A 137,082-nucleotide genomic window follows, 5' to 3' on the forward strand; every position below is an offset into this window, starting at 1 on the left:
TATGCTGGGAAGGTTATTTGAACTAAGAAAAGAGGTTGAGCTGTTTCTAGCCGAGAAGAAAATTAAAGATTTACTAGAGCTGTTTTCTGATTCGAAAAGTCAGATGCATTTGGCTTGTGGATATTTTCTCACATTTGAATAAACTAAACTTACAGTTGCAAGGTTCTGGAAACATAAATTTAGCAGGTGTGGGAAACATTTTTATGTTTGAAGATAAACTGAGTGCCTTTATTTGCAAACTTCAATTATGGGTAGGCGAAAACAATTATTCTGCGTTTGTGACATTAAAAGCACTGGTTGATGATAGTAAAGATGACATGATCACCGCAAATATACAAGACAACATCAGAAGTCATCTGCAAATGCTGGTCGATGAATTCCACCGTTACTTCCCGGAATATCCAGACAGAATCAAAAGATACCCAAAAGCTGATTCGCAATCCTTTTGGTATTGCTGTTGAAGAGGTTGCAGAAGAAATCCAGGAAGAGCTCATTGAATTCCAAAATGATAGGCACTGTAAGGATGTGTTTGAATCAGTTTCTCTTGAAGAGTTCTGGTGTAAAAAACGCAATTTCATATCCTACAGTTCGGGGATTCGCCTTGCAATATCTTATGCTCTTCTCCACAACTTATTTATGCGAACAAGGGTTTTCTGCTTTGCTTATAATTAAGAACACGACAAGAAATCGATTGGAAGTAAGTGATGATATTCATGTAGCTCTGAGCAACAGTATTAGCCCCAGAATTGCCCAGCTTGTAAAAAGGATGCAAGCTCAAAAATCACATTGATTTACAATTAAAAGTTCTCTGTTATAAAAAATATATTCAAATATTATTCTAAGTTTAATGTTTAACTAACAGTTAGGATTAAAGTTTATTTTCAAATTCTAGGAATTTTTATTTTGAACCTTGGGGTCCCTGCACCGAACAAAAAAGTCCTAGTGGTCCCTGGTCAAAAAAAAGGTTGGGAACCACTGCTTTAGAGAGTCGATCCATCTCATATTGGGTCTTCTTCTTTTCCTGCTGCCTCCCACTTTCCCTAGCATTATTGTCTTTTCCAGTGAGTCTTGTCTTCTTGTAATGTGACCAAAGTACAATAGCCTCCGTTTGGTCATTTTAGCTTCTAGGGAGAGTTCAGGCTTGATTTGATCCAGAACTCATCCATTTCCTTTAAAACCAGCCACAGTGTCCCATCCAACCTGGGGGTTCCATCTTCTGGCACTAGATCATTTTTCATTTTGGATTGTCTCATCATAGGGTTAGCAAAGAGGCTAGCAAAGTAAAAATGTACATAATAAAAACATGCCTTAAAAGCCACTAAAACCAAAAACATGTCATTATAACAATTAAAACCAAGCTAAAATTCACAAACAAAAACATTAAAAAAACAATTAAAACATAGGGCAGGAAGGAGGGAATCACAAAGGGAAACACCAGACTATTTTGACTGAAAACTTTCTCTTTCAAAGGTGAAGGAAGGAGCCGGGCAATTGGTTCTCTTGCATTTGGTCTAAGCCAAGAGGGAAACCTTGATTGATGAGGTGATTGTTGTGGGAATTGGGTTGGGGGCGGTGGGGGGAGGACCACCGTGCTGGAACTCTTAATCATGTGGAAAGCTACAGGAGAGCACAGTCCAACAAGCACTTACAGGAAAACTCAGGGAAAAGCTAGGTGACATCACACGGCAAGAGAACTTATTAGGGAGGGGGCCGTGACTCAGTGGTAGAGCATCTGCTCGGCATGCAGAAGGCCCCAGGTTCAATCCCCGGCATCTCCAGTTAAAAGGATCGGGTGGTAGATGATGTGAAAGACCTTTCTCCACCAGAGACCTTGGAGAGCCACTGCTGATCTGAGTAGATGATACTGAGTATGACGGACTAATGGTCTGATTCGGTTCAGGGCAACTTTGTGAGTTCATCAGAGAACAGGGAATGCAAGGCGGCCCCGGGACTTCCTGAAAACTGAGTAACTGAAGGCACAACTGCAAACAGCACCAATGACCAAAAAAATTGGCAGCCATCTGACGAGGCCAGAGTGGTTGCATAAGAGTTAATGATGAGCTGAAAATCAAAAAGGGCCAGGTCCAGGGAATGGGCCGGAGGGCCGCTCGCCCAGGATTGCCACAGACCAGTAGCCGGGGCTGGCAGGGTCCGCATAAGGAGTGCTACATCAGAGTGGAGACGGGCAAAGGACGCCCAGAATGGAAAGGGCTTTTCCAGGTACCCTCCAGGTCAACAGAAGAGCGGGGGGATACGGCAGGCACATTGCTCAGCGTAGGTGATGAAATGGAATGGGGACGGAGATCTGGCCTGAGTCTTCTCCCCTAGAGTAGTGTGGCTGGTGGGTGAGCAGGATTGCAGCTGAAGACTGCTAAGGAGTTGGCCAGGGAATACCTACCCGCAGCAGATGAGCTTCAAGTCTTCTGGGCCAGAGGAACGACATCCTGGGGTATTAAAAGAACTTGTTGAGGTACACTCAGAACTTCTATTATATTTTTTTGAGAATTGGGACGTTTGCCCATACCCACCTCCAGTCTTGTGGCACATCTCCCATCCTCCAAGAGGTCTGGAAGATGATAGTCAAGGGTTCTGAAGATCATGGAAGTGAATGTTATGAGAAATATTTGGAAACAGAAAACAAGAAGTACTAACCTGGCCTTTCCCAGTTTACAGCTGGTAGAAACCGAGTCTCAAAATGGAGACAGTTGGGCCCATGTAATCAATGTAATGGAGAGTATGTCTACATCAAATGCAACTCATTTCTATTGGTCAAATTTTATGTGGTTTTGGAACTCCCAGCATTTAATTTGGGGTGATATAAACCAAGGCCATATTTATTCTTCCTCAGTTTGGCACCATTTTCCTGATCAAAACTGGCCCTGATCTGTGTTCTTCTCCAGAAATTTAGGGGGTTTGCCCTGTAGCTATAGAAAAGGTGGGGAAATCACAGCATTGTTATGCCCCTGCTTTGAGTTGCTCCTGGTCCAGAGAATGAGGGCTGATATACTTAAACAGGCTGATCTTGCTCTGGGTCGAAAAAAGAGCTCCCTGTCCTGAAGAAAGCTTCAGGCATGGGTAAAGATCTCCAAGCAAAGCAAACATCTGGGTTTGTTTACGTTCCGGAAGATGGTCATGTGGAGACAGAACCGAGTGCTTGCAGACGGGCTCAGCAGGCCAAACTCCACTGGTGCTGACTGGGGAAATGGCCTTAGAGCAAGTCAAGCCAGACTCCAGGGTCTTCTGCAGCCCTGCCAATGGGGACCCCCTTGAATTGGAGATATGAAGGGCTGAAGAGGCCAGCCATGCCCTCCGCCCAAGAGCAAAGGCCCGGCCACTGGGGCCTCCAGGAGTCAGAGGATGGGATGACCCGTGTCCCTCCCTGAAGGCCAGCAAGGACCCTGCTGCCAAGAGCTGGTTTGGACCTTGCTGGAGCTGCCCTTCCACACATGCATGCCATGACCCTGCCCCAAAGTATGCGTGAGACTCTCCTCCCCTGCCTTGTGGCTCTAAGGAAGCCCCTGCCAGCTCCCATTCCAGAAGCAGCTGCATCTTCACAACTACTTTGCTTGAAATGATTTTCTAAGCATCAGTGGTGATGCCCAATGCAGATGGTTAGGAATCATGGCCAGGCTTCTCTTGCGCACCCTCCTACCCTTCCCCCCCCCCGCCCCACCCCCAGAAGCTTCTCTGTAAGTGACCGAAGGGCTGAGCAAACTCCTTGTTGAATGCATCTTTTTCTGTGGGCAGGAGAAAGGGTGCGCGGGCGTGGCCGGCTGGGGCCGTTCCTCTCTCGCGCAGCGCAATCTGTGCAGCTCCCTGGTCTCCCCGGTGGAATAGGACCGGCACAGCTATAAATCACCGGACGTGGATACAAAACCGTTACCTAGTTATGCGTGCGTGTGTGTCTCTCTCTGGCTCTCTCCCCTGGGACAAACTGTAATTGTCTCTTTTCTCTCCCTCACTCTCTCTCTCTCTCACCCTCCACCAGAAATGGCGACGCTACTAAAACTGAGCAGATGCCCACAAGATTCAGAGCGGTTCCTCCTGAGTGCAAATGAGGTAGGGGCGATGCCTTGGCTTAGCTGAAGCCAGGCCTCTTTGCTGGAACATTCTGTTAGGCAGGAGGGGCCGGAGGGGCAGAGGTCAGCGCCCAGGGGGCACCAGAGATGTTTGTCTGTTAAAAATGATCCGCATTGATCTTCCTGGTGGGCGTCAGGATAGTGGACGCCTTGGGAAGCAGTGGATCTGGGAGACAAGGGGCGCGGTCCTTCCCCCTCCCACCCATGCTGTCTCTTTGTACTGCCTGGGAGTTTGTGTCTTGGGCAGAAGTTGAAGGGATGGAGGAAAAGAGGGAGATCTGCTGACCCCGGGAAAGGAACCTGGGACTGGAGGAGTGGTCTACAGGGAAGCAAGACTGCTTTTTGTGGGACGGCCACGGTCCTTCTCAACGGTCTGCTCAGGATTGCTCTGCAGGGGGTGGGGGGGTGGAGGACTGTGGCTCTGATGGAACTTCTAGAAGCAAACAGGGAGGGAGGGAGGGAGAGCTTTCAAAACAAAGGGCTCTCCCGGGGCCTAACCGGTTGTTGATGGTAGAGCAGAACCCCTGAGTTTTGATCTCAGTTCTGTAGCATGTTTGGGGGGGGGGGCATGGATGATCCTAGCAAACTCTGAGGCTGTCCTTCAAACCCCTGGGGCCAGGCAAACTCTGGGATAAGATATTTCAAGAAGGATCATCACACTGGGGAAAAACAGACAGGAGTTCCGCTAAGAAAACAAACGGAGCCCTGAAGGCCAATCCTTTGGAAAAGGTTGACAGAATAGTGCATAAGCAGCAGCATGCAGCAAAGAAAGTGAAGAGGAGGGCAGGATTCCTCCTCCCATAGTGGCAGAAACAAAAATGCTGAGATGCTCCTCTTTAAACCTGACTAAAGTTCTCCACACAAGTTTGTTCTAGAGCAGAGGTGGGACAAGTTGGGCGGTTTTGTTGTGGCGGCGGTTGTCTCTTCAGACAGCTTCGGGCACCTGCCACAGCCATAAACAGCGGTGCATATTTGCTCTTTCAGAAATAAATCCCAGACCCCCCCCCCCAAAAAAAAGGCTGAAAGAGGCTCCCATCAAAAGACAGGCTAGTTCTGGAGATTAGGCACCGCTGAGCTGACCGATCCTTCGTGAAACAGCTCCTCTTCCGAAAGTCACGTTTCAGCACCATCAAATTAAACAGCAGCTACCAACACATTTATTTCTATATTTATTGACTTTATTTATTGCCTGACTTTCTCACTGAGGCTCAGGGGAGATTGCAGAACGTGAAACAATGGGGGCCCAAACCCCATAAGGTGTCCGAGGAACGATGCAGCTGGCCTAGGGCCACCCAAGTTAGAAAACAACACGAGTGACAAACTGCCAGGGATACTCTAAACAATGAATGCAAAATGAATTAGGGAGGCCAAGAACTAAGACAAACCCACCAGCCCCATTTCCGGGCCAGATTTGCTGACCTGCCCCTTGCCAGATGAAGTGTGGTCACCCAAAGGCCTCTGGAAAAGCAACCAGCTGAGCCCCCAGAGAAGCACGGGGGGGGGGGGACGTTTAGAGGCTGGAAGGAAACATTTGGGAGTTACGGCAATTCTGCAGGTTCACATCCAATGAGGCTCACATACGCCAAAGATAATACTTTATATTATCAGGGACCATAGAAGAAATCTGTAGGAGAGACGTTATTTGTCCTGAAGTTGAGAAAGGACTAGAAAAGGTAACCCCTCCCCCGGGTGGCTTTCTTCTGCCTCAACAAGGGACTGGCTGGAAATGCAGAGGTCATGGGTCTGGGGCCTGGGGGCGGGGCTCAGAGCTGATGTGGCCCAGGAAAGATGCCATTTATTTGGGGGCAGCTTTACCAGTACACGGTTTTAATTAAATCCAACTACCAACACGCATGTTTGAAAGAATCTAACTATGTGCAGTGAAAACATGCAGTGACTTAAGTAGAAGAGTAAATCCTCACTCCTCAAGGAAGGAAGGGAAATTTCTCTTGGGATATTCATACCAAGGATTCAAATAGGTGTCAGAGTCATCCTCTCCCTGCACAAAAGACATCCCGGGCAGGATAACTCCTTGAGGGGTCATCAAGATCTCTAGCAGAGAATTCTCTCACCCGGGTTCTTTCAGGGATGCTAAAAACTGGCCACGATTTTTTGGTGCCTCAGATTCAGGGAAAATACCTCCCCCCCCCCCCATAGTCCATGTGAAGATGCTGTTTATGCCGGAGACAAGCCAAGCAGGCGTGTACAGGGACTGGCCTTGAGCAGTTTCCTGGTGTGCCTGAATAGGCGGGCTGTCCCTATGAACGAACGGCTGTTCCACGGATCTGTGTGTCGTCTGGGGACACACACACACACGTCTGAAGGCCTTCTCTGGTGTGCAGGACTGTCCTGGAAGGCGCTCTTAATGTTTGCTGCCCAAGCATGTGTGTGCGGGGAGGAGCGGGCCATGTTCATCTGTTGCAGCAAAACCAAATGCGATCCTCGCAGCCCCCTTGAAGCCGGCCATGTTTCCATTCTCGCCAAAGCTTGATGCAAGCCAGCCGGGTCAGATGCACACCCTTGGATCTGAGAGGTTGCTTTGAAATGGGAATTGGTTTCCTTTTCCTGGAAGAAATGGGATTATTGTGGAGGTTCTGCGCTGCTTGGATTGCTGAGCTCCGGACTGACTGATCTGGTGACTGATGGTCCCATCTCCGGTGGACGGAGCCCGCAGCTCCTCAGATGGAGAGGCCCAACGGAGGCAGAAGGTTGTCCTTTGGGGAGTTGTGAAAGTGGTTTGAGGGCCAGTTCCAGGTGGGGATTTTGCCCCATACGGCCAGATGGATGCCCCTGCAAGGGGTGGGGGAGAGCATCTGCACAACTTGTGCATACAGTTCCTGTCATTTTCCTCTTCCTGTTGGCAGCAGGGGAAAGGACTTGCAATAATGGGTTTAAATTGTGAGCGGAAAGGTACTGGTTGGATATTAGGGAAAATGTTTTTACAGTAAGAGTTGTTCGACAGTGGAATCTGCTGTTTAAGGAGGTGGGTGAGGCTCCCCCTCTTTGGCAGTCTTTAAGCAGCAGTTGGACAAACACTTGTCAGTGATGCTAGGTTGATCCAGCATTAAGCAGGGGGGTTGGTCTAGATGGCCGGTATGGCCCCTTCCAGCTCTATGATTCTATGACTCTTTCAGCCACATTAAAAAGCCCAGCCCTGGAAGCAGCAGGTGACCCCCCCAGGTAGAGAGTCCCTCCACATGGAAGCTCTGCCAGCAGCCAACCTGGGGGAGGAGGGTAGAGCTAAGCTCGGCCTTCACAACGGATGTGCTGGACGCTTCATCCCTCTCCATCAGCCCTTCTATGGGCTTTTGTTCTACTCAGAAAGGAGCGGCCATGGCTCTCCAAGTGTGGTCCAGCTGTGAAGGGGGGGCTGGAGGGTTGCCAAGCGCAGAGGGGCACCAAAGCCAGGGGAGGCATGTGGGGCTTCCGCTGCGCAGGAGCCTTTCTTCGGCCCTGTGCGGAAATGGCCCCGGGGTAAAGTTTTGCAGGGCCGCTTCCACGGACTGGTTTCTCTCCACCTTGGCTTCCGGACTGGAGCACTTTTAAAAAAAACATCCATACACCACCATTCTGCGATCATCCTCTTTCCAGGTTTTCTCTGCCTTCAATATGCCCTTTCCCAAACCTGCTTTACCCCAGCATTTTCAGAAAAAAGGCACTGGCAAAGCTCACGGGCACAACAGGAGGAAGGAATGGGGCATATTTTCCTGCTGCACATTTTGCTCACATTGGTGCTGTTTCCCACTGTCTGACCCTTGTGGGGGCCATTTTACCAAAATAAATAAATAATTTCTGCCGGGTCACCGCAGGGCTCTGTGTGGGCTGCAAAAAATACGGTATTCACTGTGGTGCTATAATAATTGTCACGTATTTCCATTTCAAATGTTAGTCCTCTGAATTCCCAGTTTTGATTTTATATATATAAAAATGAAGTACCCAGCCCTTTTTGTTGCGGAGATTTAAGGGGAAAGATGCAGGTAGTTTTTTGTTCCAATTGACTAGAAAGGAATGGGGAGAAGCTGCACAATGAAGGAGTTGGTTTTTATATGCCGACTTTCTCTACCACTTGAGGAAGACTCAAACCGGCTTACAATCGCCTTCCCTTCCCCTCCCCTCCCCAAGCACCCTGTGAGGCAGGTGGAGCTGAGAGAGTGTGACTAGCCCAAGGTCACCCAGCTGGCTTTGTGTGTAGGAGTGAGGAAAACAAATCTAGTTTAACGTCCGCGGATGGGGGAAGAAATACTATGTGCTGGTGGAGATGGCCCATTCAAGCACACGTGTGAAGAACAAAACACCCAAAAGGAAAGTGAGTTGCCGCAGCAACTGTTATGGCCATGCCCCCAAGAGCCAGTGTGTGGCCATCACAGAGCATGTGCAGAAAGGAAAGTCAGAGGAAAGAGAAAGCGTGGCGGGTCCCCTCCCTGTGCTTTTGCAGCGGCAATAACAGCCATGTGCAGCTCCCTGGCTTTGTGGAGGCGGGCGGGGCCTCCTGCACATGCACAAGCGCGCGCCTGTGGTGGTGGGCGGGGGGGGGGGAGGGGGAGAGGTAGGCAAAGGGGCCTCTCCCCTTTGGTGCAGTTGCAGTCGGCCTCCGGAGATCAACGTCTCCCTCCCGGCAGCCGGGGTCCCGGAGCGTGGGGGCCCAGTGGGGACTGCTGGGCGGGGGGCGGGGGGGGGTTTCTGCCGGCACAAGGGGTCCCCCCGCTCCCGGTCCCTTCCAAAGATCCAGCGGGGCTGGAGGCTGGGGGCGAGGGCTGCGGCTCCCCGGGCCCGTCGGACTGGGGCGAGCGGCGCTCCTGCATCCCTCCTTCCCATCCAAGGATGCTCGGGCCGCCGCCTGGCCCGCTGCCCCCCCCCGGCCCGTCCTGTCCTCTACGGGGTGGGGGGCCAGGCGAGGCAGGGCGGGACGAGTGGGGGCGCCGGCTGGGAGCCGGCAGCCAATGAGCGCGGGCCCCGTCGGCGGGGTGGGGTGGGGGGCGCGTAAAAGGCGGCGGCCCGACGGGCGGGGGCCACAGAGGGGCTGCGCGGGCGGCGGCGAGCGAGGCCAGCTGCGGCTGCCGGGCGCCCCCCCTCGCCCCCCACCCGCGCCTCGCCCGCAGCCAGACAGGCCCCGAGGGGGGGCCCGGAGAGCCCCGCGCCGCCCCGCCCCTCGCCTCCCCCCCTCCCCTGCGCCAAAACCGTCAAGGGCGTTTAAAGGACCATTGTGCCGCCGCCCCACTCGGCGCGCCGCCCGCCGCCGCTCCGCCGTCCCCGGGCCCAGGCCGCCCCCTTCGCTCGCCCTCCCCCCCCCGACGGGCCCGCCGGCCCGCCCCTCCCCTCCCCCCCTCGGCTCGGAGCCGCGCGCCTCTCCCCGCGCCCCCCGCCCGTGGCCCCCTCCCACCGGACCGCGCCGGCCCCGCCCGCCCGCCCGCTCGCCCGCCTGGACGGGCCCCCGTCGTAGGCGGCGCCGCTGCGGAGGGGCTCCGCGTCGCCCGCCAGCCGAAGGCACAGCCGCCCCCCCCCCGCCGCCGCCGCCGCCCGAGACCCAGCCGTTGCCCCCCGCCCCGCCCGGAGAGGAGGAGGAGGAAGAGGAGGCAGCAGCAGCCGCCGCGGCGGGCCGGGGGGGGGGCGAAGGAGCCGGAGCCGAGAGCCGCCGACGCCGCCCGGCTGGAGCCCGGCGCGCCCCAAGCATGGTCACTGTAGGTATTTGGCGTCGGGGCCGCGCCTCGGGGGGCGGGGGGGCTCCTCGCGGGGGGGGCTTGGGCGAGGGCCGATGGGCAGGATGGAGGGGGGGGGGAGAGAGAGCTGTGCCGCAAACGACGCGCGGGGGGAGCGGGGCGGCACCGGAGGGTCTCCCCGGGCAGGACCGTCGGGCAGGGGCGACGCTCTCCCCCCCCCACACCCCCCGTGGCAGGTGCGCGGTGCCCCGGCACGGCCTCCCCTCCCCGGGGTGGTGCGTGCGGGGCAGGGGGAAGACCTCCATCACTGCCCCAGCTCCATCACTGCCGGGGGGGGGGGAGATGAGGCCTTCTCCTGTCCCCCCCCCGGTGTGGGTGTGCCGGCTGGCCGCGTGCGGGGAGGGGGGATCGCCTCCGACACTGGGGGGCACCTCCCTGGCCCCGTTTCGCTCCGGGGCGTGTCTCGGGCGGGCGGCGGGCAGCCGTTTGCGCCACGCTCGCGCCTGGGGGGGCGTCCCATTCCTGGGCTGCGGGGAGCCGGGGGGAGAGCGGGCGACGCCCCCCCCCCCACGGGGCCGCTCCCTCGGCGTCGGGCTTCAAGGCGGAGGCTGGGTTTCTGAGCCCCCCCCCCTCCGGCTTGGCGCCCCCCGCGGCATCGCATCCCCCCGCAGACGGAGCCCGGCCGACGAACAAAAGGAGCGGGCAACGGCGGGGGGGGGGCGTGTGCGCCGAGAGGCAGGCGGAGGCCGGCGCGGGCTCGGCGCGTGCTGGCGGGGGGGGGAGCGCGCGGGGGCGCGCCTGCCTGTGTGCGCAGCGGAGGAAGGTCGCCGGATCCCCCCGCGGGCCGCGCCAGACCCCCAGGAGGCGAGCAGGGCCCGGCCCCCCTCGCCCTCCGGGGCCCAGGAGACCACCCCCCGGCTCCCGGCCCCTGCCCTGCCGCCCCTTCCTCCCCGGCAGCCGCACAAAGCCGCGCTGACCTTGCCGGGCGGGCTGGGCGCCGCGCCGCCCGCCCGCCCGCCACGTGTGAACCCCACCCTTGGCGGGGGGCGCAGCTGGGACGTCCCCGCAGGTGCCTCGACAGCTGCGGGCATCCCTAAAGCCGTTTGGGGGGGAGCAGAGAGACGGGGGAAGGCCCCGGGGTCAGCAATGCAGCAGAAAGGGGGGGCTGGCAAGGAGCGGGCACCGGGCTGGTGAAGTCGCAGTGCAGAAGGATGGCGGGCAGCGGAGGGGTCCCCCCCCCTCGCCCGGCTGGGAGAGGCCACTCTGTGCCACGAGGGGCAGGGCCATTTTGCCCGCTGTGGGGAGGGGGCTGAATCCAGGCTTCTGGGGGGTGAGGAGGGAGGGGGCGCTGCTTTAGGCGTGCCGCCTGGCAAGAGGGGAGCTGGACAGCCTGCCCCCTTGCCCCTAGAGGGCGGGGAAGGGGGCTTTCCACACCCATCACCCCCAAGGGGTCCCCCTCTGGTCCTGCTCCCCTTAGCAGTGTGCAGTGGGGGGGCACTTTCCCAAACGTGGCTCAGGGGGCCCATGCCAACCCTGCAAGGACCGCTGGGTTCCCCCCACTACTACGGAAGCAGTGTGGGTGCCCCCGTGAAGATGGGGAGGGCGCTGATATCTCCAGTTGGTGGGGGGGGGGGGCTGAGCTTGAGGCTGGCTGGGGGTGGCCCCTCCTGCCCTGGCTGCTGAGGCTATTTTTCCGGGGGGGGGGGGCTGGGTTGGGGGGAGGGGCAGACACTAGTGTTGGATGTGCACAGGCAGGCAAGGAAGGAGGAGGCAGGGGGGGGAACGGGCTGGACCACCTTGAGCTGCAGGTGGGGGAGGCCAGTTTTCACTCTCTCCCTCGATGTTAAGAAAGGAAAAGCCCCCCTTCCAGGAAAGAACCACCGCGAGGAAAAGGAATGCCAGGCGGGCACCAAGGCCGTCCCCCACACCCCTCCCTGTGCTGCTTTTCTGGCAGCCGGGACTGTTTCACACGCAGGAATGCCCAGGAATGAGATTCCCACAGTAGATGTCAAAAGTGGTACAGTCCCTTTTGCTCCCCCCTTCCAAACCCTCCTTCTGCTTTTTGCCTCCTTCTGCTTTTTGCCTCCTCCTCCTCCTCCTCCTCTCATGGGCAGGGAAAGGAGGGCCAGGAGCTGGAAGCCCCAGTGCCCACCCACCTCCCTCCCCACATTTGTCAGGAATCCTGCTTCCCCCCCCCCCCCCCGCTTCCATTGGCACAAGATGGCTCCGAATGCCGCTCAAGCAGGGCCTGGAGGCCAGGAGGAGGACTGGGGTGCAGCGGGGGAGGGGCTGACGAAGGAGACGGGGAGCCCTCCTGAGTCTCCCCTGCCAAATTCCACTCCTCCCCATCACCCAAATGGACCCCCTCCCCTCTTCTGGGGTCCTGGGTGTGGTACTGACAGTCGGGATTTGGGCCTGTAGTACTAATGGGGCCAGCTGGGTAGGTGGGGGCGAAGGCGCTGGCATTAGTAATGCCGGGCTTGGGTTCAGTGATAGGGAGGTTTAGTGATGAGTATTGGGGGGCTGCGTCCATGAGGAAGGGGCTCTGGGACCGGAAGGGGGTTCCCCGGGGGCGGTGGGCTGCTGGGCTCCAGTTGGCGTGGCCCAGCCCCTTGAAGCAGGAGCCTTTGGCTGATTTCACACTTGCCTTTTTCTAGTTTCTGTTCCTTCTTAGGCACAAGTTACAGCCGTCTGATTGTTTTCTGAGATTTCCCCCCAGAGTAGTCAGGGAAAAGCAGAAAAACACAATTTTTCTCCATCCTGCTCTGAAAACTGGCAAACAGCTGTTTTCTCAGTGATTGAGTTCAGGTTTCACACAAACTACAGTTCAGCTAGACTAAAATGTGGGCCATTCCGCTAACTATGGTTAGTTAGACCCAGTATTGCTTGTCTGAGGTTGGTTTATTAACCACAGTGAAGTTCTCCTAAGTCTGGTTTTGAGCCGCTGGCACAAGCCAGAGGCTCTTTCCCATGAAGCCCGCATTTATTGAGGCAAACCAGGGTTTTGCTGATGGTCTGAACCTCGCGCTCTTGGGTCACAACCTAAACCGCGCTGAAATAAACCCCCGGTTTCACAGGCTCTGTGAGCACACGTGGTGGCCAGGAGCAGTGTTGGTTGAGCTACTTGGAAGGAGGCCGGAGGACTGGATGGCTCCAGCTCAAATGTTGCAACACCCGTTGGATGTGGGTGGCCTTTTTCAGAAGACCCACCTTCTTGTACAAGGGGAGGGGGGGTGCGTGTGGACCTCCACGGGTGACCTTGCTGGCAGGGGCTGGTCCGGCCGGGCCCATGTGGCCGCCTCACTGCCCGTGGTCTCCAGTCATGGCCTCGCTTTGCTCTCCGTTCTGCCAGCCAAAAATAATCCTGGGCGCTGCAAAAAAATATATGAAAAAATGAAAAGAGTGAAGACTTGGATTCAGTAGAACGCATTTAGGAAGATGATTTGCAAAATACACATCAGTTGCATTGATGCTCGTCCCAAGTGAGGGTTATTTCATTGTAGAGCTCAGTGTTCGGTGTGTAATATGGGGGCCACTTGGATCCTAGGCTAAGGAGAGGGGTCTGGAGACCAAGTCCTATGAGGAAAGGTTGAAGGAGCTGGGTATGTTTAGCCTGGAGAGGAGAAGTTCGAGAGGGGACATGATAACCATCTTCAAGTACTTGAAGAGCTGTCAAATGGAGGAGGGTGCCGAGTTGTTTTCTGTTGCCCCGGAAGGCTGGACCAGAATCAACGGGTAGAAATTAAATCAAAAGAGTTTCCGTCTAGACATTAGAAATAATTTTCTAACAGTGAGAGCGGCTCCTCAGTGGAACAGGCTTCCTTGGGAGGTGGTGGGCTCTCCTTCCCAGGAGGTTTTGAAGCAGAGGCTAGATGGCCATCTGTCAGCAATGCTGATTCTATAACCTTAGGCAGATGATGAGAGGTTGGGCACCTTGGCCATCTTCTGGTCACTAGGGGTGTGGGGGAGGTAGTTGTGAGTTTCCTGCATTGTGCAGGGGGTTGGACTAGATGACCCTGGTGGTCCCTTCCAACTCTATGATTCTATGATGAGAGCTCTGGGGGGGGTCCCATTTCAGAAGGGCAGCAGCCAGCAACCTTCCCCACCTGCCTCTCCAAGGGAAGGAACTGTGCTGTCCTACACGCTCCTGACTAATTGTGCCTTTGGGCGATGGCTGCTCCCTGCTTTGACACCTGAGGAAACAGGTCTTTGCCTGTGGAAGCTCTTCTTCCAGCCTGTCAGCCAGTCCCTGTGGGGAGGGGGCTGCATTTGTGATCCTAGAGACATGCTCATTTTGATCATTTGGCAACGGTTTTTGACACCATCACATAGTATGGAAGCCTTAGGAGACCCTTGAGTTTGGTGTGGAACCTGCGTGTGCTGGGGGAAGGGGCACACCGTTTTGTCTTGCTTTTAATGTTCAACCCAGGGGGGCAGAAGAACAGTCAGAGCGGTTCCTCAGTGGGACAGGCTTCCTCGGGAGATGGTGAGCTCTCCTTCCCTGGAGGTTTTTAAGCAGAGGCTAGATGACCATCTGTCAGCCATGCTGATTCTATGACCTTAGGCAGATGATGAGAGGGAGGGCATCTTGGCCATCTTCTGGGCATGGAGTGGAGGTCACTGGGGGTGGGGGGGGAGAGGTAGTTGTGAATTTCCTGCATTTTGTAGGGGGTTGGACTAGATGACCCTGGTGGTCCCTTCCAGCTCTATGATTCTATGAGGTATCTGGAAGGTGGTGAGCAGAGCTGCCTGTCAACCTGGGAGGTTGATGCCACCGAGGGCCTTGTGAGACTGTTCCAAAGTCTGTTCTGATGTCCCACTCAAGGGGCTGTTAATGGTGGGGCCGTGTTGGGCGTTTGCTCAGCAGGGCTTCCGGTTGGTCACTGGCGATCTGATGGCCTGTGGAGACATAAAGGCATCCTGTTAAGCAGAGCTTCTGCCTGAAATGGCAAAGTGTTACTATGAGAATTTATGCATACCCTCACTCCCTGACGTTTTCTGGCTGGCCCCTCCTCCTCCGGCAGCCATTTTGTGGTTGGCTCCACCTCCTGCAGCAGCCATTTTGTTGTTGGACCTCCCCCACACACACACCCTGTGCCAGAATTTCACAGTTGCCCACAGGCTGAAAAAGGTTGGGGGGGCCCTGTGCTACAGAGTCGTAGTTGTGGGTCTCCAAGCTTGACCTTGGGGGGTTGGGAGATGGTTCTCCGGGCTGAATATTTAGTAGTTGCTTCAGTGATGGTTTTTGGCATTGGTATTCTCTTGTGGTCACTGATGATCTTGGTAGTGTTTGGTCAGTGGCAGCATATATATTCATATCTATTCATAATTGCCTCAACTTGCCAGGTTCCTTTCTTTCTCTTTGCAGGTTGCATGCTCATGGTGTAGTAGTTAAGAGCGATGGTTTGATTCCCCGCTCCTCCACAGGAGCAGCGGACCCTAATCTGGTGAACTGGATTTGTTTACCCTCTTCTACGCATGAAGCGAGCTGGGTGACCTTGGGCAAGTCTCTCAGCCCCACCTACCTCACAGGGTGTCAGTTGTGGGGAGGGGAGGGGAAGGTGATTGTAAACCAGTCTGATTCTCCCTTAAATGGTAGAGAAAGTCAGCATATAAAAACCAACTCTTCTTCATTCCTGGGAGGATCCTGAACTTTGGTCGCATTTGTGGGGAAGGGAGCTACTGGATTGGCAGCAGCAGCTGGGTTGGGGGCCTGCAGGATCAGCAGCAGCATCATGTTAAATGTTCTCCTCTGATGACCCTGTATCTTCTCGTGTCCTAGGCGGTCTTGACCCCCCCACACACACACACAGCACCCTGAGGTGGTTTCTAGTGAGCCTTTCCCTGTTGGACTGCACCAGAGAGTTCAGCCAAGTGGAGCTCCTCCGGGTGGGGTCCCTCCCTGATTCCTGCATCTTCGTGTTCAGGAGTGACACCCGTCTGCATGCCCTCTTCTCATCCTACCCACACGGAAGCTTTCTTCCCCTGCCCCATTCTGGCCCACTGTATATCCTGTCCCAGAACATTTCAAATTCTGCATTAAAGAAACCCAAGTTCTATCAATGAACAAGTTGTACATAAGGAGGAAATTTCTTTGTGTTTGTACATCATAGAGAGCTGCGCGTGGTACAGTGGTTAAGAGCGGTAGTTTGGAGCGGTGGATTCTGATCTGGAGAACTGAGATTGATCCCCCACTCCTCCACATTGGCGGCGGAGGCTAATCTGGTGAACCGGATTTGTTTCCCCACTCCTACACACGAAGCCAGCTGGGTGACCTTGGGCTAGTCACACACTCTCAGCCCCACCTACCTTACAGGGGAGGGGAGAGGGGAAGGGAAGTGATAGTAAGCCGGTTTGATTCTTCCTTAAGTGGTAGAGAAAATCAGCATATAAAAACCAACTCTTCTTCATCATCATGCTGTAGACCTCATCATCCCAAGATCTTGGCTTACAGAGTTTGGTGGGGTTCCTGACACGTTTCAGGGTAATGGCCGGAATACAGTGAGGCTGGGTACCCTCTTCTGACTTCAGGAAACCCTACGCCTCCCTCCTCGGTTTTCTGGCCATGGGTGTCTCTGGCTCCAGGACCTGTTTCAAAGGGGATTCATTCAGGTGCAGCTAAAACTAATTGTAAAGTTCAGAAGAACGGGCATACTTGAGGGGCCTGGAGACAAAGTCCTATGAGGAAAGGTTGAAGGAGCTGGGTACATTTAGCCTGAAGAGGAGAAGACTGAGAGGGGATATGAGAACCCATTTTCAAGTACTCGAAGGGCTGTCTATATAGAGGAGGGGGCCGAGTTGTTTTCTGTTGCCCCAGAAGGTCGGACCAGAACCAACGGGTTGAAATTAAATCCAAAGAGTTTCCGTCTAGACATTAGGAAGAATTTTCTAACAGTCAGAGCGGTTCCTCAGTGGAACAGGCTTCCTTGGGAGGTGGTGGGCTCTCCTTCCCGGGAGGTTTGGAAGCAGAGGCTAGGTGGCCACCTGTCAGCAATGCTGATTCTACGACCTTGGGCAGATCGTGAGAGGCAGGGCATCCTGGCCATCTTCTGGGCATGGAGTAGGGGGTCACTGGGTGTGTGTGGGAGGGGAGGAAGTTGTGAATTTCCCGCATTGTGCAGGGGTTGGACTAGATGACCCTGGTGGTCCCTTCCAACTCCATGATTCCATGATTCTATTCTATGGAGTGGGGCAGCGTCCCTTTTTGTTCGATGGGTGGAGTTCTGTTGAGTTCTGCCCTTCTGCACTCTGACAAAAAAGTGTTTCAGGCCTCAGACGCTTTTGGCACAATCCACCCAGGAGCACTTCAGGTGCCCCAAAGAATCTGGTGCTTGAGAGGACGTTTCTGTCCTTGCAGGGGCTAGAAACTGAATGTCTCAGCAGCTGAAATGCAAATTCCCACTTTCCTCCCTAACAGAGACTCCAGAGTGGCACACTCCGTCCTCCTCCTCTCTTGCATTTTGTCCTGACACCACACCTGTGAGGCAGGTGAGGTGGAGACAGTGCGGCTGGGCCAAGGTCCCCCAGCAGGAGGGGATTCCATGGCAGAAGGGGGTTCAAACCTGGGTCTGCCAGATCCTAATTTCAGACCACGCTACCATCGTCACTGGGTTGTTTCTGTGTGGTGAGAGAGATTTGTGGGCAGCTCAGCCCCGCCTACCTCACAGGGTGTCTGTTGTGGGGAGGGGAAGGTGATTGCAAGCCGGTTTGATTCTTCCTTTAAGTGGTAGAGAAAGTTGGCATATAAAAACCAGCTCTTCCTCCTCCTCCTCCTCCCCATTTTTCAGCTGGCTCATTGGTCCAGCAGGAGACCCCGTGAGGACCCAGCCTTCATCTTTCAGGGGTGTCCCCTGCATTTCAGGACCCCTCTCTGACCCTGGCAGCCTGAAGGGTCTTGCTCTTTCCCTTTGCCCCCACACCCATCTCCTCCTCCTCTTCCCCCAGCCATTTCCTCACAGTGGCTTCCTTTCCATTTCCCGGGCAAAGGTCGGAGGGTGGCTCTGCGCTCCGGCCTCTCCTTGTGGCTGCGGCTTTCCTTGTGCCCGGGGATGTGAGGGGGGCTGGTGGCACGGGGGGGGGGGGGGCGCATGGCAGGAAATAGGGCTGGCAGCCAGGAGTCTAAGAGGAGAAGAAAGAGTGCTGCTTGTTATATAACTGCTGCAAAGCTCTGCTGGACATGCCGAAATGACTCAGCAGCTGTCTTCCCTGCTCTTAAGAGGAGGCTGCCAGCCTCCCCCACCCCCACCCCCACCCCCGGTGCAAAGTCTGGATTGGCCGCTGAAAGACTGCAAGGGTGCAGGGGACGCCAGGCACTGGGGAGGGGCTGGGAGACTACCCCCACCCCCATGCATGTTTTGTGGATGTGCATATCGCTGCTGGTTCTGGTGGCATTTTTGTCCTGCCATGTTTCTTCCGTTTTGCCCTTCCCTTTCTCGAAAGGCCTCATGGTCTCTCCACGCCCTCGTTGCCCGTCTGTACGCCGTTCACATGTTACCAAATACACCCATACCATGGGCCCTGGTGCGTCTCTCAGCAGGGAAGGGCTGTGCTGATCTTCCCTATGGAACTGACATGCTCAGAACGCTCTGACCTTGGGGCCAGAGGGCATTCGGGGGTGGAAGGCTTTGGGGCACACCCTTGCGGGGAACCTTTCTCATCTGTCAAGTTTTATACGATAACGGAAGAGCAAGGAATGGCAAAGGGAAGAGCCATTGATGCGAGAGCCCCGTCTGTTGTGAATGTGAGGATAACTAGATCTGCACAAATGTCTCACCGCTCGTGTATGGCCTGCACATGCATTTGGTGCACCTGAGATTGACTGGGCAGAGTCTGCATTTTTTCCCTCACGCATGAGCTGGGACTTCTAGTAGTGAGAGCTTTTACAGCTGAGAGGATCTAGACCGGATGATCCTTTTGCTTATTGTGAACAAGCAAGTTTATGTGTGTGTGTGTGCGCGCACACACACACATCTGTCTGCCACCCAATCATAATTCTTAATCAATTTCCTGTTGGCCTTGTCAATCTTTGATGTATTTCAGTGTTGCCAGAGGAATAGGCAAAGACCGCTTGGTTTTGCCAGTGGCCATTTTCAACATCTGGACTGTGGTGGAGCACGTTGGGTGTCTGCAGATGGAATCAAAGCTGGATGTGTGACTCTAGCAAAAAGACGGTCGGCTAGCACAGCTCACCTGACAGGGTCTCTGGTGGATGAACTGTGATTGGATTCCCCCCCCCCCGTTATTTCCTCCTCCCCCCAGGCTGTGGGTAGGGGTTTCTGATATGAATGGGGGGGCACCCCTGCAGAAGCAGGCGGGCTCAGTCCTCTCTTATCTTCACAGGGTTTCACCTGCAGGATCTTGTTGGCTCTGAAAGGGTCCAGAACAGGCTCCGCTCGCCTTTTCTCCTTTCCAAAGCAAACAGCAGCCATTGTGGTGGTGGTTTTTTTGTTGCTGGTGGTGAAATTGTGTGGGGCTGGAACGGTTAAACCTTTTCTCTCCTTCCCCCTTCCCTCACCCCCGCTGCTGGCTGGCTTTTTAAAACGCTTGGAAGAGCTCGCCTCACATCTCCGCTGGCGAGGCCTTTACTGTGCAGCAGCCGCCGCCGCCACAAAGGCAAATGCCACGTAGGACACGTTGGGGAGAGGATGGGAGCCTGGATGGCAGGGGTGGTGGCTCCGTGCAGACACGGCCCCAAACCATGACTGAGTCAAAAGAAGTGCGCCCAGAGTGGTGGTCTGAATGTGAGCCATTTCACCGGCGAGTTGGCTGGGGTCTGGCAGACCAGGAGCTTGAAGCTGCCATTCACCTTAGAATCATAGATTCATAGAGTTGGAAGGGTCATCTAGTCCAGGGTCATCTAGTCCAACCCTCTGCACAATGCAGGAAATTCACAGCTACCTACCCCCCACGCCCCCAGTGACCCCCTACTCCATGCCCAGGAGATGGCCAAGGTGCCCTCCATCTCATCACCTGCCTATGGTCATAGAATAGGCATGGCTGACAGATGGCCATCTAGCCTCTGCTTAAAATCCTCCAGGGGAGGAGAGCCCACCACCTCCCGAGGAAGCCTGTTTCACTGAGGAACCACTCTGACTGTTACAAAGTTCTTCCTAATGTCTAGACCTTAATTATGCTTCCATGCAACGTCTGAACGCAGACATCCTGGCCTAACCCTGGCTTCTTCCTTGGCGAGACCATCGCGGGCTGCAGAGGGAGGCCCACGACACAGCCTCGTTGGTTGAGGCGAATCCTGTGAGCTGAATACTGTTTTCACAAAGTATTTGTAGTTAAAATATCCCACAGGGGAGTTCCACAGATGGGGGGGGGTAATTTTTGCCAATTCCCCCCTCCTACCACAAACCTCCAGCTCCCCCCAGCTGTTCCTGGCTGTCCCCTCCCTTCCCAAAAGCAATGTTTTTTTGGGGGGGGGGGTTGTTCTGGGCTGCAGAAGGAGGGGGAGGCAGGGAGGTCTCACTCTGCAGGCAGAAATCATCCCACGCACAGACCCTCCCCCGGGAGATCCAAGATCGTGGGTCTGCCCGGGATCTGGAGTTTACCAGGATCTTGGGGAATACTGGCTTAGAAACTCTGTAGAAGCCGAGCACCCCCTACCCCAGCAGGGGACGACGGAGCTGTCACTTTGCTGAATTCCCTGTCCAGGTGCTGAACTTGCCTCCTTGTTACCAGTCTGGAACGCCTTCTGAAAGGACGGAATTATGGGCTGCTCTTTGCATTGGGATTTGAGTCTGCACAAAACAGTGAGGGGAATAACTATACTCACAATAAGTAATGCCGATCCTCATGAATGCCTGAAGCATGATAGGTGTGGCGCTGGTTGTACGCATGTTTTTTTTTTGGGGGGGGGAGGCGGATATAGGCCATTCTGTGGATTTTTCCTCCGCCTGAGATTCCATGTGCTTTCAAACGGGAGGCCGGCCACACAACTGTTTGTTTACAAAGGGTTACAGAGACCTGCAAGCAGGTGTACTGCGGGGGCAGGAAAAGGATCCTGGCTGGGCCTTCCTTATATTGTAAGATGCCAGCCACCGGATTGAATGTATAGAATGGGAACATGAGCCACTGTGGGCATATGGGCTCTCTCTGTCTCTCGCTGGGCGTGCCTCCTGTGAGCTGATGTGGATTTTCTCAGGGGACGGTGCAGCGGAGTGGTGAAGCAAGGCTACTGTGGATGGGATATGCAAAATATTGACTGTGGGTTTAAGGATTTCGGGCTAGGAGAGGTCAGAGATTCCAGGTCCCAGGATGCGTGGGGTGTTGTGCTGTGCTCCCCCGTTGCATGATGCAAGGAAAACACTCCCCCAGCCCTGCAGTTCTACTAGCACATTGCTCCCCCCCTCCCTCCAAAGTAACCAAAAATAGATTAAGCAGTCTGACATTGTTCTTTTCTCCAAGCCCTGGGGGACTATTTATTTTTAAATTCTGACAGGGAGAAGGTAGATTCCCTTGAAATGTAGTGTTGGAAGAGAGTATTATGGATACCCTGGGTCACCCTCCAAAAAACAACACACAAGTAAGTGGGTTCTTGTTCAAACCAAGCCTGAATTGTCCCTAGAAGCTAAAATGACTCAACTGAGGGCTCTCAATGCTTTCTTCACATTATGAATCATAGAATCATAGAGTTGGAAGAGACCACCAGGGTCATCTAGTCCAACCCCCTTGCACAATGCAGGAAATTCACAACTACTACCCCCCACACCCCCAGTGACCCCCACTTCATGCCCAGAAGAGGGCCAAGATGCCCTCCTCCCTCTCATGAACTGCCTAAGGTCATAGAATCAGCATTGTTGACAGATGGCTGCCTAGCCTCTGCTTAAAAACCTCCAAGAAGGAGAGCTCACCACCTCCCGAGGAAGCCTGTCCCACTGAGGAACCGCTCTGCTAGAAAGTTTTTCCTAATGTCTAGATGGGAACTCTTTTGATTTAATTTCAACCCGTTGGTTCTGGTCCGACCTTCTGGTCAGAAAACAACTCGGCACCCTCCTCTATATATGACAGCCCTTCAAGTACTTGAAGATGGTTCTCGTATCCCCTCTCAGTCTTCTCCTCTACAGGCGAAACACACCCAGCTCCTTCAACCTCTCCTCATAGGACTTGGTGACCCCTCACCATCTTTGTTACCCTCCTCTGGACACGTTCCAGCTTGTCTACATCTTTCTTAAACTGAGAAGACAAGAGTCACTGGAAAAGGCAATAATGCTAGGGAAAGTGGAAGGCAGCAGGGAAAGAGGAAGACCCAACAGGAGATGGATTGACTGTGTAAAGGAAGCCACGGCCCTCAGTCTGCAAGACCTGAGCCAGGCTGTTAAAGATAGGAGGTTTTGGAGGACATTGATTCATAGGGTCACCATGAGACGGAAGCGACTTGACAGCATGTAACACACACATCACGCCTTTCTTCCAGAAGAAACTCTCATGACCTGGGATGGGGGATTCCATTGTTGAATCTCTCTGGCAGTTGGGGAGGGGGGAGAAGAGACTGTCGTGTCCAGGATTGGGAGGGAGAGGGTGGACCAGGGACTTCCATTTAGTTCCTGTGATCTTGAGCAAACAGGATTTGATGGAAATAAATTGGGGAGCAATTGGGGGGACTCTGGCAGTATTTTGAGTGGGGGGAGAAACTTACATGCTTGAGAAATCAGAAGGAAAGGGTCACATTTTACTGGCCTTCCTTAGTTAGCAGTTACTGGACATGGGAGCAGAGAACCACATCTTGGAGGGCCTGTTAACAGGTCACAGAATCATAGAGTTGGAAGGGACCACCAGGGTCATCTAGTCCAACCCCCTGCATAATGCAGGAAACTCACAACTACCTCCCCACAAAGAGCATGAAGTCCATTGACCAGAGGTGTGGGCAGGAGGAGTGCAGCTCTTGTGGTTTTATTCTCTGCTTCAGGCCCTTGGGATGGTTCAGCCCTGCAGTAATGAAGTGTTGGCATGGCTGGGTTTTAGGAGAAGTTAGCCTGAAGACATAGAAGAAAGGGGGGGGGAGGAAACAGGTTACATAAATGAAAATTAGATTGAACAAATGGTGGATGCACAGGGACTTGTGGAGGGGAATCTCCCCCCCCCCCCAACTATTTCCTTTCCCCACTTCTCCTGGCAGCCCCCGTAGCCTCCCCCCTTTCCCTGCTTCCTTCTCTCCTTCCCGCCCATCCACCAACCTACCTTTTATCTGACCCCCAGTCTTCAGCTATATTATTTATGTACATCATTTATACCCCACTTTTCTTCACAACGGAGACCCAGAGCTGCTTACAGAAGTCTGCTCTCCTCCATTGTATCCTCACAGCAACCCTGTGAGGTAAGTTAGGCTGAGAATGTGTGACTGGCCGAAGGTCGCCCCGTGAACTTCCACAGCAGAGTGGGGGATTTGAACCTGGTCTCGCACGTCCCAGTCTGAAACTCTAACCACTACACCACACTGGCTTTTATGGGGTGGATGCTGTTGAACAGTAGTGAGCGGCTGGGCCTGAGTGAGTCATGGTGGTTGCTGCCAGGCCTGGCCCCATGAGTCCTCCCCTCAAAGGTCAAAACTGCCCTGGAAAGGGCCCTGCCCTCTGCCCTCCTCCCTCTTGCTGACAGAAACCTAGGCTTGAAGGCTGGCAATACTGTTGTGGTTGGCTAGCACCTGTCAATGAGGGTATTTGTTTCTTAAAGCTATAGGAGCTGCTTTTATCATTGAGAGGGTTACCCCCCCCCCACAATTTTTGTTTTTAGATTTTAGATTTTTCTGAAAAGCTGGGGCATTTTTCAAGTTTGTAGAAAGATCTGTCATGTCTGTTCATGGCTCCGGTCTCTGCATTTAAATATCCACAGATTTGGCCAAGCTGAGAATTAGGTATGCTGATGTTTTTAAGCCAGTGTGGTGTTTTGGTTAGTGTCGGATGAAGATCTGAGGGACCCAGGTTCGAATCCCCACCCTGCCCTGGAAGCTTGCTGGGTGACCTTTGGCCTGTCTGACTCTCTCAGTCTCACCTCCCTCACAGGGTTGTTGTGAGGATAAAATGAAGGAGAGGAGATCTAGGCTATAAGCCACTTGGGGTCACCATCGGGGAGAAAAGTGGGATGCAAATCCGGAGGAAAGCTTTCATCTCCTCTCATCCGGAGGCTGCCAATGATCATGGCCAAACAGGCAGTGTCGAAATGGTGGGAGGGTTTGTCAGACTGCATTTTTTGGAGGGGTAAACCATTGCATACCTGGGAGTTCCTCCCCCCGCCACCGGCAAGGGGAGCATCACCGTGTAGAGCAAATTTGATGCCTGAAACCATCTCCATTGAGGAGAGGGAAGCCCTGCGCAGCCGGGTGGCTTTTTAACTGTCAGTTTTCTGTATTTTTGGTATTGTGCTAAAAAAAACAGAGTGAGTACCTCCCACGCTGACATACTTCCCCCCCGCCATTCTGCCCTGGAAGCACAGGGCCTCTGTCAAGATCAATAAGAAGATCTCCCCTCGCTGCAGACATGGATCTGGGGTGCTCAGGAGCCAAGGCTTCGCCCATCCGCCGTGCCTTCCGGAGCTGGCTGAGGAGGCCGGCATTGAGGCCTGGGCCAGGGGTTGCCCTGGTCCATCTGGCAGTGGGATGGACCACGTCTCTGTCTGCCTGCCGGTCATGCTTTTATCCCACCCACCCTTGCTTCAAGGAACGCTCAGCGGCTTGCATGGGCCTCCCTTCCCACTCTGTTGCAGGGTTTGGTGCCCACCTCCTGCTCAGCTCTGCCTCTGCCACCCAGAAGCGCCCAAGGGCAGGGATCTTTGCAGAGCTGAAGACGCACACCTGCTTTGTAGTTGTTGATTTCCTCTTGCTAAGCTAAAATGACTAAACTGAGGCTGTCGTACTTTGGTCACATTAGGAGAAGACGAGAGTCACTGGGAAAGACAGTCATGCTAGGAAAAGTTGAGGGCAGCAGGAAAAGAGGAAGACCCAACAAGAGATGGATCGACTCAATAAAGGAAGCTCCAGCCCTCAGTTTGCAAGACCTGAGCAAGGCTGTCAAAGATAGGATGTTTTGGAGGACTTTGATTCATGGGGGCGCCCTGAGTCAGAAGCGACTTGACAGCACTTAACACACCCACACGTGCAGGAGGAAGCAGGCGTTGCCCATGCAGGGCGGTGTGTCATTCCAGACAAGCCTCCCCTCCGTGAGCTGTTTGGGTGGGAGGGTGGTTTAGGGTAAAGTTGGTACCTACAGCACACCATCACCAGTGTGGTGTAGTGGTTAAGAGCAATGGTTTGGAGCGGTGGATTCTGATCTGGAGAACTGGGTTGGTTTCCCCATTCCTACGCATGAAGCCAGCTGGGTGACCTTGGGCCAGTCACAGTTCTCTCAGCCCCCCCCCCACCTCACAGGGTGTCTGTTGTGGGGAGGGGAAGGGAAGGTGACTGTAAGCTGGTTTGAGTCTCCCTTAATGGCAGAGAAAGTCGGCATATAAAAACCAACTCTCCTCCTCCTCCTCCTCCTTCCCTGAGTGGCTGTATTTTGCAACCCCTGTTTTCTGGCAGCTGCACAGCTCTCCTCTGTGAGAATTGTGGCTTTCCACAAGAAGTATTTGGGCGGGGGACCCCCAAGGAAGCCCAGGGTTGCTACGCAGAGGCAGGCTATGGCAAACCCACCTCTTGTTTGTCTCTTGCCTTGACCCAGATGGGCCATGCTAGTCTGATCTTATCAGATCTCAGATGCTGACCAGGGTCAGCCATGGTCAGTCCTTGAATGGGAGTGTACCAGGAAAGCCTAGGGTTGTGATGCAGAGGCAGGAAATGGCAAACCGCCTCTGTTCATCTCCTGCCTTGAAGACCCCATGAGGGGTCGCCCTAAGTCCTCTGCGATTTGATGGTACTGCCCACCACCTCAGCCACGTGTATCATGTGGTGAAAGTGGAGAGAGAAAGAGAGAGAACTTTTTCTCCCTTCTTTCACCTGTGTTTATCTAATGGGATGGGTGGAAGGTAGATTAAGACAGGCGAGGAAAACGTTACGCAAGGCTGGCTTGTGACCTTTACTGCCACAAGGTTGGTTGTTACTGGTTAGATTGCTTTAATAGGGATTAGACAAATCCACGGAGGAGTGAAGTTCTACCAACAGCTATTAATCAGGACAGCTGTGTAGAACCTCCAAGTTCTGAGGCAGTGTACCCCTGAATACCTGATGTCGGGGACATACATCAAGGAGGGGGGCTACTGTCATTCAGCCCTGCTTGTGGGCTTCCCGGTGTGGCATTTGGGTGGCCACGGTCAGAAACAGGGTGCCGGATGAGATGGCTGTTTGTGCTGATGCTGCAGGGCTCGTCCGGTGTAGTGGTGTAGTGGTTAAGAGCGGTGGTTTGGAGCGGTGGACTCTGATCTGGAGAACCGGGTTTGATTCCCCACTCCTCCACATGAGCGGTGGACTCTGATCTGGTTTGATTTCCCCACTCCTCCACACGAAGCCAGCTGGGTGACCTTGGGCTAGTCACAGTTCTCTTTGAGCTCTCTCAGCCCCACCTGCCTCACAAGGTGTCTGTTGTGGGGAGGGGAAGGGAAGGTGGTTGTAAACCGGTTTGAGTCTCCCTTAAGTGTTAGAGAAAGTCGGCATATAAACCAACTGTTCTTCTTCCTCCTCCGCCAACAGGCCTCTGCCCCTTTTTTATACCTGGAATCTAATGTCATTGTAAAGTGAACGTGTGTCAGATGGTCACGTCAGCTTCCCCGTTGTTTTCTGAAGCTCTGTATATTCTGTGTGGTGCAGTTTACTGGTTTAGGACAACAGACCCGGGTTCAAATTCCCACTTTGCCATCAAGCCCACTAGGTGGTTCTGTGCCAGCCATTCTGCCTCAGCCTATCCTTCTTTTCAGGGCTGTTGTGAGATTAAAATGGAGTTGAGGAGAAGTAATGCACCTCCCCCCCCCCCAAAAAAAAGCATCTTTGAGAAAGGGGAGGATAAAAACGCACTGTCTGGATAGGAGATGCTGGCCGCCTGGTTTCCACACTGCTTGGGGCACAGCAGCAGCGGAAGAACCGTTTGGGCTGCCGTAGTTTTCAAGTGTTCCTTTGCAAACGCCAGAGTGACTTCTGGAGGCTGTAGCTTTTAAAAATAAGGTGAGAATTTGCACATAATCACAAGGCTCCAGGATTGGAGCTGTTAAGTAGGCACAATGGGGAGTGAAGCTCCCAATGAGGCTGGTGATGGATGTGTGAGGATGAGACCGCCAGAGGTTCCGCATTCAGCAGCCAGAAGAGATGCACGGGAGCGACCGGGGTCCCTTCCCCAGCACAGAGAGGGGTTTGCCTTCACGGGTTTGAGTTGGCGTCCCCCCGCCCCTCCATGGGTCCTAGTGCCACAGAGCCCCACCTTCCGAAGGGGCCATTTTCTTCAGGGGAACTGAAAGCTGTACTATGCAGATCATCTGTAATTCTAGGAGATCTCCAGGATCTGCCTGGAGGGTGGCGAGCCCGGCAAAAGGAGCCTCCCTTTCCAGTTTGAGTTCTGTGCCTAGCTGCCGGTTCTGTTCAAAGATTCTATGAGGAAAGGTTGAAGGAGCTGGGTATGTTTAGCCTGCAGAGGAGGAGACTGAGAGGGGACATGATAACTGTCTTCAAGTACTTGAAGGGATGTCATGGAGAGGAGGGTGTCGAGTTGTTTTCTGCTGCCCCAGAAGGTCGGACCAGAACCAACAGGTTGAAATTAAATCAAAAGAGTTTCCGTCTAGACATCAGGAAGAATTTTCTGACAGAGCGGTTCCTCGGTGGAACAGGCTTCCTGGGGAGGTGGTGGGCTCTCCTTCCCATTTTAAGCAGAGGCTAGATGTCCATCTGTCAGCAATGCTGATTCTATGTCCTTAGGCAGATGATGAGAGGGAGGTCACCTTGGTATGGAGTAGGGGTCACTGGGGGGTGGGGGGGGAGGTAGTTGTGTATTTCCTACATTGTGCAGGGGGTTGGACTGAGAGGCTCTCCAGCCGCCCTGGGCAATTCCCAAAAAGTCACTCGCTCAGACGATCAGGTCAGAAGCAGGTAAACTTTATTGTAGAAGCAACAGGCCCAGCCAGGCACTCGCAAAGGCAAAGCTGCTAGTGACTACTTAGAAAATACTGCATAGTTTTAAACATGTCTACATCACAGGTGCATCACCCAGAGGCCTGGGAAAGGGACTGATAACACAGTCTTGGGCAGGAAGGCAAAGCAGACATCAAAACCAAGGACTGGCTCGTTAGCAGTTGCTTGTTAGCAGTCAAGGACACGGGGGGGGGGGGAGGGAGCTACTGGGAGTGAGAACATACCGGCAGAGGCCTGACTCATGTCAAGAGCCTGGCTCTTGTACCAGACTCTAGCCGCTTGTAAGGGCAAAACCAAGAGCAACTCAACACAGTACTTCACATGGACTAGATGACCCTGGTGGTCCCTTCTGACTCTGTGATTCTATGATTGCCTTCTTAATGCATTATTTGGGAATCCAACAGAAGTGGGTGTGTGGGTGAGGAGATTTCCTATCCTCTCCATGGGGATGAAGGCATCCTGACCCTTCCAGCTCTATGTTTCTATGATTCTATCCCTCCTTCTCCCGGTCTGGGAATCATAGAATCATAGAGTTGGGACTACCAGGGTCATCTAGTCCAACCCCCTGAGGCACTCCACTAGTCACTCCTCTCCAAGTGCATGAGGAACCATTAACAAGCACTCTTTGGGTGTGATCTGTCAACCAGTTGCAGATCCACCTAACAGTAATAGGATCTAAACCACATTTTCCCAATTTGTCAACAAGAATAGTATGGGGAACCTTATCGAAAGCCTCACTGAAATCTAGATAAACTATGTCTACAGCATTTCCCTGATCCAGCAAGGTAGTAACTTTCTCACAAAAGGAGATAAGATTAGTCTGACATGACTTATTCTTGAGAAACCCATGCTGGCTCTTAGTGATCAGATCCATCCTGGCTTTCCTTGCAGGCATGAATGGTTCACAGATGCCCCTCCTCTGCCCCCTTCATTGTCTTGCTGGTGAGGAGGGAACTGCGAATGGCATTGTTGCCATGGGCATGCCTGGGCATGCAAGAATAGCCGCCTTTGGTGGCTGGCGGTCCTCGTGCCTCCTGCTGCCCGGCAGGCACTCAATGCCACATTGTCCCCGGGGGTTGGCTGGGCAGGCATTGTTTACCACCGTGCTTGTCTCCGCGCGGGGAGAGGGGTGGAGTGGGAGGCCGGGCGCCCGCTGGCCCTCAGCTTTCTGTGCCTCCTCCCTGCCTGCTGTGCAGCGGGAGGGGTTTTTACTCTCGCCCTTTTTGGTGCAGAGACCTGCATTGAAGAGCCGGACTGGCGGCTCACCTGGTGGCATTTGCAAGCCCTGGCCGGATGCTGCTCTGATCCTGTGGGGGCTTCCCTCCCCTCGGAGAGGGGGTTGTCGTTCAGTGGTTGGGGAAGGAGCTGTGGGGGGTGGGGTTGGACTTGCTGGTTCTGAGTGAAAGCGGCACCACGGAGAGAGAGGTCTTCGTGTCGGCTGTGTGCATCTTGGGGGGTGGGGGTGGGCTAGTGGCCCAAGGGGGGCAAATGGTGCAGCTGCACAGATGGAGTGGCTGAGTCTGTTGGGGAAAGGTGGGGGGTGGGTGGGGGGAGAGAAGGCAGGACGCCAGACTCTCAGCCCAAAACCCCCGGGAGCCATTTCCCCAAGACACAAACGCCCAGCAGCAGGGAGTGGATGAATCGGTAAGGCGCAAGAGTCTCGTGACACCAGGCCAGGGAGGGGAGGCATGCATGTGTTCATTGCTATTGGCAGCCCCGCTCTGGCACTGTGGCGCATGCCCCGTGAGCGGGTGCCTCCCCTCCCCCTCCCTTGGAACAGAAAGCGCACTGGAGTGGCACATCTCAGGCCTGCTTGTCTCAGGGCATCTTTTCCAAACGCCTGGCTCCCATCTGAAGGGGAGGGAAGGAGGTGGCCGGGAAAATGTCAGGAGCCGTTTGTCCTTCCGTCCTGATTACGGGTACAAGCAGCGCCCTTGGATGTGATCGCCCAATGCCGGGAGCCTCCAGTTCACCTCGGCAGCCCTGATGAGGAGGCTGCATTTTCTCAGCATTGGTCCTCCTTCTGTAGGATGGGCCTAATACCACTAATTGACCTAACAAGATTGTTGTACCATGATGATCAGTGGTCAGAGGAAAAGCACTTGTGAAATACTCCTTGGCATGGGTCCTGTGGGCACCCGGGCCTGTGAGAAAATATATTTGATCAGAATGCCTTCTTACTAGTGCTGCTGAGTTTATTGCCATAATGTCCAAGGAGTTCCGGGCAATGTTTTAACTTCACAGCAATCTTGATTTGTCAGAGAGTGAAAGAGATGTGGGGGCTTTGCTTGGGTATCCTCACAGGGAGCTTTGCTTGGGTCTCCTGCGTCCAGATCTTCTGCTCTCTGACCAGAGCACCACACTGGCTTGTGGTGGGGGGAAGAAAGCCAGACGGAAGACAGCCCCGGACGACCTGGACTGCAGGATCACCTTTGGCTGACTTGATGGGTCTCCCGTGCCTCCATCAGCTGCCTTTTCCTGACCTGTTCAGCTGTCTTGAGAATGGTCGGACGTGTCCCTGAAATTGACCCCCAAGGAGATGCTCCTGCTTGAGTGAAGCACCATAGACATCACAGAGCCCTGTGGGATTTAGGACCAGGGCATGATCAAGATGGAGGTGTTTCTGGGCACTGGGCAAGGCAGGTGGTTCCTGTGCCCTTTGGTCAGGGGACGTGGTGCCTGGCAGCCCTGGAGGAGGCCAGTCGAGGGAGCGGGTGCAGCTGGCAGAAAGGCTGGCAGCAGAGGGCCATTTCCTGAGCTCCTTTGGTTGAAGCGGTCTTGGGAGATGTGCTGGCGAGGTTGTTTCCCCATAGTCTCCCTCACAGTCCCAGACTAGCCAATATCCATTTCCTCCTCCTTGGAACGTGTGACTACATATAGTGTGGTGATGGCGGCCAGCTTGGAAGGCTTTAAGAGGGGACATGTTCATGGAGGATAGAGAGGGCTATCCATGGCAAATAGTCAAAATGGATACTAGTCATGATGCACACCTCTCCAGTTTCAGAGGAGCGTGCCTGTTATCTGAGATGCTGGGAAACACAGGCAGGATGCTGCTGCAGTTGTGTTGTTTGTGAGCTTCCTAGAGGCACCTGGTTGGCCACTGTGTGAACGGACTGCTGGACTGGATGGGCCTGGGTCTGATCCAGCGTGGCCTTTCCTATGTTTCTTATGTTCTAACAGCTTCTCCATGGGAGGGAGGTTTTCTCACAGGGCAGGAGCCACTGGGCCAAACACGCCATCTCTTGTTTCATATGCTGAGGGTGAGGGTGAGGAAGGACCTGTCCGTGGTCCCAGCGGCACGGCATTGCTGTTTCCACGCACAGATGGAGTCTCTCCCTACCCCCCGCTCCCCACAAAGCACAACTGTTGTCTGTGTAGCACAACCTCAAGTACCAGATGTGTTTCTTTTCCTTGATGCAGAAGGGAGGAAGTTGTTGGGAAAACATTTGTGCAATTTTTTATTTTTATTTAAAACATTTTAAAGGTGCCGTTCCACCCAGCTGGGGGGTCCCCAAGGAAGTGAACAGTAAACACATTAAAATGAAAAGTGTATAGATACATGTAAAAAACATGTTAAAACAATTAAAACAAGACATATGTGCACATACATGGGGAAAAAGCATTGAATCAGTGGGGGAACTCCAGACCAAACAGAGAAGTCTTTACCTGCTGGCAGAAGACAACAATAGAGGGAGGTGGACAGATCTCCTTGGGGAGAGAGTTCCAAAATTTTGGTGCCACAACCAAGCAGGCCTTTTCTCAGGTTGCCACCAATCTGACCTCAAATGGCGGGGGCACCCAAAGCAGGGACTGTGAAGATGAATATAGTGGCGGGTAGGTTTGTATGGGAGTAGGTGGTTTTTAAGGTATTCTGGCCCCAGGCTCTTTAAGTTCCAAAGGTCAATACCAGCCCCTTGAATTGGGCCCAGAAGCAAACTGGGAGCTAGTGTAGTTGGACGAAAACTGGAGTGATGGGTCCTGAACAACCCACTGGCTGCAGGATTCTGCAGCAGTTGTAGCTTTTGGACACTCTACAAGGGCAGCCCCCTGTGCAGTGCACTGCAGTAGTCTAATCTGGATGTTACCAGGGCATGCACCGCTTCCAGTGCTAACTGTCTTTCTTTGATTGGGGGAATACGTTCACCCTATGGACTGACCACCCCAAAGCAAGGCTGTCTGCCAAAGGCTGCATTTTGTATTTATTGAGGTAGAAGATAAGGTTGCCAACCACAATGAACACATGAAGCTGCCTTCTACTGAATCAGACCCTTGGTCCATCAAAGTCAGTACTGTCTACTCAGACCGGCAGCGGCTCTCCAGGGTCTCAGGCAGGGGTCTTTCACATCACCTTCTTGCCTGGTCCCTTTAACTGGCAATGCCGGGGATTGAACTTGGGACCTTCTGCATGCCAAGCAGATGCTCTGCCACTGAGCCCCTCCCCTAATCTTCACATTATAAATGAAATCTTCACATTATAAATCAAGACTGGGTGAAGGAATAGTGGGAAAAGCGATGACTTATTTATTTAAACATTTATTCCCCCCCTTCTCCACATCAGCAGGTGCTCCAGATGGCTTATCATTCTAAAATTAATTTTAGCATTGATAAATAAGGTTAATTTAGAGATAACAGAAGCTATTCAGTTTATCATGAATAGGGCCTTTTATGAATGGGGACTACTTCGGGGCTTCGTTGGAATTATGCATGATTTTTTTTTTTAAAGATTATTAGCATCTTTATTTGGGCTCATGTAAAGCAAGAGTAACTGTAAACATGGGGCGGGGGGCAGTGGAGGTTTTGGGGGCCCCTGGATCTGGATTTTTGATGGGGTGCAGGATGGAAGTCAGTCACTCATTGTATTGGAAGAATCCTGTGTTAGGATTCCATTGACATCCTTATTGAGGGTATCTCCTCCTCAGATCTACTGGAATGAGGAGTAATGGCAGTAATCTGTCGTCTCCATGTTAGGCCCATTGGGAAGGGGCCGTGGCTGGGTGGCTGAAGCTCTGCTTGGCACCCAGCAGGTCCCTGTTATATCTCCAGCATCTCCAGTTTACAAGGATTGAGAGGGAGGTGATGTGAAAGACCCCCCCCACACACACACACACACAAACCTGGGATGCTGGAAAGCAGCTGCCAGTCTGAGTAGACAGTATTCTTCATAGACCAGTGGGTATAATGCAGCATTATATATGCCTCTCCTGACCAGACTCAACAGTTAGGCTGTTTTAGTTTGTTGGAACAGAGACCATAATGAGGATGAGGATGATGAGATTATTCCCAATGAAGAGGTTTGTATTCCTCTCTTTTAGTATTTTCCATTTAGGGACTTTATGTATGCACCATTAAGGAAAGAAATAACATTTACAGAAACAACTGAATTTGCAAAATCATTGTGAGAATAAGACCCCCCTACTGAAGCACTGTATAAAACATGGCAAAAGGATTTGCTAAATGAAATCTTCACACGTTTGGACTTTGGTCTAAACATTAGAATAGATGTCTTTAAAAGAATCACCCTCTGATATTTACAGAAAATGGCATGAATGCATAGGAAGGGCCTGTTCCAGGTTATGGGGGCCCCTGGGCAGAGAGTGTCCGAAACCCTATGGTGGGCTCCCCTCCCTCCCCCAACCCTATGGCATGCAGGGGAATGTGCTGTGTCTCACCTGTGTGCTTACCTGCCTCCTGCCCCCTTGCCTGCCCGGCCAGTGAACTGCCACTCTTCCTGCTAGCAGGTTGTCTGCCCTGGCACCCGGCTTCTTGCCCATTCTTCATGCAGCTCCCATGGAAGCAGTGGTGCCACTAAGCCTGGCTTTTGAAGAAGGCCACGTGTCACTTTAAAAACGTGACTTGATTTCTTTAATATCAGAGTTAAAAGCTAATCACATTGAACGCATTGTTAAATTGTGGGACACCCTGCCCCAGGATGATGTGATGGCTGCCAGCTTGGAAGGCTTTAAGAGGGGAGCGGACATGTTCATGGAGGAGAGGGGTATCCATGGCTACTAGTCAAAATAGATGCTAGTCATGATGCACACCTATCCTCTCCAGGATCAGAGGAGCATACCTATTATATTGGGTGCGGTGGAGCACAGGCAGGATGGTGCTGCTGTGGTCGTTTTGCTTGGGGGCTTCCTAGAGGCACCTGGTTGGCCACTGTGTGAACAGACTGCTCGGTCTGATCCAGCAGGGCTTTTCTTATGTTCTTGTGGAGGATGGGGCTATCCATGGCTACTAGTAAAAATGGATACTAGTCATGATGCATTCCTATTCTCTCCAGGATCAGAGGAGCAGGCCCATAATATTAGATGCTTTGGCAGGATAATGCTGCTGCAGCCGTCCTGCTTGTGGGCTTCTTAGAGGCCCCTGGTTGGCCGCTGTGTGAACAGACTGCTGGACGTGATGGGCCTGGGTCTCATCCAGCAGGGCTTTTCTTATGTTCCTTATGTTCTTAGGCCCTGCCCCACATGTGCTTGCCGGCTCTCCTCACTGGGCACTTGCTCGTCCTCCTCTGGACACGTTCCAGCTTGTCTACATCCTTCTTAAACTGCAGTGCCCAAAACTGAACACAGTACTCTAGGTGAGGTCTAACCAGAGCAGAGTAAAGCGATACCATCACTTCGCGTGATCTGGACACTATACTTCTGTTGATGCAGCCCAAGACCATATTTGCCTTTTTAGCTACCGCATCACGCTGCTGACTCATGCTAGTGTTTGGTGTAATAAGACCCCCAAGATCTTTTTCTCACCCGCTACTTCTGAGAAAGTCTCCCCCATCCTATAATTATGCATTTGATTTTTCCTACCTAAATGCAGAACTTTCCATTTTATTAGTTTTAGCCCAATTCTCCAGCCTGTCAAGATCATCCTGCATCCTGGTGGGTGTGTTGAGCAAACCTCTCCTGTACCCTGCCTCTCCTGTTTTTTTCCCATGCCCTCCTTTCGAGGAGCTCAGTGTGGTCTGCATAATTGTCCTCGACCTTGTGCGGCAGGTTAGGCTGAATGATAGTGGCTGGCTCATGTTCTCGGCTGAGTGGGAATTTGAACCCGGGTCTCTCCAGTGCTCGTTCAAAGCGTTGTGCGCAGCGCTGGTACCTTGGGAGAGGGAGACCAGCATGTTTGTGATCTGGATCCCAAGAACATGAAGCCAGCCAAGCAAAAGGGGTACATCTAGAAGAAAGAGAGCGACAAGCCACACCGCTTCCCTTCCCCTTTTGGGTTTGTTTGTTTATTTGTTTATTTATAGCATACAGCAAAGATGTTGGATGAGGGTGGGGATGGGGGGAAGCACTGTGAGAATCCCTACACAGAGAATGTTTTCAATCCAATTTCAAATACTGAAAGACTATCAAACGTCTTTTGGGGGGGTTGAAGGTTCTGTTTGCGGCACAGATGTTGGATGTAAATTCACTTCAAAAAAAAAAGTTAATACACAGAGGGGCGACCGAGAATGCCTGGATTGGAGGAAGATTCTCTGTCTCACGGGCAGTTTAAATCCCCCATCCCACCCCACCCCGGCAGGCCAGAGAGGAGTGGATGGGTGCGCAATTGCGTTCATCTTCTTCTTCCTTCCTTCCTTCCTTGGGATCCTCGGCTGGGTGGCTGACGCGGTTCTATTTTTAAACGCATCAGCAGCGTGTGGGCGGCGGGAGGAGGGTGGAGAAGGCCGTCCCTTACTGCGCGTGGCCGGTCTCAGGGCGTGTCTCCCAGCTGGGCTGACATCTCATGTCGGAGCCGGGCTGGGAGAAAAATGCCGGCGGCTCTGGGCTGGAGAGCAAAGTTTCATTCTCCCCCCCACCCCACCCCGCAGATCTGCAGACTCTGCTTTGGATTCAAATAGACCCACAGGTTGGGGAACCCTGGGGCAGAGCTCAGGGCCTTTGTTGGAGGGGAGGCGGCCTCTTCCCTTCCCTTCCCTTCCTCCACCCTTCCCTCCTCTCTCAGCTTGAGTCACACATTACAAAGTCGGCGTGGGGGATGTGTGAAACTGTCATCAGGCATGACCTGGAACTGCCATTCTGGGAACTCAGTTCCTAGGTGTGCAGGAGGGGCCTGATTCATACTGGGGCTGAGACGCACAGGAAACAGGGCACTCTGCCCACCCCGTACGCTGTTTCCCCAAACACAGGGGTAACGTCTGCGTAGGCATCAGTAGTCTTTGCCTAACAGGGCAAATAGCAGCACCCTGCAGCTGTTTTGGGTCAGGAAGGCGGCTCTGGGGGAGGAGGCCGGAGCCCCGTCTCGCCACGTGCTCTTTTCCCAACCAGGTTTGGGCGCCCTTGCGCCTGGGCATTGAGTCTCTGGCATGGAACTCCAGGCAAGCATCTGACCCAAAGTCCTTTGCGTAGCAGCCGTGTGGACTCGCAATGTGTAAACGTGCCACCGCCTGTCTTCTTGCGAGTACAGGGATGTTCTTCTTGTGCCCCTGTAGGTGAGCTGCCTCTTGTGAGGTGGGAGGGAAGGAGGGTTGCCAGGTCCCCCCCTCCTCCAGCGGGAGGTTTTGGGGGCAGAGGTGAGGCAAAGATCGCGCGTGCTGCTGCAATCCCATCACTTCTGGTTTACACCCGGAAGGGCCACATCGCAAGGGGCCTTTTACCACTCATACTGGGAGTTTGAGGGGTAAAAGAGGACCCCCTGCGATGCAGCGCTTCTGGGTGTAAACTTGAAGTGATGTGGCGCGGTGGGTAGGCGTGCATGCGCGCTTTGCCAGGTGGATTGGCGGGGGTTTGGCAATTGGCCACCCTAGAGGAAAGGCTGCCTCCTCTGCCTTGATCCTCCTCTGCCGCTGCCTGCCCTCCAGGGGATACAAGCGAAGAAGCCTTTGACCGCGGGGGGGGGGGGGGATGCAGTCGCAAGCAGCGAGACCCGTAGAGGGTGTGTCGATCACAAAAGGCCTTCCTAAATCGAGTGAGACAGTTTAGCTACTGGCAGGAGGTGAAAACACCCCAGGCTGCCCCAAGGTCACGTGAGGTAAATGAAAGTTAAAAACCTCAAGACCATCTTCATGGTTTTGGTCAAATGGGCAATAGTCTGCCCCCACTTTTAAGTTACCTTTGGGGGCCCGGTATCTCCACTCACATTTCTGTGGGGGAGTTTATTCCAGTTATATTTTCCAGTTTATTTTGGACTCTGCCTTGGTTGACATATAGGGCTACAGCTTCCCCAGCACCTTCTGTCCCGTCCTGTCCACAGAGTTTAGGGATAACCATGTTCCACCCAGTTTCTGAAATACCCAGTATACATTGGCACCAAGCGCTCAGAGGCTTCTCGGGTTGGCATCTAGATGCCTGGGCCTTGATTCCCTCTGGAAAGATCCTCAAGCCCTGCAGGCATTTGGTCTCCTCACGGGGCCCTCATTTCCCACCGTCCCCTCATTCACAAGTCCTCACCCACTCTCACAAGTATTGCCTTGAATATTTATTGCATCATGCTATGAGGGAGCATCCTGGTTCAGGGTTGCCAACCTCCAGATAGTAGCTGGAGATCTCCTGCTATTAGAACTGATCTCCAGCCAATAGAGATCAGTTCCTCTGGAGAAAACGGCTGCTTTGGCAATTGGACTCTATGGCATTGAAGTCCCTCCCCTCTCCAAACCCCGCCCTCCTCAGGCTCCGCCCCAGAAACCTCCCGCCAGTGGTTCCATTTCTGTTCAGGGGAAGCCTTTCCCTCTTGTACAGGCTCCACTTCTTCCACAAAGTTCTCCAGGTCCAAACAAATCTAAACCCTTCCTCCTGACACCACACTCTCATCCACACATTGAAAGGCCTCATCTGTGCCCGTCTAGCTGGCCCTGGGGGTGGAACTGGCCACGGTTCTGAGAACGCCACCTTGGAGGTCCTGGCCTTCAACTTTCTGCCTAGGGACCTGAATTTTCCCTCCAGGACCACCCAACTGCATTTCCCAACATCACGGGGGCTGCCATGAGACACGGCCATAAGCTCCTTCCCCCACTGTGGCTGTCAGCCTATCTAGACAATAAACAAAGCAATAAATCATTTAAATCAAGAAAAGATACAATATTGCATAAAACATGGAGAAAAGGGATGCTTTTCAGGCAAAGCAATTAAAAACCATGGATGCAGACAGTAAAAAGAAATTGCATAGACTGGTAACCACAGATAAGATGCGATCTTGGGCTGCATCAACAGAAGTATAGTGTCCAGATCACGCGAAGTGATGGTATCACTTTACTCTGTTCTGGTTAGAACAGTACTCACCTAGAGTACTGTGTTCAGTTTTGGGCACTGCAATGTAAGAAGGATGTAGACAAGGTGGAAAGTGTCCAGAGGAGGGCAATGAAGGTGGTGAGGGGTCTGGAGACCAAGTCCTATTAGGAAAGGCTGAAGGAGCTGGGTATGTGGTATGAGGTGGTAAGCACTCCTTCCCTGGAGATTTTTAAGCAGAGGCTAGATGGTCATCTGTCAGCAATGCTGATTCTATGACCTTAGGCAGATGATGAGAGGGAGGGCATCTGGGCCATCTTCTGGGCATGGAGTAGGGGTCGCTGTGTGTGTGTAGTTGTGAATTTCCTGCATTGTGCAGGAGGTTGGACTAGATGACCCTGGTGGTCCCTTCCAACTCTGTCATTCTATGATAACAACAAAATATACAATAGCCGACCCTCCCAGTCACCTCCAGCCCATCTAGTGGAAGGCGGAGCCTAGACCTCTAAGGCAGTAACTCTGGAAACCAGTTGAATGTTATTCAATAGGCCTACTCCCAGGAAAGTGTCCCCAGAATTGCTGCCTTGAGTCACCTTACATTTCTTCCTTATTCAAAAGGAGTTTGCATTTCTTCCTCTGGAGTTCCAGCAGCAGAAACCCCAGAAATCTTCCAGCCAAGAGCGAAGGAAAAATATCATCATCCTTGAAAAGATGATGAAATCAAACAGAAGAGCAGCAATCAGGCAGTACAAGCGGCATGAAAGGAAAGGGGGGGGAGTCAGATTAAAGTTGAGGCAGTAAAAGGTTTTAGAACTTCAGAGAGAAAAGTCTTGCCGTTGGATTTTCTGATTTAGTCTTTTAAGTGCTTTTTCATGGTTTGGAGGCAGCCCTTCCCGGTCTTAGGAGAAGTGACAACTTTTTCCTGCTTATCCAATCCCTGAAAACAATTATCCAGTTCAGCTTGACCAGTATCTGCCAAGAGAACTTCCTTCCTTCTCTATCATTCTCAGCAAAGGAACCCTTTTGATTGTCTATCTCATCTTTATCACCACACATAGGTGTGTGCCGGGCTATGGGCTCATCCTAAACACAACACAGTTGTCTCCTATATCCATACATTCAAAAGTTGCTAAGGTTGTAAAGTCCTTGGTCCATTGGCTGACTGGCAGCGGACATTTTTGTCTCCAGTTTTGTAATCTTAAATCTTTTAGCTGCAGTTAAGGCACGGAGGGTCCGTTTTCACTGACCATCAGTTAGTCTCCAAGAGACAGACAAATAGTTTAAAAGTACATAAGCATCCTCAAAGATGTAATGTTGTATTAGAACTACAATCTTCCTTATGTCCATGGTTTACCATTCCCCTTGCTTTGATGAAGAACCATGAGAGCCAGCGTGGATGTAGTGGTTAAGAGCAGTGGTTTGGAGCAGCGGACTCTGATCTGGAGAACCGGGTTCGATTCCCCACTCCTCCACATGAGCAGCGGAGGCTAATCTGGTGAACCGGGTTGGTTTCCCCACTCCTACACACGAAGCCTGCTGGGTGATCTTGGGTTAGTCACCGCTTTGATAGAGCTCTCTCAGCCCCACCTACCACAAAGGGTGTCTGTTGTGGAGAGGGGAAGGGAAGGTGATTGTAAGCCAGTTTGATTCTGCCTTAAGTGGTACAGAAAGTCCACATATAAAAAACAACTCTTCTTCTTCCACTATCTATACAAAACCCAACCTCCTCTACATTCAAAGAATGACTGGAATCTTTTTTGGGTAGTGTCACATGGGTGTGTTTTCCTTCTTCCACACGTGGCCCTCTCTGCCTTCTGTTCCCTTGGATTGTACCCTAGCCCAGATTCCCTTCACACAACCCAGAACTTATGCTGGTCATGGGGGGCGGGGGGGTCCGTGATTCTTGGGAGGCAGGCAGGAGCAGTGGAGACTTCTGGGGGGGGGGGCTCTTCCTGCAGCCCTGGAGCTGACTTCCGGAGGGGGAAGTGAACTTTGATTTGCTGTTGTGATTCTGTCAAGGTTGGAGGGGGAAGGGTCAAGTGTTTCGCGGGAGACGCTGGGAAGGAAAGGCGGTTGCCAGGAGCTTCTTCCCACAGCCATCTGCTCCTGCCTCCAAGCAAGGGGGGAGCGTTTGCTTCCACCCGGCCTTGTGCTTGTGCTTCAGGAAGCCATGGCAGAAGAGGGCTACAGGCTGCTCTTACCTCTGCCCCCCCTCCCAGGACTCCCCTGCTGGCAACACAAAGCGGGTTTCTCCCCTCTCTTCATCTCTGCCCTTGACTGCCGCCCGTTCACTTTTAGGGGTCTGCATCAAAAAAAAAATTGGTAAAATTTGGATTCAAGTATATTGGACCTGAAATTTTTCAGGATTCCTGAAAAATCCCAAACTGGTAGGGTTGCCAGGTCCCTCTTTGTCACCAGCAGGAGGTTTTTCGGGTAGAGCCTGAGAGCCTGACTTCCCTCCCCAAATTGCCAAGGCGGCCATTTTCTCCAGGTGAACTGATATCTATCGGCTGGAGATCAGTTGTAATAGGAGATCTCCAGCTGGTCCCTGGAGATTGGCAACCCTACTGTTGCCTGATCTGGGAATCTGGCTTTTGGCTACCCTGAAGGGTGACGGGATGCTGGGAAGGAGCTTTATAGATAAGAACAGACTCTTCTGCGAGACCGGTTTGCTGAGAACATCCCTGCGGAATATAACAGGGGACCCATAACGGTTGTTGAATCTGCAGAGGGATCTGTTGGTCCTCTAGAAAGAAGCAGATTTCCCCCCTGCTATATTCCAAAGACTCCAGATCAGAATTTTGCATGTTTGCGCGTGCAGTGAAGTCTGACCCTGCATTTTTAAAATGTATGCTGCTCCCTGCAATCACGATTTCCCGCAGTAGGTTTTTAAAGTCACTGAGAGCGGCGGTATTATTTCCCCTTCCGTGAGTAAGGTTGGAAACCTCCTCCGGGGGAGTTCCTTGCTGAAGGTAGCCGGCGTGGGCCTCGCTTCCGCCGCGCCTGCGGTGTCGATGGGCCCCATCTTTCCTTTACCAACCGGATTAGGGGGTAACAGCTTAAGCTGCCAAGGCATCCCCCAGTGAATGGCTGCCATGGCAACCGGGCCTGCAAAACCCCTGGGGCCTGCCGTGTGGGACAGATGGTTGTCATGTGGGAAAGAGGGTCCGGGTGGCTGTGGGTGGAGAGTAGACCCTGGGGGTGTGCATATCTCAATCCAATTCCCAGCCCCACGGCTTTCTCCTGCTGACATATGTTTATTGGCGAGAACTGGGCGGAAGGGGGGCAAATCCCATTGTGTGGCTTTAAGAAGGATGGAGAGCGGAGATCATCCCAATTAAGGGCTTAGGAGGGCTAAACTGGGCCAGAGCTGGGAAGTGATACCAGATTAGGCCATGGATAGCCCCGGGGAGGTGGGGGCGGGGAGGTCTGGTCTGGAAAACAACAGGAGGCAGCGATTCCAAAGGGAACGGCCAAGAGAGAGCGCCCGGCGGGCCTCCCTTGTCTTTGCCATCTTTTCCTTTTTTGCCTAACCCCCTAAACAGTGTGTTTAAGAAGAACCGTTTGGGTTACACACGGTTGGAATAGCTCCTTTTCCAAAGTGTGGTCCATCTTGTTGCACTGCTAAACAGTGTCACTATTCTTTGTTGCATTGTTGCACCGCCCTTTGTTCTGGGGAACGCCAAGTGATGTTTTAGCCATCCAGCTTCCCGGTCCTTACTACACAGTGAGTTCGTGACCCTCAGAGCCACTGAGTCTCCAACCAATCACTTCAGGTGCTGTGTACCTGAACAAGGCATCTAGGCAAAGTGGTGTTTCCCAGATCGAAACCCAGCACTCTCTCTCGCGCAGGGATGCCGGCCTTCAGGTGGGGGCCTGGGAATCTCCTAGAATCACAACTGATCTTAGGGTTGCCAGGTCCCTCTTCGCCACCGGCGGGAGGTTTTTTGGGTGGAGCCTGAGGAGGGTGGGATTTGAGGAGGGGAGGGACTTCAATGCCATAGGGCACTTCCACACAGCCCAAATAATGCACTTTCAAACCACTTTCACTGCACCTGAACAATCGTTTGCAAGTGGATTTTGCCAGTTCACACAGTAAAATCCACCTTCAAAGTGCATTGAAAGTGGGTTGAAAGAGCATTGTTTGGGCTGTGTGAAAGTGCCCATATAGAGTCCAGTTGCCAAAGCGGCCATTTTCTCCGGGTGAACCGATCTCTATCGGTAATAGCAGGAGATCTCCAGCTAGTGCCTGGAGGTTGACAACCCTAACTGTTTCTATGTGATTCTATGATCTTGATCAACTTGGAATTCAGTAGAATTTACTCCTCAGTTAAATGTGGTTACCTAAAGGAGGCACAGTACAGTACAGTAATTACACCATCAGACTAGGATCCAGGAGACCCAGGTTCGAATCACCACTGTGCCCTGGAAGCTTGCTGGGTGACCTCATGCTAGTCACACGCTTTCAGCCTAATCTAGCTCACAGAGTTGTTGTTCTGAGGATCAAGTAGAGAAGGGGAAAGATGCAAGCGACTTGGGGGTCCCCAAGGGAGAAAAACGAGGTATAAATGTTTAACGGAGTATTCTAGAATTCACAAATAGTCTAGACTATTTAGACAGTAGTCTAAAATAGTCTAGAATTCACAATTTATTTGAAAGAAGACTGCATTTGAAAGATCTTCAAGAACCGTAGGCCAAATGGAAGGCAGGCAGCAGATGCTATTAGATGCTGTTGCCGTTTTCCTCGCTTGGCAATGCAGAATCAGGGATATCTGCACCTGCTGAATTTCTGATTCTTCTGCAGCAGAAGGCACAGATTCCCTATCTGGGGAGCGCGGGGGGGGCTTGATAAATCTTGCATTCTTGCATTCAAGCTGTTCTCCACAGTATCCCCCCCTCCCCTGGCAGCCCACTTTCCATGATGCTTCCAGTTTTTAATATGGGTATTGGTGTAATGGCCAGCTGATGGATCTAGAAATGCGATTGAAACGAGGTTAGAGGGACGAGCTGGAGTTGAAAGTTGAACCCACTATGCATGGTGAGGAATCTACACTGCAGCGTAAAAGTGGAGTGGAAGGATCCTATGAGGAAAGCTATGAGGAAAGGTTGAAGGAGCTGGGTATGTTTAGCCTGAAGAGGAGAAGACTGAGAGGGGAGATGAGAACCATCTTCAAGTACTTGAAAGGCTGTCATAGAGAGGATGGGGCCGAGTTGTTTTCTGTTGTAGGGCTGTCAATTCGGTTCGTCCGAACTGAAAAAACAGCCGAATTTTCCGCAATTTGGGGTTTTCAGTTCGGATGGAACCGAACTGAAAAAAGGCGGAAAAACGATGCCCCGAATTCAGCAAATTCGGGGCGATCGCCGAATAAATTCGGCAGGTTCGGCGTTCCTGAACCTGCCTTTTCCCGCCTTTAAAGACCCACCATCCACTTTCCCAGGACTCCCGGGAAACCGGGAGGGGGTTCTTTAAACTCCCCACTTAGGCTCCAGGGACTCTTGCCTTCCAGCAAGGCGCTTTAAACAGATCTGCGCCTTCCAGCTGGGAGGCGCAGATCTGTCCCCCCCCCCTGCGCGCGCCTTCACAGGGCTTCCCTGAAGCCGGGCAGGGGGCGCTTTGAACAGATTTGCACCTTCCAGCTGGGAGGCGCAGATCTGTTCCCCCCCGCGCGCCTTCACAAGGCTTCCCTGAAGGCGCGTGGGGGGGGGCGCTTTAAACAGATCTGCACCTTCCAGCTGGGAGGCGCAGATCTGTTCCCCCGCGCGCGCCTTCACGGGGCTTCCCTGAAGCAGGGCAGGGGGCGTTTTAAACAGATCTGCGCCTTCCCGGGAGGCGCAGATCTGTTTAAAGAGCCCCCCGTGCACCTTCATGGAAGCTCCGTGAAGGCCCGCGGGGGGACTCTTTAAAGACCCCTGCCCCCTTCCCAGTTCTCAGTTTGAAGTCAGCACTTCAAAGACCCGGCCGAATTTTTCCCAGAACTCCGGATCTTGTGCCGAATTTCACGGATCAGAAGCGGGGGAGGTCGGACTTCGGCACGTCCCAAATTAAAAAGGGCCGAATTTCACCAAAGCCGAACTTTACCGAATTTTTTTTCCCCAACAGCCCTATTCTGTTGCCCCAGAAGGTCGGACCAGAACTGACAGGTGGAAATTAAATCAAAAGAGTTTCCCTCTAAACATTAGGAAGAATTTTCTGACAGTTACATCGGTTCCTCGGTGGAACAGGCTTCCTCGGGAGGTGGTGGGCTCTCCTTCCCTGGAGGTTTTTAAGCAGAGGCTAGATTGCCAGCTGTCAGCGATGCTGATTCTATAACCTCAGGCAGATGAGAGGGAGGGCATCTAGGCCATCTTCTGGGCATGGGGTAGGGGTCACTGGGGCTGTGGGGGGACGTAGTTGTGTATTTCCTGCATTGTGCAAAGGGTTGGACTAGATGACCCTGGTGGTCCCTTCCAACTCTATGATCCTCTGGCTTAGCTCAGTGCAGGCTTGGAAAAAGTCACCTGGCTGGTTATCCGTAGTGAGTAAGAACCACAGAGAAGCTTCACAAAAGCTCTGTTTTTAAACTACAAATGGTTAATGTAGATATGTCTGGGCAGGGGGTTATTTAAACCTTTGAGGGAGGCTGATTTAGGGCTATTGAAAATGTGGAAAATTCAGTAGGTCATAACATAAGAGCGTCCAAAGAGCCCTGCTGGGTCAGCCCACAGAGGGACCATCCAGTCCAGCATCTCGTCTCACTCAGTGGCCGAACAGCTGCCCTAGAGGGCCAACAAATGGGGCGTAAAGGCCCAGGCCTTCCCCTGATGCTGCCTCTTGGCACTGGGATTCAGACTGCCTCTGGATATGGAGGTTCCCTTTTAGTCACCAGGGCGCTAGTAGCCACTGATGGGCCGCTCCTCTGTGGGTCTGTCTAAGTCCCTCCTGGAGCCACCTGTGCCCCTGGCCGTCACTGGGTTCGCCGTCAGTGAATTACACCATTTAATTATGCTGCTTAAAGAAGTATTTCCTTTTGTCCCTGCTGAATCTATTGTCCGTGGATGTCATTTGGGTGCCCCTGAAATCTAGTATTACAGGAGGAGAAAAACGCATAATTTTATCAACCTCTGTCATGGCTTCCCTCCGTTGCCTTTTTTCTACACTGAAAACTCCAGTCTCTTCAGCCTTTCCTTGTAAGAAAGGTTCTCCAACCCCTTAATCCTTTTCTGCCATTTTTTCCAGCTCTGCATTTGTTGGGTGGGGGGAGGGGACAGGAGGAGGGAGATAACAGTGACCAGAATGGTACTCAGGATTCCATATGGGGCTGCACCATAGATTTCTACAGAGTTGCCAGTTGAACTGGACAGAGCTTTTCACAGTTTGCCTTGGGCTACAACACACTGTTCACCTCTAATCAGATCATAGAATCATAGAGTTGGAAGGGGACCACCAGGGTCCTGCATTGGGGGTTGGACTAGATGACCCTGGTGGTCCCTTCCAACTCTATGATTCACAACTACCTCCCCCCACACCCTCAGTGACCCCCCACTCTATGCCCAGAAGATGGCCAAGGTCATAGAATCAGCATCGCTGACAGACGGCCATCGAGCCTCTGCTTAAAAGCCTCCAGGGAAGGAGAGCCCACCACCTCCCAAGGAAGTCTGTTCCACCGAGGAACCGCTCCGACTGTTAGAAAATTCTTCCTAATGTCCAGACGGAAACTCTTTTGATTTAACTTCAACCCGCTGGTTCTGGTCCAACCTTCTTGGGCAACAGAAAACAACTCGGCACCCTCCTCTCTATGACAGCCCTTCAAGTACTTGAAGATCGTTTGTGAACAAATTAAACACCACCACTAGGAATACAATCGATAGCGACATTATGCTGAAGGAGTATATAGTGCAGCTTTACAGCTAGATTCAAGTCCAGTCATCCTGGTGGGAGCCCGAATTTATGACAGAAGAATGGGAATGTTTCTTAAGGACTGTGGGCCTGAAATATCTGGAAATGGCTCTGCTCAGGCACCCGTCTCGACAGTCTGAATCACCTAGGCAGGCACTTGTGAGGGCTTGGAAGCTAAGCAGGGTTGGCCCTGGTTGCTATTTGGATGAGAGACCCCCAAGGAAGTCCAGGGTTACCATGCAGAGACTGGCAATGGCAAACCACCACCTCTGAACATCTCTTGCCCTGGATAAGCCAGGATCAGGCTAGGCCAACCTCATCAGATCACAGAAGTTAAGCAGGGTCAGCTTTGGTCAGTACTTGGATGGGAAATCCAAGGTCGCTATGCAGAGGCAGGCAATGGCAAAACACCTTCCTTTGTCTCTGCCATGACCTGGATGGCTCAAGCTAGACTGATCTCATCAGATCTCAGAAGCTAAGCAGAGTCACCCCTGGTCAAGACTTGGATGGGAGACCCCCAAGGAAGTCCTGGGTCACTAGGCAGAGGAAGGCAATGGCAAACCCCCTCTGTTCTTCCCTGACCTGGATGGGCCAGGCTAGCCCGATCTTCTCAGATCTTGGAAGCTCAGCAGTGTTTGGAGGGGAGACCACCCAGGAAGCCCAGGGTTGCTATGCAGAGACAGGCAACGGCCAGCCACCTCTGCTCATCTCTTGCCCTGAAAACCTAATGGGGGGGTCGCCATAAGTCCGTTGTGTCTTGACTGCACTTAATTATAATTATTAAGCACCTGCCAGAGCTTGGAGGCGGTGCCCCCTCTGCCCAGCTGAAAGGAGGAGGCAGATGTGTCGAGAAAAGGACCCTTTTTGATTCCGGAAGAGAGAGAGAAGCAGATGGGATCCATTGTGTGCGGGCTGAAGCCTGTCGGGGGTCCAGGGCCTCTTTCTCTCCGCAGGATCCTCAGATTGGCTGCCCGGTCCAAGCACCCCTTTTCTTCCCCCTGAGCTCTGCCTGTGCATTTGCAATCGACGCAAACATTAAGGAAACCCGGTCGGTCTCCGGTGCTCGAGCTGCTGAAGGGGACCAGCCCACATTTGCGCTGCTTCCTGGAACATCTCTTTGCTCACAGGGTGTCTGTTGTGGGGAGGGGGAGGCGAGGCGATTGTAAGCCAGTTTGGTTCTTCGTTAAGTTGTAGAGAAAGTCGGCATATAGAAACCAGCTCTCCTCCGCCTCTGCCTCCTCCTCCTCAAGAAGCGGGGAGTGCTTTTTAACCCTTGGCTGTTTCTACCTGTGGGCTCTGGAGCGAGAAGGGCGGAGGCATGTTCATGCGCAGCGGTTTCCACTCTTTGGCCATGGCAGCACACGAGCATCGATGAGAATCTTTCGTCCCCCTCCTAGGCAGCCTGGCAACAACCCCCCCCCCAAATTTAAAGCGCTGAAAGGGCAGGGGAGAAAATGGAGCTCGGTGCCACCGTTTTGAAGGCGGGAAATGCCCAGCCCCCACTCCCCAGACCGAAAGTGGGGGAGCGTTTCAACTGATCTGGCTCTGCCCACAGCTGCCCCACCTTCCAAAGCATTATAGGACCTTTCATTTTTAACAGAGTTTGACTTCCAACATATCCGGGTAATTCCAGGATATCCGGGTAATTAAAATCTCCTGTGACCACCATGTCCCGTCTCTTTGAGTGGTGGTATATTTTTTCCTTTCTAATGAGCACCTGCACCATTCACAAGACAGTGAGTGTTTGGATTTTCCTGGGTGTATTGGTGGTGCTAGAGAAGCGACACCAAGTCCCTAGTCCCCAACATGGTGACCGTGGTGCCATGATGCCCGTCAACAGCTTATATGGTGCCCACCGAGTGACTTTAGAAAACGCATAGGGCCGGGTGGGGCTGTTGTCTAGGAGGGCTTCTGGCTAGCCGTTGAAGATAGGATTGGCTGAGCAGATTTTTTTAAAATTTTGCTTTGGGGGCAGCTGCCACCCCATCACAGTGATCTTCTCTGAGTAACTGAAAGCAGGCTGTGTGTATATGCAAGAAAATATTTTAAAACAGTATGTTCATTTTCAAAAGCATCCCATAAAACAGAGCTTCTGATGAGCGTTATGCATGACCTCATTTCCTGACATTTTGTGGCTGCGCCCACCACCACCCCAGTATCAGAATGCCAAGGGCGCCCGCAGACTCAAAAAGGTTGGGGATCTCCCTTCCCACAGACGGAGAAGATGAAGCCTGAGCTGGAAGACCCCCAAGTAAAGCTTAGAGTGGGGAGACGGGGGGGGGGGGTGTCTGATCAGGAATGGATCTTGAGGGCCTTGAGTGACATATGGTGGTCAGAGGACGGAGCCCTGCTTATCCACCACAAGGCATACTGGCAGAATTGTTTTGAACATCTCGAATCTGGTTAGCCCAGGACCAATCCTGATAGATTGACCAGAATACAGGGTGATCTTGACAGGCTGGAGAATTGGGCTAAAACTAATAAAATGCACTTCAACAGAGATAAATGTAAAGTTCTGCATTTAGGCAGGAAAATTAAAATGCATAATTATAGGATGGGGGAGACTTGTCTGAGCAGTAGTGTGTGTGTGAAAAGGATCTTGGGGGTCTTAGTAGACCAAACACTGAACATGAGTCAGCAGTGTGACACTTTACTGTGATGGCTGAATAGGGTTGCCAACCACCAGATAGTAGCTGGAGATCTCCTGCTATTACAACTGATCTCCAGCCGATAGAGATCAGTTCACCTGGAGGAAATGGCCGCTTTGGCAATTGGACTCTATGGTATTGAAGTCCCTCCCCAAACCCTGCTCTCCTCAGGCTCTGCTCCATAAACCTCGCACTGGTGGCGAAGAGGGACCTGGCAACCCTATGGCTGAACCTTGTCTGGCCCGGGAAGTCTCCCAAGAGAATGCTGAACCAGGATTTCGTGAAGGGGCAGGCATTCAAGCGTTCTCAAGAGGGACTCCGCGCACTGGTGCGCGGGGACGACTCCTCTGGCCAAGTCAGCTTCCACAGGCGGCAAAGTGGCTATGAATCAGCTCTGTTGGGGCGTGTCTGGGCAGCCCAGTTCCAGCCTTGCTAATTCTGGGGAGTTTTGGAGCTCATTTCCCAGCAGCCAAAGAAGTCCTGTTGGGTGTATTGATACAGTTGGTGGAATGCCCTTGATTGTCTCCAGAATTGGGATCAATGGTGTGCCCTGCGGGGGCACTGAAGAGGTTTAGCATTGATGGCATCCATCTCTAGCCCGAGGTGGGAGATAATAGCCAAATCAATGGCCAGATCAATAGTCTAGCTGGGTGTCGGGGCTGCGTCACCAGCCCCTGGCTGGAAGGCAGAAAGAGGAGTTTCCTGGTGGCAGCCAGGCCAAAGGCTCTGGAAACTTGGCCCTGCTGCTGGCGCCATTCATCATCCCCTAGACTGGAAGAGGCACAGGTAGAGCCTGGGAGAATCCCCCGCCCCACCCCCTCAGCTTAGCTAACAGACTTTGGAATGAGCGTAGATTTATATGGATTCATTGGTGCAAATGGGAAATAGTGAGAAATGCCTTTGGAAAGTGCTGAAGGCAGTGTGAGCGTTGAAGGAGGGAGGGTGGGGTGGGAGATGGCGCTGAAGCTGGAGGGGGAGAGGTTCAGAACAGATAAAGGGAAGTCTTCCTTCACACAACGCATAGTTAAACTGTGGAACTCCCTGCCCCAGGATGTTGTGATAGCTGCTAGCTTGGAAGGCTTTAAGAGGGGAGTGGACATGGTCATGGAGGAGAGGGGTAGTCATGGCTAATAGTCAAAATGGATTCTAGTCATGTTCAGCGAGGCTACAGGTTGGGGTGGAAACCCCAGCAAAGCCAACATGGGTGATCTCCCTGGCATTTGCACGTGGAAAGCCCTTTTCCGCATTGACCCTTCTTGAACTCTGGAACGGCCTTTTCCCGGTGACTAGCCAGAACCTGCATCTTTTGGAAGTGGTGTAAAGCTTGGCTTTGTTTCGAATTCGCTGTTGAAGACACAACAAGACGAAGGTTATCAAATACAAGTAGGAGGAGGGTTATGAGTAACATATATCGCTAACTGCCCCCAATCCTTTGACATAAGGCAGGATACCAGTAAAATACACATTGCCAAGTTGCGCTTTGCTGAATGTGTTTTGTGTGAGAAACACTTATTTAGTTTTCCCCAACACAATGTGGCCTCTGCATAGGGAGGGAGGGAGGGAGGGAGGGGCACCCTTGAACACGGTCATATTTGAAGTGTGATCTCAGTGTTTATTCTGCATCAAGTACATATTTGGTGAGCCTTTTTCCCATGGTGGGTTTGTCACATCTCTAGATCGGACTCAAGAAAATGAAAGGAAAACCAAGGATTTTTCCCATAACCAGCGGGGATCTCTGTACCCCTCTAGGCAAGTCTAGTAATGCAATCCTGGAAAGGTACACTGTTGAGGCTGCATGTCAGAGTATACTGAATCGTATTGGGGAGGGGCCGTGGCTCCGTGGTAGAGCATCTGCTTGGCATGCAGAAGGTCCCCGGTTCAATCCCTGGCATGTCCAGGTAAAGGGACTAGGCAGGTAGGTGATGTGAAAGACCCCTGCTGAGACCCTGGAGAGCTGCTGCCACTCTGAGTAGACAATACTGACTTTGATGGACCCAGGGTCTGATTCAGTATAAGGCAGTTTCATGTGTTCATGTGTATCTGGTGATGTGGTGCAATAAGTATGGGGACCAAGAGCCAGGGAGGACTTTAAATCAAGGCCTTTTATGCACAGGTTATTCTCGTCGCGGTCACCCCCCACCCCAACTACTTTGGGGCTTCATTTTACTTATACATGTATTTTCTGACCTTCAGAAATCTCTTCCCTCTTCCCTCACATTTTCCCCATGTTTTCAGGTTGCTGTTTTACCCCGACTTTAAAGTCTGACTCAATCCCAAACCGAAAGCATACTTGTCACTTTGGGTTTTTCTCCCCACACCCAATCTCGCTTCTCCCTCCCAGGTGTCTGTCCCCCCTCATCCAACCCCTCCCCTCGAAGCCATTATTGGGTCCACTGGCAAGAGAATAATGCTGGAATACCATGAGGCTGCTTATTTGGTCAGTTTCACAGTGACTGTGGGTCAGTTTCAGTTCTGGGTAGGGTGGAACAGAGCCAGGCTGGTTTGCTGTCCTCCCCTTGTATGTGTCTCTTATAGGCATTAAAGTCTTTTTTGTTCATTTGTTTGCAAGTACAAAACTACCAACAGAACGATGATTGTCACCAATGACTGTGCAAGTGTTTTTATATTCTGATGACCCCCTTCATTGAGGGAAAATGTGATTTAGATCCTGTTACTATTAGGTGGATCTGTAACTGGTTGACAGATCGCACCCAAAGAGTGCTTGTTAATGGTTCCTCATCCACTTGGAGAGGAGTGACTAGTGGAGTGCCTCAGGGATCTGTCCTGGGCCCTGTGTTGTTCAACATCTTTATAAATGACTTGGATGAAGGAATAGAGGGGATGCTTATTAAATTTTCAGATGATACTAAATTGGGAGGGGTAGCAAATATGGTAGAAGACAGAGCCAGGATACAGGATGATCTTGACAGGCTGGAGAATTGGGCTAAAACTCATAAAACGCACTTCAACAGAGATAAATGCAAAGTTCTGCATTCAGGTAGGAAAAACCAGACCCTTCTCTGTTTTGGCTGTAAAATGGCCATTTGGTTCAGATCAAATGAAAGACTCCCGCTGTGGGGGTGGCAGGGGCTGGTGACGTATTTCAAAAAAATACACCACTGCCTATTACAAAGCTGCGTTTTCATGGGGGAGGGGCTTCCGTGTGGTACAGAAGCTCTGTGTTTTCGCTGGGGATGTATGATTGGTCACAAGGTACTCCTGCAATTTCTTCGGGGGGGGGGGGGAAAGCCCCTGTGTATAGTGGTTTGAGAATTCGACTGCAGTTAGAGAGCAGCAGATCCAGCAGAAACAGACCATGCATAAAAGGCCTAGGAATCAGTTGAATAGAACCGAACAGAACCAAACAGAGCTGGACAGAACAGAAAATAACAGAACAGAACAGAGAGATCAGTTCTCCTGGAGAAAATGGACGTTTGGGAACATGGATTCTTTGGCCTTGTACCCCACTGAGGTCCCTGTCCTCCCCAGGCTCCATTTCCATTAATCTCCAGGAGTTTCCCACCCTGGAGCTGGCAACCCCCCTTGTCCCCCAATGGTGGCCAGAGGTGACGTGGCAACCCGATGGGTGTCCCACCCCCTGAGGGAGGAGACCGCATTGGTGGTGATGGCTGGCCATTATCCGGCTGTACTAAGAGATCCTCCCACCCCAGCTGATAGATCCCTCTCACTCCTTAATCCAGGCTGAAATGGGTCAAGAGCAGCTGCGCCATCCCAAAATGCTTGCAGTTGCTCTGCTACACTCTGCGCAGTCGGGGCAAATAATTCCTCACCTCCCTCGGACTGGAAGAGGACTTGGTGAGAAGAGGTCTGATCACGGCCTCTTTCAGGTGTGAAGGAAACAGCCCTAGTAAGTGGGAGCTTCTGCATGGGGGCTCTGTACTTTCTCCCGGCATGATTGTGGTAGCCAGTATGGGCATGGCACCAGTCTGCAGGCGGCGGCCATCAAAGCTAGCTTGGTATTCAAAGCCCACTTCGATGGGTCAAGTTCCTCCATGTTCTAATTCCATTGACCCTGTTCTTCTTGGGCTTCAATATTTGCCTGCTTGGGCGGGATCCAACCCAACCGTCTTGAGGTGGGGAACAAAGAAGCCAACTGTCGAGGTGGGCGGCTGAATTCTGCCGCCTGTCCCTTCCAAACGATGACCTCTTCCCCGCTCCCTTTTGTCTCCAGCAGATAATCAGCACAATGGAGACCCAGGTGTCCAATGGCCCCACGAGCAACAGTTCCCTCCCCAACGGGCCACTGATCAGCGCTAACGGCGCCACCGATGACTCCAAAACTAACCTCATAGTCAACTACCTGCCCCAGAATATGACCCAGGAGGAGTTCAAGAGCCTCTTCGGAAGCATCGGGGAGATCGAGTCTTGCAAGCTGGTCCGGGACAAAATCACAGGTAAGAATGTGTGTCTACGTGTGAGCGAGGGCGTGGAGGAGTGGTGGCAGGTCATGCAGGTGTTGGGCGTTCCTGGAGCTGAAGCTGTAAGCACCTCTCGTTGCCATAGGAACTTGGAAGTGGAATCAACATAGCATTGCCAACTCCAGGTTGGGAAATGCCTGGAGATTTGGGGGGTGGAGCCAGGGAAGGGTGGGGTTTGGAGAGGGGAGGGACCTCGGCCAAGTATAGTAGCACTAAGTCCATTGCAGCAATGGTGGGGCTGGAAAGTGAGGTCAAGCCATGGCTGACTGATGCCAACCCCCACAGCTGACTGATGCCAACCCCCACAGCTGACTGATGCCAACCCCATAGGGTTTTCAAGGCAAGAGATGTCAGGAGGTGGGCTCCCCTTTAGGGGGAGGAGTTGTGGCTCAGTGGTAGAGTCTCTGCTTGGCATGCAGGAGGTCCCAGGTTCAATCCCCGGCATCTCCAGTTAAAGGGACTAGGCGAGTAGGTGATGGGAAAGACCTCCTCCTGAGACCCTGGAGAGCCGCTGCCGGTCTGAGTAGACGATGCTGACTTGGATGGTCCAAGGGTCTGATTCAGTATGAGGCAGCCTCATGTGTTCATGAGAGAATTGTGACTAGCCCAAGGTCACCCAGCTGGCTTCATGCGGAGGAGCGGGGAATCGAACCCAGTTCTGCAGATTAGAGTCCGCCTCTGTTAACATACCCCTTGGTATTTGGGCCTATTTCTACCAAGGACAAGAGAAGACCATTTTTCTTGTGTCCCTCCAGGAGATGAGGCCTTAGCATTCCTCAGTGTCTTGTGGTATGAGCTGCAGGGCCCAGGTGAGAGGGAATCCCTGCCAGGTAGAACTGGAAGCCTTTCCCGCCATCCTCCAGCCCCACAGAGGTGCTGGAAGAAGTTTGGTCTTCACAGTCCCAGTTGCTTTCCATGTTGTCCCTTCTTCAGCTGCTCCAAACATCCAAACATTAAACATTCAAATGCTGGATTTGGTAGATTTCAAATATAGAAAAAGAAGATTTGGTTTTTACATGTTGACTTTCTCTACCACTTAAGGGAGACTCAAACCAGCTTACAATCACCTTTCCTTCCCCTCCCACAACAGACACCCTGTGAGGTAGGTGAGGCTGAGAGAGCTCTAAGAGAGCTGTGACTAGCCCAAGGTCACAGAAGCTTCGTTTGTAGGAGCGGGGAAACAAATCCAGTTCACCAGATTAGCCTCCACTGCTCACGTGGAGGAGTGGGGAATCGAACCCGGTTCTCCAGATCAGAGTCCACCGCTCCAAACCACCGCTCTCAACCACTACACCACGCTGGCTCTCTACGTTGGGGGAAAATGATATAAATGTTCAGAAAACTTTCACCATTTGTTTTAAGCAATAGCTTCACTTTGCAAAATCACATAGAGGGGCTGTGGCTGAGCATCTGCTTGGCACGCAGAAGGTCCCAGGTTCAATCCCCAGAAACTCCAGTTAAAGGGACTAGGCAGGTAGGTGATGGGAAAGACCTTTCTCTGCCGGAGACCCTGGAGAGCCACTGCCGGTCTGAGCAGACAATACTGACTTTGATGGACCGAGGGTCTGATTCAGTAGAAGGCAGCTTCAGGTGTTCATGAAGATGTGTTCAAGAACATGTACATATCCCCCCCTTTGGCGTCAAAGGGATCTTTGTTCCTCCTTTGTTGCTCGGGCTGCCCTTTGCTGTAACCTGTTTCTCCTCCTCCTCCTCTTTCCGCACCAGGACAGAGTTTAGGCTACGGCTTTGTCAATTACGTGGACCCCAACGATGCCGACAAAGCCATCAACACCCTCAACGGACTCAAGCTCCAAACAAAAACAATCAAGGTGAGGGGCGGACAGACAGGCGTCTCTGGGTTCAGAAGGGGGCGTTGGGAAAATCTAGGTCAGACGAATAGATAATTCAGTGGTTTGGAAGGCCAAATTATCGTCATTTAGAACACTTGATTCATCAGAGTAACAAGGAAAGGGCAGGTCTCTGGCCCAAGGAGTCTGCAGTATATACGTCACCATCTGAGAGACAGCAGAGAAAGGGGAAAAGATGGAAACAGGAATGAGAATGGCTGAGACCCCCGGGCTCTCTCAGAAGAAAGTGATTGGGGAAGCAAGAGGCATTAGGGGCTCAATGGCCGTGGCTCAGTGGTAGAGCATCTGCTTGGCACGCAGAAGGGTCCCAGGTTCAATCCCCGGCAGCATCTCCAGTTAAAGGGACTGGGCAAGTAGGTGACGTGAAAGACTTCTCTCTGCCCGAGACCCTGGAGAGCCGCTGCTGGTCTGAGTAGGCAATACTGACTTTGATGGACCGAGGGTCTGATTCAGCAGAAGGCAGCGTCATGTGTTTGTGAATCTAAACTGGGGGGCTGAGAAGGGGGTGGGGCCCCGGCCCACTTTTCACTCTGTTTCCCTGCACACTCAGGCACACATGTTATGGAGACCATCCTGCTAATCCCAGAGAGCCCACGTGCTTCAAATGCTCTCAGAGAGCTAATGCGGAGACGCTTCCTCTCTTCCAGAGCGCCTCCCTTTGTGCCCGCAGAGCTGCCAGCCTGCATTTAAACACGGGCAAAGGCACAGGCCAGGCATCCGTTCCCCCCCCTTCCCCGGGGCCCTTTGTTGCCATGCTCCCAAGACAGGAGGGTTCTGAAACACCCGTTGAGGGGAACGGCCCACTGGATCCTTGGCTGGGCGACAAATCAGTTCTTTTAAGATGTGTAAAGTTCACTTTCCTCTTACCAAGGACTCGAGGCAGTGAGCGAGCATGATGGCGAGGCTGGGTGGGGCACAGGAACCCATGCGGAATTAGAAAGGAGAAAGGATATCGTGAGAGAGAGAGAAAAAAATTAAAAAGAGAGAGGAGGGGGGGATTAGGAGACCAGAACAAGGCGCTGAGTCCAAAGACAGAGTGAGAGCCGGCCCCTCTGCTCAAAGAGAGGCATAGAGAGACGGTGAGTCGGAAAGAGGTGACCAGTCCTCCTGAGAGCCAACCGAGAACCCAGTGCTGAATAAGGAGATCCAGGCAGCCGGACAGCCGGTAACCTCAAGAGGCATCCGGCAGCGCATCACACACCAGGCGAGGATTTAAGCCTCTCTTAAGATTGCAGTTTGGAGGAGGATTCTGCACCCCAGTTACTGGGCAGGTAGGTGGGGCAGAGGAAGAAAAATTTATCTTCTGGACTTGGAAACAGAAGAAGTGGGAAAGGGGGGGGGGTTCAAAAGTTATTCCAAATGGTACGGGGGGGGGGGCATTTCTGAGCCAATATGAGTTAGATGTACAAGGGAAGGCAAATTCTTGGCCCCAGAACTGAGAGTGGCGGGGAAACGACTGGAAGTCTTTGGCCAGATTAAACCTCGGTCTTCTGTCGTAGGCTGTCCCAGGCGCTCTCAGGGAGTTTCTTATCCCGCTTCCATGATTAGGTTATCTTTTCACATGGAGGTTTTACCAGGGGTTCGGAGCTGAACTGCAGTGTTTCTTCTCCGAGCGTCCTCATTTCCTCATTCTTTATTTGTTAAGGTTTCGTGTTTTCCTCCTTGTTTCTCATTTCTTTCTGAAACCATCTTTGATCCAGTTTGAGAGAGCAGAAAGGAGCAACGAAGCACGAAAAGAGAATAGATGGGAAACGAGGAAGCTGAGGGGGAAACCTCTGCACTCAGCGCCCAAACTGTGGGGAAATCCCTCTGTGAAAAGCCCTTCCTTTGGTGTGCCTCCTCCTTTCAGTTGGGCCTCTGGAAGGCCACAGTTTTGTCCCAGGTTTCCTCCAGGCCACAGGGTTTGGGGAAACAAAGGCCCTTCTCATCCATGCCCTCTACCCCACCAGGTGTCTTACGCCCGGCCCAGCTCCGCCTCCATCCGTGACGCCAACCTCTACGTCAGTGGCCTCCCCAAGACCATGAGCCAGAAAGAGATGGAGCAGCTCTTCTCCCAGTACGGGCGCATCATCACCTCCCGCATCCTCGTCGACCAGGTCACAGGTAACCATCAGCCAGAGGGCGGCCAGCTCTGGAGAAGGGTGAGGGCGGACCATGCGCATTGTTAAGGGGGGCTGCAATAGCGGAAGGACGGGCCCTGCGCTCGGAGGCTTATTGGATTAAAATGTTTCTACTCCACCTTTTGACCTTATGGTAGTGTTGCCAACCTCCAGGTACTAGCTGGAGATCTCTTGCTATTGCAACTGATCTCCAGCCGATAGAGATCAGTTCCCCTGGGGAAAATGGCCACTTTGGCAATTGGACTCTATGGCATTGAAGTCCCTCCCCTCCCCAAACCCTGCCCTCCTCAGGCTCCGTCCCCAGATACCTCCCGCTGATGGTGAAGAAGGACCTGGCAACCCTACCTTATGGTCTTTAAGGCAGCCTGCAACTCGCCGTTTAAAATGAAAGTTAAGAAAAATTACAGAACCTAGAAAAAGGAGACAATGAGAGCAGCCTAAATTCTCTTGAAGTCAAACGCCGTCAGTGAAAAAGAATGTTTTTTCTGGCCCTGAGGTGCTACCAAAGTAAGTGCCTGGCCAAACGGATGTGGGGATGGAGTTCTGGTCAGGCCTCCCAGCCTTGCCCCCGAAGGCAGAGCCCCCCAGCACTCGCATGCATGCGTGCATGGGCTGCCTTGACCACCAGACAGGCTCCTCTGGAAACAGAGCTGTTGACACAGGGATGTTTTGTTCTGCTGCGGCTTCCTGACTGCAGGGCTCTTTCCAGGATATCCACAAGACCCCTTCCCCTGCTCATGCTTCTTCTGTGTTTCCCCCTGCTTTGCTGCAATCTTTCCCACACCTGGTCTGATATGATCTTTTGGGAAAGATTGCCGTCAAAGCACCTTTGCACGCTGTGTGGACAGGAAGGTGCATATTTTTGCAAGTCCCCCACCTTCAGCACCATTTTCCTACCACAGCCCACACGGATATCATTCCCCCTCCCACCAGACGGCTTTTTTCAGGCTTTAAAAAAAAAAAAGATAATTAGCAGGTCACTATAGTGTCATAACATAACAATCTATTGCAATAATGTGCTGTTTCACAGCTTTTTTAGAAAAAAAGTAAGTCTTTAGCTCTTTCCGTTGCAGAGGTACAAGGGGAAAGGTACTGACTGCACATTTCTCCTTATAATTCTCAGTCCAAAAGAATTATAGGCTTACTTTTTCAACAGTGAAAGCTGGGATATTAGTATGTTGTTGAAATGGATTGTTATAACATTATAACACTATTAGCTGCTACCAATTATTTTTTAGCCTGAAAAAGCCCTCTGGTGGCAGGGGGGGATGGGAGCCCCCAAGGAATGAGGCCAGAAAAGTGGGGAGGGCCAGGGGAGACGTAGGTGTGAATTCTGCATTACCTCACCAAGTGCTGTGTCTCTGCGAGGACATAGTCCAGGTAGGTCCTCTGGCGTTGTTATCATGATCATTTTTAATCCGAATCCCAGCTTTCAAGGACTTGTCCAAGGCAGCTTGCAAAAGCTGTAATTGGTAACAAAAAATCTAGAATCCAAAAATACCGAAGGTCGAAAATGGGTAAAAACAATGCCATGCAAAGGTCCCAGGTCATTTAGGGCTTTAGAGGTTAAAACCAGTTCTTTGAGTTGTGCCGAAACTGTATGCCCCCCCCCCCCCCGCTTCCACAGTGAAACTCTTGAGGATGTGGGGAGGTCAGGTTCTGCTAGAGCCTTCAGTGCTGTGACCCAAAGTAGCTGAAGCTTCCAGGTAGTCTTCAAGGGTAAGCCCCATGCAAAGTGCATTGCAGCCGTTTATTAGCTTAGTGCTTTCCACACACACTGGGTAATGCATTTTCTGTCCACTTCCAGTGCACTTTGCAACTGGGTTTTGCTGTGTGAAATGATCACTAAAGTGCATTGAAAGTGGACGGAAAGACATGATTCAGTGTGTGTGGAAAGCTTTGTCTTTTTGTGAGCATCAAAAGGAGAAGGAGAACGTGGTCTATGCTCCCCCAAGTTCCTGGAGGCGGGAAGGATACAAATTTGTTTGTTTATTTATTTTTTAAAAGTTATTAGTCTCTTTTCTTCCATACAACACTCCAGGCAGCTTACTGTAGAGATGAAACACAAAATAAAATACGTATGATCTATGCTCTGAGCCTGGCTTTGTTGGGGAGAGCGGCGTAGAAGATGGAATAATAAATAAATCTAAATATAATAAAAAGACATTTAAAATCAAATTTTTAAAAGCACAGTTTAGGACTTCTAGCGAGTTAATCAAATGCAGTCCTAAATAAAACTCATCTTCAGCTGTCTCATGAAGATTGAAAGTGAGGTGGCCCAGGTGCACCTCTCTGGGGAGGAGGTTGTTATGTAATTGTGGGGGGAAATGCGCTAAAATAAATGAAAAGGAGATAAAATCTGGATTTGGTGAAAAGTTGTCCTCAGTATACTGAGGGTTTAATGGCTGCCCTTCAGCAGATGTAGGGGTGAGGAGAGAAACTTCCCCCAAATAGGTGGGGGCAGAAATCGTGCCGGTTGCCCGTAATGCTCTGTCTCTACCTGCGGTGTCTTTGGAATGGCGACCTCATTAGGGCTTCGGCGGGGCTGAGGGGCCGACCCTCGCCGCAGAAGGGGGCCAGCTGGCTTCCTTGGTAGAGGCAGCGCCCTCCTCTTTGCTGCCACATGCAAAGGAAATGCCCTGCTTACATAATTGGGGAGGCAGGGGTACTCTGCCCCACTCAGATGGTCCTAGGGTTGCCAACCTCCAGGTACTAGCTGGAGATGTCCCGCTATTACAACTGATCTCCAGCCGATAGGGATCAGTTCCCCTGGAGATATGGCCGCTTCAGCTATTGGACTCTATGGCGTTGAAGTCCCTCCCCTCCCCAAACCCTGCCCTCCTCAGGCTCCGCCCCAAAAGCCTCCTGCTGGTGGCGAAGAGGGACCTGGCAACCCTAGATGGTCCCCTTGGCTGCTATGTCTTGCAGCTGGGGAGCTGGGTTCTAGTCCTGCCTCTGATTCAGAGACGCCACTATGAGTGGCCTGCTGTGGAATACCAGGGCTCAATTTCACAGCGGGTGAGTATGAACAACAGCGGGCCTCTGTTCAAGTGCGCGCGCACACACACACACACACACACACACACAGTGTAGCTAGGAACATTGGGCAGGGCTCCTGACAGCACTTTGCTTTTTCAGAAACAAAACGTGGAGCGCAGGATCAAGGCCCCTTTGTCATGGCACCTCTATGAAGTCCCCGGCACCTTCCCCTCCCTGGTGCCTTCCGCTCTCTGTTGTATTCTCAGTGCACAACAGTGCTGCCAGGTTGCACCTCTGACGTGCACCTGACTGATGTGATGTGCCCGAGGCTGGTGAATGGCCCGGAGGGAGCCAACCGGGGGTCTCCCGCCTGTGACCCGGTCTGCTCTCATGGCAGGCAAGCGGTGCGGTGCAGAGCCCCCCCCCCTGTCCTCCTCTCAGCTGCGTCCCCAGGCAGGTCTCCCTGCTCCTCCTTCCTTCCTCCCCCCGGACTGTGCAGGCGTCCCTCTCCTCCCGCAGGCGTCTCCAGAGGGGTGGGCTTCATCCGCTTCGACAAGAGGATAGAAGCCGAGGAGGCCATCAAGGGGCTGAACGGGCAGAAGCCGCTGGGCGCCAGCGAGCCCATCACCGTCAAGTTTGCCAACAACCCCAGCCAGAAGACGGGCCAGGCCTTGCTCACGCACCTCTACCAGACCACAGCACGGCGGTACACCGGACCCCTCCATCATCAGACTCAGCGCTTCAGGTGAGACACCTTCCCCTCTCTCCTGCGGAAAGAGGCCCTCCCCTCCCCGCCCGCCCCCCGAGCGTGGCGGGGGTGTGCAGGAGCCACAGGGCCACCTCCCAGGGTCTGTCATAGGGGAGGGAGGGAGGGTGGGGCGAGAGAAGAAGAGAGAATCTGGCCAGCACGAGGTCTGGCCTGGCGGAGCGGTTCGTCTTGTGCCCGAGGACACTGCTGGGAGTTTTGGGGGCTCCTTCCTGGGCCCCGTCCTCCTCCTGAGCAACGCCTCTTGTTTTGGAGCAGCGGCCATCGCAGAGGGCAGGCACGAATGGTACCACCCACTGGCTAGGAATGCATCCCTTGTGCCAGGTTCTGGGAGGTCGGCGAGAAGGGCCTTTGTGTGGGGGGACCCTGAGTTGGGACTCTGGCTCTGCAGCCCTCGGCCTGTGGGAAATCCTACACACACACCCAGGCTCCTGTGGCCAGAGGCGAACGTGGTGGAAAGCTGGGTGGCTCTGTTTGTCCTGCAGTCCTGGGGGGGGGGGGCTGGTACACGCCCCTGTAGTTTCCCCAGCCGGTTTCCGCAGCAGACATTGCTCCACCTCAGTATTCAGTAAAGGGGGGGGGTTACTGATGATACCGCTGGAACCTCTGTTGGACTGGGGCTTGCCACGGTGTGGCCGGATTCCCTGGTCCGGTGTGAGTGGTTACAGAGCCCTCGCTCCCACTAGAGCAAGGACTGCAAGGGGTCACCGACGGACGGTGCTCAAGGAGCAAAAGGGGCTTCAGAGTCCCCGAACCCCCCTTTGGGGTAGGCTCTTCGGGGTGGGCTCTACTGGCACAAGAGGGCCTTTCCCTGAGCCTCGTTTTGGGAATCTGTGAACCCCCGAAGTGACCCCTGAACGAACCTGTGCATGAAGCGCTCAGGGACAGACTCGGAAGGTCACTCGGAGGAGGAGGGGATGGGTCTGTAAACTGGACGAGTGCCCCTCTTCGGCCAGTCGGGCTAAAGCCAAACAGAAACCCAACGAAGAGAGAGCAGCCGCGGGGCCTTCCGTCCAGTTTGCCGGTGGGTGCCCAGAGGTGCCCAGCACCACCTAGGTCTGCAGCAAGCCTTCAGTACCCAGTATGTGCCATGTCATGTCTTCCATATGTCTGTCTGAGGGCTGCATCACCTGTGACATTTTCCCCGCAGGGCCTTACGCAGGTGTAAGGGGAGAAGCCCCTGGTAGACGCCCCTGTGCAACAAAGCGACATGCGGCCCTGCTTCCCAGCGGCCATCAGTGGCCTCTTGGTTTAAGCGCTTGTGGCAAAGCAGACACGTGTGATTCCCACATGCGGCGCTGTCCACGGGGGGGGGGGTGTCACATGGTCTCCTTTCTGTACCACAGCTGGAAAGTGTCACATGTGAAGCGGCCGTGGGCTTCCTTCTGGAACAACTGTTGTGTGGCTCCTGTTGTGTAGATCTGCTCCCCACAGTCCGCTACATCCCCCCCATCCTGCTTCCAGGGACTGGGGGGGCTGAGGGTCCCCTCCCCTCTCCCGGGCTGCTGACCACCATGTCTTGTGCTCTCTTTGCCCAATGTAATGGCCCAAGGGCTGCAGGAGGAGGCAACCTTCTCCTTTTCTCCAGTGTCAATAGAGGGAGGGGGGTGGGAGGAGGGGGTCTTCCACCAGTCAGTTCCCCCGGGCATGAGGGAGGCCAGTGATGCACAATTAATAATTGGGAGGAGCAATGTGGGTATGGGGGGGGGAGTTGTAGGAGGAGGCCGGGCTGGGGGGGAGCAGCCCTCTTGCTTATTGCCAGCTTAGGGGGGCTCAGGGAGGACTCCAGCCTTGTTTTCCCACCGGGGAGCAGGAGGGGCCTTTCCTTTGCCTCTGGAGGTCATGGCCGCTTCACCCTTGTGCATTTAGGGCATTGGTCCCCCCCCCCGCCTTTCTCCTGATCCAGGTGGGACACGGGGCAGGGGGGGACATCTTAGATGGAGCCTCCCTAATCGACTTCTCTGCCTGGTGCCTCTAACCCTAAACCAGCCCCAATCTCTTCTTGCTCTCTGTCCAAAGATTAGCACTTTTGTGGTCTTGCCTGAATAACAAAGAAGCACCAAAGGTGTGAAACAGCCAAATAATGATAAGACTATAAATTTCAAATCCATTAAAAACACTTCCAAATAGAACAACAATACAGAAACGCAGCCAGAAAGCTTTCTTTTTTTTGCTAAGACTGTCAAATGACTCTTTCAGATTGCTCAGAGCTTCAGCCAGGAGGGTAGCAGCCCTCCTCCCCTTTTCCAGGAGACCGCTCTGCAAGGGTGGGGGGCAGCCCCTGCTAAAACCCCAGCCCAGCAGGCCCGTGCAGGACGCCCACTAGACAAAGTGGGAACAGGCCAAAGACTGCGCTGGGGAAAAGGAGCGGCCGCTGCCAGGGAACCTGCAGGGAGCAAGGGTCCTCCCGGGGGGGGGGGGGGAAGGGGGGTGTCCCAGGCTGGAAAGGTGAACAGCAGCACTTTGCATTAGCCCAGAACCTGACAGGCAGCCATGGAGGGGCCTCAGGATGGGAGTGACAGGGTTGCTCCAGGGGCTGCCTTTGGCTAGCCAATCTTGTACCAGCTAAAGTTCCTGGATTAATCTCGAAGGACAGCCTCGTGTGGAGCAAGTTAAAGTAGCCAAGCTGTAGGGGTGGCCCCTTGTGCAGAAGGTGTCAAGTGGTGGCCCTTGTTGCCTTCCACAGTGGTGAACATAGAACCTTCTGGAAGGCCCCTGCTGCCACTTCCCGGTTTGGAATCGGAGAAACTCCTCTTTCTCAGAAAGTTGTCTGGGAAGTTCCCCGTCTGAGCATATACATCTCCCTAAATGAGCAGACGATCCTCACTTGGGGTCATTAGCAGAGCCGCTGTGCCCTCCGTTCACAACTCCCGCATGGATCTCCTTTGCCCCATGTTTGCTATGATCTGTGAGGATAGGAAAGAGCACACGTGAATGCCGATGTCGTCTTCTGACCCTGCAAGGAGAGTCTGGGCTGCTGGTTTGGAATTTGGAGAGTCAAAGATCCAGACAAGGCCGGAAGGCCCCTCTCTCTGCCAGCAGAAGCCTTCCGCAAAAGTACAGGCTCATCTCAAGGTCCCACTCAAAATGAGTTGACCCAGTCCAGATCAGTCAACTCAAGGGGCCTGAAGATATTTTGAGCAATAAGGAACTTCCTTGACAGCTGTACCTCCATTCTGCTTAAGGACGAGTTATGCAGGCCAGAAAATGCCATTTTTCACCTATTGGGTGCTTTTCAGTAATCTGGTTTTCCCGTTGATTTACTCCTGGTCAGATTCAATATCCACGATATAATTTTGGTCCAGTTCTCTGGACTAGGAGTGTGCAAAAAGACAATTTCAGTAAAATTTGGGTTCAGGTTTATTGGGCCCGATTTTTTTTTTTCAGGAAGCCCGAAATAAGCTGAATTCCCATACCTGTAAATATGGGAATTTGTTTTATTATCAGGTTTAAAAAAAAAAAAAATCAACCCTGGGGGATATTTTTTGAGGTAGAGCCCCCAAACTTGCTGGGTAGCTTGCAGCGACTCTCCTTGCAAGAACCCCCAAGTTTGGTGAAGATTGAGCCAGGGGGTCTGAAGTAATGGGGTCTGGAAGAGGTCACCCACCTCCCGCCTCCATAGACAAGCATTGGAAGGCAAGAGATTCTCTGATCTCTAATCGTCTAATGCTTGTCTATGGAGGAGGGACGGGGCAACCTTTCCGGAGCCCATAACACTGGACCCCCTGACCCAATCTTCACCAAAGTTTGGGGTTCGTGCAAGGAGAGTCCCTGAAAGCTACCCTGAAAATTTGGGACCTCTACCCCCAAAAATGCCCCCACGTTTGCAAAAAATCCCCATAGACTTGTGGTGGAAATTTTCCATTAGCTGACTTTCACTGCATAGACACAATCCTGCGGAAGTTGGCTAATTGGAAATTTCCACAACTAAAGTTTATGGGGATTTTTTGCGAAGCTCCTGTGGGGGCATTTTTTGGGGTAGATGTCCCAAATTTTCAGGGTAGCTTTCAGGGACTCTCCTTGCACGAACCCCAAAGTTTGGTGAAGATTGGGTCAGGGGGTCTGGTGTTATGGGCTCTGGAGAGGTCACCTCCTCCATAGACAAGCATTAGCCGATTAGGGATCTCTTACCTTCCAATGTTTTTGTATGGAGGCGGGAGGGGATGACCTCTTCCAGACCACATAACTTCAGACCCCCCGACCCAATCTTCACCAAACTTGGGGGTTCTTGCAAGGAGAGTCCCTGCAAGCTACCCAGCAAGTTTGGGGGGCTCTGCTTCAAAAAATGCCCCCCAGGAGCTTCACAAAGCCTGGGGAGAACCCGAAAAAGCTGGATAATTACCCGTTTTTTTGGGGGAATGGCCAATTCGGCTTTGGCTTTCCCCCCAGGTTTTGGAATTTGGTAAACTCGAACCCAAAGTTTACCGAAATGGCTTTTTTTCTGGCTTATTTTCAGCTCGGGTTTATCAACATGCACAGCCGTACTCCGGACTGATTAGTACTTTGGGGGCACTTTCATTGGTATCCACTGCACGGACGTTCCTGGTAGAACCTGCCCACAACACAGCTGTTGTAAAGCAGGGTGGCAGCCGCCTAGTGTACCACATGCGATCATGTGAACAAACATGCAAAACTCATACACATGTGAACATAGGTTTGTGTGTGTGTGTACGCGTGGTTCATTTGACATCCCTTTGCAACAGGGCCATAAAATGTGGGCTATAAACACATACTTGGGTCTGAAAACTGTTGCAGCTAATTGGTAAAAGTGCTCTTCGCTCACACGTGAACATGCAAACTGGCCAAAGGATCTCAAAGGCAAGCATCTCAAAGGCAAGCTCTAAGCCGAGTAGGGCTACACTATATACATTGGGCACATTGACTGGAACGTGCGCTTAGCCCATTGCACGGTTTGGGGTTTTCTTTACATAAGGCTGCCTTGTTGTGCAAACTTCTTTGAAGATCTGCAACTCTTGGGCAAAGCCAATCTGTGCAATTGGTGGGCGGTGGGGAACAGACCCTGAGCGCAGCAGGAGCATGGAGACCCCAGTGGAGACTTTGACCACTGGAAGCCGTAGCAGAAATTCATGATTTTTTAGGTTTTGCCAACAACCATGAGAGCTAGAAGCTTGCTTTAAAGAAAACCAACAAGCAGAGATGCTTGTAACTCTGTGGCAAGAGGGCCCCCACGCAAGACTTTCCGAACAGGCAGAGAGGGTTGCAACAGGGAACCTCAGCTTGCCTTTCTGCAGAGGAAGGAAAATGGCAATGTTGTGGTGGCGAGTTCTGTCTGCAAAGGTGCTTTGCTGTGTTCTGTGGTGGGGGTGTGTGTTTTCCCCTAAAGGATTCTTATCGCCATGTTTGACTCCTTGCCTCTGTTGCCCGGAATGCCGGGCCGCCTGCCCACTCCCCACACCTCCTAAATGTGCAAAAACAGATTAAAAATAGCGTGAGCTGAAGCATCTTTCCCATTGCTATGATTTCCCAACATCTTTTTAAAAAAAAAAAACATGGAGATATCCCATCTCTCCAGGGCCTCCGAGCCCTTTTGGGCCCCATCCCATTGCCGGGCACCTGCGCCAGTCGCAGAAGGCCCACCCTGCCCTGCCAGTAACCCGGCCAGATGACCTCGCAGGGCCTTTCTGTTACGAGATCGTCTACTAACGGTGGCCTCTCCTCGTCTTCCTCTTCCTCCCACAGGCTCGACAATTTGCTAAACATGGCATACGGCGTCAAGAGGTAAATAGCCTTCCCGAGCTCCCCCCACAACCTCGCTCCCACCCCCACCCCAGTCCGCAGCCCAAGGCTGGCGTTTAAAAAGGCAGTTCTCCCCACTGGTTGAGAGGCAAGCGCCCCTCCCTCGGCCACGGCAGCCACACGAGTCTTTGCAGAATGAGGACGTGGGGGTCACTACTTGGAGGGGGGAGTCTTCTGAGCCAGAACACCTGAGCCCCTTCCCTAAACAACACAGGCGCCTTTATTTTCTGGCTGCCTGGCTCAATATTCCACCCCCCCCAGGACTAATTTCCGGTTTCAAATCACTCCCCCCCCCTTCCTGCCTCCCCACCCCAAGGAGCCTGGGGCTCTAGCAGGACGCGTGTCCGTGGCACGACCCCTTCGCCTTTGAGACGTGGCGGGGCTTGTGTGTCTAGGGGACGTGGGCCGCCTGCCTCCCTCGTCCTTCTGTTGGGGGCTTGGCTGCAGGGCAGGGCTTCTTGTCTGGCTGTGCCTCCTGCTTCCGGCTCTCGTGCTGTTCGTTCTCATCCGTCTGTTTGGTGCTTCTTGGCTTCACTCGAGCTCTGCTGCTTCGGGGCCGGAGGGGGGAGCCGAGGAGGCCCTCTGCCAGGGCAGTGGAAGGGTCCCCCCCCCAGACAATTAAAAAATGACCTTGCAGCTCTCGCAGAAAGGGCACCAGAGATACCCATTGGTCCGAACTTGGGTGGCCAGCAGCTAGGGGCTCAGGCCGAGGGTGCGTAAATAACAGGAGATGGGAAGCCCTGTTGTGACGATGTGGCCCGGCCCCCCACTCAAGTCAGCTCCAGTCAGGAGACAGGTGGGCGACCGGAAGAGCAGCTGGGATGGCAGAAGCTTGGGCGACGCAGGGTTTTCCCGTGTGGAAGAGAGGCGACTGTCCACACCCACTGACCAATGGCTATTTTTACTTTTATCCCCCTATGCCATGGGGCTTCAGGACGTCTGTCACTCAGGCACCAATCCTGCTGAGCTCCGACAGTGCAACACCACGGGGTGCTCCAGAACAAAATCATGGGTGGGGGGGGGGCGGGTCCCCAGTCAAACGTGCACTCACTACGACTTAAAGGAAGGAGGATGGATGCACCTCGGTTTGGAGGCCACTGATCAGGGCTGTGAAGAAGAGTCCCCCTTGCATTACAGCTGGTGGGTCAAGTGAGTTCCAGCGAGGGCATTTGCCAAAGGGACTTGCTCACCGCTCAGCTGTACCCAGTTTGAGGGGAACAGGTTGTCTGGACAGTTGCGGTGAGCACAATTCCCACCCGCCCCTGCCCACACCCGGTTGTAGGAGTGTACCAGCTTGGTGAAGGTTTCATACATGCCGAGGCTGAGTCCAATAGCGCCCAGCCACGTGCAGAGTGACTCGTGGAAACCAGCGCAGAGATTTCAGGCTGTTGAAGAGTGTGAAGTTTCCCTCATGCCTTGGATGGCAGAAGACGGGGAGGGAACCAATGGGAGGGCCGTGGGCCCCTCGCAGCGAGGCAGGACAGAGTAGCCGTGGCAGGGGCAGGAGAGGAGCTGTGAGTTCGACTCCCGCTCACCACATCCGGCATCTAGTTCACACATTTTATTTAGAAACAGCCCCCTTCCCCCGCAGTTTTCTAAGATGTTGTTTGCTACCATGAAAGTTATCGACTGCATTATGGTATTTTCTTAAATATGGAAACCGAGATTTTCACCATACCAAACTCTACATCACATTTTTATTCTTACATAATGAGCTTATTCAGGCTCAGAATACACTCAGCCCTTATGAACAGGGCACAAGGCGGAGCCGTTTATTAGAGCTTTTAGATCCCGGTGTGTTCCGCTTTAAGCTCTTCTGACGATGCTTATAGCGAAACACGTTGGGATCAGAAAGGGCTAATAAACGGCTCTAGCTCACACCTTGCTCTTTTTCCCCCCTCCTACCTACTGGTGCGGCCTTATTTTCTTCCTGAGGATATCTAGCCAGAAGTGCCGTGAAGCCCCACGATCTGACTGGGTCTCTATAGCGGACTTGCAGGCAGAGGGTAGGCCCTGGTAGGGGTATATCCAAGAAGGCGAAGGCGTTGGTCAGCTAGCTACACCTTGGCTCAGGGAAATGGCGGGGCGGGAGGCGTGTGCCGGGGGGTCCATCTCAGGCCCCGGGTGCTTCTGCCATCTCCCTGGCACAGGCACAGTTCAGCTAGGGACCTCCTCAGCGACCGGCGCCCTGCCCTTCTTGCCTGTTGGAGGTGAGACTGGTGCGGGTGAAGGTGAGGCACCCTCCCGGGGTGGGGTGGGGGGCTTTCCCCTATCCTCTCCATCATGGAATGAGCTGGTGCTGGCGGAATGCCCGCCTTACACCCAAAGTAGTCCTCTCTCCTTGATCTCCAGGTTCTCCCCCATCACGATTGACAGCATGACCAGCCTGGCAGGTGTCAACCTGACGGGGGCCTCCAGCGCGGGCTGGTGCATCTTTGTGTACAACCTCTCCCCCGAGGCAGACGAGAGTGTCCTCTGGCAGCTCTTCGGGCCCTTCGGGGCCGTCACCAACGTCAAGGTCATCCGCGACTTCACCACCAACAAGTGTAAGGGCTTTGGCTTCGTCACCATGACCAACTACGACGAAGCCGCCATGGCCATCGCCAGCCTGAACGGCTACCGACTGGGCGACCGGATCCTCCAGGTTTCCTTCAAGACCAGTAAGCAACACAAGGCGTGAGCGAGAGGGGGGGAGGGAGGGGGCAACCCGCGCGCCGGGAACGGCCCTCTTCCCCGACTCCTCGCCGGAATGGAAATATTCATTGACTCAATGTTGCCGAATATTCAACCGCCAGACACCGTGATCTTCTCTGGGGGGCAGGAGGCTCTCCCCCTCCTCCTCCCCTGTGCCCGACAGCCCCATGGGGGAGCATGGACACAGCAAACCGTCAGCCACGCTGGGACGGTCCAACCCTACGCTGATCACATGCAGGGGAGACTCGTCCGCTCAGAATAAGTACATCATCATCTCTCTCTCTCTCTCCCTCTCTCTCTCTCTCTCTCTCTCTGCCTGAGGACCCTCCCCTCCACCCTCAGCTTTCCTAGAACCCCCTCCTGCTCAAGGCCAAACAGAAACGACCCCCAGTTCTCTCCATTCTTGTTTCACCCCACGAATCCTAACCTCCCCCGTGTCACTTGTTTGGTGGGCAGGTTTCTTGGCACTGGAGGATAAAAGCCACTCTTTGCAAGGTGTAATAGTACCCTCCCCCCAAAAAAGTGTCCACCCGTTGTGGGTCAAATAAATCCAGGAAAGAAAGGCCTGCCTGCTCCTCTGCTTCAGCCTCAGGAGAGGAGCTTGAATGGTCCAGATCCGCCTCCCACCCACCCCCACCCCCCGCGTTATTGCTGGTTCCAAAAAGGAACCAATATGGAGGGAGGGGCGCTGTCCGATGTCCTTCTTTGGCCACCTGAAGTGTTACCACTAGTCATTGCCAACCCCGCCGCCTTGCCTGGCCCCTGATTTGAACACTTCTGGGAATTAAACTTCATCTCAATCCCGTTACATCCTGAAAGCAGATCCTGCCTATGAGGTCTTGGAAGAGCTTCTTTGGCTAGGGGAAGCTAAGCTGCGTTTGTTGAGCTCAGTCTTGTGAGTTAGCAAATCACGTTCGTTCCTTTGCTTACTTCCGTGAATTCTTTGGCTTCAGAAATGGGCGCGGGCCACCGCCAGTGTGTGGGGCAGAGAGGCGGCCCCGGGGGCCTTGGGCAGAGAGAGTCCCCCGCAGTGGGTCCTACAGGCTTCTTAGGCCGGTTTAGATTAGTCACATTTCTTTTGGATCAGAACTGGGGACCCTTTGAGAGGGAGGCGGTCGGCCAGGGAGGGGCTCGGTTTGGCCTTCTCTCCAAAGCCAAACTGGCTGGCTTTTGCCTGAAGGATCCACAGACCCACGCCTGGGGCCTTCGGGCATGGGGGGGGGGAGGCAGGAGGCAGCCAAGCCCCCATCCCCAAGTTGGGCTCTTTCACTTTTCAGTGGACCAGAAAGGTGCTTTTGACAAAGGGAAGCGCTTGGGCGTGCTCATCTTGGGGAGGGAGCTTCCTTTCTTTTTCAAGGTTAGATTGAACAAGTGACCTAACAAAGCAGTAAAATAACAAAAAGAATACACGGAAAAGGCTGAAATAGGAAACTAAACAAAAAAAAATGTAAAAGATTTTTAAAAATCTATTTTTGTAGAAAAGGAAAGAGACCTTGTTGGGAATTTTTACTGGGATTCTTGCACTTCACAGGCAGTCACACGCACGCACACACGCATGCACGCGAAATTCAAAGGGAGAAGACGAGGGCCGGCCACCCAGGGCACACACCCCGCCAATTCCTCCCCTTTTCCTTGTAGCTATTATGGAGCTGGGAAGGTGTTCTCCTAAAAGGCCTTTCCTTTTGCCCACTCCACTGAAGCTAGTGAAGTAGCAGGGTGGTGCAGGGCTTGCTTGCGGGGAGGGGCCGTGGGCAGGGACTCCATGCTCACAACGCTGTGGTGATGCAGGAGGGGAACGTGGCACCTGCTGAAGGAATCCTACAAACTTTCCACAGTGAGAACATTTAAGGGGAAAAAACAGACCACAGAATCTAATGGCACAGGTATTGGGAACAGGAGGGAGGAATTCCTTCCCCGTCAATGGTTGATTCCAGACTGGCTATTTAGTCAGGAATGGACGGCTGTAAACTTTGCTAGCCTGTTGCATTCCAGTGTTTTCTGTGTTATTTTTTGGTTTTTTACGAGACCTGGTTTGTGGCGATTCTCTGCCCCCCACCCCACCCCCAGCCCTTAAACCTTCATTTCAGGGCCAGCCAATCTGCTGTAGACGAAGCAGGCATTTGGGAGGCTCCCCTGCGCTGCCTGTAATTCCACATCCCCTTTCCCTCTTCACAGCGACTTCTGTTCCTCAGCATAATTCAGCCTCTTCCGCTCTCTCCCGGCAGCTGCCGCACCCGAGAACCAGCCCTTAATCGCCTCTTTTTTCCCCATGGCTGTGTGTGAGGAGACAGCTGCTCTAATTAAGGCTCTCCGCCTCGTAGTCAAAACAGTTGCTAATTAATTTCCTTTTTTCCCCTTTTTGTCACATCATAAAGAATAAAATTCATGAGGAACCGTCTTGGTTGCAAAGAGAAGGGAGGAATTTCGCTCCTCCCCTCCCCTCCCCTGAGAAAGAAGCATTTCAGGGATGCCGGTCGAACGGGAAGTAAATAAGCTGAGAAACAAGCCCTTGTGAAGAAGCAAGGGGGAAATCGAACGGGCAGTTACTGGGAGAAGTGGGACTTATGCTGAACGGGCCTTACCTCCGAGTGAACCTACAGTTGCATCTTGGCTGTGGAGCCAGGAGCCGCCAGACGTGTCAAGGGGACGTAGCGCTGTATTCCGATCCCACGTAGGGTCGCCCTTTCACTTCTGTTTGCTGCTGATTTCAGAAAAGAAGTGACATGAGAGTGGCGCTCGAGTCTTCGAGCGCGGGAGCGGCCAGGGAGGCTGTGGCCTCTGCCTCGCCAGCCCACGCCCAGAGAACTTCTGGCAGCAATCGGCAGGTAGCAGAACGGCGCAGTCCCCACCCCGACACAAGAGGGAGGGGGGGTCCCTGGAGTGCTCAGAACATCTGAGCCCACCTGGTGTAGTGTTTTTTTTAACACTGCACAAGGAAAAATCAGTTGCTTGGAAAGACTCACAGGTTCTTGTGCAAGAGAAGCACTTTTTAGTGTGTTCAATCCCAACGATGTAGGGATGATTCTGTCCACCATGTTGTAGCAGGGAAGGAAGCAAAGCTGTTTTCAGGATCTGCTTTTCCCCTTCTTTTTTTTAAAATGTGTGTTTTATTGAGGGGAGGGCTGTAATCTGCCTGTCCCCGCCCCTGCCAAAAACAAACACACACCAAGGTCACTAAAAACTCAGTTAAAAAGGAAAAAGTTCAATACTAACATTAGTTTTACTCGCATCCATTTTCTTAGGTTCTTTTTTTTTTTTTTTAAGGGTCCCTCTTCCAATTCCTTTTGCTTCCTCTTCAGAAGCTTTAGGAAATTGTTCACAAACCTGAAATAGAAAAAGCCCGACCTGGTGAACGCCGCTCCCCCTGATCACTCAGACACAGGGGAGGAGGGGTCGCCCGAGAGGGCTGCCGGCCGCGAGGGTGCGCAGCCCCGGGCTTCTGTTGCATCCCCCTTTCCCAGCAGAGAGGCCGTCTGAGCCTGGCTGTGAGATTGCCCTGCAATAATTTAAAGTAGTGTTAGCATGAAGTCCTCTGCAGATGTTCTACCTGTTTCTTCCTAGAGGAGAAGCCAGGTGAGGAGAAAGCAGAAAGGGCTGCCTGCTCAGCTCCCTCTCCACTTCAGGGACATCAGAGATGGGACAGGGACATCTCCCGCATCGGGCCATGTCCCAGACCGAGAAGGCAGAACTGGAGCCTCCAACACAGAGAGCCTGTGGCATCTCTGATCTGGCAACTGTGAGGGGAGGGGCAAGGAAAGAGCTTCAAGGTGGAGGCAGCAGGGAGGCAAGGAAGTTGACAGGAGGTCTTAGGAAGTTCGCAGGTGGGAAAAGGTCTCACACCTTCCCTTCTAGATCGGGCAAGTTGGCCCACCTGCCCGTTGCAGACCCCTAAATGTCCTGGAATTTCTCATGCCTCGGTGCCAGCCACCTCTCAAAGCGGCACCTCTGGGCTGAGGTTGGCAGGCTGGCTGGTGCGCCAAACTCCAGAGGGAGGCCTTTTATCCCCAGGCGTTAAGATTTCTCGGGGAGGGGGCTCTTCTCCTACCGGCAGCAATAAAACCTCTCGGGCAGCCGCCCCTCTCTGTTCTGTGGCATCTGACCAGGCTGCAGTCAGCCGGCGGCGGGTGCAGAAGAGATGCCCTGCCATTATTTTGGGGAGGACGGGGCACCCACACCGTGCCTGAGCAGAGCTTAAGTGCCACAGTATACTTCTGTTGTTGGCTCTCGGGGAGGGGGGACTTCTGCGCTGCAGAACTGGGCTTTCTCGGCAGAGGACACGCAGCCCGAGTAAGTCTTGGGAGCCTTTAATCCAACTTTCAGTGGGCGCTTCAACAAACTGGAATTTATTTTTTTCTCGCTCAGTAACTGGGCAAGGACTAAGCCAGAACCAAACCCCAGTTTGTTGAGGCGGCACCCGTTCAGGCACGGCAAGAAATGGCAGCTGGACTAGCAGATTCCCGAGCCCCCAAAGTCCTTGACTGCAGAAAGGAGGGTGATGGGGAGCGACCCCGGGCTCAGCGACGACGGGAGGCTTGTGGGTGAGGGGGCTAGATCGGCCCTGCCTTTTCCAGCGGAGCGGGCGATCGTCTGTGATGCCCCCCCTCCGCCTTCAGTGCAGTCTGATCCAGCCCTACAGGGCCCTCCCCACTACGGAGCCCCCAACCAGCAGAAACAGGATGAGTAAAAACAACCCCCCCCCCCAGCACTGTGTTGAATCAAATGCTTCTTCTGTATTAGAGGCAACATTTGAATCCACAATAATACAACTTTTGGGGGGGGGGTAAAGAAAAGGAACTCACCACTTTTCTACTCCCCCCCCCCTGCCCTTTGCCACATGAGCTCGGCCTTAAAGGGCGGGGGGTGGGGAGGGGTTTTTCCCCAGCAGTTCCTAACCCCAAAGCTGTTTCCAGGATGCTTCCCTTGGTTGTTCGGACGGATTTCCACCAGGATGTCCAAAGAGCTCATATTCATGTTGCCAGATGTAACTTGCGATGGAGCTGGAGGGGCACGGCCAGGCTCTTGGGACTTTTATCTGTCAATCCCAAGCCCCCTCTTGTCTCCCCCCCCCGGGACCCTTGCTTGGTCCTTACATGTGGGGGGGGGAGAGTAGGAGAGGCCAAAGCGTTCTCCTTTGGACACTCTCCCCCCCCACACACACACACACAACTCCGCCCGGCTTCTTTTTCCTGGTTTGGTTTAAAAGCGGGGGGGGGGGGGGTTGGATCCTTTAAAAAGAAGCGTTTCCCTGGCTGTGTTTTGCACCCGCGTGGCCGTCACAAATGCCAAATGCCTTTGGGGTTCTAGCGATGGTCGAGGAATCGCCACTTAGTTCCTCCAATCCGAGCCGGAAGGACTTTTTGGAAATGCCAGAAGTTTGCTCTCTAGGGCTGCAGCTGCTTTGAAAAGCGTCATTTCTTGGTTTTGGTTTATAGCCACCTCCCTTCAGAGCGGAGGCCTGAAGCTGCCGGCCGAGGGTCCTGCTGCGTGGCGTTCCATGTCTGCGTTTCTCGCGTATGCCCCCCCTCGCCCTACTTTTTGCAAGGAAATAAAAAAAGGGAAATTTCCCTTCAGAGCTAACTTGAAAAAGGGACGTTAATTGCTACTGCCTTTCCAGAGGCATCTTTCTCGTGGGATCTGTGTCCACAAGTCATCTCCTGAAAATGCACATCTGCTAATTTTTTTTTTTCATTTTTTATTTATTTATTTATTTAAGTTGGGTTTGCTGAAAAACAGTGAAGGCCTCCTCCCGGCACTTGAGCCAGAGGAGTTGTTTTCTTTTGCTCTCAAAAGCAAAAAAAGAAGAAAAGAAAAAAACCAACGGAAACAAACGAACAACATTTAAAAGACGAACTTAATGATAATTAAACATTTTAGCATTAGTTCGAGTTTTAATTGTTTAATGATTTAGAAATTAGTTTAGGATTTCTTGATTTTGACAATAAATGTGTTCACTTGTGTTTTGTAAGAGTCTGTGGCCGGCTTCTGTTTGCGATAAAATGAGAAAAAAAAAAGAACAAAAAAACTGGCACCATTAACTCTTGTATCTTTTTGCGAATTTTAGCTTCTTGTAGTTTTAACTTATTGTTAACTTAAATATTTATTACTGCCTTGTAAGAGTACATTTGTGTATATTTATGTTCTCATCAGAGTTGCAAGTTAAAAGGGAAATATTTTTTAATTTGCTGAGGAGTGATTATTCCTAATTTATTTATTAAATAGCAAACAAAAAATGAAACAATAACGAAAAGCTTAAAAATGACAGGCTCTCCAACTTGGCAAAGTGCACAGAGGTAAAATAATAATAATATTTAAACCAACAAATGTGGCACATAGAACAAAATCCTTTATAGGCAAGTTTGTTTGTGGGGTTTGATGTTACATCTACTTTTGTCTTGTTGGGAAAAATACATTTGAGTCTTCATCCTAATAGAAAGTTTTTTGGGGGGCGGGGAAACCTGTAGCTTGTCATTTTCTCTATTTATTCTTCTGTTTTGTACCCTCTGCCCTTCACATGCTGCCACTCAGAACCCCTCCCCCACATCTGAGATTCTTTTAGTGGCAATTGTATTTTTTTTTACTTTAAAATTTAAAAACTAGCTTCACAAGCAGCTGGAAATTGTTGGGTGTAAAGGAGAAAAGCTTGGTCTTCTCTGGCCCTGATTCACTGCACTTCGGAAGCACGTGCAGAGGCTGCAAGAACCATTCCGCGCATCTCCGTTGCTTCAGACCTCAGGAGTCTTAAGGAAGCCCCATTTGACTCTCGTGGCCTTTCTTCTGAGACACAGACCGAGGCAGGACGGCAGAACTGGACGCAGAGTTGGAACGTCCCCTTTCGATGCAGGCTCAAACCTTAGTTTCTTGCCCGGCCAGAACACTGTGCATTGGGAGATACAAGGACTTGTGACTATATAGTCAAGTCACGGGGGAAAAGAAAAGAACGGGGGCTCCACAGAAGTAAAGTGCAATTAGGCCAAAAAAAGTCAATGAAGCTAACAGGTGGCTGCTCAGATTTAATGCATTTTTATTTCTCCACCAAGTATCCAAGGGGAGGCCGAGACTCACTAGAGTAACATCCCATCAGCACCTCCCAACCCAGAACTCCGGTGTCGGTGGCTCCTGCAGACAACCGGCCCTGTGAGCGCAAGTGCTCACGTTCCTGGCTGCCGAGTAAAGCCAGCCCAGGCCCGAGATGTACCCCCGTGGCCTGCCGGGAACACCTCGGCTCTTTGGGACGAGCAGAGCAGCAACTCTCCACCAAGGGCATTGCGCCTGAAACAAAACTGACGTTCGGTGACGACTTCAAGGAAGTGGGGAGCTAGACACGGGCCGCCAGCGTCTCCTGCCCAAAGCTGGAGACACTCAGAAAAACAAAGTGCCAATTTAACTATTGCTAGTTTTGAACAAACAAACCTAAAACACCCTGGCAGCCGAAAAGAAAGCGGTCCCCTTATGAGACGCAGGGAAGGGGCCAGGGCAGCAACAGTGCTAAGACGGCAGTTCTCCTCCCAGTTTCCTAGCCCAGGGAAGTGGTCCTGCCACTGCTCAAACTCTTCCGGTACCAGCTGTACCACCAAGAGGCCAGGCATCCATTGCAGCGGGTTACGCAGACGGTCCTACCCGAGGCTTCCAGGTTCCTGCCACACGGGACCACTGAGGCCGAGTGGGAACTCGGCAAGGAATCCTCTCAGATTGCCCCCGGCTGCTTGCACAGGAGCGTGGCCCTCAGGCCGGCCAATGCTGCCCTTGGCCTGAGGAGGGGAGGGGGTCGCCCTGGCCCACTTTGTTCAGCGGGAAGCGGGCGAGGCCGCCAGTCTCGCGAGGCTGAGGAAGGTTGGAAGAAGACCAGAGCTCAGGAAAGGTTGAGAAGCCCCCCTGGAACTAAATGCCTGAAGGAAAATGCTTCCCAGGCTGCTAGCAGATCCCCCCCGCCCCGCCCCAGCTAGAGGGCTGCCCAGGTATCTGGTGTTGCTGAGGGACCTGCAGTATCCCCCCCCCCCGCCCCGTAAGCTGGTTAACTTTCCAGCTACACCCCCACAGAGGAACGTCCCCGGCCACTCTCAGGTACAGAAAAATTTGCAAAGAGCCACACTGGCCCACGCAACAAAACCCAGAAGAAGAAATCAGATCCATGCAATACCGCTGGTAATTGGGGCCAACCAAACGCAGGCTTGCAGGATCCAGTAAGGAGGGGCCCATTTGCAGAAATGGGGAAAAAAAACCCCAGAAACCTGACCGCTGCTCAAAAACAGCTTCCAACTCTGCTTCTCTGCGTGCCGCCTTGCAAACGAACGTGCGCCCTGGAAGGCCTTTTCCGAATCAGGGCCAGCGAATCCAGCTGCGGCTGCTTGCGGGCCCCTCGCTTCCAGCCCCGGGCTCTTCGGTCAAGACGCCTGGGTGTGGGGTTCAGGTCCCGCTTAATTTCTGACCCCCCCCCCATCTGACTCCCTTCCCCGCATCTCAACGAGGGCATTTCGTGGCAAACGAAATCTGTTTCCGTTGTGGTCTGTTGCGTTTTTTTCAAAACAGCCCACAGCTACCTAGCCTCTTCTTGACTATTTTTTCAAACAGCAATAAGTGCCAGTTTGAGTTTACTACAAAAGTGAAGTGGATCGATTAGGAACCGGATCAGGGGTGGGGGAGAAAAACCCAGAGAGGATTTTGCCTGGTGAGGAAGGCAGGCGCCAGAGGGCAAGCGCAAAGGGCCTTGGGAGCTTGCCTTTCTGCTTGCGAGGGGAACTTGCTTCCCGCGACGGGGCCAGGTGCAACACTGAAGGGAGCAGAGGGTTCAAGAGCTGCCCGTCTGACACACGATGGGGAGACCCTAATAATTTTTTACATGCCCCCCTCCCCACCAACGTCTTTCAGTCACGGGGTGCGGCAGGGCTCACGGGAGAAGAGGGAGGGGCCGCGCGCGCAGGCCTGGCTCCCAGAGCGCCCTTCAGCGTCACACTGTTATTTATTGGGAACGTTTTTAAAAACAATGTTGAAGAAAAAAATATATATCATGAGTCAGTTGATATGGGAAGGGTTTAAAAACTGCTGTAAAAAAATTAAAAAAAAATGACACTTTGCATTTAGTTTAGACTATTTATTACTGGGATTTCAGGCACGGCGGCTGTATGAATCTTTTACATGGAATTGTTTAATTATTTGTACTTTTCATGCCAGAAAATAAAAAGTTCAGAATCTTACGGGAGTCCGTCTGTCTTGCGCCGGGGGAAAGAGCACCCCGGTGATGCACGGCCGGGGAGCAGGGGGGCCACGCTGCCTCCACCCCAAAAAACATGAACCTTCCCGACATGGGACATTCTCCTGGGTTTCCAACATCGGTCCACCTACCGCAGCCAGCGGAGACTTAGAATCATAGAGCTGGAAGGGACCACCAGGGTCATCTAGTCCAACCCCCTGCACAAGGCAGGAAATTCACAACTACCTCCCCCCCACCCCCAGTGACCCCCACTCCATGCCCAGAAGATGGCCAAGATGACCTTCCTCTCATGAACTGCCCAAGGTCATAGAATCAGCATTGCTGACAGATGGCCATCTAGCCTCTGCTTAAAAACCCTCCAGGGAAGGAGAGCCCACCGCCTCCCGAGGAAGCCCGTTCCACCACTGAGGAACCACTCTGTTAGAAACTAGACCTCTGCTAGTGGGCCTGCCTGGCACAGCACAGGGTGACCAACAACCACTGGGGGAGAGAGCAGGGCTGTGCAGACCCTGGAGGCAGGGAGCAAACTCCAGCACCTGGGGGGCCTCTAGGGCAAAAGGAGTTCACTGCAGTCAGCAATGCAGCACAGAGCAAAGGGGGCAGAAGCTGGCGGCCTCTGGGGGGGGGGATTTGGCAGAGACATACTTCAGGGGTTTTCCCATCCTCAGGTTCCCCCACGTTCTCAGGCATAAGTAAATACTAGCAATCCATGCATTCGTGTTGGGGTGAAGGTGGAGAAAGCAGGGGGCACACGGGGAGATTTCAGGAAATGAACCGGGGGGCGGGAGGGAGTGCACATGTGTGAGAGCAAGAAAGGGATAACAGTTAGTCCTGGGATCCCCTAAGCACGTCCCACCCATTAGGAAGGGCAGCTACTGGGCCTGCCTGTTACAGAACTCATGGGGAGGGGCCGTGGCTCAGTGGCAGAGTCTCTGCTTGGCATGCAGAAGGTCCCTGGTTCAATCCCCAGTGGCATCTCCAGTTAAAGGGACCAGAGGCAAGTAGGTGATGTGAAAAACCTTTCTCTGCCTGACCCTGGAGAGCTGCTGCCAGTCTGAGTAGACAACAGTGACCCTAATGGAGCAAGGGACTGTTTGGGGAGGAGCCGTGGCTCAGAGGTAGAGAATCGGTTTGGCCTGCAGAAGGTCCCAGGTTCAATCCCCAGCATCTCCACTTAAAGGGACTAAGCAAGTGATGTGAAAGACCTCTCTCTGCCTGAGACCCTGGAGAGCAGCTGCCAGTCTTAGACAATACTGACTTTGATGGACCGAGGGTCCGATTCAGTAGAAGGCAGCTTCATGTGTTCAACTTCATGTGACGTTGACCAACAGGAGCCGACTCCGTTAACCCTTCCCTCTCGCCACTGTGGGAAATGCTCATCTCATGCTTTTCCCTTTGTTGAAAAGCACACCTGGTCCAAACAGGAGGATGTGTGTGCATATAGGCGTGTGTGTGTGTGTGTGTGTGTGCTATTGTGGCTTCACATGGGGCTCCCCCTCCCTTCCCAGCAGAAGGCAGCCGCTCTGCTTGTCTTCCTTGCTAGCAGAGCGTTTCCTCCAATGGGACGAGCTCTTTCCTCTGCTTCCAGTGTGGTATAGCGGTTAAGAGCGGTGGTTAGGAGCGGTGGACTCTGATCTGGAGAACTGGGTTTGATTCCCACTCCTCCACATGAAGCCAGCTGGGTGACCTTGGGCTAGTCACAGCTCTCTCAGAACTCTCTCAGCCCCACCTACCTCACAGGGTGTTTGTTGTGGAAGGGAAGGTGGTTGTAAGCCGGTTGTAGTCTCTCTTAAGTGGTAGAGAAAGTAGGCAGATAAAACCAACTTTTCTTCTTCCTTCCAAACCCAAGGAGAGACCTGAGCCCAACAGCATCTCTCCCCCCCCCCAGTGGTCCTTTGTCAAGACCTCCATGCAGGGAGAGGGGCTCAGATGGAAAACAAGGGGGGTGGGGCCGTGAAAGAAGGCGCCTCGCCTTTGTCATGGAAATGGCGGGCACTTGATTGCCCATGGAGGGGAGCAGGTGACAGGCACCAGGAGCCCCTCCCCCTCCCCTTTATGAGCAGGATACGCAGCCAAAGCCAGGAGCCCCCCCCCCAAAAGGCCCCTAAGGAGAATGCCCCTGGAGGGGGGGCAGTCTTACTGCTACACCCTCCCCATCCCCAAACACACACTAATGCATTTCATAAAAGGGTTTTGTCTGCAGGGGGTGTTGGAGGTGGCATATGGCGGGTCAGCAGAGACCAGCTGCAGGAACTGAAAGCGGGCCTGAGTCAGGCCCCTCTGGGGTCGAGCGTCCCCGTCCCCCCGCCCCAACTTGCAGAAGCCCTTCAGTGCAATCCCACCCCCACCACCCCCCTCACCTCGGAGGCCAGACAGACAGGCAGACAGACCAGGCAAGAGCGAACACCTCTTTATTGGAAGGGAAGGTCTTGGTCCGCGGCACACGCCAAAGAGCGGGGAGGGGCCAGGGCGTGGCTGGCAGTGCCAGAGGGAGCTGGGCACAGGCTCCGGCGGGGCCCCCACCCCCAGGGGAAACGTGGCTCAGAACAAGGACGGTGGGCGGCAGCCCTCAGGACAGAGCAGCTGTGCCAGCAGGCACCACCAACCCTCCTCCCCCCCCCCCCAAAAAAAGAAGAGACAACGGAGGAAACAAAGGCCCTGGCAGCTGGGTGGTCCTGACGGCTGAGCAAGATCTGGCCGGGCTGTGCCCAGAAGCTGTGGCACGGGGGTGGGGGGGGAGGTAGAAGAGACTCAAGTCCCAGGATGTGGCCGGGCAAAGGCAGGCACCAGAACACCGTCAAGTCCATCTGGGCAGGGCATGACTGACCGCGGAGAAGATGTGGCGGGATCCCGGTGGAAGGAGGGGCCCGGGGACAGTCGGAGGGACGGGGGCAAAGACGGCCCTTTGAGGCTCCAGCCTAGAACTCGGCCTCTTCGTCAAATGGCTCCTGAATACAATATAATGATTTATTAGTACGGTCACTGACCAGCAGAAAAACAGCAGCCACAACAGATAATAAGAAAACCACCACAACAGCTACTACTATAAATAATCTAAGCCTAAAAATTACATATTACGTGTATGAATAAAATTTATATAAACATCGTATAACTTGGTGTGACCCCCCTTAATATTTTGAGTAATAAAGCATTTCTATTACTCTTATTAGGAGCCCCATGGCACAGAGTGGTAAGCTGCAGTTCTGCAGTCCAAGCTCTGCTCATGACCTGAGTTCGATCCCGATGGAAGTTGGTTTCAGGTATCCAGCTCAAGGTTGACTCAGCCTTCCATCCTTCTGAGGTCGGTAAAATGAGGACCCAGCTTACTGGGGGTAAAGGGAAGGTGACTGGGGAAGGCACTGGCAAACCACCCCGTAAAACAAAGTCTGCCTAGTAAACGTCGGGATGTGACGTCACCCCATGGGTCAGGAATGATCCAGTGCTTTCACAGGGAACCTTTACCTTATTACTCTTATCCCGTCAGGGTACGATGTATTTTAATAGCTGCAGCGCAGAATTTAGCAGTCAACAGTGAGTGTTAAGTGCTGTCAAGTCGCTTCCGACTCCTGGCGACCCTATGGATCAAAGTCCTCCAAAATGTCCTGTCTTTGACAGCCTTGCTCAGATCTTGCAAATTGAAGGCTGTGGTTTCCTTTATTGAGTCAATCCATCTCTTGTTGGGTCTTCCTCTTTTCCTGCTGCCCTCAACTTTTCCTAGCATGACTGTCTTTTCCAGTGACTCTTGTCGTCTCATGACATGACCAAAATACGATAGCCTCAGTTTAGTCATTTTAGCTTCTAGGGTCAGTTCAGGCTTGATTCGATCTATAACCCACTCATTTGTTTTTTTGGCAGTTGTCAGGCCTGCTTTCCACAGCTCTAAGCAGCCTGTCAGACTCTGACTGTTTTAGTTTCGATTCTACCAGGTGCCTCTCAAGGCCAAACATGCTAACTGCTAAATTCCTGTTGCAGTGCTATCTCCCGTGGGAACGACTCCTCAGTAGAAGGGGGGCCGCCTTGACCTGTTGTGACTAATACTTTCCCTTATAGGCCTACCCCGTGCTCCCAATTGTCATTCGTGCCAATGCACCTGTAAGCTCTGCATACCTGTATGTTTTCCATTAAATCAGCTCTCTTTTGGACTCTTTGTCTCTGGATGCTGTTTGTGGGATTACCACGGGACAGGTGCTCACATTTTGGCACGAATTGCTTCTCTATTTTTCCTTGCCTGGCTGGAGCCCTGGAGGGTTCGCCGTGGCCTCGGATTGGAGCAAAGGACGTGCTCTCCGAGTGAATTGCCTGTGGCTGGAGCCCCGGAGGGTTCGCCTAGGCCCCGGGTGGGAGCAGAGGCGACGCTCCCCGGGTAGAGGGTGCTCACAGCAGTCCACGGAATCCGTAACACTCTCCTCCAACACATTTCAAAGGAATCTACTTTCTTCCTATCAGCTTTCTTCACTGTCCAGCTTTCACACCCATACATAGTAATAGGGAACACGATGGCATGAATTAATCTAGTCTTGGTGGCCAGTGACACATCCTGACACTTAAGGATCTTTTCTAGCTCCTTCATGGCTGACCTTCCCAGTTTCAATTTCCTTCTGATTTCTTGGCTGCAGTCTCCCTTTTGGTTGATGGTGGAGCCAAGGAATAGAAAGTCTTGAACAATTTCAATTTCCTCACTGTCAACCTTAAAGTTGTGTAATTCTCCTGTAGTCATTACTTTTGTTTTGTTGATGTTCAGCTGTAGTCCTGCTTTGGCACTTTCTCTTTTAACTTTCAGCAGTAGTTGTTTCAAATCTTCACTATCTTCTGCCAGTAATGTAGTGTCATCGGCATATCTCAAATTATTAATGTTCCTCCCTCCAATTTTCACTCCACCTTCGTCTAAATCTAATCCAGCTTTCCTAATTATATGTTCTGCATATAGATTGAAGAGATAGGGAGATAAAATACATCCTTGTCTGATACCTTTGCCAATTGGAAACCATTCCGTTTCTCCATATTCTGTTCTAACTGTGGCCTCTTGTCCAGAGTACAGGTTGCGCATCAAAATGATCAGATGTAGTGGCACACCCATTTCCTTTAAAACCAGCTATAGCTTTTCATGATCCACACAGTCAAAAGCTTTGCTGTAATCTATGAAACACAAGCTGATTTTCTTCTGAAATTCTCTCGTATGCTCCAGTAACCAACGTATATTTGCAATATGATCTCTAGTGCCTCTTCCTTTTCTGAAACCAGCTTGAACATCAGGCATTTCTCGTTCCATATATGGTAACAGCCTTTGCTGTAAGATTTTGAGCACCACTTTACTTGAGTGAGGAATTAATGCGATGGTCCGATAGTTGCTGCAATCTTTGATGTCTCCTTTCTTGGAAATTGGAATGTAAATGGATCGTTTCCAGTCTGTGGGCCATTGTTTTGTTTTCCATATCTGTTGGCATATTCTTGTCAAGATTTTGATGAACTCTGTTTCTGTGGCTTGGAATAGCTCTATTGATAGCCCATCTGCTCCTGGTGATTTGCTTCTCCTGATTGCTCTCAATGCAACTTTCACTACACTTTCTAAAACTGTAGGTTCTTCTTCAAAAGATCTCCCCTATGGGAACCCAAAAAGCTGACAATACTCCTCTCCCCTCTAGGTTATCCTCATAACAACCACCTTGTGAGGTAGGTTCACCTGAAAGAGAGACTGCCCTGGAAGCTTGCTGATTCCAACCTGATTCTCCCTGAGCCATGCCCAGCCCTACCCATACCATGGTGCCTTCCCAAGTCTCACATTCAGCAAGCAGAGGGGAGGGGATTCACTGACCCGGTGGGGGGGACTCACCTGCCCTCACAATTCGTCGTGAGGGTCCTCTCTGGGGTCATGGCAGGCTGCTGGGGTGACAAAGTCCATCAGGTACTCACACCGGCTGGGCTCTGTGGTGGTTGTGACCATCGTCTCCTTGCCACACGAGAGTTTCACCTGGGGGGGGGGGAAAGCCGGACCGTGACTCCCACTTGGGTCAAGAAGAATAATAAGAGTTGGGTTTTTATATGCTGACTTTCTCTACCACTTAAGGGAGACTCAAACCGGCTTACAATCACCTTCCCCAACCCTACAACAGACACCCTGTGAGGTGGGTGGGGCTGAAAAAGCTCTAAGAGAGCTGTGACTAGCCCAAGGTCACCCAGGTGGTTTCATGTGGAGGAGTGGGGAATCAAACCCGGTTCTCCAGATTAGCCTCGGCCACTCATGTGGAGGAGTGGGGAATCAAACCCGGTTCTCCAGATCAGAGTCCACCGCTCCAAACCACTGTTCTTACCCTCTACACCCTGCTGGCTAAAGCTTGGGGGCTCTCAGAAAATGAGCATGAGGTCTGACAGGATTCGTCCACAGCCTTACTAAAATCCTGTGGGGGGTTTCATATCGGTACCCTCCCCTTCCCCACTCCAAGGGAGCCTCTCCCTTTTATCCCAACAATCCTGCCAGGTACAGAAGGTGGGGGAGGGGGAGGAAGCAGCCCCAGGACATCCCAGTGTGCTTCGTCTGCTTATGGGTTCCCCACCACCACCCCATTCAACCTAGAATTGGCTCTCTGAGGTGTCTGGTGTATTTATTTATGGGGAAACTGGAAGACACTCCGCCTTGCGGGAACGCGCCCTCCCTGAACAGGGCGCTGTGCCCCCAAGGAAGGGGACCTCACGGCCGCCTCCTCGGGGTTCCTCTCCTGCTGAATGGGGGAACAGAACCAGCGGACAAAGCTCCTCCTGAACACTCTCATTTCAGGCTGCATAAGGGGCCCTGCTTGTTTCCCTCACCAATGCAGGAAAAATGGGGGGTCAGAAAAGCCTTCTGCCTGGCGTGCGAGTTTTCTACATGCAGAGAGCTTTTCTCGGTGGGGAATATTCAAAAGACCCCTGGGTCCTTACGCTCAAGAAGCTTTGCTTGTTGTGCAAGCCCAGCTCAGATTGTGGCCATGGGGCGGGTGCACCCTTTGCTCAGTATCTAGGTATATGCCAACCAAGGACTTCTTCTTTCAAGGCAGAAGCCACTGCGTGTGTGCGCACGCGTGGACATGCCCCTGATGGGGCCACCCTCCTCCAGGACCCCTCCCCTCATTGCTTCACAACAACCCACCAACAAGAAACCAGTCAGGCCAACCACGGCATCCCCCAAAAGGAGAGACTGGACTGTCTGATTCACGCTACACCAGGAAGAACAAATGACAACAGAAGAGCCCTGCCGGAGCAGGCCAGCAAGGGTCCATCTAGTCCAACCTCCCGTCTCCCATGGTGGCCAACCAGCTCCTCTGGAGGGCCCAACAGCAAGGCATAGAGGCCTAGGCCTTCCCCTGATAAGAACCTCAGAAGAGCCCTGCTGGGTCAGACCAGTGAGGGTCCATCCGGTTCAGCAGCCCGTCTCACACGGTGACTGACCAGTTGTTCTGGAAGGCCAAAAACAGGGCACAGAGGCAGAGGCCTTCCCCGATAAGAACATCAGAAGATCTTGCTCAAATGTTGCCCCCAGGCACTGGGATTCAGAGGTTGACCGCCTCTGAATGTGGAGGTTCCCTTTAGTCACCATGGCTGATAGCCACTGATAGACATATCCCCCGTGACTACGCCACGGTTACTGGCCTGTTCCTTCCACCGCACTTCCACGGTCCAATCTTGGGGCATTTCCAAGATCCTCACACGCATTCTGTCAGACAGGTTTCCAGCCCCCCTGCAGCTTCCTCCTCGCTGGCTGTGGGGCCAGGGTCAGAGGGGGCCTGCTTCTCTCCTTCCCTGCCCCAGCTGGCCCGTCCACCCAAGCACTCACCGTGGTGGAGCGGTTTGGGCCCTGCCAGCAGCCTGTCCCGTGCTCATATTTCATGACGCTGAACTTGTTGTCTTCCGGCCCAGCCCAGGACCCCCACGTGCTGCAAGGGAAGCAGACCCAGTTAGAGGGCACCCTCCGCTGAGAAGGACGAGCCTGCCAATCCGCACCCGCCCGGATCTTTCCGAGCGCTCAAACTGCTTGACTCGCATTACCTTCTTGGAATCCTTACAACCACCCTGCAAGGGAGGCCAGCATCTCCCCTCTGCGGGGTGTGTGTGTTTGAGGCAGAGAGAGCTCTGGCTGGCAGCTCGGTCTCTTAGCCGTAGGGCTATGGAAATGGACAACGCCAGATCACTATGGGCTTGTTTCCGGAACTGGCCTACAGCTTCTTACCCCAAACTGGTCTCTGAACCACCGTGCTTGGGTTTCTGGGATACTCTGCTGAAGGGACAGAGGCGATAAATGTACCTGGAGAAAGCAGCAGAGAAGAGAAACGGTCATTAGCCTCCACACCACCAGTCTGGCCGGAGCAGACAGCCCGTGGCGGGACAGCCTGCGGCAGCCAAGACCAAACCTTGGGGCCACAGCAGCCTCCTCAGGAAAGCAAACACGAGGCCAGGCCCCAGGAAGCTGGCCCCGGGCCCCTCCCGTGAAACGCAAACTTGGAGCTTGGGCAAGAATTTCGTTTCCAAAGGCAACAGCTTCCTTCAAGCCAACAAGAACTGCTGCAAAACCGGAGCACGTTTTAGCAGGTGTGGAGATCAGTATGGGCGTGGCTCTGCCCAGCGCATCTCTACATGCTGCTGCCTCTAAAGCATGAACACTGAGGCAAAACCAGGGACTTCTGGGGGCTCACGGAGCAAAGGCCAGCCTGCCACGAGGGCCACCGACTAAATATTCCGCCAGAAAGCACCAAGACTCAGCCCCCCTCTCTCTCCTTGCCCACATTCAAGCAAACAATCTGGCCTTCGATCCAGGGCATTTCTAAGACTGGAAGAACAATCAGGCCTTAAGAGCTCCCCAAGAGTTCAGAAAAACTGAGGCTCTGTCTTTGGGGCGGCTGAATTCATTCAGGAGTTTGAGATAAAATTCGGGAATTTGAGATAAAAGTCACCCTGCACGGCCCACTTCAGAGGCAGCCATGTTTCCCAGGCCTGGTTTTCAAAGGCCTTCTGAACTCTCCCCAGCCCCCAGCCCCAATTACACCAGCCTGGACCTCTCCAGCTCCTCTGCCTGGCGTTAGTCCAGCTGCCGTGGAGAGGACGGGCCCCACTCTACAGCAACAGGACCTCATAGGGAAGCCCCGCCATTTCCATCTTATGAACCACAGAATCATAGAGTCATAGAGTTGGAAGGGACCACCAAGGTCATCTAGTCCAACCCCCTGAACAATGCAAAAAATTCACAACCGCCTCCCCCACACATACACACCCAGTGACCCCCTACTCCATGCCCAGAAGATGGCCAAGATGCCCTCCCTCTCATCATCTGCTTAAAGGTCAAAGAATCAGCCTTGCTGAAGATAGCCATCCAGCTTCTTCTTAAAAACCTTCAGGGAAGGAGAGCTCACCACCTCCCGAGGAAGCCTGTTCCACTGAGGAACCGCTCTAACGGTTAGAAAATTCTTCCTAATGTCTAGACGGAAACTCTTTTCATTTAAATTCAACTCGTTGCTTCTGGTCCGGCCTTCTGGGGCAACAGAAAACAACTCGGGACCCTCCTCTATATGACAGCCCTTTAGGTACTTGAAGATGGTTATCACAACACCTCTCAGTCTTCTCCTCTCCAGGCTAAACATACCCAGCTCCTTCCATCCCGGCTCACAGCCCACCCCCACTTCCACTCTGGCCGTCCCCACCTTTTGGTGCTGTGAGAAGGAGGGGCTGCTGGGATATGACCAGAAGGCGGCTCCAGCTGCCCCAGGGACTGAGCAGAGGGGAGACCGATCCCCCTCCCCCCAGAGGAACTGCACCACAAAGTCAAGGGGGCAGTTACCACTAACTTACTCGTTAGTGGTAAGCTCATAGCATTGGTTGTAGAGATAAGAAAATTCCCCGTGAGGTCCAAAATCAAAGGTGATCTCTTTCTCCAGGCTCCTGGAAGGACAAGGGAAAAGACGGTTGGAGGAAAAAAACATTGTTACAGAATCAGAGTTGGAAGGGACCACAAGGGTCATCTAGTCCAACCCCCTGCACAATGCAGGAAACTCACAACTACCTTCCCCTCCCCACACCCCCAGTGACCTCTACTCCATGCCTGGAAGATGCCCAAGATGCTCTCCCTCTCATCATCTGCTTAAGGTCATAGAATCAGCATTGCTGACAGGTGGCCATCTAGCCTCTGCTTAAAAACCTCCGGGGAAGGAGAGCTCACCACCTCCCGAGGAAGCCTGTTCCACTGAGGAACCGCTCTCACTGTTAGAAAGTTCTTCCTAATGTCTAGATGGAAACTCTTTTGATTTAATTTCAACCCGTCGGTTCTGGTCTCTTCTGGGACAACAGAAAACAACTCGGCACCCTCTACAGCAGCACCCTTGTTAGGTTGATTCAGGTCGGAAACCCCGCTAGGCTGATTTGACAGAAAGGCAAGAGAAAGGAAAGTTGGCAGGACCCAAACCTCTCAGCATCTGACCCGGACTGCTCCCCCCCGTGACCTTCCTGCCCGATCCCACCAGAGGGATTCCGGCTGCCGGGGTCACAGAGCTCCCCGTGAAGGACTCGGGGGGCTGAGCACGGCACCTCAGCGTTCCCTGCCCCTTGAGCCATTGGAGGACCTTGGGCCCTCTTCCCGGAGACTCCCTGAGGAAGGAGCTCTCTCTTAGAGCTCTCTCAACCCCACCCACCTCACAGCAGCTGAGAAGAGGGGCTCAGCGCAGGGGAGGGGGAGAAGGCAGGCGGTGAGTCACGGAGGCAGCCAGCCGGCAGCCCTTGACGGGGGAAATGAGGTCAGAGAGCTAAACCCCCTCCTCCCCTACCCCAGGGACCTGACTGGGGGGGGGGGGGCCGGGAAGGCTCTGCTGCATAACTTGTAGAGTTGTAAGAAATCTGAGCGTACAACAACAAAGAAAGATGCAGATATTTTAAGTGAACGCCACCAATGAAAAGTTTGCATTGCAGCACACTAAAGAGATAAAAACGCCCCACCTCCTAGAAATCAATGGATTGAGGGAGGACCTGAGAACTTTATCAATATTTGAACGTATGGAGAAGAGATGACAACTGCGCATGGGCATTTTTAGATATCTGGCAACCTTTGTAGAAGAAGAGGTGGTTTTTATATGCCGACTTCCTCTACCTCGTAAGGGAGACTCAAACTGGCTTACAATCACCTTCCCCTTCCCCTCCCCACAACAGACACCCTGTGAGGGAGGTGGGGCTGAGAGAGTGCGACTAGCCCAAGGTCACCCAGCTGGCTTCGTGTGTAGGAGTGGGGAAACAAATTCAGTTCCCCAGATCAGCCTCCGCCGCTCATGTGGAGAGGGGAATCGAACCCGGTTCTCCAGATCAGAGTCCACCGCTCCAAACCACGACTCTCAACCACGACACCACGCTGGCTCTCCAGAAGCTGATGTGTAGATCTGCCAACACTGCTATATTTTTATTTCCACTCTATAAAGATGATGTTTTTTTTTAATTAGTTACTGGGTGTTGAGTTTTCCCCCCTTCTTTTTTTTTTAATGAAAGAAAGAAAAATGTAATTAAAAAATCAAATAAATTCTGATCAGGCCCAAATTAGCATCAGTGTGTGTGGGGTGGGGGTGGGGGGCTTCTGAAGGCTTTTCCTGGATAGGCTTTAGAGGGTGGTGGGAACCAGGGGGCACACAGGGGGAAATCGGCCACTCAGGAACTGTGCCAGGAAGCCCCTTCCCCTCTTAAAATGCTGCAGATTCAAGCCCAAAGCCGTACCTGATCGACTCCTCCATATCTTTCAGGGATTTCTCCACCTCTTCAAATTGGTCCCTGGCTTTCTGGGCGGCTGAAACACACACAGGCAAAAAGGCGGGATGCAAAAGTGAATGAAAAGCCCCGACTGACTGAACTCCTCTGCAGGACGCCCTTTGCCAAAGCGGCACCTCAGAACTGGGGCCTGCCCTATCATGGCTGTGCGGAAGGAGACGTGCCTTCAGCAACAGCGGGGGCAAGGCGGGAAGACTCTCCGCTGGCCCTCCTCTTCACGCTCTCCTCCCCAGAGGCAGACTCACGGCGCAGAGGAGAGGGCCACGGGTACGAAATGTCACTACAGGAGTATTCCTAAGAACAGGACTGAATGGGCAGGCCAGGGCACACGTTAATCTTGTCCCAGGGAGAGGTGGTGGCAGCCCTCACTGCACGGGCCTACCTGCAAGAGGCACTTCGGTGGACAGAGACCCTCCTCTGCCCCGGATTCTTTCTAGAACCCCCCGGCCACTTTCCATTCACCCTGGTTCTTGTGTGTGCAACACTGATCAAACCTAAACTTAATTTTACTGCTTGAACTGATAACACAGCATAACATAACTGTACCATTCTCTATCATTTATGAAATTGCAGCGTATAAATGCCTCCATTTCCTACAAGCAACACTGCATTCATAGCCAATTAATACATGGTCACACATGAAGCGGCAGTCTACTGAATCAGACTATCTGCCCATCAAGGTCAGTCTTGTCTATTCAGACTGGCCGGAGCTCTCCAGGGTCTCAGGCAGAGAAAGGTATTTCCCATCACCTACTGCCTGGTCCTTTCAACTGGAGACGCCAGGGATTGAACCCTGGGACCTTCTGCATGCCAAGCAGAGGCTCTGCCACTGAGCCACGGCCCCTCCCCTAAATAGAGGACCCTGGAGAGCCGCTGCCGGTTTGAGTAGACAGTACTGACTTTGAGGAAAAGGGTCTGATTCAGTAGAAGGCAGCTTCATGTGAAACATGTGTTCAAGAGAAAAACCTTGTTTTCAAAAAGCATTACACTGATTCAAAGATTTTGTGGCCAATATTTCCAGCACTTCCCAAAATGCTGGAAATATGTTCGTGTGGGAATGGGGTCTATGGGAAACTCCCCACCACCACCCAAGTTTGACACATCTCCAGAAGATGTTTGTGGCAGCGGACGGAAGGAGAGCAGTTGTCCTTCTGCTAAGGGGTTCATTGTTTTGCCCACTCCTTTGGTTTCAGATGTCTATCATCTTTCTGCAGGTTTAATTTGGAATGCCAGGCACGTACCCACGACTGGATTCTCAAATGCCCTGCTTTTAACCCAAGCTTTACCCAATGCAGGCAATTTTCTGTAATAATAAATTCAAAAAAATCCTGTTGTTTATTACACAAAAGCAGAAAATAAGCCAACCCAAATGCTGCTATTTGTGGTTGCGTCGCCTCGGCATCAATGGCTTCCTTATTTATTTACTTGATTTGTTTTTATACCCCGCCCTCCCCCTTGTTTTGCAAGGAAACCTCCCCAGCTGATGTGACCCCTGACCCCCCCCCTTCATTTTCGAACGTGCTCCTGTCGCCGTAAAACCATCCCCGCCTCCAGAGAGAATGTGCACGTGCGCGGAGCTATCTGGAGTACATTTGCACCATCTACAGGATCCTAGAGGCAACACCATGCCAAGCCATCTCATTAAACGGTGAGCCGAGGAATCAGAATCATAGAGTTGGAAGGGACCACCAAGGCCATCTAGTCCAACCCCCGGCACAATGCAGGAAATTCACTACTACCTCACCCCCCACACCCCCAGCGACCCCCTACTCCATGCCCAGAAGATGGCCAAGGTGCCCTCCCTCTCATCATCTGCCTACAGTCACAGAATCAGCATTGCTGACAGATGGCCATCTAGCCCCTGCTTAAAAACCTCCAGGGAAGGAGAACCCACCACCTCCTGAGGAAGCCTGTTCCACTGAGGAACCGCTCTATTAGAAAGTTCTTCTTAATGTCTAGATGGAAACTCTTTTGATTTAATTTCAACCCAGAGGGGGACAGAATTGGTAGGAGGGGACAGAATTGGTGGAGGAGACCCAGGCACGGGAGGCCAAATGCAGGCCAGGACTGGGCCGTGAACGGAGCCCCAGATGCATCCTGCTGGCTTCCCAAGGAGTGGAGGTAACTGCTAACAAACATCTGTGATTTCTCTTCTCACTTGCAGCTGAAGGCTCTTCAGATTTCTATTCCAACCTTACCTCTAAGGAGCTGCTCACAGCAGAGACCTCAGGGGTCACAGAGAAGGGGGAACTCTGTATAGTACCTTGTAACCGGAACCCCACCCCAGTCTTAGTTGCAAGAAAAATTAGCACCTTGGCATAATATACATATAATTACCACAAATGTTTCAAGGCATAGGGCAGCCGTGGATTAAATCATACACCCAAGGCTGTTTTTCAGCACCAGCTGAATTTGAACACAGCCCTCCAACAGTCAAGAGCCACAGCTGGAAAGTTCAAGCTAGGAATTCAAACTAACTTTATTTTCCAGATAAAAGTCGACCAGGCCAGGGGAGCCTCTTCCCGGCACGCAGGAAGTTAAAATGCAGACCTTTCTAGTTCCGTTCAGATTTGAATGAAGTCATTCTGGTTAAATTCTGGCACAGATGGAGGAATTCAGAATGTCCCTATGACACGGCCCACATAATAAGCCCCCCCCAGGATGGGGTCAGCGGATCCTTGAGTCTAAGTGTCCCAGAAGTGTGGGAAAACACCCGCCCCCCAAGTTTGACACATCTCAAGAGGATGTTTGTGGCAGTGGCTCCCTCCAATCTGGCTCCCTCCGACATAAACCTGCCCCCTTTGGGGGATAATTAGGTGCCCCGACTGTGCGCCCAGCCCTGCGCATCAGCAGCCAGAAAGAAGGGGCAGAAAGGCAACAACCGTCACCCCTGAGGAGCGCGCATTATTCGACTCTCGCTCAGATTGGTTAGCTTTTCCAGCAAAAAGATCATTTAAAAAGTGGGAGGACAAAGACAACTCCCAGCCCACCGGGAATCCGCCAGCCACGGTGCAGGCTGAAATGGCCGGCACAGCCGCTGCGGATCATTGCCGTCGCTCCGTTTGCCCAAAACAAACTGCAGAGGCAACACAACAACAGCACAAAGATATGCAATGGTGAACCAGGGTGTGGCTCACTCCAAAGCAGAGAAGATGCTCAACAGCTCCCTGCTCTTAAAGCAGATTCTAAATGCAACATAATCTCATTATGGATCACGACCAGAGAGGGACACCGACGACAACCCCCCAGCGATATTCTTTTTTACTTTATCTTCAACTGAAAGCCAGGGGATCGGCTTTCACCCCCAGCAAGTCAGCGGGCAGGCCTGGCTTTGAGAAACACGGTCGCGGATTTTGAGGAACAGCCTACCGTCAATTAGGTATTGTGTAGCTTCATCGTAAGGAGGCATCTTTTCCAATTCGTCCTCCGCTGCCTTGTTGTCGGACGATGGTGGTATCGGAGGAACCTACGGAGAACACCAAAGCAGCAAGCTGGCAAACTTCCACACAACAGAGCTAGTGCCCAAGTCGCTATTCTTGCCACACAACGGCTGGTTCAACCACTGCCAGCAGGCCCAGATACCCGGCATGCACGTCAAGAAGCTCGCAGAGTTGTTTTAGGAAGCAGGCACTCCAAACATCCTTTGGCTGTTTCGTAGGATTGGCTGCTCTGCTCCTCAGGTCTCCTACCCCTGTGGCTGGATGCGGGTGGCTGAGGGCATGCCTTGTGAATTCTAGCCCAACCTCTTCCTGCAGTGAACCAGGTGAGTTTTGCCACCCTGCCAGCAGGGTTTTATGGCGACCAGGATCAGAGGAGCATGCCGAATATATTAGGTGCTGTGGAACAAAGGCAGGATGGTGCTGCTGCAGTTGTCTTGTTTGTGGGCTTCCTAGAGGCACATAGAGGAACATAAGGAAAGCCCTGCTGGATCAGGCCAAGGCCCATCAAATCTAGCAGTCTGTTCACACAGCTGCCAACCAGGTGCCTCTAGGAAGCCCACAAGCAAGATGACTGCAGCAGCAATATCCTGCCTGGGTTCCAAACCACCTATTATAATAAGCCTGCTCCTCTGATCCTGGAGAGAACAGGTATGCACCATGACTCGTATCCATTTGGACTAGTAGCCATGGATACCCCCTCTCCTCCATGAACATGTCCACTCCCGTTAAAGCCTTCCAAGTTGGCAGCCACATCCTAAGGCAGGGAGTTCCACAATTTAACTATGCCAGTTATCCTGAGAGAATGCTCACTGGCCGCTTCTGTCTGCCTATCAGCAGCATCCTGTTCCATAATCAGGGGCACAGGCAGCATGCTTGGGGCGGAGTTGCTACGGACTCCACTGTCACTGCTAACCTCCCTGCCCCCTGCCCCTTAGAGCCTCTCCTCTCTGCCGCCTAGCAGCACCAGCATCAGGGCCTGAGGCTCTGGCTGCCAGACTCTCCGTTCTCGTTTGCAGAAACCAGAAAAGCAGCTTCTAGCCTTCAATGGCTAGGTGGGGGGGGGGGGTGTTGGACACTTGCAGCCAGCTGGAGGGGAACCAAGTGGCTGTGCCCTAGATGTCTGCCTTCCCCCCCCCTCCCCACGGCCTGCAGATCAATCTCTCCTGCCCTCACCCTAGTCCCAGTAGACAAAGATGGGTATCATGTGCTCAGAATGAAGTATGCAAAAATAAGAACATTTGCATACAGTTTCCCCTTCTACAAGCCACTTACCATGAGGAATATAAATTGGGAGGGGGTGGAGGGAATAGATATCAGTGAATTCCTCTTTGTGCGCAGACTATCACCACTCTGCTTCATACCTTCGTCTCCTCATCCACACCATCTTCATCAGATTCCTCCTCTCCCTCATCTTCGTCATCATAGTCGTCTTCCGTAGGCAGAGGATCCAGATGGGCGTCAGGCTGGGGGGCTTGGTACTCCTCCACGGGGGTCTTTGGCAGAGGTGGGACGTCATCCAAACTCTGGAGAAGAAAGATGGCGCTGAGACCAAGGGTCCCCGTCCCTTCAGAGCCTGTGGGCACCTTTGGAATACAGGCACAGGGCAGGGAGGGGTGCCTCTACACAATGGCTGCCACAGAGGGAGGAGCCAGCTACTAAATGTCAGGTTATGCACAACATGAATAGTTACTCTTTAATATTTCAGGCAGAAGCACCATTTAATAGGATGCCTCAAAAATATTCCATTTCACATACACAAACCAACACGGTGAAGATTCTTATGCTCTGGTGACAGCCGCTGCAGAAGAAACTTTTAAAGATATCTGCACAGCCAGTCAAATCTCCAGTGGCCAGTCAGAAGCCCTGCTGGGTAAAATCCGCATCCCCTTTCTAAGAACACTGGGCAGGGTGCCAGGAAAGGTGTCCGGGGGTGCCCTGGTTAGCCCACTCCCTGCCTCATGGACTGCCTTTGGTCTTCAAATTCAGCCACACAGTTTCGAAAAGTTGAGGGACAAGAAGAAGGAATGCAGTGGAGGTCCGTTCAGGAACCCCCTAGATCAGGGAACAGCTTTTCCATGGATATTTCACAGAAAACCTGCTGGACAGAAGGGCCCCGAAAGGGGGGGCAGTGCACTGACCTCTCCCTTGTACTTTTCCTTGATGGCTGCCCACACAGTGCTCTGGAACTGGCCCACATCTGCCTGCAAGGAGTCGCCCAGCAAGCCCTGAAAGAGCCAAAGGCAGGAGATGAGGCAAAGCCCCCTCCCTGCTGCAGAGGAGCTCAAAGAAGCTCGTCCATCTCATGCCTAAGAGAGGCATCCGAAGGCAAAGAGCCCCTCCGCTCCTAGACTTCGTGGGGAAAGAAATTTACTTGGCACGCGTAAGCGATGCTCTTGCATGTGTCTCCGAGGGCAGAACCCCCATGAACCTCCTAACTTGGGGGTGATTTCACTCCTTTAATGACTAACCCGTGCTTAGTTTCCTTTTGAAGACATCCCCATCTCCTCTTGAAATGAGGAGGAGGAGGATAATCTGGAGAACTGGATTTGTTTCCCCACTCCTCCACATGAAGCCAGCTGGGTAGCCTTGGGCTAGTCACAGCTCTCTTAGAGCTCTCTCAGCCCCACCTGATTGTAAGCCATTTTCAGATTCCTTAAGTGGTAGAGAAAGTCAGCATATAAAAACCAACTCTCCTTCTTCTCCCATGAAAACTGTTCAGCTCTAACGCGTGAGGAGTACATCCCAATACCTCCTTGTACCTGCTAGCTAGCCCTACCCAAACTGAGAGATGCAAAACTCCCAAAATTTTGAAGCCATGAAAAAACACAGTGGGATTTTTCCAGGAAAAAAGTTTGACTCCCCACTCAGGAGTCAAGGCAAGGGGCAACCGCAGAAAATAGTCCCCACCCACCTCACCTCTGAAGGCAGGGGCACAGAGAGCGGGGAGTGAGAGGCAGATCTTAACTGGCAAGCTGGACAGCATGGGAGGAGGCAGTCCTTCCGGTGCCCTGGTCTCAAGTCACTGAGGGCCTTAAAGCCAAGAGCCAGTCATCTGAATTGTACCGATGGGTAGCTTTCAGCGCAGGGGTGATACAATCCCTGTCGCCAACCTCCGACAGTCACCTGGCAGCGGCATTTCAGACCAGATGAACTTTCTGAGCTGCTTTTAAAGGCAGCCCAAACAGTGTACGATCACATCAGAAACCACTGTGGCCAGGTCACAATTTTTGAAGAGCAGTCGTTGCTGATTAAAGGTGCCACGTGCCATAGAGGAGACCTGAGCCCCCAACCATAGGCCAGGATCATAGAATCATAGAATAGAATCATAGAGTTGGAAGGGACCACCAGGGTCATCTATTCCAACCCACTGCACAATGCAGGAAATTTACAACTACCTCTCCCGCACACACACACCCAGTACCTCTAAGCTGTGAACCTGCTCCTTCATGGGGAGTGCAACCAGCTCCAGGACAGGCTGGCTCTGCAGTCCCCGAGCAGCTTCTACACTGACTGACAGATCACATCTACTCCCCTCCCAGAGAGATCCCCCCCATACCTGGGCTTCAGATTCAGACATGATCCCATCTCCATCCACGTCTAGTTCGGCATGCTCCTGCAGCTCAGCGACCGACACACTGGAGAGAGAAGAGGGCAGACGAGCAGTCAGGAGGCCAGCCGGGAGTTCGGCAACTCTGAGTACACCTTTGTCTGGAATGCACTTTTAGCCCCTAATATTCTCAGCATTCCTTGTGCACAAGTTTCTAGCTGGTTTCTCCAGTTGGCCAAGTCTGCAGTATCTTTCATGTTCTTTTATCCTTGTTTGTATGCTGCGTTGTGTGGTCCCGATGTAAACTTGTCCACAATCAGCAGTGGCTGAACATGGACTGACCCAAACAGGACACAGGGACTTATTCCAAGACACTGAAATACTGGACTATTCTACCAACTGGTTCTTGTAGGTTATCCGGGCTGTGTGACCGTGGTCTTGGTATTTTCTTTCCTGACGTTTCACCAGCAGCTGTGGCAGGCATCTTCACAGGAGTAACACTGAAGGACAGTGTGTCTCAGTGTCAAGTGTGTAGGAAGAATAATATATAGTCAGAAAGGCGTTGGGTTTGAGCTGAATCATTGTCCTGCCAAAAGTATCAAAGGTAATGTGCTAATCATTGTCCTGTAAGTATCAAGATAATGTGCTAATGAGGGTGTGGTATGTTAATATGGAACTATTGTATCCTGAAGTGATCTGTTAATGTGTGAAATCCAAAGCTAATCTGCATGGCTATTGTGGACTGGAGTCTTTGTTAGTCTGGAGGTTTTCAGGACAGGAAGCCAAGCCTTATTCATTCTTAAACTCTCTTCTTTTCTGTTAAAGTTGTGCTGATGTTTATGAATTTCAATGGCTTCTCTGTGCAATCTGACAAAATAGTTGGTAGAATTGTCCAGTCTTTCAGTGTCTTGGAATAAGACCCTGTGTCCTGTTTGTGTCAGTCCATGTTCAGCCACTGCTGATTTCTCAGGGTTGGCCAAGTCTGCAGTATCTTTCATGTTCTTTTATCCTTGTTTGTATGCTGCGTTTTGTGGTCCTGATGTAAACTTGTCCACAGCTGCAAGGTATACGATATACTCCTGCAGAGGTGAGGGGGTCTCTTTTGTCTTTTGCTGATCGTAGCATCTGTTGTATTTTCTTGGTGGGTTTAAACACTGTTTGTAGGTTATGTTTTTTCAAAAGTTTCTCCATCCTATCAGTGACTCCTTTAATAAATGGCAAGAATACCTTTCCTGTGGGAGTCTGTTTTTCCTGAGTTTTCTGATTTTTGTTTGGTTTAATTCTACCAACTATTTTGTCAGATTGCACAAAACCATTGAAATACATAAACATCAGCACAACTTTAACAGAAAAAAAGAGAGTTTAAGAATGAATAAGGCTTGGCTTCCTGTCCTGAAAACCTCCAGACTAACAAAGACTATAGTCCACAATAGCCATGCAGATTAGCTTTGGATTCCACATGTTAACAGATCCCTTCAGGATACAATGGTTCCACATTAACATACCACACCCTCATTAACACATTATCTTGATACTTACAGGACAATGATTAGCACATTACCTTTAATGCTTTGCAGGACAATGACTCAGCTCAAACCCAACCCCCTTCTGACTATATATTACTCTTCCTACACACTTGACACTGAGAGACACTGTCCTTCAGTGTTACTTCTCTGAAGATGCCTGCCACAGCTGCTGGCGAAACGTCAGGAAAGGAAATACCAAGATCTCTGGTATAGCTTTCTAAGCTGCTGTGGCAACAATAAGTGCTTCTCTCCACAAAGAAATGAAGAATTAAACTCTACGGCTTACACCAGGGCTGGACCGTCTCCCTCTAGCCCACTGATTCACACCAGCAGCGGGTCATCTTCTGGCCCCCTCCAGCCCAGGCCTTCACTGCACCTACTGGAACAGGCCCTGATCCTGCTGACAAGGAGAGAAGGAAGGGACACTCACACTCCGTCCGCGTCACTGTCCAGCTCCCGGAAGGCCTCTTCCGCCCGGGCTTGGTCCTTCGCTGCTGTTTCGGCCATTTTCTGGGCTGTTGCAAAGCCAAGAGACAAGAAGTCACTGTTCGTAAGAAGACCGGAGCACCCAGCAGCCCCAGTGCCCATCTTCTGCTCTTGGGTACCACTTGTACCCCTTAGCTAACATAATCTCGCAGTAGTTTTCCTTTTCTTTTTTTTGGGGGGGGGGGTATGTAATCGCAGCTGACTTATGGCAACCCCATAGGGTTTTCAATGCAAAAAACATTCAGAGGTGGTTTGCCATTGCCTGCCTCTGCGTGGCAACCCTCGGTGGTTGCCCATCAAAGTACGAACCAGGACCGACCTTGCTTAGCTTCTGAGATGCGATGAGATCGGACCAGCATGGGCCATCCAGGTCAGGGCAAGATACATACAGAGGTAGGTTTGCCACTGCCTGTCTCTGCATAGCGATCCTAGACTTCTCTGCTGGTCTCCCATGCAAATACTAACCACGGCCAACCCTGCGTAGCTTCTGAGACCTGAGGAGGTCAGGCTAGTTGGGGGCCACAATAGCTCAAAAAGTTACAAAATATAAAAGCTGAAAAATAAACCGAACTGACTCAATGACTGCCCAGGAACCACACTGCTCCCTCCTTCTGAAGTGCAGCTGAATATCTGCCACAAGAGATTCTCAAATGTGCCAGATTTACTGGAGTGTTCAGTAGATATGGGATAAATCTGAATAATTCCTTTTGAACAATGCCCTGTCGTTTCAGCTGAAGGTGGTGGGGATTGAACCTGGGACCTTCTGCATGACAAGCAAAGGCTCTACCACTGAGCTATGATTCCTCCCCTAGGGGTCTTGTGCCAGAAAACACAGGCTGTGTACTTGCCCCAAAGGCAGGAGCAAAGCATACGAAGCCCGCCGCAGCTCCCTTTCATTCCTGGGAAGCCTTTCTATGCCATTAAGACACTCCAGTTCTCACCAAAATGCTCTCTTGGGTCAAACTGGTCATAGAATCATAGAGCTGGAAGGGACCACCAGGGTCATCTAGTTCACCCCTTGCAGAATGCAGGAAACTGTCTGCTGTCAGATGGCCATCCAGCCTCTGCTTAAAAACCTCCCGGGAAGGAGAGCCCACCACCTCCCGAGGAAGCCTGTTCCACTGAGGAACCCCTCTAACTGTTAGAAAAGTCTTTCTAACGTCTAGACGGAAACTCTTTTGATTTAATTTCAACCTGGTTCTGGTCCAACCTTCTGGGGCAACAGAAAACAACTAGACACCCTCCTCTCTATGACAGCCCTTCAAGTACTTGAAGATGCCTATCATATCCCCTCTCAGCCTTCTTCTCTTCAGGCTAAACATACCCAGCTCTTTCAACCTTTCCTTGTAGCACCTGGTCTGAAAGGAAGGCCTCTGGCCAGCAACACAGAGGCCTGCACTACCACCCCCACCCCCAATACGGCACAGGCCCCTCACCCTCCCAGGCCTTTGAGTGGGCATCCTTTGCTTCCTTCTCGGGCTTCTCAGCAGCCTCCTTCAGCAGCCTCAGAGCCTCCACTCTATCCTCCACAGACTTCTTCCCGTCCTGGAGCTCAGACAGCTTCCTCTGCAAAAAAAGAAGAAGGAAGGTCTCTGATGGCCTCGTACTGGAAAAAAGCACAGATGCCTTCTACTGGGCAGTGGTATGAGAAGGTGTGGAACCTTTTAATTCCAGATAAAATATCTTCACAACTCAAAGTAGCAAATAACTTATCTTGCTCTACAAACTTTTAAAATAGACGGCAGCCTTTTCTAGAATATGTGGAGAAGGGGGCATCACGAAGTAAACCATGTCCATGAAACTATCGTATGATCTGCATTTATTAAGTTCTGCTAAGTGGTATGACTTCTGTAAAAAGCACTGATGTTTAATATTGGAACAAAGTATAACATTGGAACATATTTTGGAACCAAGTATTGAAACATATCTTGAATGTACAAGGATGTTTAACCTACTGCTGTTGTATTTTTATTTTTGTTGTTGTCGTCGTCATTATAAACTAAACTCAAAATAAAGGTTTTTTGTTTTTTTAAAGGAAGGTCTTCTGAATTCAGCACAGGCCCAGACCTTCTCTCAAGAGGTTGGCTTTGATGACCCTGGTGGCCCCTTCCAACTCTATGATACTATGAAAAGCCTCATCGTTTGCACCAGCCCAGGACTGGAACCCCCTTCTCTGCTCACTGCATGGCGCGGCCGTGCCATTCAGAATGCAAATCAAATCAAACCACCTTTATTACAGGCCAGCATAAATATAAAACATACATCCTTTGATAAAACCACACAGCTCCTACTTAGAACATCCCATCCAAGCTTGCTAGTCTGAAGATTTATCCGTAAGAACTTTGTTCATTGTTAATGCCTTCTGTTTCCAACAGACGTAAGAGCAAAATTTTTGCTAGAGTGTGAGATAAAAGTCACTTTATCTTCCAGTAGATATTCTACCAAAATGGCCTCGGAGGTTTAAGAGTGTACAAACCAAGATAATAATAGTAGTAGTAATCATAATAGTAATAGTAGTAGAAGAGGAGTTGGTTTTTATGTGCCGACTTTCTCTACCACTTAAGGGAGACTCAATCCGGCTTACAATCACCTTCTCTTCCCCAACCCTACAACAGACACCCTGTGAGGTAGGTGGGGCTCAGAGAGCTCTAAGAGAGCTACGGCTAGCCCAAGGTCACCCAGCTAGCTTCATGTGGAGGAGTGGGGGAACAAACCTGGTTCACCAGATTAGCCTCCGCCACTCATGTGGAGTGGGGAATCGAACCCGGTTCTCCAGATGATGTTAGCAGGGGAGCATCATTCAGAATGCAAAAGGTTAACAACCTGGCCAAAATCTGGGTCGTCTCTTTTTGACAACTAGAATTAAGTTGCTCCTTTTCTTTGAATTTCACCCCCCACACACACACACACACACCATGACCAAAGAGGAACCAGGCAAAGAGGAATTTCCACGAGCTGATACAGTTGGAAATACATGAAGCTGCCTTATATTGAACCCGGCTCTTCGTCCATCACGGTCAGGATCGTCTACTTGGACAGGCAGCGGCTCTCCAGGGTCTCAGGATAGAAGTGTGATTTTGTGATTTTATTTTGTGAAGTCTTTCACATCACCTGCTACCTGTTCCAGCCCTTTCAACTGGAAAAGCTGGGGACTGAACCTTGGACCTTCTGCATGCCAAGCAGTTGCTCTGCCACCCAGGGCAGCTGCACCCAAGCGCTGCAGCAGGAACAGGGAAATCTTGACATAAAGAGAAGCCAAGAAAATGGAACAAATCAGGGCCAGAAAAACACGGCTGGGAACTCGCCACAAAGTGCCAGAGAACAGATGTTGAAGGGAAAGAGAGAAGGGAGGCGGAGCACGAAGGAGAGAGGGAGGAAACGGCACCGCCAGTCTCCATCCAGGCCCAGATGTGCAGAGGCTGGCCAGGGGCAGGCAGGGAGAGGAAGGTGCCCCCATAAGCTTGGAGGAACTTGCAAGTTTGGGGTTTCTGCCTATGCGCTTGCTCTTGGTGTCGGCACAGGCTCTGGAGAAGCTCTCCCGCTGAGACCACTGCAGAGCTGGAGAATTCAATGCTCTGAAGTGCCCATTTCCGACAGGGCAGTGAAGCAGGACCTCTATTCTCCAGCAAGCATATTCGGAGGATCCCAGAGTAGTCTGGTTCTTGATCTCTTTCAGGAATACATTAGGCTGGAAACTGGGCCCTTATAAGACAGCACCCTGTGTTTTGTAGATTACTGCAAGGTCATGAATTCTTCGGGTAGTCATGGGTCGGAAGCTATTTAATTGCCCAGAGCACAACAGAAGGCAACACCTGGGCTCCTGCGCTCTGACAGAGGTGAGAGGGTCACTGCCCTCCTTTTTAACTAAAAAGGTAATGTAGTGGTGTAGTGGTTAAGAGCGGTAGTTTGGAGCAGTGGACTCTGATCTGGAGAAGAGGGTTCGATTCCCCACTCCTCCACATGAGAGGCGGAGGCTAATCTGGAGATTAGTTTGTTTCCCCACTCCTCCACATGAAGCTAGCTGGGTAACCTTGGGCTAGTCACAGCTCTCAGCCCCACCTACCTGACAGGGTGTCTGTTGTGGGGAGGGGGAGGGAAGGTGATTGTAAGCCGGTTTGATTCTCCCTTAAGTGGTGGAGAAAGTCAGCATATAAAAACCAACTCTTCTTCTTCTGCTTGCTTACGTGAGAATACAACATGATCACTCAGCAGCACCCACAGTTTGAACCATCCTTCTCTCCCCTCCCCTGACAGCATCTACAGGGACAGCGGGCACCTCTGCTTCCGCTCCATCCACAAAGCCCACCCGCTCCTCCTGCCACGTCCCTCACCTGTTTCTCTTCTTTCCTCTTGCTTGCCTCTTCCATGAGCGCCTTCTTGAGTTCAAAGCCTTCCCTGGCCACTTCGGCCATCTGCCTGAGAGCCTCCTGCTCCTTCCGGCCCATCTCTCTGCAGAGGAAGGGGGAAGCAGCTACCCGTTAGCCCGCATCTTGCAACCGCGCTACCTGTGGATACGCAGAAGCAGACAGGTGGGGACAAACGTCCTTCAGTCACGCCGTGCATAGCAGAACTGGTACAGGAGGGGCTGGACGCCACTCGGGCTATGCCATGCTGCTGCTGAATGCCACGTGCCAAAAGCAAACCGGGAAAATATGCAAAGTCTCTTATAAACTCCGTGTTTATGTCATTTGCTCAATGTCGTGGGGCCAGGGCAAGACTTCACGGTATGTCAAGGAGAAACATCTTTGGAGGCCGGGAGGGAGGAGCAACAGCTTAAGACACAGAAGAGCCACTCCTCAAGGATTTTGGAGGAACTACCTGAAAGGTCTGAAAGGGAGGTAAAGAGGGAGAAGGGACATCAATCCCAGCTGCTGTTTCAGCTGGCACCTGACAGAGATCAGGCTCAGCTGGGTGAGCTCCCGGACCCTCCAGAGCTCGCCTGGGCCATCAGAGGAACCGGCCAATGAGTCCAGAACCGGCCCTGGAGCACTTAGCTGTTTTATTTGCTCCTTACTGTGTAATTTGTATCACCATTTCTCTCTCGTAAACTGCTTTGGGATCCCGGCCTTTAAGGAGAAAAGTGGGGTACAAATACTTAAATAAATGTTCTCCATGGGTACGGTTTGCACTTGGATTGCTGACCCTAGAAGCTAAAATGGCTAAACTGAGGCTATCGTATTTTGGTCACGTCATGAGATGACAAGAGTCACTGGAAAAGACAGTCATGCTAGGAAAAGTGGAGGGCAGCAGGAAAAGAGGAAGACCCAACAAGAGATGGATTGACTCAATAAAGGAAGCCACACCCTTCAATTTGCAAGATCTGAGCAAGGCTGTCAAAGACAGGACATTTTGGAGGACTTTCATTCATAGGGTCACCAGGAGTCAGAAGCGACTTGACGGCACTTAACACACACATCAGTGTCTGCTAGAAGCACAAAAGCAATCCGATTAGATTTGGACATCAGGATTCTCCTGAGAGCTGTGCAGAAGCAAACTCTGTGAGTTAGCCCAGGACTATTTTTGTCACAGAAGGGGGCTTACGAAAAGCTGAGCCTCACTTGCAAGTATTTTCACAGACGATGCCACTGTTGTATTCATCGGTTGTATCACAGCAATCTGAAAGACAGACAGAAAAGGGAGAGCCCAAACATGAAGCATTTGCTCGTGTCTGTGGGCAGCTAAAAGGATCCCGCCACCTTCATCCCACACCACTTACCGCAAATCCCATCATTGACACGGGAAGAGGGGACGTACTGAGGGCGGTAGCCGGCGTTCGAGCAGTGGAAGCGACCGTTGGGGCACGCGGCGGTCCCTGGAAGGGCAATGAGAGCAGTGTGAACAGAGAACTGACCCACTGGGGGGGGCAGAGAGTCAGGAAAATCCTGTGACCGGAGCCATTTGGGCAGTTTAATGGGCCCATGTGGGACAGCAGCCGTTTCCTTGTGTTTTTGCACAATGGACGGTGGTTATGGCAGAGAAAAGTGGGGTATAAAAACCAACTCCTCTCCTTTTCCTTCTAGTTCTTCTACTGCAGACCAACAACACAGCTACCCTCTGATACCTCTGGTCATTGGGAAGTGGCATATTGCATGTGTGACCTCACAATAAATTAAACAGGAGCGGCCCAAGCAATTATTTTAGTGCACTGGTATACATCTGGGTACGGTTTGCACTTGGATTGCTGGCAACTGCTTGCCTCTGAACACATGAAGCTGCCTTCTACTGAATCAGACCCATTGTCCATCAAAGTCAGTATTGTCTGCTCACACCGGCAGCGGCTCTCCAGGGTCTCAGGCAGAAAAGGGTCTTTCACATCACCTACTTGCCTAGTCCCTTTAACTGGAGATGCCGGGGATTGAACCTGGGACCTTCTGCATGCCAAGTAGAGGCTCTACCACTGACCCACCACCCCTTCCTTTCTGTAAAACCTCCTCAAGAAGCCCTTGCCTCTCTGAAAAAGCTTCTTCCCGCCTGTCTCATCACAGGTTGGTTGTTCTAGCATCCCTCATAACCCCTCCAACATACCTTTAAATGAGAGTGAAATCTTTAACCACTTTCAGCTCTAGAGCCAGTGGTCACAGGGCCCGGCCTGTGGGTGAGGATCTGGCCACAGTCGACGGGAGCTCTGAGCTGACGGGGGGTGGGGAGGACCCCCGAAGGGCACACCGCACTCACCGGGCTCATCAGAGCCATCTCTGCAGTCGCAGTAATCGTCGTTCACTCTGTCGTAGGGCACCGTCGCGGAGCCGTCCAGGCAAGTGAAGGGCTTCGAGTCATCGTAGAAGAGGCGGTCTGGAAAGGACAGAAGGGACACTAGGACTCGAGCGGGGGACAGGGATGAAGGGCCACGGACCACAGCCAGAGCAGGGCTGGAGCTGGGAAGTCAGCAGGCCGGGCACAAGCCGTGCCGAGGTCAGAAGGCCCGGGGGTGGGACTTTGGGAAATCTGAGAGAGCACAGGGAAAACATCCATGAAATGCTGCTTCTTTCAGAAGGAGTTAAATGCTTTTTCAGGGCGATGTTTGGCCACTTGGCATGTACAGTATGAACATCTGTAAGTAAGAATCTGTCTCATTAGGTAATGATAATTCTTGTAGATACTGCAGACGTATACAACTTATTTTCAAGGAAGTTTATTACTTAAACATTAATAACCAGGCAATAATTCATAATAATATACAATTCATAATAAAGTTGATCTACAAATACGCTGGCAGTCCTACCTACTGAGACCTTTTAAGGGTGTCTCTGTTCACGACAAAATTTGTTTTCCCAATTCCAACTATAGAATCATAGAGTTGGAAGGGACCACCAGGGTCATCTAGTCCAACCACCTGCACAATGCAGGAAATTCACAACTACCTCCCCCTACACACACTCCATGACCAGAAGATGGCCAAGATGCCCTCTCTCTCATCATCTGCCTAAGGTCACAGAATCAGCAATGCTGACAGATGGCCATCTAACCTCTTCTTAAAAACCTCCAGGGAAGGAGAGCTTACCACCTCCCGAGGAAGCCTGTTCCACTGAGGAACCGTTCTGTCAGAAAATTCTTCCTAATGTCTAGATGGAAACTCTTTTGATTTAATTTCAACCCACTGGTTCTGGTCCGGCCTTCTGGGGCAGCAGAAAACAACTCGGCAAACTCCTCTATTTGACAGCCCTTCAAGTACTTGAAGATGGTTATCATGTCCCCTCTCAGTCTTCTCCTCTTCAGGCTAAACATACCCAGCTCCTTCAACCTTTCCTCATAGGACTATCTTTTTTTCTCTACCTCTCTGATGCCAAACATTAAGATTCAGATGCATAGGAGGCAGCAGTTTGCTCTCAAGTGCTGAGCACATGTGCAATTTTGCTCATAAAAGAAGGCAATTCTACTTTTAAATTCCATAAATAAGCAAAGCACTTCAGTTTTATACTACATTATAAGTTATGCATTTCATGTTTTATGTATTTCCTTCTTTCATTTCTTATCTTCCTTTTCCGCAAGGACATTAGATGTATTATACACTCCCAGCTCCAGGACTAGGGGCTCTTTCTGCCTTCCTCCAGATATGCCTTCTGTGCCAAGGCCTACCAGCAGACTTCCACCTGGCAGCTTACCTAGTTCTTCAGCACACGAAGGGATAGGACAGCCATGTGTGGTCACCTGGCCAAGGGGGAAGGGAAAGAATGCCCTTTGGCACGCTGCCTTTGGGGCTAGAAGTAAAGCAGGTAATTGTGAGGATGTGAAGCTGCCACAGTTCTACTGATTCCCACAAGAAGGGAATCACAAGGCACTGTGAACACTCCCAGCATCTCTGGGAAATAGTGGCAGAGGTGTGTGTGTGTGTGTGCGCACATGCAGCCATAACACAGTGTTCTGGCTAGAGATGGGAAGGCCTGGGAAAAACGGAATAATTGGGGGGAAGACAGGTTTTTCCCCATTTTTTTCCCAAAGCTGTTTTCCCCAAAAAACCAGCCTTTGGAAAAAAAGGCTATTTTTCTGAGTTTTTTCCAGGCCTTCCCATCTCTATCTCTGGCATTTTGTTTTTGGAACAGGGGGGTCTAGTCCTATTCTGGGTAGGTGTCCCAGAGTATTGTGTAAGGTTCAGGAGGCCTGGCCCTGCTCAGTGCCTGGATGGGAGACCACCTGGGAATCTCCCCACGAGCACTGATTTCCGGTTCACACACATCAACCATTTGTGCTTCAGCCTGCCACAAGACTTGATTCACCTTCAGCTTTTCATTCCTGGAAAAAACACCAAGAGTAATTGCCCTGAAGAATTGTGGGACTCTGCTAGCACACAAAACAAACTCACAGATTTTTAAGAGAGGCACCCGCTCATCTTCCTCCCAGTCTCCTCCACTGTGTCAAGAGGAAGAGAAGGGAACGGTCTCCTGATGACCTGGAACTTCTGTAACCTATTTTCTGAGCTACCTGTTACTTTGGGAGTTCATAGTCTGAATAAAGAGCACTGGAAACTGCATTACGCACAGCAAACAAAGCAAATTACCAAGCTTATTACTGACCCGCTGGGAACTCACTTGTTAGGGAAACACCTCTGGGTCTTTTCACCTCCACGGGAGAGGCCAGGCCAGAAAGGCAGGACAGCAGCAGAGGCAGAAGCAGCATGGCCGAAGGAGAAAAGACACAGCAGCTGCGGCCGGAAGAACAATCAGGAGCCGTTTCTGCAGACCTTCCCCCCTTCCCTTTGGTTATTATACTCCTCTGGTCTGGAGCTAAATCAAGACAAGCACAAAATTAAAAAAAAAACAAAAAAACAGTGACCATTAAAACACCGCACGGCAAATTAAAACCCAGCTCTGTAATGGCTTGAAGTATGAGACACTTGGGCAACAGAACACATTATCTGTGGATTGGTGCCTGCCAACAGAAAAGGGACCACCCGAAATTCAACAGGGAGCTGATATTTACTCAGGACAGAGGTGATCCAGAGGTCTCTGAGGGGTGACCATCAACCACAGAATCAAATACGGTGATCGTATTTGATTCTTATACCACGTGCGCAGCAGCAACAGCAGCCAGACGATGAAGGTTTGGAGAACAGTGTGTGTCTCCCCCCTACCCCGCACTCTGCAGTTGACCAGACATTCAGACTGCCTAGGATAAAAAGCATGCCCATGGCCAGGCGTTGTAAGGAGACTTAGACACAGAGGGAGGCGTCAACGAGGGGAGAGTTCCCATTGCAAACACAGAGTATGCACACCTGGCACAGTCCTGCGTGCCAGCGCATACCGACGCTTCCCACGCCACAGGAAGGGGAAGAATAGCAGAATCCTTTCCTTCCTCGCAAAAGCTATATTCTTTTCAAACCAACAAGTTAATGGGAATTCAAGAAATGTTGCCAACTCTGAATTTTAAAAACCTGTCTTACATTTCCAAAAGGAAAAATCAGTCACTATGTCTTGGATCTAGTGACCATCTAAAGTGGGCATATGTGCCATGCTACGACCCTCCTCTCTCCCACCCCCACCCCCACGTGCATTCCAGGATCCTTTTGGACAAACTGCTGTGCAGGGTGACCCCCTGGGGGGGCAGCTTTCAGGGAAGAGAAGGGGTGAAATCCCCTCTCCTTCCTTAAGTGAACTGTACCTCTTGTCAAAGGTACAGTCCTGAGTGCCTCATATGACCTGGAACCGGGACTTTGAAATATTTCTCCCAGCACCACACAAGACCAGGACGTTTTGTTCTTCTACGCATTATCAAAGGAATTACATTATTGTGTTCTGGTCATTCTCATCCGCCTCAGCTAAGATTCATTTTAGTGCAGGAAGAATCTTGTTGAGCCATCTAGCCTTAAGTCGATTCCTGCCTCATTACCCATGCTGATTTCTCCACGCCTACTTCCCCTCTGCATATCACACCTGATCCAATCACACCTGCTATGTCATTTGCCTGCTATTGACATGTACATGTTATTGCCATTGGGTGTCTGAATTCACTCTTCTCAAGGATGGGCTCACATTCTAGCTGTATCTGAAGAAGTGAGCTCTGGCTCGCAAAAGTGAGGGGCCTGGAGACCAAATCATATGAGGAAAGGTTGAAGGAGCTGGGTATGTTTAGCCTGTAGAGGGGAAGACTGAGAGGGGATATGAGAACCCATTTTCAAGTACTCGAAGGGCTGTCTATATAGAGGGTGCTGAGTTGTTTTCTGTTGCCCCAGAAGGTCGGACCAGAACCAACGGATTGAAATTAAATCAAAAGAGTTTCCTTCTAGACCATAGGAAGAACTTCCTGACAGTTGGAGTGGTTCCTCAGTGGAACAGGCTTCCTAGGGAGTTGGTGGGCTCTCCTTCCCTGGAGGTTTTTAAGAAGAGGCTAGATGGCCATCTGTAAGCAATGCTGATTATATGACCTTAAGCAGATGATGAGAGGGAGGGCATCTTGGTCACCTTCTGGGCATGTAGTGGGGGTCACTGGGGGTGTGGGGGGGAGGGTGGTTGTAAATTTCCTGCATTGTGCAGGGGGTTGGACTAGATGACCCTGGTGGTCCCTTCCAACTCTATGATTCTATGAAAAGCTCCTACCCTGCCAGAAATTTTGTTAGTCTTTAAGGCACCACTGGACTCTGGCTCTTTTCTACTGCTACAGACAAACCCATTGTGACCTATCCCCAAGATGTTGGTCATCAGTGGCTGTCTAAGCCACTGCTAGTAAGACTGACTTGAGGGCAGATTTACAACCAGGGCACCTCTCACTAGGATGTGGGATGACGCAAAGCCATCCCTGACCCAGTCAAAACACAGCTAACCATCACTGCACTGTGGACGGAGGCTACAAAGAGAATCAAAACGGGACCGTGGTGATTTACACAACAAGGGGTTTTATAATAAGTTGTTCCCTGTTAATAGATTACATAATGTTTTGTGTTTCTTTTATAGCTTCCTTCACAAGCAAGTTCTCTGGAAAGGGTGCAGTCCTGACTCTGGCTTGGTGGGAGTTCCCAGGCAGCCCTCCCCCATCCATGGGCAGCAGAGCTTCAGAGGAGGGGTCCAAGGCTTAAGGTTCATAGAATCAGAGTTGGAAGGGACCACCAGGGTCACCTAGTCCAACCCCCTGCACAATGCAGGAAACTCACAACTACCTCCCCCCCACACACACACACCCAGTGACCCCTACTCCATGCCCAGAAGATGGCCAAGGTGCCCTCCCTCTTATCATGTGCCTAAGGTCATAGAATCAGCATTGCTGACAGATGGCCATCTAGCCTCTGCTTAGAAACCCCCAGGGAAGGAGAGCTCACCACCTCCCGAGGAAGCCTCTTCCACTGAGGAACCGCTCTGACAGTCAGAAAATTCTTCCTAATGTCTTGACGGAAATTCTTCTGATTTAATTTCAACCCGCTGGGTCTGGTCCGACCTTCTGGGGCAACAGAAAACAACTCGGCACCCTCCTCTCTATGACAGCCCTTCAAGTGCTTGCAGATGGTTCTCATCTCCCCTCTCAGTCTTCTCCTCTTCAGGCTAAATAAAACCCAGCTCCTTCAACATTTCCTCACAGGACTTTGTCTCCAGACCCCTCACCATCTTTGTTGCCCTCCTCTGAAGATGTTCCAGCTTGTCTACATCTTTGCCAGTTCTGGGTTGGGAAATACCTGGAGACTTTGGGGGAGGAGCCTGAGGGACTTCAATGGGGTATAATTCCATAGAGTCCACCCTCCAAAGCAGCCGTTTTCTCCAGGAGAGATGGCCTCTGTCGCCTGGAGATCCGCTGTAATCCCAGGAGATCTCCAGCTACCACCTGGAGGCTGGCAACCCGGTGACAGGGCTGGGGAGGTCCAGGAGATTTGGAGACAGAACCCGAGGAGGGATCTCAGCAGGGAACGACGCGGGCGCACACCCCACCTAAACTGCTGTTTTCTGCAGGCAAGATTGCCAGCTCCTGGTTGGGAAATACCTGGAGGTTTTAGGGGTGGAGCCTGAGGGGGCGGGGTTTGGGGAGGGGCTTCAATGCCGAGAAGTCCAATGGCCGAAGCAGCAATTTTCTCCAGGTGAACTAATCTCCATCGGCTGGAGATCAGTTGTAGTGGCGGGAGATCTCCAGCTAGTACCTGGGGGTTGGCAATCCTTCCAGGATTAGATATGGGCATTGAAAACTGTTGTTATAGCTGTGTGCTGCTGAACTCTTGGCACAAATTAGGATGGAAGGATTGGGTGGGGGAAGGGTTGCCAGCTCCGGGTTGGGAAATACCTGGAGATTTTGGGGGGTGGAGCCTGAGGAGGGCGGGGTTTGGGGAGGGGCTCCAATGCCATAGAGTCCAATTGCCAAAGCGGCAGTTTCTCCAGGGGGACTGACCTCTATCTGCTGGAGATCAGTAGTAATAGCAGGAGATCTCCAGCCACCACTTGGAGGTTGGCAACCCTATCTCCAGGGCAAGGGGTCCCTGCAGATCAGTTGCAATTCCGGGAGATTCCCCAGCTCCCCCCCCCACCTGGAGGTTGGCAACCCCGTGCGCACCGCAGCCTCCCCCCCTCTCCCCCAGCCCGCGGGGGCTCCCGGGAGAAGCAGCCCCAGAGCAGGCCGGGGGGGGCGCAGGCTGCACGGAGCACGGGCCCACGGGGGGGGAAGGAACCGCCCCCCGACGCGCCCCCCCCCCCATCGCCCCGCACCCACCGAGCGCCAAAATCCGCGTGGACGCAGCTCCCCCCGGCCGGGACCCGGAAGTGGTGACGACACATCCGCGCGCCCGGGGAGGGGTGATGTCACGCCGGCGCTAGGAAGGCTACGCGCATGCGTAGAGGGCGGCGGCATGAGTGTGGCGGAAGCGCTGTCCCCCGCCGCCGCCGGGAAGGCGAGGCGAAGCCGGTTCTGCCCCGCCTTCCCGGAAGGATCCGGCCGCCGCGCACTGGGCCACGGGCCGGCCCTCGGCGCCCTCCCGCCCGCCCCCCTCGCGCCTCCAGGGAGGGAGAGCCGCGGCGCCCTTCCTCCCATGGCGCCCCGCGCGGCCCGGGCTTCCAGCCAATGGGCGCGCCGCATCGGGGCCGGTCGCCATGGAGACGGCGTCCCGCGAAAGGAGGCGGGCGAGCCGCCGAGGGAGCCTGGGTGCGGGGAGTTCCGCAGGCCCCGCCGCCCGCCATGCCCGCCACGCAGCCCCGCGGCGGACTCGCGCCGCCCCTCGTGCACGAGCAGATCGCGGAGCTGCAGAACAAGATCCAGCTCCTAGGTGGGCGAGGGGGGGGGAGGGAGGGAGGGGGGGTCGTCGCCCACCCCCACCCGGCGTCAGAAAGGGGTGTGTGTCTCCCGGCCGGCTGCAGTGGGGAGCACTGGCGGGGGCTCTCTGTGGCAGCCCCCTCCCGCCCCATGCAAAGGGCCCCAGGGGCGGCGCCCCCCCAGCCCAGCTCTGCGTTTTACGTATTCGGGCCCGGCCTTTTCCCTCATCGGCTCCCCGGGAACAGGGTTGCCAACCTTGGCCATTGGACTCTATGGCATTGAAGCCCCTCCCCAAGCCCCGGCCTCCTCGGGCTGCATTGGGGATGCACTGCGTGGTAGAGGCCCCCACTCTCCTGGATTTCCGCAAATGACGCAAAACTGAATTATTCAAGAGGGCATTTCTAGACAGGCGACGGAGTCACGCTGTACAAAATGATGCACAAAATTACTTGCATAATTATCCGGGACAGTGGTCTGTACTATTGTGTGTAGCCTGCTGAAACTAGGATTCTGCTACATAGTTTTTGCTTTGTTTAATGTGTCACGTTAAGACTTCTGCTTTGCTTCAGGTTCTGTTTTTAGACTTCTGGTTGGATCTACCACCCAAATCCTACTTCACTGTTTATTGATGGTCCCATCTTGTTGATTGTATTGTCCTTCTCTGTGTAATCTGCCTTGATTCCCAGTGAGAAAGGTGGACTATAAATAAATAAATAGTTATGGTTGTGCCATACACTGTGCTACAAACTTTAGGACCAAGGTAGCAATACAAGAACAAGCCACACTGAGCCTGACCTTCGGGTTGGGGAGAGCGGGGTAGAAGTGCAATAAATAAATAAAACAGAAGAGCTAGATTTGAGTCCAGTCGCATCTTGGAGACAAACAAGAATTTCAGAGTAGGAGCTTGTGAGAGCCCCTTTGTCAGAGCTTTAACTCTCCAAAGCTCACACCTTACAAATCTTGTTGGTCTCTAGGATGCTTCTGGACTCGAATCCAGCTCTCCTCCTGCAGACCCACATGGCTGCCCTCAGCAACTGATATAACAATGGGTATATGATTGGCCTACGATTTCCTTGCACAGGAAGGCTAAGATTTTGGGGGGTTGTTTTCAGACGTAGATCAAAGGAAATGTTTGAAGTGCGGTGTCCTTTTATTTACGTTTCTCACTCAGCTTGTCTCAGCTTTTAATATTAGCCCTGAGTTGGTTGTCAACAGAGCCCTCTCCTTTGTGCTCGCTACAGAAGGTGACAAGAAAGCCTTTTACGAGAACTCCCAATGGAACATCAAGAAGAACAGGGAGTCGATCTTGCGACTCAGGCAGGACAATAAGAAGCTGCATCAGAGGCTGGCAGATCTCCTGGCGGTGAGCTTCCAAGCAGCACTCAGACCTGGGGCGGGAGAGGCACGCTTGCATCAGCAGCACTTACGATACCAATTTACAGTAGCCCTTTTGGTCTCAGATCTGTGCTCCTGCTTCTACAGTTCTTGTCTCGGTGTAAGCTTATTTGGCAAGGGTGGGAACAGGGGCGAACCTTTATTCGTAGTTGCTAAACAAGCTGCTAGGGGTTCTTTTGGACTTGGACTCATCCTCCCCACTTGCAGAATCCCTGGCTGTCTTGTCTGTGGCTGATTGCCAGCTCCTGGTTTTGTGGTCCCTTCTACAGGATATGCTCCATGGCCCCCTTCATAGAAGCGTAGCATTGGAAGGGACCTCCAAGGTTACCCAACTCCCTGCATGATGCAAGAATTTCACATCTCTCCTCCCACCACCACACACACACCTCCAGTGACCCCTGCCCTATGCCCAGTGGAAGGCAAAAAAAACCTCCAGCATCCCTGGCCAGTCTGGCCTGGAGGGAAATCCCTTCCTGACCTCAAAGTGACAGTCGGCATTACCCTGGGCATGTAAGAAAGGGCCATGAGAGCCGATCCCTTCCTGCCCTCCCTCTCATGATCTGCCTAAGTTCACAGAATCAGCCTTGCTATCAGATGGCCATCTAGCCTTTGCTTAAGATGGCCATCTAGCCTCAGTGGAACAGGCTTCCTCGGGAGGTGGTGAGCTCTCCTTCCCTGGAGGTTTTTCAGCAGAGGCTAGATGGCCATCTGTCAGCAATGCTGATTCTATGACCTTAGGGAGATAATGAGAGGGAGGGCACCTTGGCCATCTTCTGGGCATGGAGTAGGGGACACTGGGGGTGTGTGGGGGGAGGCAGTTGTGAATTTCCTGCATTGTGCAGAGGGTTGTACTAGTTGACCCTGGTGGTCCCTTCCGATTCTATGAAAAATCTCCAAAGAAGGAGAGCCCACCACCTCCCGAGGAAGCCCATTCCACTGAGGAACTGCTCTGTCAGAAAATTCTTCCTTCTGGACTGAGCGGGTCTGACCAGACTCAGAGACGGGCCAGGCAGCTGGCTGGATGCAAGGAGCAATGGGCTGAACCGTTGTCCACTGCCAACATCTGGAGCCCCCCAGCAGTTAATTATATTGATTTCAAACACTGAACTGTTGTGATTAAGCCATTCCTTGACCTGGCAAACAAACAAGACTGCTGATAACTGGTTCCCCATTTATGACAGTCACCTGAATTTTTTTTTGCTTCTTCACTAAAGTGTTCCTTGGCATCTTGAACAATTGCACTGAGAGCATATATTGCAAAATGAGAGGAGAAGGTTGGATGAGGTTTGTTTTGTGTGATGCCTGTGGCCCTCCGTGTCCATCGTGTCTGTATCTGGTTCAAAGGGGGATTTCAGGAGATGACTGTGGGCGTCTGGTTTTTGCAGGGAGAGGAGAAGGTCATCAGGGCTGCGTTCCACAATCATGCGTCCGAACAAGGATCCGTGAAGAACAAAAGTGGAGAGGTAGGTGGTCATCCGGGTATCTCCTTTCATATTATCAGTTAGAAAGAAATGGGGAGTTTTGTTGTTGGGGACTCAGGAACAAATAAAAAAAAGTGACAAACATTATAGCAGAGGCAAGCACTGTAAAGCAAGAAGAAAGAAAGACTAAAGGAGGGGACCCTCATCATTGGAGCCCCAGGTGTGGCAGGGGGAAATGTGCTTGGCTTTTCACTGTTTGTCTTTGCTCTCTAAGAACAAGGATCATAAGAAGAGCCTCAGAAGAGCCCTGCTGAATCAGACCAGGGAGGGTCCATCTAGTCCAGCATTTCATCTCAGAGAGTTTCCCCCACCGCCCACACACACCAAGGACCTGAAGGTTGTTTGCCAGCATGCTGTAGTGGTTGGGAGCGGTGGACTCTAACCTGGAGAACCGGGTTTGATTCCTCACTCCTCCACATGAGGGGCAGACTCTAATCTGATGAACCAGGTGCTTTTCCCACTCCTCCACATGAAGCCAGCTGGTTGACCTTGGGCTAGTCACAGCTCTATTAGTGCTCGCTCAACCTCATCTACCCCACAAGGTGTCTGTTGTGGAGAGAAGAAGGGAAGGAGATTGTAAGCCAGTTCAACTCTCCTTAAAAAAAAAAGGTAGAGAAAATCAGCATATAAAAACCAACTCTTCTTCTTAAAAAAGAGGCCGGTCCTCATGACCAGAATGCTAATTGTAAATCTGGGTCTCGTTTTGCCCCAGTGGGCAATGAGGTTGGGAACACAGGCTCAACATTTTAACAGAAATGGATTAAACAGCACATTGTCTGGTGGATCAATGGAGGATCAGAAGCAGGAAGCACTCCAAGCAGTGCACGGAGCAGTTCTTGGGCACCAAGGGATGGAGGCGTGGGGGCCTTTGCCCCCTTTTTCCTCCAGAGGCCAGAGTGGCCAGTGGCCCTCCCCATTGCCATAAACAGGGGTTCTCTGCCTGCCTTGGCTCGTGGGGGGCCCCCGGTGCATGGTCACAGCTGCCCTCTTTGTCTGTTCAGAGTCGTTGCTTTCACAGTCACTGAGACGAGCCTTCTCCCCGTTTTCTTCCTTGGGGCTGACCCACCTCAGGGCTCAGCAAGGTTGGGCTGGTTGTGGGTGCTAATGAACACTCCTGTCCCATTTGCCTCTGGCAAGTGGGGCTGCTCTTTAAAGTGCTGGTCTTATAAAAAAAAACACAGCTAAAATAAGCTGCTAATGATTGCAAAAGAGGAAATGGTCGCCTCTGTTGGCCAGCAGATGTTGGCGGCTTTTGTGTTGTTTAAAAAAGCTGCAGAGATCTGTTTGACCAGGGTCTCAAGTGAGACAAGAAGCAGCGGGGAGGGAAGGCACAGTTTTGTGCATGCTCTTGTTTTCTGTAAAGGTAAGGATCTGCAAAGTATTTTGAAGCCCTTGGATAAGTACAGAAGAGGAGAACCAAGATAATTGGGGGTTGGAGCACCTTCCCTGTGAGGAAAGGCTGAAAAAACTGGGACTTTTCAGTTTAGAAAAGCGAAGAAGAGTTGGTTTTGGTACCCTGATTTTCTCTACCTTTAAGGAGTCTCAAAGCGGCTTACAATTGCCTTCCCTTCCTCTCTCCACAACAGACACTTTGTGAGATCAGTGGGGCTGAGAGAGTTCAGAGAGAACTGTGACTGGCCCAATGTCACCCAACTGGCTTCATGCGGAGGAGTGGGGAATCAAACCCAGTTCTCCAGATTAGAGTCCGCCTCTCTTAACCATTAAACCACACTGGCTCTAAGGGGGGGGATGACTAAGGGGGATATGATAGAGGTTTATAAAATTATGCATGGGGTGGAGTTGATAAAGAGAGCTTTGTCACCCTCTCCCAAAATACTAGAACTCGAGGGCATCCAATGAAGCTGAAGCGCAGTAGATCAGGATGGACCAAAGAAAGTACTTCTTTACACAGCGAGCCATTAAAATGTGAAATTCACTGCCAGAGGATGCCGTCACGGCCACAGGCATAGATGGCTTTAAAAGGGGATTTGACAGATTCATGGAGGAGAGGTCTATCAGTGGCTTCTAGCCATGGGGACTCCATGTTCACAGCCAGTCAAACTCTGAATCCCATTGCCAGGAGGCAACATCAGGGGAAGGCCTCGGCCTCTATGTCCTGTTGTTGGTCCTGCAAAAGAACTTCTTGGCCACTGGGTGAGAGAGGATGGTGGACTAGATGGACCAGTGGTCTTATCCAGCAGGGCTCTTCTGATGTTCTTATATAGGTTCAGAAGTGTTTGGGGTGCTTCTGACATACCCTGCAAGAGCTACAGCCGCACGCTATGTATTCAGGTGCTTGCTTTACTGCCGGAAGGGCGCATCATTGTGCAGGGGGTTGGACTAGATGACCCTGGTGGTCCCTTCCAACTCTATGATTATTTGGTGGCCGTGCATTCCTTGTTCACCGGGCCTGCTTTTCTCTCTGCCGCACATCAAGTCCTTTGTTTTCTGAGGCCAAACCAGAAGTTGTGCAACATTTTGCAATGACATAACCTGGCGGTTTATAGAGAGGCAGTTCAGAAAAGCAGGATGAACTCTTATCCGGCTAGCGATCATGAAGACTCTTAAGCCAATGTATGATGTATTCTTTAGGCACAAAAGCACAACATATAATGTGATGGAAACACTGAAGAATGTGGTGGTTAATTCTGCTAGTGTGAAGCTTGCCAGTTGGCACAGAAGGAAAACTTTTACCGGTAGCCGCCTCTTGCCGGTGAACCGGCTGTCTGTGGGGCTGTCCAATCCCCTCTCAGCCCGGTCCTTTCCCCTCTGCCCTAAAGGGTGCCATTCAGGTCATCAACCACCGGCTGTGTGAGAAAATCAACCAGTTGAATAACCTGAAGCATCAGGTGGAGATGAGGAAGCGTCGCCTGGAAGAGCTGCAGCTCCAGTACAGCACGAAGGCACAGGAAGTCCAGGATTTGCAAGAACTGGAGGAAGGGAACATTGAGGCAGCCAAGGTGAGAGGAGGATCGGGCCCTCGATGGGCTGGTGCTGAACCCCCCTCCCCCCCGATCTCCTAAAGAGCCAGTTCTTGCCACAGGAGCAGCAGTGAGGGGTGTGCGCATGTGTCGAATTTCTGCTCCTGCGGCTTCTCTCTGTGGAATATGATGACGAGGTGGGCATCTCCTTTGCATGGCTGTTTTGCTAACTGATCATTGTCTCAACACAAGCCACTCTTTTGGGAGAAAGAAGCATTCTTCTGTGTCACGTTTAGCATCCTGGCTTGAAATAACACTACTCCTGGTGGGCTGGCCCTGGACTGCCTCAGTGGCTACCGGAGCACGAGGTTCAACTATCTTGTACTTCCCTTGGCAACTTTTCGAGAAATCTCCCCAGGGTGCTGGAAAAAGAAGCATCTTTTTCTCCGTTTCCTCTGGATGCTGCATTTTTATTTAAAAAGCCAGCAAGGAGCTCTAGAGAGAATATTTCATCAGTGGGTCAGACCACAAGCTGAACAAGCAAACAAGTAGTTCTTCACATAAAATCACATTCAGTTTTCTTCTGTTCTTTTGAGATATGTTACATTAAGTAAATGAGGAAGTTCTTTAGTTCAATCATCATTTATTGGGGTCAAAAGACGAATTCAGCACAGACTTTAAAACTCTACAACATTTAGTTTTCCCACCCCCACATAAAATGTGCAAATCCAGTAATGTTTAAAATTCACACACTATGTAACAAACAAGCAGATATGAAAGTTCTTTAGTTCATTTGGTTCTTGGATCACCCCTTTACCTGATACACTGACAATGATCCTGTAAGTTCTGGAAATTCATTTTTTAATTTTTAGTTGTATTTATCTATTGTAAATTTCTGAAATATGAAATATGCAAAATTGCCACCAAGCACAAAGTCTGCTAACCTCGAATTCAGTCATCTTTCACAATCCCATACACTTTAAAATACCAGAAGGGGCCCTGGCTCAGCGGTAGAGCACCTGCTTGGCATGCAGAAGGTCCCAGGTTCCATCCCCAGCATCTCCAGCTAAAAGGATGAGGTGGCAGGTAATGTGAAAGTTAAATCCTTCTTTGGCAGGCCTTTTAAACCAGTGCCTGCTTTCTGATTGGTCCAAAAGATGAATTCCCCAGTCCCTGAAGTAGGAGCCCAGAGGTGCAAAACTTAATGTCGTTTTTGCTGAGCCCGGATGCTGTGCAGAGAGAAATCTGACCCATCTCTCAGGCAGAGAGATGCCTGCAAACTGTAACTGTTTAGTCAGCTGGAATTTGTTTTTTACTTCATTTTCTGTGTTCTTCCCCTTTTCAGTAGGTTTTCCCACTACCAGTTTGGTAGGTGTACTTAGTAATAAAAACTAACAGCCTCATTAATTGGAATGGAGAGGCTTCTGGGAGAATTGGAATGGAGAGGCTTCTGGGGGAAGCTTACCCATCTGCCTGGGGACTGTTGCTCTACTGCAGGGGTCCCCAACCTTTTTGAGCTAACAAGCATATTTGGAATTCTGACACAGCATGGTGGGCACAGCAGCAAAATGGCTGCCACAGAAGGCAGAGCCAGCCACAAAATGGCTGTTACAGCTTAACTTCAATCACCCAGTGCAGATCCTGGTTCTGTGGTGGCAGCTGCAGCCAAAGCAACATTTTTAAAAGATCTGCACAGCCAATCAGAAGCCTTGCTGGGCAAAAGCCCCATCTGTCCCCCTCTTCCGCTTCCCAAAAACACTTGGCCGGTGCCGTGGTACCCCCAGTGCCCGTCTGTATAGTCTAAAGAAGGGAGCTGGGGTCCCAGCTTTTCCTCTCACACACCTTTTTTTTAATTCTATTTATGTATCCCTGACGTTTTCTGCACTACAGACGGTGGTGCGTCATTCTCACTGGTTACCCCCCGCAGTCCCAAGCAGAGTCACAACCTCCTAAGTCAACACCTCAGGAAGGCAGAACTCTGCTTAGGACTGTGCTATAAGTTTTATTTTATTTGTTCACAAAGTGTTTACCCCATCAGGGCCACTGAGGCGGCTAACAGTTAAAGCGAGCACATCAGAAAACACATAAAAATTTTAAAAAAACATATAAAAACACATCAGAAAAAAATAATTAAAACAAAAATTTAAAGTATGTATGTAAAAGCACAGAAAAGGTGTCATTAAAACAAAGGGCAGGAAGGAGGTGTCCTTGACGGAATGCCAGGCCTTGCGGGACCCCAAAGGCCAGGGGGCTGAGCAGCAGGCCTCCAGACCCACCTTCTGCCGGCATCCAGCGTTCCCTTCTGAGCTGGCACACCGTGCCAGGACCATGACTTCCCTATTGTGCCGCTGGGGGACAGCTGCTCTGTTCTGGCTTCTTGAAATTTACCCACAGTTCAGAAAATCATTGGAGAAACGCTTGCAGAACTGAAGAGTGCTTTACACAGTAGTCAGTCCATCTCTGGCCAATCAAAAAGAGGAAGGGAAAATGAGACACCCCCACAGCTGCTGCCTAGGAGCACCCTCTGCAGCCACCCACTACCTTGAAGCAGGAGAATCTCTGATTGGGAGGGGGCCGGGGGGGATCTTGTGCCTCCACAAAATGCCGCTGCTGCTTCTTTCCACCCAGACTCTGCGGACACTAGATAACCGCCTCGAAAAGGCCCGATTCAAGACAGAGGAGGCGGAACGCATCACCAGCATGTACCAGAAGCTAAAATCACACATGCAGGTGAGCCTTCTCTCTCCAGAGGCTACGGAAGGATGGTCCCCCGTGTTGGTATTCCCTCATACTGTGGAAGGATGTTTCAGCATGACCAAAAGGTGTCAGGGAGGTTTGGTGCAGGGCGGGAGTTAGTCCGGAGAGCCACGGGCGTAAGAGAGAGCTGTACTGCCAGGGGTTTCTCTTGAGCCCCCTGTGACAGCCTGGCCTGGAGGGGCTGCTCCACAGTTCACTCTGAGGTGCTTTATTCCCCTTTCTAGGAGGAAAGCCTGCATTTCCAGAACAAACTCAATGCCCTCGAAGCGGAGATCTCCCGCCTGGGCCACGAACTCCAGGACCTGGAGAGCGTGAACAGCGATGCCCTGCACGCTCGAGATGCAGCCAGGGTAGGGAGTCAGCGTTGTGGGGTGGGGAGGAGGCAGCCTGGGCCCAACTTCATGGCAGCAAAGGAGACCGGAGTGGGAGGCGGGGCGGGGGGCTCCAAAGAGGGCCCCTGACCACCCTGGGTGCTAATCTAGATGGAGTTGCAGAGTAACAGCAATGTGTGGGAGGCATGTGGGAAAAATGCAGCAGGGCCTACCCTCTATGGGATTACCTCGTGCCGTGAACAGAAAAACAAACTGTGCATGTAATTTTGGAAAACTGAGTATATTTGCACACAAATACCCCTTCATATCACATGCTTAATTCTACTTTCCTAATCCAGGTTTCAAATAAACTGGGAAAGTATTTTGAGGAAATTCTCGAGCATTTTTTAAAGCAACCACGTTCGCTAGACGCTTGCTTTAAAAAGTAAAATAGAAGTTGCAATGCTAAGCATTCAGAATGGTACCGGTATACTGGATTCTTCACCCGTACAGTCACTTAGAATGGTCTAACATTTAGTAACTTGCATGTAAAAATTTGTTTATTAACACTATTTATACTGAGAGCCAGCTTGGTGTAATGGTTAAGAGCAGTGGTTTGGAGCGGTGGACTCTGATCTGGAGAACCGATTTGATTCCCCTACTCCTCCACGTGAGCGGCGGAGGCTAATCTGGTGAACTGGATTCATTTCCCCACTCCTCCACATTAAGCTAGCTGGGTTACCTTGGGCCAGTCACATTCTCTCAGCCCCACCTACTTCACAGGACATCTGTTGTGGGGAGGGGAAGGGAAGGTGATTGTCAGCCGGTTTGAGTCTCCCTTAAGTGGTAGAGAAAGTCAGCATATAAAAACCAATTATTCTTCTTCACCTTTTTTACTGAGACTCAGGATGGATTGGATTACACAGGGTAGGTCAACACAGTCAACAAGATGGGACATCTACTAAGTAATGCTATAGGATTAGGATTGCGGTAACCTTTGGCCAAGCAAAAGTATGAAGCAGAGCTGAAACAAAGCACAAGTATTAATGTGACATGTTAAACAATGCAGAAATTACATAGCAGGGTCATATGCACAGCGGCAGATGGTATGTACCATACACAGTAGTATAGTCTACAGACCCTACCCCTTTATTAAAGCATCCTTCTGAACCATTTCGTTATCATAAAGCCCTGTTACCTGTGTATGAATCCCCTCCGGAATAACAAGATTCGAATCCAGTAACACCTTAGAGACACACAAGATTTTCGGGGTAGGAGCTTTCAAGAGTCAGAGCTCCCTTTATCAGATAGCCTACGAAGATATCCGATGAAGCAGGCTTGGACTCTGGAAAGCTCATGTCCCCAAACTCTTGCTGGTCTCTGAGGTGTTCCTGGACTTAAATCTCACTGTTCTGCTGCAGACAAGAACGGCCTGCCCTCTGAATCTCCCCTCTCAACGAATTCATGTTTGCATAGTTTGCGGAATGCCAGGAAGGGGCCCCGGGGAACGGGCCCAGCCGATGCTGGGGTTATAGCCAAGGCAAAGGGTGATTGCCCAGACACACAGATGACTTCTCGTCAGCCCAGAGGCCTATCCAGAAGGGGTCTTCCAGAAGGGGCAATGGGTGATCTCCCTTTCCCCCCCCCCTCCACAATATAGGAGCAGCTCCTGAGCCAAGAGGAGACCATTTACCGAGAACGCAAGATCCGGGATAAGAAGCTGAAGGACCTCAAGAAGCTGACGGAGGAGAAGAGAGCCCAGAACGACCGAGCGGAAAGGCGGGTAAAAGGGTGGGGGGTCTTCTGCTCCCCTTGCAGTGACCAGGGGGGCCTCTGAGCCCTGTCTTCCCCCTCCGGGAAGTTCTTAGCCAACAGAACGTTTTGCCTGCCAGCTCTCTCTGGGGCAGACCGATGGCGATTCCTTGCCCTGTCCCACAAACGTAAAGCTCAGCCCGTCTCACTCTGTTCTGCCGCTGACCAGCACATTCTCGGCTTTGGACTACCTAATGCCTGGAATGGGCAAGCAAGCAGCTGCGCGATTGGGCCAAGGGGGCTGTGAAAAAGCCAGAAAGCTGCGTTGGTGCAGATAATGCCCGTTTGCCTCTAACTGCGTATTTTTCATAGGCTGCTGCTGGGAGTCCTGGGGAGGAGCCAAGAGATGTACGGGGGGGGGGGGGGGTTTCAAGGTCTGGCCCTGGCCCCTGAAATGTAGCTCCCTCCCACCCCGCTGTGGAGGTTTTCTCAGACTTTGCCCTGGCCCTCTCCAGTCTTCTTCACTGAGTCGCAAACGCAGCAATTTCCCTGCCTCCGGGTGCAACTGCCGCATGCAGACAGCTCTGCCCCTGCTCTTGCAGAGAGGTGGATGGGCGTAAACCCCTAAACCCCCTGAGCCTTGCGCAGGTCTAAGAGGGCAGCGAGGTGGATCTTCACCTGTCATTTGTCAGCTGGGGCTTTGGACACGGCCCCCGTCACTTTCCCAGGCTTGTGGAGGTCTTGAGTGTTCACTGAAAAACAGTGACGAGTGGCGTTTTCCCCCATTCCCATGTCGGAGTCTGTCAGCATTGCCCGCCAGATTTGGCGGGTGTCCCACAGCGATTGGTCACGTTGCTCGGGGTTCGGTCCTTCTCCTCCTTTGAGGAGGTCTCCATAGCCGTCTCTCCCACTATGAACTCCCCCTGCCCAACTCTGGCCTTCTGTCAGCGTCACATTTCCTTGTGAGGGAACTTGGCAGCTTGGTTTTTATACTTTTAGAGCTCCGTAATGCTATTTATAATGTTTCCATAATGTTACTCATAATGTTAGTGATTCCCTGAGCTCCACATCCAGGTCAGAAAGGAATTCTTCCTCAGTTTAGGTTGACTTGTAACATTTGGAGGGTGTGTGTGTGTGTGTGTTTCTTTGGCCTTCCACTGTAACATTTATCACTGTGTTCACGCCAGCCTGTGGTGGGCAGAACAGTCAGGACTGACCCTGGGAAAGAGCTGGAGGGTAGATATGTTTGGTGGCCCTGGGTGGGTCATCTTTGAGCCCGGCGTGTTAAACAGGGAAAGCCCCTGCTGCATATTGCAAACCTGTGTTCAATTCAGTGTGCTGAATTAGAGAGCCTCAGACCCTTCGGGACTTTGGCCAGTGCCCAAGGTGGTACCAACCATCAACACAAGCTAGGCAGCCCTTGAACATGTCCAGAGGAGGACAACAAAGATGTTGAGGGGTCTGAAGACCAAGTCCTATGAGGAAAGGTTGAAGGAGCTGGATATGTTTAGCCTGGAGAGGAGGAGACTGAGAGGGGAGATGAAAACCATCTTCAAGCACTTGAAGGGCTGTCATATAGAGGAGGGTGCCGAGTTGTTTTCTGTTGCCCCAGAAGGTCAGACCAGAACCAACGGGCTGAAATTAAATCCAAAGAGTTTCCGTCTAGACATTAGGAAGAACTTTCTAGCAGTTAGAGTGGTTCCTCAGTGGAACAGGCTTCCTCGGGAGGTGGTGGGCTCTCCTTCCCTGGAGGTTTTTAAGCAGAGGCTAGATGGCCATCTGTCAGCAATGCTGATTCTATGACCTGAGACAGCTGATGAGAGAGAGGGCATCTTGGCCATCTTCTGGGCATGGAGTAGGGGTCATGGGGTGTGGGGGGGGGAGGTAGTTGTGAATTTCTTGCATTGTGCAGGGGTTGGACTAGATGACCCTGGTGGTCCCTTCCAACTCTATGATTCTATGAACACAAGCTAGGCAGTCCTTGAGGGGCCTAGATTCTGGGTGCCGCCTCCGGCCTCTCTCAGTGCCTTGGAGAGAGAGTACAGAGGCAGCCAAGTGACTCATTGGCTGGGGGCACAAAAGTCGGCTGACTTCCAACAGCCACCCAGGGCCCAGGCGGAGTTGTAAAGGTGAGGGAGGAGGTGAAAACAGAGCGGCCTCAGGCTCTCCCATTCCGCCAAGGGTCGGGCAAGGTGCGGCTGCAGGGGCCCCACTGGCACCTCATCCCAGAGAAGTCGCCTCTGTTTCTTCCAGCATTCACAGAAGGAACATGTCCCATTCAGGACCGAAGACCTTCTCCTCAAAGAACCCCAGTACACGAAGCCCACCAGCCTGAAAAACAAGCAGGCCGTGTTCACCGCCACGGAGGCCTTTGACAGGATCCGATCAGCCACCGGCGTCACCGACTCCGAAGTGAGACTTTTTGCACCGTTGCCTCCTTCCCTCTAGCTCCTTCGCTGGAAGAGCACAGCCGTGGATGAAATGCAGAACCTCCCAAGCGAGACGCGGAACCCACGCGTCTTGGGGTGCCCGGTCTAAGAGCTGCTTGCTTGGCACAGCACAAATCAAATATTGTTTTGAGGTGGGGGGGGGCGAGCATTCCTCAAGGGTGGGGCTGCACTCCTTCTTTCCATCTACAGCAGTGGTTCCCAACCTTTTTTTGACCAGGGACCACTAGGACTTTTTTGTTCGGTGCAGGGACCCCAAGGTTCAAAATAAAAATTCTGAGAATTTGAAAATAAACTTTAATCATAACTGTTAGTTAAACATTAAACTTAGAATAATATTTGAATATATATTTTTATAATAGAGAACTTTTAATTGAAAATATTAATTTATTATGGGTTTATAACTTTGTTTCGCGGACCTTAATTTAGTTCTCGCGGACCCCTGGGGGTCCATGGACCCCTGGTTGGGAACCAGTGATCTACAGGATATGGAATCAAATAGAAGCGAGGCACGAGAGCAGCAAATGACCCCCAAGTGCTGAGAGCCAAATAGTAACCTCCCCCTCTTTGATCTGGGCCCTCTTGCGCCAGCACACCAGACCTTTAATGTCCTGCTGGGAGGTGCTTAATCCCACAGGCTGGTAGCTGCCCAGGGCCCTGGCAGCGCTGCCCTCCGCTCTCTTTGTACCCGCTGTGTCACCAGCCAATCAAGGGCCAAGTCTCCTGCCCTCTTGCAGACGGCCTGTTCCTGCTTTTCCAGGCAGAGTCCAGTCATAAACCTCTGCCTTGCCTGAGGAAAGGAGCTGCTTTCTCTCCTGCTACCTTGGACTGCTGTGCAGTGTTTGCTTGCGGTGCCCTCCTGGTTCTGCAGGCAGCCCGTGCTTGCCCTTCCCCACCCTCCCTCTGGAAAGCACCATGTGGGTCCTCCCCGCCAGGAACTCTCGCAGCCCGGCTCTCTCGTCACGGTCACTGGTTGCTACTTGGCAAGAGCCTGCCCGCCCCTACTCACCCGTCTGGCTGGAAGGGGTCCTGGCGCAGGAGACTCCTGCCTTGCCAAGCCAAGGGCGTGGGCTGCGGGTGGAGAGATCTGGGGAGGGCTGCGTGTAGTGAGTGAGGGTGGGTTTATGGAACTGGAACTAAACTGGGGGATGAGGACGATCATGAATATGAGACCCTCCCTCCAGTACGTGCACGCACACACACTGTTCCTTGGTCTGTGTCGTTCACCCCTGGAGGGGGGGGTCAGAGCCAAGTGTTGCCCTCAAAGCAGCTGCTTTTTGACACCACCCTTGAATGCCCCAGGCCCTGAGGGACTCGGGTCACTCTCCAGTACTCCAGCGTGGTGTAGTGGTTAAGAGCAGTGGTTTGGAGCAGTGGACTCTGATCTGGAGAACCGGGTTTGATTCCCCACTCCTCCACATGAGCTGCGGAGGCAAATTTGGTGAACTGGGTTGGTTTCCCCACTCCTCCACACTAAGCCTGCTGGGTGACCTTGGGCTAGTCACAGCTCTCTCAGCCCAACATATCTGAAAGGGTGTCTGTTGTGGGGAGGGGGAGGGGATTGTAAACTGGTTTGAGTCTCCCTTAAGTGGTAGAGAAAGTTGGCATATAAAAACCAGGTCTTGCTCTTCTTCCTGGGTCACTCTCTAGTACCTTTTCTGCACTAGGCCCAGGAGGGTTTCTTGTTGGTCGATGATCAATGGCAACAGATGTTCCTGGGACCGAGGGGCAAATGCTGCCTTCTGAGACAGCCACCGCTCAAGGGCGTGCTGGGGTGGGGGTGCCCCTTGGCTATTTCCGGCTGCTTGGTGCTGATGGCTCCTTGCCCAGTAGCCACATCACAGCCAGGGCGATCCCTTTGACCCTGCCAGAGCCGCCACTTGCCTCAAAGCCGCCAGCCTGCCACTCTGCCAGGTGGAGGGTGGCAAAAGGTGGGCTGGGGGTGCCTGATGGCTTGCCCCTCCCTGCAATCTCTCGGCAGAAGGTGGTGGCCTGCTTCTTGGCCCAGGAAGAGACCTTACAGCAGCTGGAGGATATGAAGGACGAGAACGAAGCGGCCCTGGTGCGCCTGAAGGGGGAGAAGGACGCCCTGCAAGCAAAACTCCAGAACCTCAAGTACTCGGGAGAGGCCCAGCTCATCGGGTAAAGGGGTCGCTCTGCTCGCTCTCCCTGACGCTGCGCCTTGGCAGGGCAGAGGCCATGCATGGTGTAGTGGTTAAGAGCGGTGGTTTGGAGTGGTGGAGTCTGATCTGGAGAACCAGGTTTGATTCCCCACTCCTCCACATGGACGGAGGAGGCTAATCTGGTGAACCGGGTTGGTTTCCCTGCTCTTACACACGAAGCCAGCTGGGTGACCTTGTTCTAGTCACAGCTCTCTCTGAGCTCTCAGCCCCACCGACCTCCCAGGGTGTCTGTTGCAGGGAGGGAAAGGGAAGGGGATTGTAAGCTGGTTTGCGTCTCCCTTAAGTGGTAGAGAAAGTTGGCACATAAAAACCAACTCTTCTTCATCCTGGTCACCAGCCCACGCAAGGTGCCTGCCCTCCCCGCCCCCTGCTTGGAAGGAAGGTGTGGGATCAGCGGCAAGAGCCCAAGGGTTTGTGTGTCCTTTTGTGGGGGCCCCACCCAACCACCACTCCCTCACCCCCTCCCCTCTGACCCACCCCAGAGACCAGAACCTGCTGAGGAAGCTGCGTGGCCACCTGGAGCAAGAAGAGGCCCAGTGCGCGGCCACCAAGGCCCAGCTGGACAAGGTCACCCGGCTTCTCCTCAACGCCAAGTCAGGGGTGGAACATCTGGCCTCCAAAGTGCAGCACCTCAAGCTGGTGAGCCCCCCTCCCGGCAGACACTGCCAGCCCCCCCCCGGCCCCGAGAGTGCCCCCCTCCCGCCGTGAAGCTGGTGGGTACAGAGGGCCCCCAACCTGCTCCATTCGTAGCCTGCAGCCATGTCTCTTGGAACATCGCTGTCTGTCAGCACAGGGGCTCCATGGGCAGGGGAAGGAAGGAATGTGTGGTGCCGTGGTTAAGAGCACCGGTTGGAGCGGTGGACTCTGATCTGGAGAACCGGGTTTGATTCCCCCACTCCTCCACATGAGCGGCGGAGGCTACTCTGGTGAACCGGGTTGTTTCCCCCCACTCCTACACATGAAGCCAGCTGGGTGACCTTGGGCTAGTCACAGCTCTCTCAGCCCCACCTACCTCACAGGGTTGTCTGTGGTGGGGAGGGGAAGGGAAGGGGATTGCAAGCTGGTTGGATTATTCCTTAAATTGGTTCTTTTAGGTTATCCAGGCTGTGTGACCGTGGTCTTGGTATTTTCTTTCCTGATGTTTCGCCAGCAGCTGTGGCAGGCATCTTCAGAGGAGTAACACTGAAGGACAGTGTCTCTCAGTGTCAAGTGTGTAGGAAGAGTAATATATAGTCAGAAAGGGGTTGGGTTTGAGCTGAATCAATGTCCTGCAAAAAGTATCAAAGGTACTTTTTTTTATATTACTATATATTACAAAGGTACCCTTTGATACTTTTTGCAGGACAATGATTCAGCTCAAACCCAACCCCTTTCTGTCTATATATTACTCTTCCTACACACTTGACACTGAGAGACTGCAGTGTTACTTCTCTGAAGATGCCTGCCACAGCTGCTGGCGAAACGTCAGGAAAGAAAATACCAAGACCACGGTCACACAGCCCGGATAACCTACAAGAACCGATGAACTCTGACTGTGAAAGCCTTCGACAATATCTTCCTTAAGTGGTAGGAAAAGTCGGCATATAAAAACCAACTCTTCTTCTTTCTCCCCCCCCCCCGCCCCCCAGCTGTAGGAAGGTAGGGGAGGCTATTGGTCAGAACCAGGGCTGTGCAGTCCTTTGGGGTTCTGTAGCCATTGGTTTCGGGAAGCTGGTGTCCCGCTCTGCCCTGGGGAAGTGGCTCTCCCGGCACACCCCTCCGTTTCCCTGCTGTTGGGGCCTATGCCAGTCAGCCTCTCTTCTTCCTTTCCCAGGACGGTGGCGTCTCCATTTCCACCCAGCCAGATGAGAAATCCAACGACTACGTGCTGGACCTCCTGGGCCAAACAGAGGAGAAATTGCTGAACCTGATGAAGTCCCTGGGGGATCGAGACCAGGCCGAGCTGCTCCGGAGAATTGAAGAGGTGGAGGTGGGTGTTGATCAGGCTGCGGAGGCGAGACAGCTTGGCCTTCTCGGGAACTTCTTCGTCCGCCTGCCCAGATCTTATTTTTTGTGGGTTTCTCTACTGCTCTGTGCTCTCCAATTCCCTGTGAGAAGTTCAGAGGCGACACTACAGGCTGGATGGTAAAGGCCCCAGCGACTCACTGTACACTGGTCCTATTTGCTATATTTATGATGCGCAAGCAGAGCCCTCTGGGGAGCAGCAAGAGACTCCTCGGGGGAGACCGCACGGCCGCAAGTCCTGCATCGCCCCTCCCCCAGTCGTGCCCCTGTTTTTATGGGTTCTCGTCTGAAAGCCAAGTTGGACATGGGAGCTCCATGATCAGAGCGGGACTAGAGCGACTGTGCCAGGCGAGGGGGCCTCACCCCTTTCCCCCACCCCCACCCATGTGCCCTCAGTAGAAACAGGGCAAATTTTTTGTTAACCTGAGCCCATCCAACCTCACACTAGGCAAGACCAGAAAGATCAACCCGTTGGAAGTAGTCTACAATAACCCAAACTCGTACACCATAAAATCACACTTAACTTTTCATATAGCACAGAATGCACAAACCAGCTTCTGAGCACCATCTTTGGGGTCTTGGTAGAACAAACACTGAACATGAGTCAGCAGTGTGATGCGGTAGCTAAAAAGGCAAATGCGGTCTTGGGCTGCATAAACAGAAGTATGATGTCCAGATCACTCAAAGTGATCGTATCACTTTGCTCTGGTTAGACCTCACCTAGAGTATTGTGTTCAGTTTTGGGCACCACAATTTAAGAAGGATGTAGACAAGCTGGAACGTGTCCAGAGAAGGGCAACAAAGATGGTGAGGGGGTCTGGAGACCAAGTCCTATGAGGAAAGGTTGAAGAAGCTGGGTATGTTTAGCCTGAAGAGAAGAAGACTGAGAGGGGATATGATAACCATCTTCAAGTACTTGAAGGGCTGTCATATAGAGGATGGTGCTGAGTTGTTTTCTGTTACCCCAGAAGGCCAGACCAGAACCAACGGGTTGAAATTTAATCAAAAGAGTTTCCGTCTAGACATTAGGAAGAATTTTCTAACAGTTAGAGCGGTTCCTCAGTGGAACAGGCTTCCTTGGGAGGTGGTGAGCTCTCCTTCCCTGGAGGTTTTTAGCAGAGGCTAGATGGCCATCTGTCAGCAATGCTGATTCTATGACCTTAGGCACATGATGAGAGGGAGGGCATCTTGGTCATCTTCTGGGTATGGAGTAGGGGTCACTGGGTGTGTGTGGGGGGGAGGTAGTTGTGAATTTCTTGCATTGTGCAGGGGATTGGACTAGATGACCCTGGAGGTCCCTTCCAACTCTCTGATTCTATGATCTCCTCCTACGAGGCGGGCTGCATTCGCTCCACCTTAGAAACGGAAGGCAGGAGTTTGCCCTCTGTGACTTTTCCACCGGCCGGTCTTTTGGCTCAGCTGCAGACCCTTGGGAACAGGCAGGGCGATGTACTTCCAGGACTATTCCTATCGCCCCGCCCCCCAAACAGGCTGGAATTGCTGGCCACCGGTTCTGCCGAGCTTTGCCCCCACACACAAGTTGAGAGGCTCCCCCTGCCCCGCCCTCCTAACCTCCAGCCTCTTCTTTTGCTGCCACAGTTCCACTCGAAGATGGAGAGGAGGCTGCCATCCTACAACACCCGCGTCAAACTGCCGGCCGCTCAGAAACAAGACATGTACTATGGTGAGTGACTGGATCGGGCCGTGGGCGCAGGGAAGAGGGTGGCGCTGGCCCTTCTGCCCATGTCGGTGGCGCCTAGTGGAGGACTGTGTGTGGCCACGGCTGGTGCACTGGGACGGAGGGCCCCGGGAGAAGGCTTCACAGAGCCCTCGGAGTTGGCCGATGTTTCTTCCTGGCCGTGGATTGTTTAGAGTCTTGGCCAGGGCAGGACTCTGGAGGGAGTATGGAGTGTATCTGGGTGTGTAAAATTCAGCCTCCCATGAGTGTGTGTGTGTGTGTGTTTGTGTGTGGGGTTTTTTTTAATTAGAAAAGCCGTCTTCTAGCCTTTGTGTGGCTAGGTAAAATTTTGACGGTTGATGATAGAGCAGTGGAACCAAATCAAATATTGCACAATAAGACATCCAGCTGGGCTCCGCTTCCATGATGCCTCTCCTGTGGAGAATTCATCTTTTTTGGTCTACTGAATGTGGACTGCTTGAGAGCAGAATTTTAATTCCCCCCCTCCCTCAAACAGAGTCTGTAGTAAAAGTTGTGATGTGATGTCACCCCACGGGTCAGTAAAGACCCGGGTGCTTGCACAGGGGACTACCTTTACCTTTTTGTGTGTGTTGAGTGCCGTCAAGTTGCTTCCAACTCAAGGCGACCCTATGAATTAATGTCCTCCAAAATGCCCTCTCGTTAACATCCTTGCTCAGGTCTTGCAAACCGAGGGCCAGGGCTTCCTTGTTTGTGTCAATCCATCTCATGTTGGGTCTCCCTCTTTTCCTGCTGCCTTCTACTTTTCCTAGCGTTATTGTCTTTTCCAGTGACTCTGGTCTTCTCATGATTTGACCAAAGTACAGTAGCCTCACTTTAGTCATTTTAGCTTCTAGGGAGAGTTCAGGCTTGATTTGATCTAGAACCCACTGATTTGTTGTTGTGTTTTGACGGTCCACAGAATCCAACACCCCAGTATCCAACCCCACATTTCAAAGGAATCTACTTTCTTCCTGTCAGCTTTCTTCATTGTCCAACTTTCACACCTCTGCATAGTAATAGGGAATTCGATGGCATGAATTAGCTTGATCTTGGTGGCCAGTGACACATTCTTACACTTTGGAATCTTTTCTAGCTCCTTCATGGCTGCCCTTCCCAGCCTCAATCTCCTTCTGATTTATTGGCTGCAGTCTCCCTTTTGGTTGATGGTGGAGCCAAGGGATAGAAAGTCTTGAACAATCCATTTCCTCGTTGTCCACCTTCGAGTTGAGTAATTTCCCAATAGTAATTAATTTTGTCTTCTTTGCTGCAAAAAGCTTTGCTGCAGTCTATGAAACACAAGATAATTTTCTTCTGAAATTCTCTCGTCTGCTCCAATAACCAGCATATATTTGTGGGGCGCGCATGCAAGTATCGGTCTTTGCGGCCTTGTGGAATCAGTGCAAGGTGCTAGTCCCTTGTGAGGATGCTTGGGCAGTGGTCTTCAGCTTTTCTAGATCCAGGCCCCATCTTCAGCTCCCAGGTGGCATCCTGGGAGCCCCTGGCCTGCAAGCGTGGGTCAGGAAGCCATGGGAGGGGGCTGCACTTCAGAGGACCGGCTGGCAGGGGTGGAGGAGGCAGCTGTGTCAAGTTGGGGGAAGAGGGAGGAGGTGAAGGGAGAGCCTTGTGGACTCCCCGGGAGCACGGGGGGGGGACCGGCTAGTGGGTTTGTGTGGCCAGGCTGAGCTGGGGGGGGGCCGAAAGCAAAGGAGGTGGGTTTTACAGGGCTCTGCCTCTCCCTGTGCCTAAAGGCACCCTTGCAGCACTGAGTGACTTCCCCCCCACACCGTCCATCTGCTGCTGTGGTCCATGCCTGCCCTGGCCCTGGTCAGCCCCCCCCTCCAGCATCAGAGCCTCTTTGGTTCCTTCACAGATGAGGACGACAGCGGGGAGGACGACTCTGAGGTGGTGACACGGGCAGCCCTCAAGCGCCAGTCCCAGCAGATAATCGAAGCCAAGACCAAACGCCGCACCCGCTACAGGAAGAAGGATGCGAAGCTGTGACCGCCCCCCCTGGCCCCCCCTGTGACCAGCCCCTCCCGGACCCTTGACCGTTAAAAGGGCCTCTGGACCCCAGCCTCTGGCGTGAGCTCCCTCCCCCCTTCCCTTGTCAGAGCTGCAGAGCCCTGGGGTGGGGGGAGCAGGGGAAGCATGATCCTTCTGTGGATCTGTCTCCCACTGGGGGGGCCTCGCAGGGAGCTGCAGCCAAGTGCAGGGCTCCTCCCCCCTCCCCAGCTGAGAAAGCAACATGAGCTCTCTGGCTGGAGGGGGGTGCTGGAGCTTGTTGGCAGTGTGGGGAGATGCATCTCGCCCACCTCCAGATTAGCCCAGACTCCTCTGAATTTATGTCCTGAGTAGAAAGACCCCTCCCTCCCCCACCACTATTCCCATTTGAATGACCCTACCCCAGGCGGGGGGGGGGGCAGCCCCAAAGGCGGTGGCTGTGCTTGCTGTGTGTGATACAATAAATGCTCTTCTGGTTCGGTTGTCTCTCTGCCTCTTCCTTTGCCAGGGGTGGGGGTATCACTGCTAAGATGGGGCCGGTACCCTGAGAGCCAAAGTGGCAGGAGAGAGGCTCATGCCCTTGATGCCCAGCCTCCCAGGCACCGGAGAAGCATCTCCCTTTCTGGCCTGTCCCACCCTGGTGGACTTGTTACGTGAGCCAATCCCACCCTCTCTCTCACCCACCATCTCCATTCCAGGGGGGAGTCTGGTCCTGGGGGCCCCGCTCACCTAATGGGCCCATCAACTCGATCCTCCCTGATCCACAGGGACAAAAACGCTCTTCCAATGGTACCTTTTTATACCGACCTTCTGTTATGGCTGAGGGGAAAGTATTACATCTTGCCATTGTATATGCCCTACGGTGTGATGGGACCTCTAAGAGTAAAAGATATAATGCTGGGGCGGCTATATATTTTGTTGTCTGTTGAGCCCAATATTTAGGAACACATGCAATGTCATTCTGCCTTTCTATATCATACAGCCTTTGCTTAACAATGCCCCTGGCCCTTTCAATCGGCATCATCTGTAAGGACTCAAATGACAACCCAAGTAAGGATATCCTATGATGAGCAGCCTTAAGGCAGGCTGAACAGTAGCTGTCACTGAGGATTATGGAAGTAAAATCAGAGGAATTATGACAGTCTTAACTAGGTGTTTATAGATCCTAAAACTATCCTAGCCTCTATTTTAATCAAACCTGATTCTAATCGAAGGGTAGCATTAGAGACACTACTAGATGGTTCTCGAAAGATAGATCTTAACATTTTTGACTGGATCTTTTCCAAAGTTGAGTCTTGTAGAGGGGCCCAACAGGACCCCATACAAGAGTTGTGGGATTATCTTGGCTAAATATAGCTTAAGACCAACGGGGATGGAGTCGTCCCCCTTTTGTTGCAACAAACTTTGCAATGCCAAGGGCTGATTTACAACACTTATTAGTGTTGTACTCGAGGTGGGTCGAGTGGACCATATCATATTGCACTGTAGGTTTTATGAAGCAAGTAGAATGAAGCTTATTTCTCCAATAATAAAGCACTGGCATGGAATTGTCGATGCCGAAATAAGCCAGAAACTATTATTTGAGACAAACCCGGAGTTTATATTGAATTGTGCTAGATTTTTAGCTATAGCCCTTAAAATTTGCAAAGATAAAGTGGTGATCTAAATGAAGGGCTACCTAGTAACGATAACTTTATTTAGGTGATTTGTTGGGCTTTATATGTGTATTTTATATTTATAGTCAGCATCAAATTTTATTGTGGGGTGTTGTATCCCATCCATTGCATTTGGATGGCGGGTTAGATATACCTGTGTATTAGACTTTTTGCAACTTTGCTGGTTACGTACCGAATAAAGACTTGTATGTATGCACCTAATGGGCTGAGGAGCGGAACACTGGACTGTCTTCTACAGTTTTCACGGCACCCTCCGCCTTCCACCCGCCCTGACTTGGATGGCCCAGGCTAGCCCCAGTCTCATCTGGGAGGGGGTGTCACCCAGAGGCCGGTGCCAGTCATTTTTGCGCCCTGGGCAAGGCTAATTACTTGTGCCCCCACCTTCCCCCAATTGCTAACCAATTTTCAAAAACAGATGTCTTGTAGAAAAAATAAAAGCACAAAACTTTAAGACGTTATAATTAATTATATTCCATAGCACTGTTGTGGTACTTATCTTAAAATAAAAATATATGAAGGAGCTGGGTATGTTTAGCCTGGAGAGGAGGAGACCGAGAGAGGACTATGATAAACCATCTTCAAGTACTTGAAGGGCTGTCATATAGAGGAGGGTGCCAAGTTGTTTTCTGTTGCCCCAGAAGGTCGGACCAGAACCAACGGGTTGAAATTAAATCAAAAGCTCAAACTCAACCCCCTTCTGACTATATATATTACTCTTCCAACACACTTGGCACTGAGAGACACTGTCCTTCAGTGTTACTCCTCAGAAGATGCTGCCGGCCACAGCTGCTGGCGAAACGTCAGGAAAGAAAATACCAAGACCATGGTCACATAGCCCAAATAACCTACAAGAACTGATGAACTCTGACCGTGAAAGCCTTCGACAATATTTTAAATCAAAAGAGATTCCGTCTAGACATTAGGAAGAATTTTCTAACAGAGCGGTTCCTCGGTGGAACAGGCTTCCTCAGGAGGTGGTGAGCTCTTTTTCCCTGGAGGTTTTAAGCAGAGGCTAGATGGCCACCTGTCAGCCAGGCTGATTCCATGACCTTGGGCAGTTCATGGGAGGGAGGGTATTCCCTGGAGGTTTTAAGCAGACGCTAGATGGCCACCTGTCAGCCAGGCTGATTCTATGACCTTGGGCAGTTCATGGGAGGGAGGGTATCTTGGCCATCTTCTGGGCATGGAATAGGGATCACTGGGGGTGTGGGGAGGGAGGTAGTTGTGAATTTCCTGCATTGTGCAGGGGGTTGGACTAGATGACCCTGATGGTCCCTTCCAAGTCCATGATTCTACAAATTGTCAGTTGCACTTTTTTCTTCAAGCAGCTGTTTCAAACGGTGTCCCTGGGGCCAGTCGTGTGCCCCTCCGAGGTGTGGGTCCTAGGCGACCGCCTAGCTTGCCGAAGGGTAGCACCGCCCCTGGCGTCACCCTTTGGCCCAGGAGTTTCAGGTTCTGGGCACGCATCCAATGGGTGGGGTGGGGTGGGGGTCCCGCATATTCCAAAGGAAGCCGGGGGAGGGGGGTCTGCCCTGAAAGCCAGCGAAGGAAAGAAGTGGGACATTTCACCCAGCCCCCCAGCAGGGCAAGGGGAGCGTCGGCGCTGCCTTTCCCAGCGGAGGGCCGCCTCCCGTCTCGGCCACTCCGGCCCCTCTGGCGGGCCAGCAGCAGCGGCCGGGCGCGGGGGGCGGGGGGCGGGGGGCCTCCCCCTGATGTCGCCTCCTGGCTCTGGGA

General features: G+C 52.2%; 3 protein-coding genes across 7 annotated transcripts; 2 read left to right on the forward strand and 1 right to left on the reverse strand.

The window, feature by feature from the left end:
• Nucleotides 1-9,711: 9,711 nt before the first annotated feature.
• On the forward strand, nt 9,712-69,265 carry ELAVL3 (ELAV like RNA binding protein 3). Of its 5 annotated transcripts, none has more exons than XM_056852481.1 (7): nt 9,712-9,757; nt 52,671-52,890; nt 54,640-54,743; nt 56,732-56,885; nt 60,401-60,626; nt 66,348-66,386; nt 68,736-69,265. In XM_056852481.1, the coding sequence occupies exons 1-7, from the start codon at nt 9,749-9,751 to the stop codon at nt 69,082-69,084; spliced, it is 1,101 nt and encodes a 366-aa protein (XP_056708459.1). In that variant the 5' UTR covers nt 9,712-9,748; the 3' UTR covers nt 69,085-69,265. The 5 variants fall into 5 exon arrangements, with proteins under 5 accessions (XP_056708459.1, XP_056708450.1, XP_056708466.1 ...); XM_056852472.1 differs by having other exon boundaries at nt 9,714-9,757; nt 52,668-52,890; XM_056852488.1 differs by having other exon boundaries at nt 9,714-9,757; nt 52,668-52,890; nt 68,757-69,265.
• Nucleotides 69,266-84,142: 14,877 nt separating this feature from the next.
• On the reverse strand, nt 84,143-108,206 carry PRKCSH (protein kinase C substrate 80K-H). The gene is made up of 16 exons (XM_056859890.1): nt 108,095-108,206; nt 105,744-105,860; nt 104,785-104,880; nt 104,627-104,684; nt 103,400-103,517; nt 100,505-100,634; nt 99,013-99,097; nt 97,066-97,144; nt 95,648-95,734; nt 94,871-95,032; nt 93,439-93,535; nt 90,019-90,088; nt 88,120-88,209; nt 86,507-86,581; nt 86,114-86,213; nt 84,143-84,274 (listed from the first exon to the last, which is right to left on the reverse strand). Exons 1-16 carry the CDS (start codon nt 108,180-108,182, stop codon nt 84,143-84,145), a joined length of 1,584 nt encoding a protein of 527 aa, XP_056715868.1. The 5' UTR covers nt 108,183-108,206.
• A 4,430-nt stretch (nt 108,207-112,636) lies between these two features.
• Nucleotides 112,637-133,672, forward strand: ODAD3 (outer dynein arm docking complex subunit 3). Its single transcript, XM_056865634.1, has 13 exons — nt 112,637-112,734; nt 113,963-114,084; nt 115,502-115,579; nt 118,378-118,557; nt 121,147-121,248; nt 121,500-121,625; nt 123,247-123,369; nt 125,592-125,750; nt 127,767-127,927; nt 128,451-128,607; nt 129,782-129,937; nt 131,572-131,656; nt 133,542-133,672. The coding sequence occupies exons 1-13, from the start codon at nt 112,647-112,649 to the stop codon at nt 133,670-133,672; spliced, it is 1,668 nt and encodes a 555-aa protein (XP_056721612.1). The 5' UTR covers nt 112,637-112,646.
• Nucleotides 133,673-137,082: the final 3,410 nt, after the last annotated feature.

Source organism: Euleptes europaea, chromosome 1 (genome assembly GCF_029931775.1).
Source record: "Euleptes europaea isolate rEulEur1 chromosome 1, rEulEur1.hap1, whole genome shotgun sequence".
Classification (NCBI taxonomy): domain Eukaryota; kingdom Metazoa; phylum Chordata; class Lepidosauria; order Squamata; family Sphaerodactylidae; genus Euleptes; species Euleptes europaea.

Bases quoted from the DNA above. Each gene is read 5' to 3' on its own strand.
- ODAD3 (XM_056865634.1), top strand. From the start codon at position 112,647: ATGCCCGCCACGCAGCCCCGCGGCGGACTCGCGCCGCCCCTCGTGCAC. The intron at 121,626-123,246 runs GTAGGGAGTCAG...TCCACAATATAG, and splicing joins ACGCTCGAGATGCAGCCAGG to GAGCAGCTCCTGAGCCAAGA. The intron at 125,751-127,766 runs GTGAGACTTTTT...ATCTCTCGGCAG, and splicing joins CCGGCGTCACCGACTCCGAA to AAGGTGGTGGCCTGCTTCTT.
- ELAVL3 (XM_056852472.1), top strand. The intron at 54,744-56,731 runs GTGAGGGGCGGA...CTACCCCACCAG, and splicing joins TCCAAACAAAAACAATCAAG to GTGTCTTACGCCCGGCCCAG. The intron at 66,387-68,735 runs GTAAATAGCCTT...CACCCAAAGTAG, and splicing joins ATGGCATACGGCGTCAAGAG to TCCTCTCTCCTTGATCTCCA.
- PRKCSH (XM_056859890.1), bottom strand. From the start codon at position 108,182: ATGCTGCTTCTGCCTCTGCTGCTGTCCTGCCTTTCTGGCCTGGCCTCT. The intron at 93,536-94,870 runs GTATGAAGCAGA...TGTTCTCCGTAG, and splicing joins GTGTGGATGAGGAGACGAAG to GTTCCTCCGATACCACCATC. The intron at 84,275-86,113 runs GTGAGTGCTTGG...CCCCCCCCCCAG, and splicing joins GCCCAAACCGCTCCACCACG to GTGAAACTCTCGTGTGGCAA.